The sequence below is a fragment of the Papio anubis genome, chromosome 14 (genome assembly GCF_008728515.1).
Source record: "Papio anubis isolate 15944 chromosome 14, Panubis1.0, whole genome shotgun sequence".
In the NCBI taxonomy this organism is placed as follows: domain Eukaryota; kingdom Metazoa; phylum Chordata; class Mammalia; order Primates; family Cercopithecidae; genus Papio; species Papio anubis.
The window spans coordinates 20,605,443-20,725,719 of NC_044989.1; the positions used below are offsets into that span (position 1 = coordinate 20,605,443).

At 44.9% G+C, this 120,277-nt stretch overlaps 1 protein-coding gene across 1 annotated transcript; it reads right to left on the bottom strand.

The window, feature by feature from the left end:
- Window positions 1–57,652: 57,652 nt before the first annotated feature.
- APOB (apolipoprotein B) lies at window positions 57,653–99,968 on the bottom strand. The gene is made up of 29 exons (XM_021924617.2): window positions 99,775–99,968; window positions 99,424–99,462; window positions 98,270–98,385; window positions 96,849–96,994; window positions 93,900–94,053; window positions 93,033–93,188; window positions 91,519–91,643; window positions 90,751–90,836; window positions 89,231–89,450; window positions 88,281–88,508; window positions 85,871–85,988; window positions 85,612–85,758; window positions 84,345–84,556; window positions 83,845–84,082; window positions 82,813–82,989; window positions 80,953–81,144; window positions 79,590–79,757; window positions 78,900–79,111; window positions 75,759–75,941; window positions 75,029–75,150; window positions 72,996–73,206; window positions 71,925–72,100; window positions 71,628–71,815; window positions 70,995–71,140; window positions 69,364–69,737; window positions 61,280–68,851; window positions 60,766–60,880; window positions 60,491–60,662; window positions 57,653–59,551 (listed from the first exon to the last, which is right to left on the bottom strand). Exons 1-29 carry the CDS (start codon window positions 99,842–99,844, stop codon window positions 57,947–57,949), a joined length of 13,668 nt encoding a protein of 4,555 aa, XP_021780309.2. The 5' UTR covers window positions 99,845–99,968; the 3' UTR covers window positions 57,653–57,946.
- Between the last annotated feature and the right edge of the window lie 20,309 nt (window positions 99,969–120,277).

Genomic DNA, 120,277 nt, shown 5'->3' on the forward strand with positions numbered 1-120,277 from the left:
TTCATTCCAGTTCCAGCCCGTCTCTGACCCTGGGCTTGTTTCTCACTTCCAGGTCAGCTCACATGCGTTGGACTCTGCCTACAAGCTGGGTTCACCATGTGTGAGTGACTCAGCACTGTCTAAGGGTTTGGCTTGGATCCCCCTAGCTGTATCCCTCTCCTATACCTGAGACAGGGTCTTCCATGCTAGCTCCATCCCCTGCACCCCAGATACCAGCTCTGGTCTGCTCAGCTGCCCTCAGAGATGAGGGTGGGTTCAGCTCAGCTTCAAGCCCTAATGGGAAGAATAATGATTCAAGGTGGAGGGAAAGAAGTTCATCCTATATCTTCCCTGCTCCCCGCCCCTACTCCTATTCTGGAGTCCAAACACTACTTTCATCACCTGCTCTACTGACTGCAGTCTGACATCAAGACAGAAGAAAACAAACAAAACAAACACACTTGCCAACAGCCATGGGAAGAACGATGGTACTGAAGCCAGTGTCAGTGTTATGATCTATTCCCAGTGCATTGTCTTGGTGGATCACTTTCCACTGACATCGACTCATCTCGGCATCTTTGTCCACATTGCCTGCCTTGTGCTAGCTCCTGTGGTTCTTCAGTTTCTCTTGATTTGGAGGGCACCATCTCCTGAGTGAGACTGAATTAGTGGGGAGTGGATTCCATGGCCTAAACCTCTTCGTTTCTCTTGTATCTCCCATCACAGAGAAGAACCTTAATAAAGACCAAAGCGAGGAAGCCCAGGCCATGAAGAGAGGGCATGTTGGAGGTGCTCAGGCCAGCAGCCACAGTGGGGGCTCTCCGTCTCCTCCACTGATAGACCTGTGAGTAAGAGGGCCTCCAGGATGTCTCTTGCTTCACCCACTACCTGACCCACTGCATGAGGGACCTGAATGAGAACCCGCTAGCTGAGCCCAACCAACCCCTAGAAACACGAAGAATAATGATAGTAAATGATCATCATTAAGTACTATCAGGCTGGGGTGGCTTGTTGAGCAGCAATAAATACCTGGATCACTGATCACCTAAACAGCTCTTTGGTTAATGGCATAGTCACCAAAGTCACAAGTCATGCACCCTGGAGAGGCTTAAAATGCCACTATTAGTTGGTGATGGGTGGTGGCTCCAGGTGGCAGCAGTACCCCTGCCTTGACTGCGTGCCAGGCCTCAGGACTGACAGGAACCTTGGGCTGTGGGATTCCTCTAGCTGGATCCCTGGCCTGGGGAGGCGTTGGCTGCTTGGCTCTTGTGGGGTGACCCACCCTTCCTTCTCCAGCAGAGCTGGGAAGATATCCAGGGCCAGCTGTGTGCTTTGGAAGGCTGCTCCTCGGTTCCTCAGCACTCCTCCCCAGTGCGGGAGTATAGGATTAACCTCCAGTTTCACACCCTGGAACTCCAAGTACCATACAAGGTTCAGTGTTTTTCAGGTGCAAGTTCTTTATTTGGCTTTTAGAGAATGAGTACAATAACAAGTTAGAAGATGCACGTCCTCAGGGGGTGAATCTGGGAATCACAAGAGTAAAGGGGTTTCCAGTTACCCTCTGGCTTGTGCTCAAAGTCCTCACTCTCCCTGAAGAATGGGTGTGAAGGCTCAGGCCACGCAATGGTCTGGGAATGGAGACTTGGAAGAGAGGACCGAGGTTCTTCAGAATTACAGTACATGCCTTCAGCCAGCAAACAGGTGGCCAGACAGAAAGGAAGGGAGAGGGAGCTGTAATGAGGCTGTGTGATAAGCATGGTATGCTCTTGCAAGACGCATTGTGCAGCAGTTGTTGGCCTGTGCGTATCTATCTGTGTCTTACATTCATTCTTATGAATGTCTGTGTCTTACCCAAATTCATATGTTGATGTCCTAATCCTCAATATTATGGCATTTGGAGGTGGAACCTTTGGGAAGTAATTAGCTTTAGATGAGGTCATAAGAATGGAGCCTCCATGATAGGATTAGCACCTTTATAAGAATAGGAAGAGAGCAGAGCAGAGCATGCCTTCTCTCAGCCATGTGAAGATATAACACAAAGACAGCCACCTGCAAACCAGGAAGAGAGGCCTCATCACCTCACCATGCACTGAATCTGCCAGCACCTTGACCGTGGACTTCCCACCCTCCAGCACTGTGATAAATACATGTGTACTGTATAAGCCAGTGGTTCCCAAATTGCCAGGGACAAGTTTTCCAGGGACAGAGGGTGGAGGAATGGTTTTGGGATGATTCAAGTACATTACATTTATTGTGCACTTTATTCTATTATTATTACATTGTAATATACAATGAAATAATTATACAACTCACCATAATGTAGACTCAGTGGGAGCCCTGAGCTTGTTTTCCTGCAACTAGATGGTCCCATCTGGGAGTGATGGGAGACAGTGACAGGTCATTAGGCATTAGATTCTCATAAGGAGCATGCAGCCTAGATCCCTTGCATGCACAGTTCACAATGTAGCAATGTGGTTCCTGCTCCTATGAGAATCTAATGCCACCACTGATCTCATAGGAGGTGGAGCTCAGGTGGTAATAAGAGTGATGGGGAGTGGCTGTGAATACAGATGAAACTTTGCTCACTCACCCACTGCTCACCTCCTGCTGTGTAGCTGGGTTCCTAACAGGCCGCTGACTGGCACCGGTCCATGGCCCGGGGACTGGGGATCCCTGGTTATAAGCTACCCAGTTTACATATTTTGTTATAGCAGCCTGAGTTAAGAAAAGCCCTAATACCCTATTTTTACTTTGTCTTATAGGCATGGAGGAAGCTAAGTAATCATCTCCTCCAGCCTGACCCTCTTACAGGTGACAATCCCTATGGCTCAGGGATGTGCCCAAAGTCAAACAGCTGGTAGGTGACAGAACACTCTCCACAGTGTATGTGGACTGCATGGAAAGACCTTAGTTTTTAAATCAGAAAGTCATTGGCTTTCACCATTCATCAAGTCCATCTACAAGAGAAAAGGAGAGAACAGAGAAAATTACCCTGCAAATCCACCAAGCAAATCCATAAAGGAAAGAGGGAATTTCTTGGTAGGGTTTTGCTTTCTATAGAGATTGGAAAGCCCTGGGTGTGTGCTTGGGATTCCAGGACACTTAGTAGAGACACAGCCAGAGACATAAATAACCATGGCTTTATGTAGCAGAGCTCAATTCCCTTGTAGCTTTTTAATTCACAAGAAACCCAATTTGAGCTCTGTAGACAGCCTACTTAAGTTCAAGTTCTGACTCTGGTACTACTAGCTGTGTGACCTTTGGCAAGCTACTTAACATCTCTGTGTCTCAGTTTCCTCACTGATTATTCATTTATTCACCTGTAAAATGAATAATAGAAGTACTTACCTTACAAGATTGTCATGAGGATTTTATCTCACCCTCTCTCTTTTTCTCTCTCTCTCTCTACCTGTCTTAGAGTCCTGGTTATTAATTGCAGTGTTATTTGCCATTTTATTTAGCTGAACTTTACTGTTCATTGTAACCAGCATTGGAGAGCTTATAGCCTGCAGAGGGTACACATATTTTGTTTTACTTTGTCGGCATGGGGTTTAACACAAATCTGAATTTTAATGTGTTTTGTGGGACACACACTCTCTGGTTTGCCTTAGTTCCTTGACAGTTATGTTACCAGTCAGGCTCTCTGTGGGCCCTTTTTTTGCAGGTTTGTAAGTTCTGGTCTATTAGGGAGTTAAATTGGACCAAAAGGACATAGCATTCATGGGTGCAAGATCTCTGGTAAAGGAAGTGACGAGTAAAGTCAGTGAAGCCGTTTTTGTTGAGCACCATGGTAGGAGTAAAGCCATATCCCTTCCTCTTCTGCTGCTGCTGCACCCAATGCCCATGATGGAAATGACAGGAGCCAGAAGAGTCTGCAAGCAGTGGCTGCCTGGGTGCAGAAACACACACGTGTGCACCCACATGCACACAGATGCTCCCTTGCCCACACAACGGCACCCCCAGCTCAGGGTGCTGCACTCTGCTGTGTGACTTCTTCAGTGCCCCTGTCTGATCCCTTGGTGGTGAAGGATATTCCTGCTTCCACATCGAGGTGCTCTGTCTTTCGGGCAGTCATCAGCTCCAGGCGTGGAGCTCTGGGGCTGGAGCTTCCTGCTGATGAATGACCCACCATGAGTAATTTCTCTTTGCTGTGGTTTCCTCTGAGGGTGATTTTTTCCAGATTCCAGTAGGATGGACAGGCTATTTCAACACTTGCCACAGTAGCTGGGAAGTGAACTGTCAGGAGGCAGTGGGCTTAAAGGCCCTTTGTCTTCATTGCTGGCTCTGAATTATACCGTATGGGAAGCAGCATATGCACGTCCCTTTCCTCAGATATGTCTGTCTCTTCCATAACAATTTCATAAAAAGCCTCACCTTTTAGTTGGCAAGGTTTGTCCTTGTTTCGAATCTTTATTTTTTATTTCTTTGCACTTTTCTCTCCCATGTGCTTATTTTTGGCCTCTGGCTGCTCAAAACCCACCACCTTGATGGCCCACAAGGCCTGTCCTCTTCCCCCAAGCGCCTCAGTTCCAAAAGCTTCTTCTCCAATCAACCTGCACTTCTTCCCTTCCTTGATGGCAACAGATCCTGGTTAGGCTTCGGATAAAACTTACACTAAGCAGAGAAGGACAGATGGCCTACTTTACTCATCCTCAGGGTCCTTGTTAGAGATTGATCAATGGAATGGATCCTAATTAGGGAGGTTTTTGGTGGCAGAACCAAGTCCAGTCGACCCTTGAACCGTGTGGGGAGTTAGGGGCACTGACTTCGGCACAGTCAAAAATCCGCATATAATTTTTGACTGCCTCACATCTTAACTGCTGATAGCCTACTGTTGACCAGAAGCCTACCAATAACATACACAATCAGTTAACACATATTTTGTATGTTACATGTATTATATAATGTATTCTTGCAACAAAGCTAGAGAAAAGAAAATGTTATTAAGCAAATCATACAGAAGAGAAAATACATGTACAGTACTGTAATGTAGTTATCGATACTGTAATTGATGTCTCCTGTTTACAAGATGAATTGTCTATCTGAAAGGCGGACAACACAGCTGCAGACCTCAATCTAGGGTACATATCAAGCAATTCAGCTTTTTCTTGTCATGTCGTGATTTGTCTCTGCTTCTTGGGAGCGCTTCCAGCATCACCAGTGGCACTTCGTATGGGTCCCATGGTGTTATTCAAGGTTTATGGTATTGCACTAAACATGGTGAAAAATATATGAGAACCGCAAGAGATCACTTGTTATTACAATACACAATTTACTGGAGAGATAACCTTCTCACATGGAGATGAATAGCGTCACATGGCATTTTAAGCAGATTCTTGCAACACTTGGGGTCACCGCAATAGCAACAGGTAGTGGCTGTGAAATTACAACAGTGGTACAATATGCACTACAGTTAATTTTATGCAGTTATGATTCAATACTGCATCTTTACATTTGTTTACACTTCTCTCCACTGCAAATGGTGTCATATACTGTCAGTAAGAGTTTGTGGGCATAAGTTTTGATAAACTTTAATTTTTTGTAATAAACTTGTGTCTATTTTATGGTAGTAAATTTTAAGAGAGACTAGTATCTACATATATTTTATGCATTCATGATATACCTAACTTTTTCTTAATTTTTTCAAGATTTCTAGGCTATGCGGTTTGTCTGGGCGTTTTGTTCAATTTGCTGCAAATCTCCAAAAAGTTTTCTAGTGTATTTGTTGAAAAAAATTTTGTGCAGTTCAAACCCATGTTGTTTACGGGTCAACTGTGAAAGGAAGAAGTATGGGCAGAATAGATACAGGGTGGTGGGATGGAGGGGTTGGGTGGGCCTATAATCACGGCTGGTCTTGGGTTGCTGGAACACTTTCTAGAACCTTCTAAAACTCAAAGGCCACTCACACTGTAGCCAAACTTTGCTCATCTTCCCTCTGCACTTATGGCTCCTTTGGCCCGTCCTGGACTGGCTTCAGGAGAGGAAACTGGCTGTCCCTTGGAAGCTTCACTTTGGCTTGATTGTTGTGCCACCAGGAAGACACAACATCCTGAGGCAAACACCCTGGTTTCCTGGTCATGCAGGACCCTTCTCCCACCTCCCTCGCCCAGCTGGGGCAAGCTAGGTCTAGTGAGAGCAAAGATGTTCTCATTCAATTTAGGGGCCTGGCAGCCAGATTTAATCTAACTAGGCTGAGGGAGGGAGTTGGAGATGGTCTTGGGCTTACTTGGGATGAGTTTTAATTCTACCCCCAGGATTCTCACTACTACGTGACTCAACCAGCATCTAACATATGCCATTTACTTATTTCTGATAATGCATGTACATGGTATAAAATTCAAAGGACATAAAAGCATACCAAGCGAAAAGCAAGTCTCCCTCTCAGCCTCATTCCCCCAGCTTATTTCTCCAAAGGCAACCTGTTACCAGTTTTTCATGTAAACTTCTAGAAGGCCTCTATCCTTACCCAAGTATATATATTCTATTTTTTTAAACAAATGATAGCATTCTATACAAAAATTCTGTCTGTGTTTCACACAACTTGCAGTTCATTCCATGTTAGGACATAAGGAACTGCTGTCTAAATATAATTACATGGTATAATATTTCACTGTATTGATATATTTTAATTTATTGAATTAGTTCTCTATGGGTGTACATTTGGGTTGATTCCAGTCTTTTGCCTTTGTAAGAACAATGGTGCAATGATTATCACGTATCACATATCTTTAGAATAAATACCTTGATGTGGATTTGCTGGGTCAAAGTTATTGCCTTCGGGATTTTGACACCTATTTTGACACCTATTGACCAACCATCCTCTATAAAACTTGAGCTATCTTCTCAGCAATGCATGAAAATGCTAACTTCCCTACACCTGTGTCAATGCAGTGTGGTGACAGGGCTTTTTAACTTTTGCCAATCTGATGGGTACATAATGATATTCACTGTGGTTTTAGTTTAGATTTTCATATAACAAAGGAGGTTTTGTATTCTTCATGTATATTTGTGTGGGTATCTGAATTTCCCTTTCCTTGTACTGTCTGTTCATATCCTCCTACCATTTTTCTAATGTATTGTTGCTCATTTTCCTGCTTACTTGTTGGAACTTACTGAAAGAGAGAGGAGAATTCCCCTTCTTGATGTTTTATATTTCTTAATGAAAGGGCATCATTGAATGTAAGTCTTGTCCTCGTCTGGTCTCCTTCCCTTCCCTCACTCTGACTGTGAGCAGGAGAGGTAAATGATCTGATTGCAAGCTTGAGAGGAGGAAGCTGTATACCTACCTTGGCCCTTCCCTCTCCCTCCCTGCCCTTTGGGGCCTGCCTGCTGAGAATCTGTGCTCTTGGTGACCCCGGGCTTATGACCTGGCCTGCAGGCATCTAGAGCTACTTCATCCTGGGATCCAGTATGAGAGGACCTGTTCTGCACATGCCTAAATCACAAGTTCAGGCAGATCCGCCAGTAATAAAGCTGAGTTTGGGGTTCTGACTTGCCTACTGCCTTGTTGGTAGGGAATTTTGGCAGAAAAAGGGGATGCTATTTATTAGACCCCTCAAACCCTGATGGGCTTTCTAAGTATTAAGGGAATTAATCTTTAACCTGTGATATAAATTCCAACTATGTTTCCAGGTTTTCATTTATCTGTTCATTTGTTTTTTGGTGGTGTTCTCCTTTAAACGGAAATCTAGTGAAACTGATCAAGTTTACATTTCACGGATATTGAGGTTTTGCATCATGCTTAATTAAAAACACCTTTCTCGGCCGGGCTCGGTGGCTCAAGCCTGTAATCCCAGCACTTTGGGAGGCCGAGACGGGCGGATCACGAGGTCAGGAGATCGAGACCATCCTGGCTAACACGGTGAAACCCCATCTCTACTGAAAAATACAAAAAAACTAGCCGGGCGAGGTCGCGGGCGCCTGTAGTCCCAGCTACTCCGGAGGCTGAGGCATGAGAATGGCGTAAACCTGGGGGGCGGAGCTTGCAGTGAGCCGGGATCGCGCCACTGCACTGTAGCCTGGGGGACAGAGCGAGACTCCGTCTCAAAAAAATGCTAGATTATAGCATATATTGTCCTGTGTTTTCTTCAGGTAAGTGCCTGGCTCCATTTTTCATGTTTAAATTCTTGTGAGTTTCTTCCTGGCGTGGCATGATACAGGAAGCCTGGATTGATCCTAGGGGAAGGGGACTTGGGAGGTGGCGAAGTAAGGAAAGACGAGGGAACACAGGGCCATGTGTCTTTTCTTGGGTCAGTGTTGGTTGGTGATGTGCAGTTGTGTCCAGGTGAAGCTTCTAGAGTTGACTGGGCACTTTGGCGGGCGGCTGCGGTCGGGAAGGAGGAAATGCAAAGCCCGAGTAGCCTCCCTCGGGGGCCCAGAAAAGGAAGGGCTCTGAACCCATTCTGTGAGTTGGGGTACCAGCAGGACTAAAGCCTAGGTCTCCTAACAACAGGCCCAGGGTTTGTTTTCCGGTCCCACTGAAGTCTAAACCCACCTTGGTTCCAGTTGAGCCAGAAAGCTCAGGGGACAACCTGCCCAGCTCCGAGACTGATGGGCCCCGGCCCATGCCCTGTAAAGCCCTGCTGTGTGGCCTGGGCCTGGCCGACCTCAGACTCCTGCTATGACGACCAGAAAACCAAGGCCAGGCTGCGACCTGCGGCCTCTAAAAGGAAAGGGGTGACGTGCCTCCTCTATTCCGGCTAAAATCAACAACAGGCTGCAAACGTGGCATCATTTAGAGAATAAAGTCCTCCTGTGTCCGGTGCTTGTTACTGTAAGTTCCTTTCACATGTTATAAAGGAACACACCTTCAGGGGAGCAGAGTTGATTGTTTGCCTCTCTCCCCTGAGCTCTGGAAGAATAGGTGATGAGCAGCTTGGTGGGTGGCTTCTCACCTGTCTACTGGTAGGCCCCTTCTCTCCTCTCCCGCCTGTCCCTGAATAAGAGATAATCCCTAACCTTTTTTTTCCCTAAGCGTAATTAAACAGAGTTCTTTGGTTGCTCTCTGAAGCTTTGTGTGTAAATTAGTATGAGTCTGCATGAATGTGATAATGCCTTATTACAGGTGTTCACGTGCTGTGTGTATTAAATCTTATATTTAAATTTTTTAATACACTTAAATTTTATGTCTGAAATCTTAAATTTTCTTTTCCAAGTGCTGTGATCAATTCTGTGTGACCTCTGGTCATTCTTCCTTGCTATCTTCCTTTTCTGCTCAGATAGCCCTGACCAGCCTCTACCAAGGTCTCTACATACAGTTACACAGGCTGTGCACTGCACAACTCCAGGGAGTACCACTGATTTTTCCATGGGCTGAAAGGTATCTTTGGAGTTGAGGATTATGGCAGCCCTGCTTCCTTCCACCCATCGTGTGGTCATAATTTACATAGTCTATTCTAATTCCTTTGTATAATTAATGACTCATAGGTTATATCCCAGAGCCACATGGAAGTATTTTTGGGGTTACCTGCTGTTCTGTATTATCCATGCTTGACTCTCCCACTAATGCGTGTGATTAAGAGTTACTCCTGCTCTCTCGGTTGATTGAACCAAGGGGAGAAGAGCAAAATGTCAGTATGGGAACAGACTAATACAGAGAGCAAGGAGGGTAGCGGTGAGCAGCAGTCAGGCCATGGACAGGGCATTAGAGCTGCGGTAAGGTCCAGGCTGCTGGGCAACCCTTTATGCTAGGAAGGGCCACTTTCCTTTACAGGTAGGGAGGAAATGTGTCTTTGTTTCTGCCTGAACTTTAACTCTCTATTAAATGGGATTCTGTAACTTCGGGCCAGCTGCTTCTTCGGCCTATGCCTTAGTTTTTCCATCCAGAAAAATGCGGTGACACCTGCCATGCTAACATCAGAGAGCTCTTGTAAGAACCAGGCATATCGTGCTGAGGTCACAGTGAGCCAGCCCTGCAGAGAGAGCTCAAGACTTCTGGGCTGAGGCTGAGGGATTGAGGCTTGGGAGCTCCTAGCTTGCATGCTTGGTGCCTCTGCGTGAGGCATGCCTGGTGTGTGTGTCTGTGTGTTGTGTATGATGTGGTGGAACTAGGCCCTGGGGTCACCAACCTAGTGTGGCTCCAGGCATGTGTCTTGGATTACTGAGCCTCAGTGGGTGAGCAGATGACAGAATCCTGCTTTAGAGAATATGAAGAGGATTTGAATGCCTAATAGGAAAAGAATGGACCAAACATGCTACAAGAAATCCACAAAATGTCACTGGCATTGGCTGGCCTCCTCCCTCTCGTGTGTGTTGACAGGGCTTTTTAAATAGTCTGATTAAGCCCTGTCCTCTTGTGACCTAGAAATTCACAATTTGGGTTCAGGTTTGTTCCTGGGACTTCATGTGTTGGTTAGTTGCAGAGAGAAACAAAGGGGACATGGAATAGTTTCTTGGACTCACATCAGAAAAACCCTGTAAACAGCTCGTTGGCCTTCAAGAACCCCATTCTGCACACACCAGCAAAGGTGCCCTACTTGGAGGTCTGAAGCACCTGACGCTCTATGTCCTGTGGGTTTCCAGCCAGCCCATCAAACAGCCTGTAATCAGGGCTGAGGGTGAAACTCCAAAACCTTAGGAGATGTCACCCACCCCACCTGGGACACGCAAATCCACTCTTTAAATGCCCAGTCCGTTCTTTGCCTCTCAAAAGCAGTCATTCAACATCAAACCCTAAAACACTGGGTAAAAATGGAGGCCTTCAGTAGCAACTTTTACATTTATTAGGCTTGTGCAAAGTAATTGTGGTTTTTGCTGTCAAAAATGATGGCAAAAACTACAATTACTTTGCAGCAACCCAATATGAACCACACTAATCTCAAACTCTATTTCATATCAACCCTTTCCCCCACAAAATACTAGTTTAGCTCCCATTTGCTGGCACCTCCAGGTGTTTTTGGCTCTCTTCACCCAGTTTACTCCCCTCACCCCCATATCTATCGGAACTTAAAGCTGAAAGGTTGAGGTGACACGAAGGGTTAAAGGCCAGCTGTCATCGTCTGTGTGTGAGGCTTGCAGGTTAGGATCCCTCCATCCCCAAAGCTCCCCGCTTGCCCCAGTGCCCCTGGGCACTGTCGCCTAGGGAGAAGCCAGATCTCTGACCCACAGATGCCCTTGCCTTTGGTTTCACTGCCTGCTTCCCCCTGGCCCATTTGCTGAGGACTGTAGGCTTCTGCACTTCAAGGGGAAATGGGGGGGTCCCCTAGCCTGGCCCCTTAGTCTGGAAAGAAATGAACAAAATTCCATTTTAGCTGTAAAGCTGAGAAAGAAGGTATGTGCTCAAGACTCACATTTTGGGGACAGGAAATTTCCCAAATCATTCCCTTTTCCCTGTAAAAACACACTAAAGCAGTAGTATAGGTATTTACTTATGTGAATTAATGTGACTTCATTCAAAATTACTATGAGTTTGAGCTTACAACGTTTTGGACCCGAAAAAATAATCCCCTTCCCCCCCAGATAAGCATGACATATACTCCGCAATTAGAGTACAAGGTGAGAGAATCTGGGGACTGGAAGGAGTCTTTGAGTTTATTTTATAGATGAGGAAACTGAGGCCCAAGGAGGGGCACTGTTTGGCTCTAGCCAAAATGCAAACTCATGATCTGGTGCCCCCAGGGTACCAGGCTCTTCTGGGGCCATCTCGCTGTGTTTCAGGAGGGCTCACATATGAAATTGTCCAGGAAGTCGCTGTTTTCCATTTGAACGCTGCAAGTGGTTCGGACACAGACTGCCAGGGAGTAATGAGGGCCCAAGAATTTGCTGTTTTCTTAGATTTCTGGGTCACTTGGGGCACTCAGCCATTGGCTTGATCATGGTAGAGAAAAGCTTGTGCTGACAAGCAGGGTACTTTTTTAGTTGTAGTTTTTCAAAGAACAAGAAAGAAGATGGGTCCCACTAGGAAGCAAGCGCTCAGTAAGTTTCTGACATTTGAGCCTTTGTGGATGAAACCCAGCAAATGGCAATGCCCACTGGGAAAGGAAAGCGCATTTGGTTGTGAAGCAGCAGAGGAGGCAGTAGGCTGCCAACCAGGAAGCTGCCCAGAAATGGCCGAGAAAGCCCAGAAGGAGGAAAGCCCTGTGTGGGAAGCAGGAGTGGTTGTCCTCTACTCAGGTGCCTTGGGACCAGGCTTGTCCCCAGAGCATCAGCCAGTTCCCAGCAGCGTGTGTGCTGTGTGTGTGTGTTGCGTGTTTGTAATGTTTGTGGTGTGTGTGTGTATATGTGCATGTGGTATATGACATGTTTGTAGAGTGTGTATGTGGTGTGTGTATATGTGTGTGTGTAATGTGCGGGTGTGGTGTGTGTATGGTGTGTGGTGTGTGTGGGGTATGTGTGTGATGTGTGTGTGTGGTGTGGTGTGTTCATGTGTGTTTGTGTGGCACCTTTGATGAGTGTGGGTGTGGCGTGTTCATATGTGTCTGCATGGTTTCTTTGTGTGTATGTGGTGTAGGGTGTGGTTGGTGTGTGTACATGTATGTGTGTGTATGTGGTATGGTGTGTTTGTGTGTGTTTGGTGTCTGAGTGGTGTCTTGGTGTGTGTGTGTGGTGTGTATGTATGTGTGTGTAGGGTGTATGGGTATGAGATGTGTATTAGTCTGTTTTCACGCTACTGATAAAGACATACCAGAGACTGGGCAATTTGCAAAAGAAAGAGGTTTAATTGGACTTAGAGTTCCATGTGGCTGGGGAAGCCTCACAATCATGGCAGAAGGCAAGGAGGAGCAAGTCACATCTTACATGGATGGCAGCAGGCAAAGAGACAATGAGGAAGACGGAAAAATGGAAATCCCTGATAAAACCATCAGCTCTCATAAGACTTATTCACTACCATGAGAACAATGTGGAGAAAACTTCCCCTATGATTCAAATATCTCCCACTGGGTCCCTCCCACAATATGCAGGAATTATGGGAGTACAATTCAAGATAAGATTTGGGTGGGGACACAGAGCCAAACCTTATTAGGGTGTGTGTGTGATGCGTATGTGGCGTGTGTGTGTGTGTGTGTGTGGTATGTGTGGTGGTGTTTGTGTTTGTGTGTATGTGTGTCGTGTGTATGTATGTGGGGATATTTGCATACGTGTTTGTGTGGGGTGTGTGTGGTATATGTGGTATGTGTATGTGTGTGTATGTGTGTGTGTGTGGTGTACATGGTGTGTGTATGTACATGTATGTGTGTGGTGTGTGTGTATATATGTGTACATGTGGTGTGGTGTGTGTGTATGTATGTGTGTGATGTGTGTGGGGTGTGTTGGTACAGGGGAAGAAGACTTCCCTTGGCAATGGAAGGGACAGGACATTTTGATGGGGCCATTTTGACATAGAGACATGTGGCAGTGGCATTAAGAAAACACCATGAAATGCATAGATTTTCTTTTTTCTTTTTTTAATTCCTAAGGAATGCGTGTAACAGTGCTCATCGGCACCCCTGCTCAGACACAGGTGAGGTGAGACTTGGGGCCTAGGTAATAAAAGGGGTGTTACTCACATATGTTAGTTAATAAAAACAAAACAAAAAAGACAATAGAAAAATGGAGTTTTGATATATTGGAAGGGACTCCATCCAAAAGTCAGCAGTCGCAAACTGCTGCATCTAAATCTCTAGCTTCAGGCCTCAGCTTGCCGGCAGCTCTGGGGAAGTCCAGTTGAGAAGCTGCAGCCCAACAGCCCTCCTGGGCCTGTTACCAACAGGCAGGTGCCCAGCAGCAGGGCTCTCACCTCCCTGCTCAGAGCTCTGCACCCCACTCACCCCCATTAGGCCCTTGGTCCTTTACCACAGGACTCCATCTTCTGATTGATTTTTCACTGGGGGCTTCAAGGGAGGCTGCGAGTTGGAAAGGCAGTTGTGGGGAAGACTTTGGACAGGCAGGTCAGCCTGGGTGACCGAGGTTACTGTGGTGGTTAACCCCTCCTCTGCTGGCTGTAGGGCCACACAGATCTGATCCTTGGGTCCCATTTCTCCAAAATCAGCACTAGTGATATATCCTGGGCCTTCAGCTGATTCTGAATCTTGCAAATGCCTGAGAATGACCGCCTATAGGGATGTGTCCACATGGTCCAGCTGGGCTTGGGCTCCTGGAACTGGACAACAGAGGTCTTTATCTCAGGAAGGACTGCATTTGGGTAAAGTGATTGAGTCAGAGCAACAGGGCCTCAAATCAGCCTTGAGGCACTGGGAGTGCCCTAGTCCCCCTCCTAAGCATTCTAGGTCTTTGCTTTGGACTTGGTATACACTTAAAGAGCAGGAGAGGGCGTCCTTGGCATCAGACCTGGACTGCTGTTGCTGTTCCACTCCTTGGAGCTCCCTCATTCACTGGAGCCATAAACCTGGCAGAGATACAGTGAGGAAGGAGGAGGTAGGCACCAGCCAGAGCTGTCCAGGCTGGGGGACTGGCAGGCCGGGCAGGCCAGAGTGCCTGCGTGCAATAGGGGCCTCATTCATACCTGCTGAATGGAAGAGAGTTGCTGAGGCAGCAGAGGGGCTTCTCAGGATTCCAGAGAGCTCTGCTCAGGCACCAGGATACCCTGTGTGTGGAGGCCTGGCCTGCTGAAACGTATGCTTGCCCAGAAGCTGCTGTCTAACCTTCTCTGTCAGGGCACCAACTCCAGTGCCATAACCTGACACAGAAAGATTTGATTGTATTGCTTCGCATTCAAAAACCATTGCTGGGTCCCCGTTAGCTTTAACAGTGTTTCCTGGAGTACATACCAAGGGATGTTTGTCCCATGAGATGTTCCTTAGCAGTTGGCTTCAGTGGGCATGATTCCCTCTTGAGGATGCAACCCAAGGGCTCTGTGGAGTCCTGCAGGGGCGGAATGGGTTTCCCAAGCTTGACCATGGGACACTAGCACCCTGTCTTTTGTTCTCTTAACTCCTATTGCATATGGCAGAGTGTGGGGCATAGTTTGGTAACAGTAGCCCGTAGCATAAAAGCCAAAGTGGTCTTGCATTCAATAGATTATAAAATCTGGACTCAGTCTAAGGTTCTCGCCATCTCACCCCCTGCATTGCTCCTCCTTCCTGTGCCCCATGGATCCCCTTCCTTGGGCATGCTGTGTGTCATGGACTGAATCGCGTCCTCCCAAATTCACATGTTGAAGCCCCTAGTCCATCAGAATGTGACTGTATTTGGAGACATTGCCTTTAAAGAGGTGATTAAGTTAAAATGAGGCTGTTAGGGTGGGCTCTAATCCAATATGATTGGTGTCCTTATAAGAGAGCCAATTAGGGCAAAGAAAGAGACAAGAGATATGCATGTACACTGAGGAAAGACCCCGGGAGGACTCAGGAGAAGGTGGCCATCTGCAAGCCAAGGACAGAAGAACCAACCCTGTGACACCTTGATCTTGGGCTTCCAGACTTCAAAACTGGAAGTTTCTGTTGTTTAAACCCCCCAGTCTGCAGTACTCTGTGATGGCAGCCAGTGCTGATTGATCCCCTGTGCCACCCACTGCCCCACAAGGGTACTCTAGGACCCAAAGTGTTCCATCCCATAATATGTTTATGCTCCCTTCCTCCTGGGATGCTGTGCTCTGCCACCATATTTCTCTCTGCAAAAACCAAGCAAAACCACGCAAAATAAAATGTAATTCTGCCTGTCTTTTAAGGCCTCACTCAAATGCCTCCTCATCCAATGAGCTCTCCCTGGTCAGTTCAGCTGAAGGGAGTCCTCTCTGTGCCTGCGGAAGGTCAGCTCACGCATCTCCCACCGCCCTCTGTTATGTGGAGTTGTGCGCAGTGACTCCTGCCACCACACTGCTGGTGTGGGCAGTGAATGTGTGGGCACCACATTCTTGGGGCAGAACTCATTTATGTCTCAGTTCCTAGCACTGTGCCTGCCACTTAGGAGGTGCTCAATGATTATGTTCTGGACGCAATTAAAACTATGCCTCTGCAGTGCCTCGTGCCTGCCTGGTATCTTCCAGCTTTTGTGATGCCAGGACCCAGACTGCCATCTCCACCCTGGCTGCTCAGGGAGCTGTGGAGTGGGGAGCTTCTGAGATGGGCCTTGAAGGGTACAGAAGAGGTGAAGTCATGTCTCAGTGACAGCGAGGAGCAGAGAGCTGCCTTATCTGAGTTTCCATGTAACTGCATGTGTGTTTGACCTGAACACACAGGAACTCTGGGCCTTGCATGTGGAGGGGACTGTACCCACACGATGAGGATGGAGACGGGCAGTCCGCCAGCAATCCGGAGCTCCTGGCTCTGTTCTCCAGGGAAGTTTCTTCCAGCGACCCCACTGGAGCTAGGAGGCGCAGACAACTGTGCACCAGGTGGAAGCTGAGACCTCCTGCTGGAGTCCTGGGCTGGGTCAGCGTGTGTGTCGTGCTGCCAGCACCCGAGCCACCGACCCCTCACGTGGGGTTTGTCAAGCGTCTCTGTGTCCCTGGCCTCGGGAAGAAGGGCCCCAGTGGGAGGGGAGCGTTGACACCCTCCCCTCTGATCTGAACACAGGTTTCTAATTTTCCAGTAATTTGCCCTTTCTCCCTCTCCCCGGTTGGCTTCCCTGTCACTTCATTTCCTGCCGTATTCTCGTCTTACAGCAAAGGTGAAGAGAGTTGACCTCTCCTTGCCCCAAAGCAGAATAAAATCCAGAACAGATTCTTGTGAATAAAAATAGGCTTGAATACCCCCAGCCAGCCACCTTGGGCTCTGCTCAGCCATCTGGCCTGTGGAGTTCTCTCACCACCCAGCCCACAGGGCAGAGCTGCGGAGGGCAGGCCGATGGCCAGCCAGAGCCAGAGCCAGAGCAGGCCCAGCCGGGGGCTGTTGGACAACTTTATCCTCTCACATGGGGGATGGCTGCCTTTGCCAGTGGACTAGGAAGGAAGATTGAAATGTCAGCACCTGGTGGGAAAAAAACAATTTCTGCCTAGAACATTTGGGAAAATTCCAAGAAGGATGCAACTGATCCCCCTCCCCGTCCTAGTAGTTTCAAAGGGATTGTGGCTTCAGAGCCAGACAGACCCCAGGTCTGGTTCTTGCTCTTTTGTGGTCAGCTGTGTTATCTAAAGTAAGAAACTTCATCTTGGGCCGGGTGCGGTGGCTCACGCCTGTAATCCCAACACTTTGGGAGGCCGAGGAGGGCGGATCAGGAGGTCAGGAGATCGAGACCATCCTGGCTAACACGGTCAAACCCCGTCTCTACTAAAAATACAAAAAAATTAGCCAGGCGTGGTGGCGGCGCCTGTAGTCCCAGCTACTCGGGAGTCTGAGGCAGGAGAATGGCGTGAACCCTGGAGGTGGAGCTTGCAGTGAGCGAGGCTCCATCTAAAAAAAAAAAAAAAGAAACTTCATCTCTACTAACCTCAGTTTCATCATCTGCAAAATGGAGATAAGGATGTAGATTCTGCAGGTAGACTGGGAGGATGAGCAAGACAATCGCAGGTGTTCAGTGCAGGGTCTACCTATGTGACCTTCCTCCCATTCAGGTTTCAGCTTAAACGCCAGAGGAGTGTGATGCCCCCTCTAAATGCAGTGGCCAGCTCCGGTCTGTCAGAGCGTCCTCTATTCCCTTTCCATGGTGGGATGTTTGCTTGTTTCTTTGTTTATGCGTGCTGTCTGGCTCCCGGTTCTAGAACAAAAGACTGCCAGAGCAGGAACACTGCATTGGGGCACCCAACGATGATGGCAGAGAGAGAGCACTCGAGAAAGGTTTATTTAAAAAGTGGGTGCAGAAATGACAGCTATTATTTCTATTGTGTCAGGGTAACTTTTTAAACATATGAGTTGGTGTTTTTACCTTTCCCTGTATTTTCCCAGTTTTCCATCCCTTTTCAAGCAGTTAGAGGCCCTGGGCATCCTTGTCTCAGGGGATGTTTGTGGCAGCTTAAAAACAAAAGTTGCTGCAAGATATGCTTTCCTTCCTGGATTTTACTCCCAAAGAGTCTGAAATTATTGAAAAGATGGTGCTGGTTGTCTGGAAGGTTTGAGGAAAGAAAGAAAATGAGAGAGAAGGAGAGAGATTTTGGAAGAAACATGAAGAAAGAGGGACTTCCCATCTTCCTTCTCCTTTAATCCAAAAAAAGATTTCTGGCAATGGGTGGGGCAGGAGGAGGGTCCGAGGGTTCTGTGAGCAGCAGCGGATGCCCACACACCCGTGAGACAGCATCCTGAGAAGGGAGCCAACATGCGGAGGACATGGGGACCACACACTGAGCTTCCCCAGGGGTGGGAGTGGCACCAGAGCAGCAGAATGGCCCGGTGTGACAGGCTTGTGGGCAGGGCCAGCTAGGGCTGGTGACCGATGGGCCTTCCTGGCACCCTGATGCTGCTTAGAACCCTGCAGAAGGCACAGCTCTAGAATGACAGAAACTCAATCAGGGCTCAGAGTCAGAGCTGAGTTCCCCTCTCTGCTCTGCTTTATTTATTCAGAGTCCTTCGATGATGTGCCCTGGGCCGGTGTTTGGAGAAAGGCAAGGGTGGGTGTGAGCAGCAGCACTGCAGGTTCTGGACACCCTAGAGGCACAGCACCCCTATACCTACCATCACTCCTGGGCTCAGGTTGGCTCTGCTCAGCCAGGTCTTCACTCCTGGGATGATCAGAGGGGACTATGTATCAGGTGTACATTCCCCATCCCCCTACAAAAAGGTAGTAATTCTTTGTTTTTCTACAGCACAGCTAAATCTAGTAGAAGGACTCTTACCACAGTTGATGTCTAATATCTGTTGCTTTTCATGGCTCCCTGTCCGTCACTGTCATATGAGAACCCCAGGGCTTTGTGACTCAGGAGAAGTGTGGCAGAGCCCAGGGCCGCAGATGTGAATGGTTGCACAGCTGTGGTTTGTTGCCCAGGCCATGTGGTTCATTAGAAGACAGCTGGTTTCACTGTCAGCCTTGTTCCTACTCTGCCAAGCTCTGCAAGGGGTGCTTCCAGGGTAAGCTCAGCCCTGATGCTTCTAGCCACATCTCCATGGCACCTCTGGCAGGTCCGGCTGCTCCCCAACGCTGTGTGCAAGTGGAATAGGGACCCTTCCACCCTCCAGCCTCAGGATCCCACTCCCTAGAGGTGGGCCTCTTCTCTTTGTCCCTTGAAGAACCAGCTTCCAATTCCTTCACAGCTAGGACAGAACCAGACAATTCTTCTTGTGGCCTTGGTTTTCCAGGATCACCTTTGTCTCACCTGGTGATGTCTTTCCTGAAGCACAGAAGAGAATCATGAGTACTTGTTTGAAAGAAAATGACCAAAATCTGTCTTAGCTTCCCATCGCTGCTATAACAAATCACCACAACTTGTTGGCTTCAAAAAACACACATGGATCTTACAGTTCTGTAGAAGTTTGACACGGGCTTCACTGGGCTAAAATTAAGGTATTGGCAAGGCTGTATTCCTTTCTAGGACTGATGTAGTTGGACTCTGTGTCCCCACCCAAATCTCACATTGAACTGTAATCCTGAATGTTGCAGGAGGGGCCTGGTGGGAGGTGATTGGACCATGGGGGCAGATTTCCCCCTTGTTGTTGTAATGGTGAGTTAGTTCTCACGAGATCTGGTTGTTTAAAAGTAAATAGCCACCTTGCACCTCGATCTCTCTTGCTTCTTCTCTGGCTGTGTAAGATGTGCTTGTTTCCCCTTCACTTTCTGCCATGGTTGTAAGTTTCCTGAGGCCTCCGCAGCCATGCTTCCTGTGCAGCCCGAGGAACTGTGTCAATTAAAGTTCTTTTCTTTATAAATCACCCAGTCTCAGGTAGTTCTTTACAGCAATGCGAGAACAAGCTAATACAGGGATGAATTCATTCCCTTCCCTTTTCCACCTTCAAGCGCCTATATTCCTGGGGCCCTGGCCCCTTCCTTCGTTTTTGAAGCCAGCAGCTGAGCATCACTCTAACCTGCTCATAAGAAAATGGCATTCTACTTGAGTAGTAGACAGGTGAACCAACAAATACAATTTCATGTGGTAAGCAAAGAACAGGTTCATGGAAGAAGCATGGTCAAAAAAGGGCCCAGTACCCTGGGTGAGGCAGGGATGGGTTCTCAGAGGGCTGCTACTCAAGCCAAGGCTTGTCTGGTCCTCTATCAGACTGTGGAAAAACTTGAAGAAGTAATTGGGTATAACTCATCTTCTTATTTTCCTTGATGCTAAAATCACTGCTTTGCAATCTGTAGACACCCAATAAATATCACTTACAATGAACCAGTTCTCTTCAATCTGAGTCATTTTTCTCTTCTGGGCTACAGTTGCAGATGGGAGATGAGAGACCAGTGCCAAGCTAGAGGGCTGAGCTAGCATCCTCAGGGCAGAGCCCAGCTTTAGAGCTTGGCAGATTTTCTTTATTGTCATACATTTTCTTCCCCTAGCAGAGATGAATTCCAGAATTGAGGCAGGAAGCTCTCTGTTTAGTTGTGGGACCTCACCAGGAATTCACCCCAGACATCAGGGAATTAGATTTAAAATCCCGCCCTTGCGTTTAAGCAGGGATTTAGGATCACTTGGGGGTTGATCATTGATAGATGTCTCCTCATTTGAGTTTCTTCATAAAATAACATGTGGGGAGCGAGGGAATGAAATTGAGCAAGTGAAATACTTGGCAGAGTCTCAGGAAAGACGTTAAAGTAGATCTATGAGCTGTGCCCCATGGCGGGGGGGTTGCTCCTGAGTCGGGAGGTGCATAGGTTGGCGGCAGGAGGAAGCGTCATGGAGCCTCTGTTTCTGAGCCCATGCATTGAGATTCCGGCCTCTAGTCAGAAATTCCCCTTGCAGCTTCTGCCTGGTCCAGCCCCTCAGCTGTGAGCATCTTCTGGTCCTCTTGCTTCAGATTGTTCCCCATTCAAGAAGCAGATTCTTCCCATCTGCTCCTTCACACGAGCTTCAGGATCAAGACCCCACAGAGGTCTTGGGACTCGCAGGCTGCAGGAGAAGGCTGTGGATGTTTAAAACCACATGTCACCACCTCCTGGCAGGGGCTGGCTAAGGACAGGACTAAACTCTCAGTGGTGAGTTAATGTTTGCTGAGGGAATGAATGAAGGAATGACACAGGCAAAATGAAGCTAAATTATCCGTTGAGGTTATCTGTGGTACTTTCCCTGGGCCATGATTCTCCCTCTTAGATGGGAGGAACTCAGCTCCCTAGACCCTTCCTAAGCTCTTGCAGGGCCTGTAGCATCCAGGGATAAAGGAGCAGTGGGCTGGGGCAGCCTACTTTCTTTGAGGAGCCACTCTCCATGCCACCCTTTGAATCAGCACTGGTGGCCAATTAGTAGAGTATGATATGAGTAGTGGATGAAGACCTGTCTAGCACACACACACACACACACACACACACACACAGAGACAGAATTTAGAAATAAGGGTATTGCTTTGTAAAAATGTGCTGCAGTTTTGCACATGATAGATAGTATACTAAAAGTGGCTTGCAATGTTAAATGTATTTCTTACCATGGGTCAAGGTAAAAAGAAGTTAGAGCATCCAGCATCTCAGAATTGCTGAGGGCTACCATGCTCCCTGGGGGGAGATGCTGAGGTTTGACCAGGCAACTTCAGTTGTAAAATAAAGATGCCTAACCATCCACAATGACCTCTTCCTGAGACCTTGAGCGGAAGTAGAGGAGGACTGGCTGGGAGTAAGAGGCCAGGGCTCTGAGCTTCCATCTGTGTGTACTTACTGTGAGCCTTGGGCACATTGCTAATCCCTCTTCCACCTGTTTTCTCTTCCAATGTGGAGGTTACAGTGTGTCTGTGTGTACTGCTGCCCTCTGGTGGTGAGCTCTATACTTCACTGCAGCCACGACATCCAGCTTGGGTTTATTGATTGGCTTGTCGCTGTTCAGGTTTTCCCATCTTCTTGTTCTCAGAAGGTAAGCCTTACCCCAGGTGGCACAGCATCCCACATGTGTGGTGTGAGTTTTCTGCAAAGGCCTCTGTTGTTCAAATGCCTTGCCTGGAGATACTGTCATGCGAGAATGTAAATGAAAGGGCATAGCTAATAGGGAACTACTTTGTAGCCAAAGTTTGATGAGGTCCACCTGCTTCAGGGTATGTAGCTGTATGCCAGGTACTCTGGATGCATCTGCCAGCTCTGAACAGTGTTTTATGAAGCTTTTGAGAGAGTGGGACCAGATGTTTAGAAAGAAGAGCTTGTCTTGTCGCTTCCCTCAGCCCCTTCCTTTTTTGATGGTATCAGCACCTCTTTGCACTTCCAGTTAAGACTCTAGTTAAATTCCCTTCAGTAGTTGGCTCAACCTTTTGCAAGAGGTAAGATAAGCGATTTAAAAAAAAAAATCTTACTTAAACAGCCTGCTGCATTGTTCTGAGATTTATTTCTAGTAAATCAAAGGGGGACTGAATGTCCCCTAGCATTGTCCTGGGATTGATAAAGGTCAATTGTCCTCAGAAGTATGGACCTGAAGTCTCTCCAAGGTTAGAGGTTCATATTCATGGTCAATGCATCTTCAAATCCCCCATAGCAAATATCTTGGACCATTGCATTTAATAGGTGCTTAATAATTGTGTGTTAAAAGGTTGAATGGATGAATGAACGAGTGGAGTCTCAGAAATGGCACTTCAGATGAAGTTTCTGAGCTATGAAGTAACAATGTACAGTGCACCATGCATGAAGCAGATTGGGCAAGGGAACTCCACTGTTACATGGTAGGATTGGTTGGCCGGGAATCAAGTCAGGGTATTTAATCATTTGAAAGACCCAAGTAAACACTCAGCAAAACTAGAGTCAAAGCACATTTCAAAACAATCATTTAGACTGTTAAGCTGCTATCTTATAGAGTTGGGGGCCTGAAGCAGGGAGTGTTTTATTTTTAAACAACTCGCTTCCCTTCTGACTTCAAGAATCCTCATGATGGTTTGGTTTTGAGGACATTACCAGTCAACCGCAGCCAAGAAGTGATTAGCAAATGCCTGCTCCATAGACATGGGTCTGACTTCTGGGCTGAGTTCAAAGCAGAGTTCTTAGTTTAATAATGATACAGCATTCGTTTTCCTTGAAAACTTCCTGTGCTGGAACCATTTTGAGAAAAACAGAAATAATCGTGGAAGTTTGGGGGCGCAAATGAAGACGAGGAGAAAACATTACGTGCATCTTTGAGTACTTGTCCACAACCCTCACAGTGCATCCTGGAGAAGATGTGCCTCCCTTGTTCTCTTGATAGGAAATGGCCACTGTTTACAGTGAGGCAGAACAAAGCAGGGGCTTACTTCCTCCCCAGTGCCAATCAGTATGCTGAGAGCCGGCTCCAGTGCTCACAGAGCCATGGATCAGTGTTACTGCCTTGAAAATCGTTTGTTGCTGTGTCATTTAAAGGAATCTGATTACAGATTTGAAAGAAATACTAGAATTCTACAAAATAACTTCGAGCGGCATTTCCCAAAACCATGGACAAGTACTGATAGTGGTTTGTGAAATGATTTTAGCCAAAACATAGATAAATATTTTTATTTTAATGGTTATGTATTAACACATATGGCAAATATATATAATTAACACACCTTACCTGTGATTTCATGAATAATTTTGCTTAGGGAAAGACTAAATAAACTAAGTAAAAATAATCAAAACAGAAAAGACAAGAAAAGAAGGCATTTTAACTTAAAACCAATAATAGTAGATAGTAAAAACTGTGAAGCTGGTGCTTAAACAATGTGGTTCGGGGAACAGACTGAAAGAGTGCATTAAGTTTTTGCAGTACTATTAGGAGCAACTCTACAGTACGATTCTGCAGTGACTTTTGGAGCAAGTATTCAAAACTATCACCTTGGGAAGGCTCAGGCACTGTGATTGCACAGGGAGGAAGCCTTGGGGCCATGGCTGCTCCCTTCTTTTCATAGGGAACGTTTTGACGATAGAGTCTTTCTAGTGCCAAGTCTCTGTGCCCCATCAGTGAAGACCCCAGCAGGCAATGATGACTGTGCTTGGAGCCTCCACACTGGAAAGTGGGCTTTTTCCCAGACTTGAGCCCAGCAGCCCTCAGAGGGAAGTGGATATCCCCAAAGCCTTCCCCTCTGCCCACCTGCCAGAGTGTGACTTCCCACCAGTGCCATCAAACCCCCACAGTGCTTCAGAGCGTAGGCCAAGCTAACAGGTAAGTTTCCCGTGAACTCAGCCTCCTCTACCATCTGGGCATGCAGGCTAGAGCATGAGCCCCCACTGTGTCTCTTTCAGCATAAAGACATTTCTGAGGTTTTCCTGAAAGGGAAGTGGCCTGGGAGGGCATTTAAGAAGACAGCTTAACTGTCCAGGTGTCTTTTCTGTGGACCCTCATCCTGAATCTTGAATCTTGACCCAGGGAATTCACCCCAGCCTTGTGCTGGACTCCTTAGGGACAGAGATGGGACATGAGATGTTGGCTCTGGGGGAAGCAAGTGGAGGTCTGATCTCACCAAGTGCTCTCCTAGAGAAGGAGCTCAAACAGTGCCCAGAGCTGGTGCTGGGATGCCATTTGGTGGTCTGGAAGTTGCTGATTGCTTTCTCTGTCACAAAGCCTTTGATTTCCACCGGCTGATGTGTACACATGTGGGTATTCTTGGTGGCCTGGCCATTGAGCATAATTAAAAGAAATGATTGGCTTTCTCTTGATGCAAACATCTGGTTTTACTTGAAACAAGATGACTTAGCTGTTTCAGAAACATTCTTGTAACCCTGGATTCACATTTTCTTCTTAAAATATATATTTTCTCTGTTCGGAGAGTATGTTAATGTAAACACTCCGTGTAACTGACAACCGACAGTTTCAGAAGTACGTGGGGCTCCGAGCACTGGAGGAACCGCAAGAATGATTGCGTTTTTGATTTGATCACTGGAAATCTGTTTCAACAGTCACTCTGATTTAAACAATTACTCCGATTTATACTCCAAACGCTGTAATTTGCAGAAAATGTAACCATGTGAGGACATTTTTGTAGAGTATGTCTTGGCAACTTTGTGTTGTTGTGATGTCATTCACTTCAGTTTTAAGGAAGCACAGAGAAAAGAGAAGAAGGAAAACAACGTCCTTTTTGATGTGCCTTCCTGACCTCCAGGGAAAATGTTCTCAAGTCTTCCTGGCTTACCACTCCTTACCGCCCCCAGCCCCCAAGGCCAACACTGAAGGGCTATGAATGACACTGAGGAGAGAAACCAGAGCCAAGATTTCCTGAAGGCCAACGAATTAAGTCCAAGAGTGAGGGCAGCTGGTTTTGTTGTCCTGTCTGCTATCTCTACAGTTAAGACAGGATATCGGTGGGATGCCAGCTCTTGCATCATTCATCAAAGCGCAGGTTTGCAGAGCTGGAAGCCTAGTGGAGAGTGTGAGGTTTAATACCTTCATTGCCTACAAAGAAAGATCCAGAAAGGTTAAAGAACACTGCAAAGTTTCTAGAGCAAGTTAGTGTTAGAGTCAGGGATGGGGCCAGGGCTCTGGTTTTCTGATTCTTTGCAAGATTGTAGCTGTTGCCATGTGATTGCAAGTTGGTGCCATAATATGAACAGAGAAGGTGTCTCAGCAGAATGAGAACAGAAAGTCATAAATCAAAATAATTAGGTGGTACACATTTTGTAGGATGCAGCTTAAGGGAACTAGCATAATGGAAGTATTAGTTCCATTTATACCCTGCCCTCCTCCAGCGAATCCAGCCAGGCTGATGCTGCTGGGGAAAGAGCCACGAGGGCACAGAAGGCGCTTCTGCCGCTATGGGGGCAGAACGCCTCTGTGGATGGTCCCATAATTCTGAGTGGCAGCGGGGTGCTCAGCCGCTCTGATCACATCTTCCTACACCATCTGTCTTCAACCTAGTCCCAGCCCCAGAGAACCACAAAGAGGTGATTCTGTTTAAAGTTTATCTCCTTAACATCTGTGTGCTTCAGTTGGTTTTTCAGTATCTCCTTAAAATTGACTTATTTCTGCCCATTGCTGAGGAGCGGTGCACCGTTTCAAGTCCCAGCTCTACCTGTGATTTGCTGTGTGAACAAGAAGGCGTCTGGTTTCTTTGCTGTGCTTCAGTGCCCCCGTCAGTTAAATGAAAGACAAGAGCAGAAAGCGCCAAAATCTCTTCCAGTTTCATCACCCTTGGAATCTGTGGCTCTATCATTTTGCGTATTTGTTTTTCTTATTTAAAAAGTGATACAGGCTCACGGTGACAATTTTTTCTACTTGAACTTCATATCTTGGGGACGTGAAGCTCTTCATGTGCATTGCCCCTTTCAGAGAGCTTTGGGGTGCAGGGACACTCAGCCACAGGCATGCCCCACAGCCTGGCACTCCTCCCTGGACTGTCCTGAACAATACTCTACCACGAAGGTGGGTGTCTTGCATGCTTCTGAATGATGGGACCTCTGCTAAATGATGGGAAGCCCATAAATTCCTCAGCGAACACAGGAGCTGCCACAGGCGGCACTCAAAAATTGTTCATTGGCCAGGTGCAGTGGCTCACGCCTGTAATCCAAGCACTTTGGGAGGCCGAGGTGGGTGGCTCACCTGAGGTCAGGAGTTTGAGACCAGTCTGGCCAACATGGTGAAACCCCATCTCTACTAAAAATACAAAATTTAGCCAGGTGTGGTGGCTTGTGCCTGAGGTCCCAGCTATTTGGGAGGATGAGACATGAGAGTCACTTGAACCTGGGGGGCAGAGGTTGCAGTGAGCCGAGATGACGCCACTGCACTCCAGCCTGGGTGTCAGAGTGAGACTGTGTCTCAAAAAAACAAAAAAACAAAAAAACAACAAATTGTTTGCTAAACAGCACTGGATCGGACATTTGACTATTATGTCATGCAACAATAAGTTTATCCATGCTAACCACACTGACAAAAGGCATGGTTCTTTCTTTATTTTCCTAAAACTGATCTGATATTCTACATGAGCTCCTACTCACTGGGTAATGGGGCAAAACAAAACCAAAGTTTGGTTCAATTCAATAATTCCAAATCGATTCCTTTATTTGAAGAGTTTCTTTAGGTAAATGCCCTGTCCTTCAGCCCTCCTCCCTTGCCTTTTATCTTACCCCACATGGCATTTGGGTGTGTGAGGAGGGAGTAACATGAGGCATTGGTGAGCTTCGGTTTCCAAGGCAGTGTCCCTTATCCTGGTCACTGCTTGCCTTGCTGGCTTTGGTGGCCGAGGCCAGCAGTTGGCAAAACTTGCGATTTTTACCTCTCTTTTCCTGGTTGTCCTCCCTGTCTGACTCAGGGTCTGCTGCCTTCCTCATCCAGCTCCAACCTAAGAGGTCCACCTGTGTGGTTACTGTTGCCGGGCCACTGTGCCACTTGCCATGTGGCCCACACAGACTCTCTGGCTCCCAACTCAGTTGCTGTACAATCCCCCCTTGGAGGGCCTGTGAGAATGTCTTGGTCCTAGACATGCCACAAGGAAACATGGAGGCTCAGAGAAGATAACCCACATTTCTGGGCTTCCCTCAGCGCTAGCACACAGCACAATTAGATTAACTTTGGTACAGTTGCCACCATGTTGGTGCACCAGTAGACTGCAAGGAACTTAATCCAGATTTTACAATGGGAAATAAGTTAAAAGCCTCTTCTTTTTGGCCTTTCTTTCCAAATTTCCAACATATTAGAACCCGCCCATCTCAGCCCCGGATTTTTCTGCGTACTCCTCCTTCTGTCCCTAGTCCTTCTGGACAACAGGGATGGATTTCTGGCATTTATTTTCCTCCACAGAAATTCTCCCCCTGAATTGAGCAGCAAGTCTCACAGCCTATTTATATTACCAAAAAAGTTGCATGATCTGTTTTGTCAATGGATGTGTGGATCACTCTTTTACATTTATACTTATCCCCTGCCTAAATCTCTACTCAGAAATCCAGATTTGAACATCCAATTGCCTTCTCAACCTTTCCACTTGATGTCTAATAGGAATTTCAACCTCAACATCACCAAATCAGACTGCTTTGCTTTGCTGTCCCTGCAACTCCATAGCCTCCCTCTGCTCCAGGCATTTTTCAACCTTGGTGAATGGCATTGTCATCTACTTAGTTGCTCAGGCCAAAAATTGAAGAATCATCCTTAACTCCTCTCTTTCTTTCGCATCTCACGTCCAGTTCATCAGCACATCCCATTGGCTGTAACTTCAAAACATATTGTGGATCCAGAACCCTTCTCACCATGCTCACAGTTACCATCTTGTTCCAAGCTACCACCTCTGTCACTTGGTCCACAGCTACGGCCTTTTAACTGGGATTCCTACTTCTTCTTTTGTCCCCGCAGAGCAGAGGTTCTCATCCAGGAGCCATTTTGCCCCCCAGGAACCATTTGGCAATGTCTGGAAACATCTTGGGCTATCACTACTGAACAAAAGGGGGAGAAAGGCAATTGGCATCTAATGGATAGAAGTCAGGGATGCTGCTAAAAATTCTACTATGGACAGGACAGGGACAGCCCATCACAACAAAGAATTAACTGGCCCAAAATGTCAATAGTACCGAGCAACTGCCATGGAACTTATTTTCCCAGCACAGGGAAAATCAGACAGGGTGATTTTTCTTTCCATTTTTTTTTTTTTGGTAAGATGGGGTGTCGCTGTGTCACCCAGGCTGGAATGCAGTGGGGTGATCATAGCTCACTGGAGCCTTGAACTCCTGGGCTCAAGTGATCTTCCCACCTCAGCCTCCCAAGTAGCTGGGACTACAGGCATGCACCACCATGCCCAGCTAATTTTTATTTTAATGTTTCTGTTGAAATGGGGTCTTGCTGTGTTGTGCAGGCTGGTCTCAAACTCCTGGTCTTCTGAAGTGTAAATTAGATCGTGTCACTGCAATGCTTGAAGGAATAAAGTTTTCTATTACAATATGAATACAATTGAAATTATTTGCTTGTTACAAGGCCTTACAGGACCCACCCCCATCAACTTCTATTTTCTACTCCTCCATTCTGCTCATTTACAATATTCCAGCAGCGCTGATCCTTCTTCTCCTCTCTAATTGCCTCAACTTCTTCCTGTCTTCAGGCCTTTGCACTTGCTGCTACTTCTGCCTGGAACACTGTCCTCCAGGCCTTTGCCTGGTTTCTGTCTTATAACTCTCGTCTCAGGTCAAACATTGCCTTCTCAGTGAGTCTTTTGACCTTCCTATATTATCAGCCTCTTCTGCCCGTTTCTCTGAAACACACACACCCACCACTGACCCAATTTTAGCTTCCTCATTCCTTTTATCAACAGCTAAGATTATCTTACTTTTGATTGTTTGTGGTTTGTCTTTCTTCCTTAAGTTTTTTGAGAATAGGACTCTTCTTTTGGAATAGTACAGAGAAGGGGCTTAATACATATTGCTGGCTGCTTGACTGATTGGTTGTTAATATGTTGAATAGAAGCTAAAGTGATTTAGCACATCCTTTCTCTCTTGTCAATGCCTGGCTTTCAGGCCAATTGTTTTACTGTGAAATCTTATTTCAATAATATGAGCTGAATATTAACCCTCTATGCATTCCTATTCTAGCAATGCTAGGCACCCTGACCCCATCCCACCCAACAAATATGTGTCTTAGCTGGCTAGGAAATAGGTCATGTACAGGAAAATGCAAAAGAATAAAAATAGTTTTAAATTGTTATTTTTCAAAATAGTGCTCTGTTACAAGTGGAAACATACAAAGTGTTCATTTATTATGAAATGTAAAGAAAACATCGCTTCCTCCAAGAGGCAAACCCCACTCTCCCTTCTCTTCTCCCAGTGGGTGACAGGACCTGCCTTAGCTGCGTGGCCTGTTTGCACGGGCCCTGGTGGCTGAAAGATAGTCAGCTGCCCACTTCCTTGCAACGCAAACATTACCTAAGGTTATCTCTGTACTGGTGAACAGGATTTATTTTCCTGCAAGTTAGCTGAGAAGACTAAATGCAGAAGTGCTGGATTCTCAGGAGCCATTTCAATGAACAGGCTGTCCTTTGCCAGTGTAGAAGCATCCTGAAGTTTCACCCACAAAACTAGGTGAGGCTGGGTGAGTGTGCTTTCTGTGCATTAGTGTGTATCACAGTGAATGTGTGTGTACGGGCCTGTAAGTGTGCCTCAGGTGTATATCTGTGTCTACGAATACACCTCAGAGGCCAAAGATTGAAAATGGGAAAGGTCATTTTGTGGATCACCCAGGGAAGGGCAGTGGGAGGAGCTCATTTCACAAATCTAGTGTTGGTCATGTGAACTAATATCATGGGGTCAGGCCAAAGTTATCTGTAGCTTTTTATAATTTATTTGCAAACAACCTAGGTTCAAATCTATTTTTTTGTTTGTTTTAGAAGAGCTTATGAATTTTTCTGAGCCTCAATTTCCTGATCTGAAAATTATCACTGAGAATTTATTTACAATGGTCCCAGAACTATCAAAAGCTGACTGCATACCACCATGAGATGCCTCCCGTGTCCTGCCCTTCCTGGCTGAGAAGCGTCTGTGTTTTGCTGATTGTTCTGGGGTCTTTGTTATTCAGACCGGGGAGTGTGTGTGAGGGTAAAACGTGGAGGCTCACAGGATTTCTATTACAAACGGCTGAAGAACAAGGACAAAGCCAGAGGGCGAAGGTGGATGGGAGAAGGAGCCAAGACAGGCTCAGTTGGGGGCACTCTTCTTGCCACTAGGGATGAGGCAAGAGAGAGGATTTGGGGGCATCTGCCAAGATGTGAGACATGATAATAGAGGGAAATAGAAGAAGATGATTTCCAAAAGATTTTCTGCGTGTTAGGATGGTGACACCACTTAGGTATTTCCTCGAGGGACTGCAGTGCTGATTAATACTGCTCTCCTATCATTTTGGCAGCCAGACCAAAGTTTCTTTTCTGAGGCCTCTTATGAGAGGCCTAAGAAAACCAGACCTTATTCAAGTTAGAACAAATTTGTGCTGTTGTCGTGAGGGTTATATATGGATTAAGTGCTATTTTGTGTGTAAATCTTTAGCTAAGGTGCTGGTAAACATTAATCACTAAATAAAATGACAATTTTTTTTTTTTTTTGTACAAAGCTACAATTAGGATGCTAATCACTGTGTTGTTTCTCAAAAGACCAACCCGAGTCTTAAGTGTGCACACTGTCGTTTATTTATTTAACACTTTCTGTTTGCCACTTATTTAGTAACTGTTTTTTCTGGTGTGGATTGTCCCTCAGCATCTCCCACCCCAGGTCCTGTTGGCTCAGAGCTGCTCATGAATCTAAGACTAACTTATCAAGGTTGTCTTGAGATGCAGAAAAATGAATGCCTAGAGTTGAACCCCAGTTCTGCCAGTCGGCAGCTGGTCACCCTGAGCCAGTTACTGAATCTTTTTCATGCCTCAACTTACTCATCTTTGAAATGGCAATATGGATGATCTCTGCCTCATAAAGATGCTATGAGCTTAAATGAGTTAATATTTAATTCTGCCTGGCATGTAGTGATTGCTATGTAAGGGTTTGTGGGGGTGATGATGGCAATGTGATAAGGAAGATGAAGATAACTCGCTTCTCTTGTGCCTGGCAAGCATCCAGAAAGCCAACAGGCTTCGGGCACAGAGCCAGCCCTGAAAAGATTCATGAAGACTGTGAGGACCACTAAGGCCCCAATGCATGCTTGGAACTGACTCACGTGGTAAAACTTCCAACAGCACAAGGGACAGTTTCCTTTTGGCTGTGAACTCTCATTCCTTCCTGGGAGTAGGCTGCCTGTGTTATTGTGAGAATAACTAAAATATCTCTCGATCCAAATATTTGGAAGTTGTTGACCAGGGCGGTCAAAGGGCTGGGCAAGAATGGTTATGTCTCACTGCCAGGCTCTGTGTCCTGAGAACAGTGGTGAGAGCTAGCTTGCCAGGTTTCCTTGGTGGGGGAAAATTAAAAAGTTCCAAAAAGGCACTCCATTCCTGTGTCAGGAGGGGACTGGGCCCTGCTGGGGATGGACAGGGTGGGAGGATGTAAGCAGGGGACCCATGGAGGGAGGTTGGATTTCCCCAGAACCCTTTTTGGGTCTTGAATTAAAGCAAGCTTAATCTAAATTATTATTTTCTTCTTCAATGGACTTTTCCTAAATGTTGTGGATTTTTGAGTCAAGGATTTGCTGGGTGGCTGGTGACCTTGTGGGAGAAAAGAAAGCATTCGGCGCATCTAGGCAAGAAGACGCTAGAGTAAGACCCAGGCCTGAGGCTGAGAACTGCAGTGGCCTTCCCCTAGGAAGGCTGTGTTCTGGTTCTTAACCCCACAACAGCTGACTGGAGAGAGGATCTGGCCCTGTGAACAATCTGCAGGGGACACAGATTTCTAACTAACACTGACCTGAATTGATTAGAGAATTTACATGTATTGTGTTGGCTTCAGCTCTCTCTGGGGACCCAAGACCCCTGCTATGGTCCAGTGACCCCAGCTACTTTGCTCAGAATTCCATTAGGGACTTTAACTTCTATGGAGTTGAGGTCTTCTATGGAGGGAAGATCTGAGGTATGTTCCTGGGAATGGCTGGTATAATCTCAACCTTAGACAGAATGGGTCACAAAGGAAATCCCAGAAAGAGGGATGAGAGAATTTAAAAAAAAACTCACATTCACAGGAAAGGCCAGGTGAAATGTATGGGACTGGAGGGAGGAGGAGATTGACGCTGACTTTTCTGAAGCAGAGTCTCTGGTCTGGCTAGCTTCAATGCAGCTTTGATCCCATTAGAGAGTGAACAGGCAGGAGACATCCAACATTAAATGCAATGAATCACATAACTTCATTCTAAAATCCAGGGGACCCTTTCTTGGCAAAAGAAGGCTCTGTCCTAAGGGGTTAGTGTGAACCAACCTTAAGAATACAGTTTCTAGCTAGGCGCGGTGGCTCACGCCTTTAATCCCAGCATTTTGGAGGCCGAGGCAGGTGGATCACCTGAGATCGGGAGTTCAAGACCAGCCTGGCCAACACGGCAAAACCGCATCTCCACTAAAAATACAAAAATTAGCTAGGTATGGTGGTGCATGCGTGTAATCCCAGTTACTTGGGAGCCTGAGGCACGAGAATCCCTGGAACTTGGGAGGTGGAGGTTGGAGTGAGCTGAAATGGCATCACTGCACTCCAGCCTGGGCTACAGAGTAAGACTCTGTCTCAGAAAAAAAAAAAAAAAAAGAAAACAAAAAAAGAAAAGAAAAGAATATAGTGTTCCTGGCTGTGACAGCCCTATGCCCTACAAGCTGCTCTCCAGGCGTTGCAGAACTTTTGTTGGTATGGTTGGATATCTGTGGCATTTTGTGATCGACAACGATCCTGCTTGAGTAGTTTCCAGTGGTGGCAGCAAGATATATATACAGTGAGGAGTGGTCACAAATACCCAGGGGAGAAGTACAGACTAAGTTGTGCCAGAGGCTCTCAAAATTTAAATTTTAAATGTGACTCAAAACAACAACTATTTGTTTACCTCATGATTCTGCAGATCAGCAATTTGGGCTGGGATTATCTGCGCAGAGCTCCGCTCCGTGGATTCTGGTTGGGTGCTCCCATGCATCTGCCATCAGAGCCTGAACTGGTTGTCTAAAATGGCTCTGTGGGATGGCTCGACTCTGCACCATGTGGTCTCTCATCCTCCATCTGGCAAATCTAGACTTTATTAAATGACAGTGGTGGTAGAATCCCAAGAGAGCATGTGGAAACGTGCAAAGACTCTTGAGGCCCAGGCTTGGGACTTGGATGACGTCACACCCTCTGCATTCTATTATCCAAATCAAACCACGAAGTCAAGAAATACTTCTCGATGGGAGAGGCTGCAAAGAATTGTGGCAATTTTTTGCAATCGATCACAGGTGTCCTCTGTGCTTTTGTTAGCTTTAAGGATTTACTTCCAGCCTTTTGAAGCCCATCAAATCATTCACGAAAGGAAAACTGAGAAGAACCTCAGTATTTGAGAGATTATAAGAATTCCTTTGTAATGTCAAAAATTTCCAGGACCCTCAGAATAGTTCATGGATTTCTATATGAACTCTAGAACTGTAGTCCTAGAGTTTGAAAGATTACTTAATAACTAAAAGTTCCTATACATTTGAGGAAGTTTTGAAGTAAATTTGTATCTTTTAATCATAGCATCATCAGTATGCATTAATAGTAGTAGTTAGCATTTACATGAAATAAGATCTATTAAGGCTACAGGCATAGATTAATGTGTAAATAGCCTCATGGGCCCTTTGTATTCATAATAGCTCTGAGGTATGATAAAGATCCAGAGCTCATAGGGTGGGAACCACTGTTCTAAACCAAATGAAGAACTGGCCTAATGTCACTGAATTTTATGTATCTGTGTCCCCTTGGGCCATGGACACTTACATGTACTTTCCATTTGTGGAGACTGCACTAGAAACTGCCCTGGGTCCTTTATAAATCTACTCTCTCGACTCCCAAACCATCTTTCCATCAAACCAACCAGTGAGGTCTGACATTCCACTATGGAAAAGTCACATCTCAAGTTTACAATTTCCAGGGTTAAGATGCAATTCTCCTGGGTGCAGGGGCACAGTGTGTGGTCACTCATGGTGGCTTACTCTGCAACCCCTCACTAGAGTAGGAAGGTGGAAGCAGTTCTGCTTGGCCACTGAACAGTGGTGGGAGTCCTCTCCCCAAATCTGGACTTCTGTTTTCTTGCAAAGAAATGAGAATTGAAAAGGCCCTTTTAGGAAGGTCAAGGCTGAAATGAGTGTCAATAAAGACATGTGTTCTCCAGGGCCAGGCACAAATAAAAACTAGTTGTCTCTTTCTCCTTCATCTTTCTATTTGATCTTATTGCGCTGCCCCTCCCTAATCTCCTGGCAGTGGTAGAGCCACCTCCTCCGTTGGAAAAACATTGACTTTGAGAGGCACATCCCTGCTTCACATTTGGGGATCTGACAGCGGGTTTAATGCACTAGGAACCTGCAATTCCAGGACAGAGCATCCTTGTGAGTGCCTAGGGCCTAGTTACTCTGTGGCACAGCCTTCTCAGATATGCAGGGCGAAGCAGAGGCAGGAGACCACAGGAAAGGAGCCGGGAAGACAGCAGAAAAGAACTGGGGTCTCTGTTTCCATGGGCGTTCCCGTTTTCAGCTGGGTGTCTTGGTGGCCAAGCTACGCTTCTGCTCTTTGATGCAATGAGATACTCTGTTACTGTCCAAATCATCTCCCTTTTGACTTAGGGCCAGTTTGAGTGTTGTTGTTGTTGTTGTTGTTTTTTCCTGGTAATCTTGATTAAAACACATTAACTGAACAAATTAAGACATATTCATTTGACGTTTGTGCATGCCAGGCTCTGGCAGCTGCAATGTTGAAGCCATGGCCTCTGCTCTTCCGACATAAAGTCTGGTGCAGGAGGCCAACACATGAACAGATAATTACAGTGTAGTGTGAAAGTGTGGCATATGGGAGTCATGGGTTGATGAAGAGAAGAAAGCACGTAGACAGGAAAGAAGGAGTCAGACAGCTGGGTTTGATGGGCCACCAGGGGCTCAACAGAAGCAGTGAGATCACAAACAAGGAGCTGGGAAGCAGCAGTTCTCAGAACTGATGGGTATGGGGGTTGCGTATTGCCCTGCTATAGTTGAAGGCAAGTGAAGGTGTTGAGAAGCTGAGGCCAGGTCGGCAGAGCTAGGTGATCCAGAGCTGCTCAGAGAACCTTCCCAAGCTTGCTCCTGGCTCGTGACTGCTGAATTACAGAGATAGGAACAGGTGTAATTTCATTTCCCATGTTTTCAGCAAAGGCATACAATTGAACAGTGTTCTCATCTGAAATGACAGAAGACCATCACCCATTTATAAAATAGCACCCTTTAAAACATTCCCACCAAATGTTCTCGATATTGAACAGAAAGATTTTGGAATCAAAGCAAGGTAGAAACAGGCCTCTTTCATAAATGGTTTCCATCTTTGCTGCTTCACCTCCACCACTCACAGATACCCCTCACTTTATAAGCAAAGACAAATGTTTGGAAACAAGAATGAAAAATGGTAAAAACGTTCCTATGTTGGGACACTGTCATCATCCAACCACCTGACTTGGCCAGCATGCTGTCAGATGTTTAGGGCCACAGTGGGACAAGCTCTGGAGGCTGCAGAGTGCGTCTCCCCAAGTGAGCAGCCATACTTCCAAAGTACGAGGCTGTTATGAAGACCTGGGAAATGAATCTCCGGCCCTCCTCGGAGAGTCCCACTTCTAATGCCACCTCTGTCAGCCAAACTCATGTTAGCATCAGTTTATCATAAAATATGGAGCAGCCTGTAACTTTCATTTTTCTCTTTCAACTGGGATATTAAAAGAGGCTTTAACATTTCCTCCAAAAATGCATTTCAGAGTTCACATTTCCTCCCAAGGGCCTGCTCTGAATGAAGACGCCTCATTTCAAGCTTGATTTAATCCAGGAAGTGCCTGGGAATCAGATAATGCCAGCAACAACCAGCAAGTTAAAAAAGCTGCTCTAAAGGGCTTCTTTGCTGCATTTCTGCTCTAAAGGGCTGCTTCCTTGTGCATTTAAGTTGGGGCGGGGGGTGGTCATCTATAGAATGCTTACCTCCTGCTAGCATCTGTATACCCATTATTCCTACTGCCACCACCCCCTGTGGCACCATCCCCACCATCACATCAGGATCATCACCACTGTGGACTCTACAGTCCTCCCTCTGTGACTTGCCCCATCATGGAAGGCTAATTAACATGAAGGACATACCATCTACAGGTCTGCATCCTTCCTCTCCCCCTCATTCTCCTGCAGAAACAGAAGCAGCAGAGCTTGGTCTAGAAACTCCCTGGGGTACCACATAGAATGAGCTTGTCCCCCTGGGAAGGGGATATGGGTTAGGAAGGTATAGGGCCCACCTTGTGAATAGAGGCTGACCAGCACTATCAACCCTTGAATGCAGCAGCTTCTTGTTTGTTGGGGAGTCACGAGTACTGAACCCATGTTTCCTGGATCAAAAATGGAGGGACACATGTCCATTAATGGGGCCAATAGGACAAGGTGTTTAAATTTCAGCTTTCTTGGAAAATCTAGGATGTTAGGATATTGAGGAGAGGGTCAAGTAGAGTGAGTTCTGCTTCCAAGAAGACCATGGTGATTGCAGGCCTATGTGTGACTTCTCAGCTTTTGGATCTGGGTAAGTTACTGGTGGCAGACCCTCTAGAGACTATTCAGAGGAGGCACCTGGCTGACTTCCTATTTCCTGTTGGAAACAAAGCTGTTCAGCTCATAGAGACAGAGTCCTGCCCAGGGAGATGGCGAGATTGTGTCCCTCTGAAGCAGTAGTTCTCAATCAAGGGATTTTGTTCCCCAGGAAACACTTGGCAATGCCTAGAGACATTTCTAGTTTTCACTATTGGCAAAGAGAGGCTGCCAGCCTCAGAGGCTGGGGATGCTGCTAAACATTCTAGAATGGACAGGACAATAGGAAACTATCCAGCCCCAAAAAGTAAAACCAGGGGAGGGAGACTGAGGCAGTACTGTCCTCCCCACAGCCAAGGCCCTGGAACAACATAATTTGACAGCCAGCTTTGAAAATGGGAAGGAATTTACATAGAAAGAAGCCAGGCAAGTAAAGAAGTTACAACAGAACCCTGTTTTTATAAGTGCCTGAAGGGCAGCTGGAAGGGCCTGGGTCTGGCCTCCCTGGGGCATTAAGAGGGCATGAGTCTAATCAGCTTCCAGTGAGGTCTCTACCAAATGAGGGCGTGGATTCTGACTGATACCTGGGGAGTTAGCCTCAAGGAGAGCTTTCTTCTCATCAAAAAGTCAAGTGGCTGGAAGACATGGCTTCTGGCAGTACACACCGAGGAGCTGGCTGTTTTCAAGAGTAGGAGGTGTGTGGGAGGAGACTTAGGGATTTGGGTCTTCGTGCATGAATAAATACCACCTCTGCACCCTGTAACCCCAGATTTCAGAGCCTGGCAGAGTACATACCCCATGGCAGATATTCTTGACTTGGCCAGGACAATGCAGCCCCTGCTGTGCCCTTCTTCTTAGCCACACAGACCCAGTGAAGGACTGGGTGTTGCAAAGGGCAGTTTCCCTTTTCCTGGCCTTATACCTGCACAAGGAAAGGAGTCACCTTGTCATATGGTCTCAGCAGATGCAGAGTGCCCTGCTCCCACACCCGCCCTCCTCTTTGCTGCCTGAAAACCCTCTCCTACTCTAGGGAGGGTCAATGTCAGAATGAAGACCGCTGGGAAAGACCCCAGTAGCTTATCCCTCCTCTGTTTCTGGCTATACCTCTTGGGTGAGATTTGAGAACACTGGCCCCTGAGGAATGTTATGTGGGCTCAGATTGTGAATTCTTTGAGTACAAGGTAGCGACTCAGTGTTATTTCACTTTGTATCTCCAAGCCCAGTGAGTCCAGGAAGGGTGATCTATATAAGATTGGATAGATGGATGGATGCATGGGTGGATTAGCGGAAGTGTGGATGGATGGATGGATGGATGAATGGATCTGTAATGAAAGAATGAACAACTCTGCAAGCCACTTGTTAGCCACCTTCAGGGTGTATGATATTTATCTCCTTTTCCTGGTAACTCTCATCCCAGGAGTGTCCGTGGGTGAGAGGAAGGATTGAAATGGGAAGAGAAAGAGTGTCAGGAAGAGAGCCAAGGATGATGCTAGGCCATGGCCAATATTCCAGGATCGTTGGGACAGTGAACAGTTTTGAAGAAGTAAAAGTCTTCTTGGAGAATGATGCTGCTGCTGGTAAATGCCTCTGTGGGTTCCTGGGCCTGGGCCTGATTGGAGGAGGCTGAGATGAGTGGGGCATGAGAGGTACATCCTAGTTGTGGAGTCAGGTCATGAGCGTGTAAAAAGTTAAATAGTCACACTAAGCTTTTGGCTCCCTTGAGGATTATTTTATGATAAGAAACAAAAATTACTCAGATTAACTGAGACAAAACAGAGGAATAAAGAGTAAGAACAGAGGACTGCTAAAGTGCTGCCAGGCCTCCTGGAATGTGGCAAACTATCAGGTGGTGCTTGTCCATCTTTCTCCCTCTGTGTCCCTCTGGGATGGCATCGCTACCCTTCTCTGCTTCTTTCAGGTCAGGATCCTTCTCTGGGGCTTCCTCTGCAAGGAACTTCATTTCTGTGGTCTTAGAATTTCAGAATTTCAGCTCTTTCAGGATTTGGGTTTGCTCTGGAACCTAGTGTGATCCTAACTCTACATGACCTTTCTGTGCCAGTGCCTTAAACTTTTTGAGCTGTAGTTTCTGTATCTTTTAGTTCAAATTCTGGAGTGAGTAGGAAAAAGGAGAGAGATCAATTAGACTGACTTACTTTGATCATATGCTATCCCTCCCCTCCCACTACCAATCCCAGTTACGCAGGCCCACAGCTGGGGCTGTGTTGAAACATGAAAGGGACATGGGCAGTGGGGATATTTCATTGCAAGAGACACTGCAAATGCATGTTGAGTGAGGGAGGGGAATTCCCAGGAGTTCTGGCTGACCTGTGACATGGCGGGAGGACTCCGAGGTGTGAAACTCATGAAATGGGGAGTACAGAGAGTGGGAAGTTCACTAGATTCAGGGGTTAGTGTTTGGGGGATAATGGGAAAGTTGGTTTGGGACTCACTGAGTTTGACAAACTCTTGAAATAGGCGCTTCATTCAATTGAGTGAAGTTTATGGGGTTGCAGAAGCTGCATGCACACTTCCCTCTGGGGGATGCTGGGATATAAGGGTAGGGTTCCCAGGACAGACACCTGGGACAGGTGCTGTGGGATGCAGAGATGTAGATTTGAAAAGGTTAAACCACAATCACTCACTGTGAGTGGGGAAAGAATCAGGTCAGGTTTCCTCTAGTCTGGCCCCAGGAAACGTGTTCCAAGTTCCTTAAGAGAAGAGACTGTTGAAATGGAAAGAGTCTGTTTGTTTTGGGAGCCCCAAAAAGACCTCCACTCGTTGAGGTCATCTGAAGTGTGGCTGGAAGCCCAGCTAACAGTTGGGAAAAGCCTGGTTTCAAAGTCAATTCAGAGGTAAAAGGGTAACGACAAAGAAGAAGTCCAAGAAGCAGAGAGAGAGATGTTCGAGGAAACAGGGGAGCAGGGCAAGTTCTACAACCGTAAAGAAGAGCATGTGAGCTGCAGGGCCCTGGAGGAGGGTGAGAGTCCTAGGGGCTTGGAATCCAGTGACTTTTCAGGATGGGAGCCCAGGGTCACAGGTCACTGGGATTGTTCTCTAGGGTCTGGAGTGGTGTTGAAGACCAAGGTAACTCAGAGGGAAGATTGAGCCTATGACCTTCCTAACACTGTCCAGGAGGAACTCTGCCCCATACCAGATGAGTCCAGTTTAACTCAGAAAATATTTTAGGGAATGAACTGGTATGAGGAAGAAAACCAATGGCACATTGAGCAGCTGTTTGTCTCCTGGAAAAATCCATCCAGTTCAGGTGACGACAATGAGGAGGGCAGAATGGGTGCAGCTTTTCCCCCAGTCTGGAAGTTCTTGGGCATCCAGCCCAGAAGCACCTGCACAGACACCAGCCCCGACTCTTTCCTGGCTCGAGCAACTCCCCAGGGCCCTGGACATGTAGGGGAAGCTGTAAGGAAAGTCTAGCTAGCAATGCCTGTTTGTGGTAATTGATCTGTCTGGAGGGTCAATGTGAATCATTAATTGAGAACTTATGACAAATCTCTGCATATTATTATCTTGTATTTGCTTTTGAAAGTCATCCTCCTGGGCTGTGACGAAGGGGTATGCTCAATATAGAATTCCTGCTCTGGTTGAGAAAGTAGCTTTTGGCTGTGAAAGCGACAGACTGTCAATTGTCTGTGTTTCAGCCTTCACACTGCATTTCCTGCTCTGCTGTGAGGCAGTAACCAGCCACGCACCCCCTCTCAGTCTGCTCTGTGCTGATCAGAAACATTCCTGTCCCTCTGTCGGAGCCATGACAATTCTGTTGAGGCAGAGGACTGAATTGGAGCCCCTCTGCTTCCCTGGCCAGGCAGAAGCTCCACCTGTGGAACTCAGCCCCAAAACTTTTTGGGAGAAGAACAAAAAGCAGTTCTGATTGATTGAGCATCTGAGGATTGTTGTGGCCCAAATCAATGCTTATTGTCATGGTGAGGAGCTCAAGCCAGGAGTGACTGGGCACGAAGTGGATGGCAGGGGATGGATGGAGAGTCTATAGACATAGCCTGGAGCAATTAAGACCACAGGTTCTGGAGTTAGAGTTGTGTTCAAATCCCTGCTTCACCACTTACTAGCTGTGTGTCTTTGGGCAATTTGCTGAACCTCATTGAGTCTTGGTTTTCTCATTTGTCAAATGGGAATAATAACACCAACATCAGAGGGTTGCAGTAAAGATCAAATGGAAAAAATGCAGACAAAACACTGCCCCTAGAATGTACTCAAAAAGCATTAGCTTTCTTAGTGTCAACATTGCTAGCGCTACATTTGCACTCTGCTTGATTCTCAACGTCTGGTGTAGGCAGTGCATGGAGGCAGAGAGAGCTAGCTGCTTGCTTTAAATAACATACGTGAAGAATCTGTCACATTTTGGAGATGACAGCCAAAAAACATCTTATTTTCAGCCAAGCACTTTGTTTGTCCAGCTACAGAGTGTGACCTGTTTATCAGAGACAAGGACACCCTAGTCCCACTTTTGTTACTTCTCAAGAAGTACAGCCGGGCGTGGCAGCTAACACCTGTCATCCCAGCACTTTGGGAGGCTGAGGTGGGTAGATCACGAGGTCAGGAGATTGAGACCATTCTGGCTAACAAAGAGAAATCCCATTTCTACTAAAAATACAAAAAATTAGCTGGGTGTGGTGGTGGGCATCTGTAGTCCCAGCTGCTTGGGAGGCTGAGGCAGGAGAATGGCGTGAACCCATGAGGTGGAGCTTGCAGTGAGCTGAGATGGTGCCATTGTGCTCTAGCTGGGCGACGGAGTGAGACTCCATCTCAAAAAACAAACAAACAAACAAACAAACAAACAAAAAGTACAGCCAGAGGCGAAAATGAAGTTGTGGCTTGGTTGCATCCCACAATACAGACATTTTCCTTTTTGATAGGCACATTCGCCTTTCCAGTAGCCCAGTAAAACATGCAGGAACTCAGTATCACTTATGGTCGCTGGAGGAACTGATACCCTTTGAAAGAGGGTTGAGAACAATGCGAATGTTATGTGATATCTGCTATGCACAGAGTAGAAGGAGCAAACCAATTAACTAATGGAATATGGAGCATCTGGGGGAACTGCGGGGACTGGAAAAGCCAAGAAAAGCCGCAAAATGATCCCCACATGGACAGGAGTCTGCTGCTGAAGTGTGGCCAGAATGAAAACTCTAGTGGCTTTGACGAAATCTGGATCGTTCTCCCAAGTTCTCCTTATTTTTGTTCTAGGATGGGCACATCCCTCTTTGAACAGTTAAGTTCCTATATCAGAGCCCAAATGCCAACCTTAATTCCTCTCTTTCTGAAATTCTGAGACTCTGCCCAGGAAGGCTTTGCTTTCATGCTGTCTTCTGCAGCAGGTGCACCTGGAAGTAGCTCCTCCACTGAATTGCCAGCCCAGGCTAAGGACACCAAGCCTCAGCCAGACTTGAATCCTTGAGACAGGAGCAGACTTTGAGTGGGTGCCTAGCACATCCAGTGAAGGATCTCTGGGAAAGTTGGGCAGTCCTCAATTAGCAATGTCTTCCATGGATTGGGGAACACATTATATAGGTTAGCCAGGAAGTAGTGCCTGGTAAGTGATTTAAAAATGTTTGTAGAGCAAAAAACCAAATAAATGAATAATGAGTAGAAACAGGTGAGGCTTTCTTAGTGTCAGCATTGCTGCAGGTCACATGAGCAGTTTGTCGAAGGCATACACTAGACAGCAGTCTTTGGATTGGCAGCTAAGAATTCTTTCCCTTTGTATGATTTGCTCTAACTCTTAGCTCAAAGCCTGGGGGCTGCGAGAAATCACCAACAAAAGGAGGGTAGAAGAAAGAGGGAAGATCTGGTAAAGGCCAATGTTCTTTCTCAGCTCCTGTTTGATCTGGTCAGAAACAGATGCATTTGGACTCAGCCTGGGGAAGAAACCTCTGCTTAAAAGAGACAAGCTAGGCCAAGAAGACTCCTGGCTTCTCTACCACTCAAAAAAAAAAAAAAAAAAAAAAAAATTGGATGCAAGAATTTCCACTGCAAGTTGCTGGTCACATGTATTCTCCATCTAGAAATCATTTGTTAATCAATGAGTGCAGTTTTTTTCTTGGTATGTTGAATCACATCTGGAAATGATCTATCCCCATAAATGGATGCTCCGGAGTTGATTACAAAATTCTGATTGTGCCCAAATGAGTATGGAAATGTTTAATAAGGAGCTGGGATCTTGGGATGCCTGTGAGGCACATTCTTGAATCCTCATGGTCTGGACCTCACTTTGGGCAAAAGAGACCAAGTGGAGGATTAGGGAGGTGCTGGTTCAGTTTCTGTTTCCCACTGTAGTGTGGAGCAGGAGTCCCCTGCTCCCCTGCTCACCCTTCTCTGTCCATCTGGAGCCCTACTTTCTATTGCTTTTTTCCTAGGGAGGACGAAAGGCAGGGAGGAGAACATAGGGATGAAAAGCCTTGGCATCTCAAAGAAACACCACAAAGATCTTGGCATGTGGGGACTGTGATTCTGTTTCACCCTTGGAGAGGTTAAGTCATGCTGTAAATCTTTTTGAGCCTACAGTCCCATAGCTCTGACTTGCTCAAGGTCATGTAACAAACTAGAGTCTGGTTGCTAGACTTCTAGTGCGATGCTTTTTGTGTGATGAGCACTTTGGAACCCTCTGTCTCCTGAGCAGGTCCATGGGGTGGCTCTTCCTGTCATAGGACCAAACTCTTGAAATTTGGAGGACACTGGGGGTATGCATGTGTGGGGGTGCATCTATTCATGTATGTGTCCATGCATGCATACATTTATGCAGATATGCATATCTGCACGTGCATGTGTTTGTGTGTGTGTGTGTGCACAAGCCTGTGACTGTATGTAGGCATTTTTGCATTTCTGTGTCCTCCGTGTGCATGTGTTGGGCCAGGAGTCAATATAATGTGTACACCTACATGCTTGTGTCTATATGCTTCGGTTACCATTACCAAGGGCCCTACTTAGGATGTTTAGTACCCAGCCTACCACAGTCACTGACCAATCAGAATAAACACTGTCAGTAACTCAGCATTGGCTGGAGTCCTGAGAGGCCAGAGGGTCCCATGGGGGAAGTCAGAATGACTGGGGTATGTGTGAGAGTCTGGGGAGCTTGGGGGCAGCCCCTATATACCAAGTGGTCCAAAAGTATTTCAATACTTTAATGGCCTTCCTTGTGCTATTTGGAAGAATATCAGTTCTTCTGTCCTCAGAAATAAACATGGGTAAGCGATTAGGAAGATGTGTTCTGGTTAATGTTTGATTTTCAACAAAAGGACTGACACAATTGAATTTGACAAGTTAGAGTCCTCTGTTGGCTCTAGACAAGTTATTTAATCCCCCTGAAAAATTGGGATGATCATACTCACCTTTGTGTAAGTTGGTGTAAGGGTGAAATGAGCTTACACCCATACAGTGTGCCTGGCACATAGAAGTGGTTACTATTATTGGTGTCATCAGTTTTATTATAAAATGGCACAGTGAATGTTTCCAGGTACGGTTTTGGAGATCACACAGATCTGGAGTTTATGCCTACTTGACTGTTCATAAGTTTTAAAAGTGAAGCTACTTAACGTTTCTGAGTCTCAGTTTCCCCATCTGTAAAATAAAGACACAGGATGTTACTATGCGTTTGTTGCAGTACCATTAATGTGACCTTACAAGAAGTGATCTAGAGCTGAGCTCTGTTAAATGACTCCTGATGATGACGGTGATGGTGGTGATGATACTATAGGGGCTCCCCTCTGAAGTCTGCCAGAATCTAAAGGCCTTTAGAGATCACTTGGTCCTATTGTTTCTTTGCACAGGTGAGACTGATGGGGTCTGTGGAGGTGTGATGGGGGCCTGACCTCAGGTCTCCCTGGGGCTGTGACCTGAGGGCCCACTGAGGCATGGGCAGCCTCCAGCTGGGGATGGCCTCCCCACGTTGCTGAGCCCTGGGCTGCACAGCAGACTTTGGGACTTGGAGAGAACATCAGTGCCGGATGATGTGCGTTTCATTACTTTCAATAGATGTGTAAGTTGTTGCTGATGACTGATAACTTGCTCCCGTTCACCACACGTGTGCTGTGGCAGACACCCTCCAGGGACCTGGGCTTCTAGTGACCTCAGGGTGGGAGAGGAGAAAAGAGGGCATCACCAGACCGCTTCCCTGGTGGGTGGAACAGCGGCATGGCTTGTCCACGTTGGCAGGCTATGCTGGCCCGGTCCCCTGAGAAACCTCCTCCCCACATTTTGAGGCCTGCATCTATGCTGCCCTTAAGCATGTATGGCAGAGGCAGGAACTCAACAGAGACATAGGCCTCCCAGCATCAGGTACCAAACATGACAGAAACCTACTGCAACTTTAGGAGATGGTGAGAGAGGTAGAGGTGTTTGGTACTCAGGGATGATCAGATAAAAGCACTTAGACAGCATTTACATTGCATCAGCCACTACTCTAAGGAGTTTACGCAATGAACTTCTAAATCTTCACCAGAACCCTCTGAGGTAGTGCAATGATTATTCCCGTTTTATATATGCAGAGGTGGAGGCACAGAACAGCTCCCTAACCCGTCCAAGGTTACCCCTAAGTGCACAAGAGAGCTGGAATTAGAACTCAGGCAGTTGGGCCGGGAGTCTGTTCTTTCCATGTCCTCAGTTGGAGGCCGGGACAGAAGGACAAAGCCTCTTTCCCTTGGTGAGATTTGGGCTGAATGCTGGGAAACTGAGCATGGACATTTTCTCCAGGCAAAGAGAACAGCCCTGGACCTTCGAGGAGGGCCCGGGCCACTCGCTCTGCATTCCTCAGCCAGCGGCCACACTCAGTTGCCTGGTGAGCCCCTGGAGAACGCCAAGGCATCATCAATCACAGCGTGGTCCCTCCTGGGGACTGGCCCCGCCTCACCCTGCCTCTCCTCACTCACTTGCTGAGTTCTCACGGAGAAAGGGAAGGGAAAGGAGCACAGCCTTCCCTTGAAGCACAGGCTCATAGCATTCATGAAGATGTGTGGTTGGGACCAACTCTGCCCTGAAGTGGATCAACAGGGTTATGTTGAGCCACGGTCAGGAGCTTGGGACCCCAGTCATGGGCTGTGGAAGGGACAAGACCTGTGAAACCCAGGCCCAGCCAAGGGAGGGCACAGGACAAACTAAGAGGAGGAAAGAGGACAGTTGGCTTAGAGGAGAGGGAGGTCTGCAGGTTGGGAGATTGGGGGTCCCAGAGGAGGGGGCCTCTGGGAGCTTTTTTGGGGCAAGGAAGTGGGTGAAGAGGGGGCATGTCACTGAGAAAAGAAAGGGAATGGGTCTGGCTTCTGCCGAAGCCCTGGAGGCACATCTGCTGAGCCCTTTTCCCCAGATGTCAGAAGGGCTGGCTGCTGCTCAGGGGGCAGGGGTCCTGCTGGCTGGGGCTGGCCACAGAGCCCCTTCCTGTGTGCGGTGCTGAGCGGAGAGCGGTGTTGAGCTCACTTGCTTATCCTCGTGTGTTCACCTCCCCCAGCTCCTCTGTGTGCCCCCAAGGTTCATGATAGGCACTGGAGATGAGGTATTGAGGGAACAAGAAAAACTAAGGAAAAGTGACCCGGGGTCTCCCTACTCTGACCTTACTGTCCCAGCAGAGCTTGCCTGGGGCAGAGGGTTGGCCACGCTTGGAGGAGTTAAGTGTGGGCTTTACCAGCTCCCACAGATCTCTAGATTTGTGTCTGGGGGACACAGGACTATTTTGGTGGTGCTGCAGGAATGTGTCAGGAGGAAGCCTCAGGCCTGACCAGCACCCTTCACTCTTCAGCTTTTGGGGAAGGGCACTCCTGGTCCAGCCTTGGTTTACACTGACCTCAGCGTCTGATCCTCAAAGCAACACAGCAGAGTTTCCTGGGAGGCCGGTCATGGCAGGAAGAAGGCCTCCACCTGCTCCCCGAGGGAAGACACAGATAATCAGGGCCACCCTCTTTCCCCTTCCTCTTCAGAGTCTGCAAGTGACCAGAAAGGAGAGCTCATCAGGCTTCACACACTCTGAAGGACTGGAAGTTTGGTTTTCTTTGTGTGAACAGCTGGAAAAGCCAGTGGAGAGTTCCCATCTCAGTGGCCAATGTGCTCCTTCCTCCTGTCCCTGAGCAGGCCTGGCCTCGCCCTAGCCTGAGCAGTGGCAGAGGAGAGGCCCAAGGGGCTGGATTCTCAGGGGTTTCCAGACCTGGAACTGAACCTTTCCTGGGGCTGTCTGACAGTCTCACCTCCAGCTCTCTGTTTCGTTCTGAACCACTCACATTATACTTTAGCACTTAATTCAACAGTCATTGAAAATATGCTGGTTTTCGTTTTTTCATCGTTTTGACCTAAGGTCGTGTCGGTGCCAATTTCCTTTAAAATAATTCCCTACCTGTGGGCCACTGGTGTGAAATCCCAGCGGCAGCTCCCGCCGACCCTCCCTCCGTAATTCCACGGCCTCCCCTTGCTCACGCTCCCCTCGGGGTTCCTTGGCCTCTGTGTTTATACACTAATGTTTTTTCTCACACGTTCATTGTGCAGCTTTCCTTAATTTGGTGTCCCGCTGGGCGCCAGCAGGAAGCCACTCAAACATTATGTCAGTGATCTCAAAATTGAACCCCAGGGCTTTCTTCTGCCAGCAGATGTGTGGCACACTTTATTAACTCAAGTACCCACGAGTTGAAAATTTCATTAGTTTGAGGGGAGGGCTAAGTCCCATCAAGAGACCTGGTCTGGACAGATTCTTTGTGTCAACCTGACCCCTAGCAAAACGGATTATTGTTCTAAGTGAGACAAGTGACCTAATGTTCTGCCTATTATGCACACATGGTCTGTAACCTTTTAAAATACGAGTGTGGGAAAACAGCACATTCTGCCACATCCCTGACCGAAAATTCCTGACAGGTGGCAGCCGGCCTCTTAGCAACGCCACCAGGAGCCTGGAGTTATCCAGGGGCCACGGTGGTTCCCTTAGGCCAGGTACAGGGCGGAGTCGGGAGACCACCTGCTGGTAGGAAGGAGCCCATGAAGGCAGCACTCAGCCTCCAGTGCCGCCCTGTGACAGGTCAGGGCACAGCCTTGGATGGGCCATGAGAGCCCACCTCCCATGCCCCCTTAGGGTGGGTCCCCGGACTTTCCACCAGACTGGGAGACTCACAGGGAAGCAGTTTGCTTGCTGTGCAAAGAAAATTTCCCAAGGCTCCGTGCTAGGCACTGAGTGCAGCCACATCCCTGCACAAGGCCCCCTTCTCACCTGCTCACCCAGGCCCTCTCACACTACCTTGTTCCAAGTGGCCTGATACTCTGCCTGCTAGGCACACACAGTCTGTTCCCTTTTCAGGTGCAAGTGGGGAAGAAGGACACTTTCTGTCACGTCCATTACCACAAATTCCTGACAGGTGGCAACTGGGCTCTGTGGGGAAAGGAGCAACATGCTCAGCTGAGCTCAGCACCCCGAGGCCTCCTTAGCAAGGCCAGAGCCTGGCCTGTGGAGGAGACACGTGTCCTAGCTGTGGCCCAGAAGTGTGCAAAGGTTGGGGATGAGAAGGTGGAAAGACTATGGGGTTGGGCAGGGAGGTGTAATCTCCGCTTGGAGCATGGCTGGAGGAGAGCAGGAGGGACAGGGAGGGCTCCCAGGAAGGAGGGCCTGAGCAGGGCATGAACAGGCCAGGGGAAGAGGGTGAGGAGGGGTTCTGGGAAGGAGGAGGGTGAGGAGGGGTTCTGGGATGGAACGGGCCAAGGTGTGGGTCTTGGGTGGAGTTTCAGGGGATGAGAAGCAGAGGCTGTGATCATGCACAGCACGCTTGCTCCGGACTGTGTTTCAGGCTCAGACACAGAGCAATCCCTAGGCTGAGAGACCCCACCATAGTGGGGACAGGCAACATTTTTCATGGTACCTCAGTCTCCAGTGGGCCTGTTGTAGGGATGCATCTTCTGACTGACCCATCTCTTTTGGGGCAGATGAGAATTCCTAGAGATTCAGGGATGCAACCTTCAGGCCTGGGTTGGTTCTCCCCAGAGTCTCTGTGACCTGGCCTCCCAGAGAGCTGAGGGTAGGGCTGCACTGGCCCCTACCTTCTGACAGACACAAAGCAGAGCTGGTTGTAAAAACTTAATTAAATGAAATATTTTAACAAGAAATTCCTAGAACGGAATGCCCTGCTCATAAGCAAGCCATCACAGAAATAAAAGCTGACAGAAAGCGTGTGTTCTGTCCAGCAAGAGAAAGTTTCTGCAAGAAGCAAGATAGTGCAGAGAGCTGGCCTGTGCTGGACCAGTGGCTGGGCAAGCTGCTTCCTGGAGTCAAAGCCAGGCAGAGTCGGGACACAGCCCTGGGGATGTGACTGCTTGGCTCAGGAATGCGTGAACTCCAGACCATAATTCATGCATTCCACAAACTCTTCCTGAGCACCTACTGTGTGCTGGGCAGTGTGCCGGGTTCTGGGTGTACAATGCCTTCAGCGTTCACCAGGTGCTCCTGTGAGAAGGCTATTTTGGGAGATGAAGACATGGGGGCTTAGGGAAGTGATGCCACAGGGTACCACTGAGGCAGAGCTGGGTCAAGAACTCAGGTCTGCAAATCTTTAAGTCCAAGCTCTTTACCACCTGACCTACTCTTTACACCACAGCTCAGTCAGCAGAGGTGCTGAAGAGGAAACTCGACTGAGTTTGCAGGCTGCTAAATTGTGGCTGGCCCCATGCAAGGCCACCTCTGCGGCTGGAGTGTGCCGCTGTACCTTCCTGGGGGAGTGCAACCAAATCCTGTCCTCACAGTGGACTGAGAGTGGACAGAGACACTCATTCCCATACTGAGGAAAGGGCCTGCAGATCAGAGTGCGTAGCTTGCCCAGTGGACTTCATGGAGGAGGTGGCACTTGAGAGGACCTTGAATGTTTCTGTAGAGAGTCGGGGAGGATATGCCCCTACATAGGAGGGGAAAGGCAGTAAGCCACGCCTGAGAGTGGGTAGCAGAGCATGGAGTGATGCTAAGTGGCAGGAGGAGCCTGCATTGGAGGCGAGAGTGCAGCCTGGCTCAGGGACTGACTCTCCAGGGAAAAGTTGCCCTCTGCATGTGTCAGCAAGGATGAGGTAAGAAACATCTCCTGCTCCCTTGCCCATCTTGGGTGAGTATGAGGAAAATGCGTCGCATGCACAAGCCAAGGAACTGGCTTGATATCTCCTGATTGATTATTTCCCAGGCTAGAAGGATTTCAGGAACAGCAGAGTCAAATCCTTCCTGCCACCTAGTGCCTTTGTTCCACATCATCTTCCAGTGGTCTCAGTAGGACTTGGCTCAGGACCAACCTGATTTAAGAAAATTCCGTCAAAAACTCTGACATCTGCAAGGAAGACTCATTTTAGGAAAAATGGTTCACAGGGTAAGAGGAAACTTTGTTTTACAGGAATATTCTCCATCAGGTTCTCTTATATTGTAAATTTCAAATATTCTTTGATTTATTCAAGGAAATGCCCAAACTTTGTAGGATATGATGAGTGCGTAAAGTGAGACAGGGCTGTGTTTGGTTCAGAAATCAGCTTACAACAAGTGCCTCTTTTTTGCAGCAGAGAAATTGTCTTTAAATTCTATCCTCTATACTCCCCCAAGAACTCAGCCCCCTATTGCCCAGGGAGTCTGGAGAAGGAAAGGGGAGTCTAGGGGTGGGAGAGTCCTATGTCTGGATGACTGCCTCCGGTATTATTGGGAAGTTGGGGTTGTGTGTGCACTCTGTCCCAGCATCGTGGCTTTGCCCCATTCACAGAGCTGAGGGGAGACCCTGCGTCCCTGGCTTATCTCTGTACCTGTCATAGGAAAGAGTCAGCCCTGTATGGGCAGCGGGACCTTTGAGTGGGGAGGCAGGGTGCCCAGGACGGGGAAGCAGAGGTGGAGGCTAAATCCACGCAATAGAGCATGACAGCAAGCCAGTCAGCCTCGTGAAACTGCAGCCCTTTCCATCTCCCATCCAAACCTTTTTCTGAGAGAACAAGCCTAGAAGTGCCACTTTAGTGTGTGTGCTTAGCCAGAGGACGGCAGCACACACCAGTGCTGAGTGAGTTGTCTCAGAGGCATCCATGAAGGGAATGATTGTTTTCAGGGAATCCCCAAGAGGAGGCCCTTCAGCTACCCAGTCACAGGGTGAGACATGGAGGAAAACTGACGAGACCTCAGGGGAAACCCCTTGGAAGGGCCTGGTTGATTTCAGTTTGGCCTGGGGAGTGACACAGGCAAGGACAACTAGATCAAGGCAAGCACATGGCCTGGGTGTGCCTCAGTAGGGATCAGAGGGGTCTTCAAGGACTGAGAGACATTCTTTGCTGGGTCTTGGAGGATTTTTGTAGAGAGAATAAAAAGAAGCAGTCACAGAGATGAAAAGCTTAGGTGGTATAGGAGGACCCGGGTTCATTCAGTTCATCTGGAGCACGTTATTGTTCTCTGAGTTCCCATTTTACAGATGAAGTAACTGAGGAACAGAGAGGTGAAGTGACTGTCCCAGGACCCCATGGCTGGTGAGTGGCACACTTGGAACTCACACCCATGTCTCTCTCCCAAGTGTGTTCTGCGACCTCCTGCCTCTTCTGTCTTCGTGATCCCAGGATCCCTATAAGTCCTCTTCATCTGGGTCCCTCCCAGACTGAACATCATGTCCAGCCTCCTACGGCAATGCCTTGTTTATTTCTCTGCCCTGAATGCTTAGGAGAATGCCTGGCCTAGAGAAGGGGCTTGATAAATAGCTGCTGAAGCAATAATTTTGCCTTGAAAAGGAGGAGTTGATCTACCCAAAAATCTCAGGTGAAGAGGAAAAGGAAGCATGAAATAATTTAAGTGCTTCATAAAAGCCATGCACTTAAAGGCTTTACTTTTTCCTCCTTTGTTTTACTTAATTAAATAAATAATATAACTAAGTCAATTAATAGCGCCACAAGCACCGACAAACTCACCCCCTAGCATGAGAATGAGGGCATGAGGGTCACCCACATTGACCCATGAATCCTCATCCTCCCTTCCCTGCCTCTCCCCACCAGATCGTAACCTATACCGAATGTTGAGTTTAGCATTCCCTGGCTTCAAAACTATAATCCTAGAAAACAAAGCGCTTTGTTCTCGATTTTAACTTTATTAAAAGAGTCTGGCGGCCGGGCTCGGTGGCTCACGCCTGTAATCCCAGCACTTTGGGAGGCTGAGGTGGATGGATCATGAGGTCAGGAGATTGAGACCATCCTGGCCCATATGGTGAAACCCCATCTCTACTAAAACACAAAAGATTAGCTGGGCGTGGTGGCACGTGCCAGTAATCTCAGCTACTCGGGAGGCTGAGGCAGGGGAATCGCTTGAACCTGGGAGGTGAAGGTTGCAGTGAGCCAAGATCCTGCCACTGCACTCCAGCCTGGTGACACAGCAACACTCTGTCTCAAACAAACAAACAAACAAAAAACTAAAACAAAAACAAACAAACAAAAACCAAAAGAGTCTGGCACTGCGTTTCATCTTCCAGGACTTGCATTCTTATTTTCTATTATGTTGTGGTCAGATTCCTCTATGTAGTTGAGTATAATTGTAATTGTACGTCATATATTTTAACTTCTGTCAATAGAAAACCATCCATGCATTCGTTTGCTGTGTGCCGGGCTCCATGTATGTTACCTCATTTAATCTCTGTAACAACTCTGTAACATAAGAAGGGACCACTTTCTCCTCCTGCTCAGAGTCGCGCAACCTATTTTTCTCTCTTGATCTTCATTTTAATGATGAAACTGAAGGTTAGGAAACTCAAGTGACTTTTCTGAAGTTAAATAATTCGTGAATGATGAAGCTTGAATTTGAGAGCGGGGACTTCTTTTGAGAGGAGGGAAGTATTGACTGCCTTGGTTCCCAACCTCAGCTCAACAGAGCTACAGGGCAGCAGTCAGCCCTCTCTATTGTTCTTTCCAGGATCATCCAACATCCCATGTGATTATAGAAATATTCTGATGATCCTAGCTCCAACCCCAGTGCAAAGGCTTTAGGTGTCCTGGAGCTATCCTGAGCTCCATTACTCTAGAAAGACCTTGGCACAAGCCTGGATGAGCCCCACCTGATGGAAAAGCAGAGGCATGGAGAGGGAATTGGTGGAACTGAGCTATTGGTCCAGCTGTGCTTTCCTTAGGCACTGTTTCTGGGTTAGAATCTAAACTCTGGATGCCTCTGCCCACTGTGGTTTGGTGTTCATGCTGCACAGCTGACAGTCCAAGCCACAGTTGAAAAACAAGGGTGGGGACACAAGTCTGCAGTTCATGAACCAGTCCACCTTCAAGGCCTGAGTCATCCCTCTCACCCCAAGGATGGGCTTTGGTGGTGTCAGTCCAGGGAGTAAAATGGACAGAAGTGTCATTGTTAGCGCCTAGTGCCCTGGCATTGTTGACCTGAAGCACTGTTCAGACCTGGGGAAGGCATGAGCCAGTCTATGTAGCCGGAGAAAGGCAGGGCCCTCTTCTTGTGGAAACATGTGCACCTACTCCACCAACTTTTATGAGGCTCTGGAATGTTATTTGTTGGTGACCACCCAACCATCCCACCAACAAATGGAGCATTCTGAAGGGAGTTATAGCTGACCTCTTAATGTGAAACAGCATACAAGGAGATGAGCTAAGAGGTAGGGTCTGTTTCTGCACATTTATCTCTGGTTATTAGACACTTTTAGAGGGAACATCTGTTTGTCCACTCTGGCTCCCATATTGCAGGCCCCATTTGAGGGCCAGCTTGGCCCCTTCTCTGACTGAATTGGGACTAAGTCATAAATTACAGTCAGAAGGGGACCTAGAATAGGGAGTTAAAGGGGGCTTTGCTCAACTCACCAAAAAAAAAAGGGGAATTGAGCTGTTCAACTGACCAGGCTTCAAGTGAAAAGCAGAAGAAAATGGAGGTAGCTCTGAAGGCACCTGGTGGTGCTAAGTCCCATTGGACCCATTTCTTATCAGATTTATCCTGAGGACAGCACCACTACTCTAGGCGGAACCTGGGAGTCAAACCAAAGCACACAGCTTGATCATGCTTCTGAAGCCCCAGAGACCTGGGCTGGGCTCCATTATGTAATTTCTCCTTTGGTTGAAAACTTTAGATATTTGTTTAATGGGAGGAATATCTGTGTTTACAGCAGGACTTTCCACGTCACCTCACAGTATGTTCTTAGCAGATGTACCTGTTGACTTACTCCCAGGACAATAGGGCAATTAACAGTACAAAAGGAAAAACTCTTTGTTTTCTTGTTAGGTTTCTAAAGATACTTATATAAACATAAAATTAATGCAATTATTTGTTAAAATCCTCCTTCGTCCCTACTCCTTTGGCTATTGTTTCTCTAGCCTGCACTTCCAACTGGCCTGCTAGATATCCCCGCTTAGACACATCATTGCAAATGGAAACTCACTATGTGATCCCATAGTCCCATTCCAGCTGTGATAGTGGATGAGTTCACACCTTATACTAATAATCTCCCACTCAGCACATTCCTCACATTTCTACTGAGGCTCCATAGTCCTTCAAGTTACACAGGTTCAGAATTTCCTAACTCTGAAGTCTGCTTTACTCATTCTTCCTTGTTCTTGTCTCTCCTACAATTCCTCCAATCCCTGCCTCCAAATTTACCAAGGCAACTCCATTTCTAAGAGCTTTCACACCCATCCTCTGTGTTTTACTCAATCAGCCACCTGTTTCTGTCAATTCTGCCATCCCAATCTTCTTTTATCCTACCCTCCTCACCATCCCCAACCATAGGACTTGACTGAGGTACTCCTCATCTGTTACTTGGACCCTTGTACAACCTCATAGATGTGGTTTGGGTCTGTGTCCCCATCCAAATCTCATGTCAAATTGTAATCCACAAAGATGGAGGTGGGGCCTGGTGGGAGGTGACTGGATCATGAGCACAGATTTTCCTTTTGGTGCTGTTCTTACGATAGTGAGTGAGTTATCATGAGACCTGGTTGTTTAAAAGTATGTAGCACCTCCCCGCACTTCCTCCTGTTCTAGCCATGTAGGATGTAACTGCTTCCCCTTTGCTTTCTGCTATGATTATAAGTTTCCTGAGGCCTCCCCAGTCATGCTTCCTGTACTGCCTGAGGAACCATGAGCTGATTAAACCTCTTTTCTTTTTAAATTACCCAGTCTCGGTATTTCTTTATAGCAATGTTAGAATGGACTCATACACTCATATCCAGATTCACCCCATTACAATTCATTATCCATATGCTATCATATGTTGGTTTTCCAAAATCACAATGCATGTCACCCTTCTGCTCAAAAGCTCACTGGTTGTCCTTCAGCAAAGAGAGTGTCATCTTTTCACTCTGACATTCAAGCCCTCTGCAGTACTACAGATCTGCCTTTCCAATCCTCTCTCCTTCTTACCTTTCCTGTGCTTTGGCTAAACTAGACAATCCAGCGTCCTTACAACACACTCATCTATCTTTCTTTACTCATCTTCTTCCTACACTGCCCTCTCTCCCTTATCTGTTTATTAAAGTCAACTTATATTCGAGATCCATTTCAACCTTTTCAAGAAAAATCCCCCGATTCACAAACTTTCCTCTTTTAAATTCCTCATAGTGCTTTGTTTATATCCAACATGAGACAACACATTTCACTTTTGATAGACAAATGGGCAGACAGACCTCCAGGAACTGCATCTTATTGATCATCGTCTCCTCTACAGAGCTACTGCACAGTGCCTTACACATAGAGGTGTTTTATCAATGTTCATTAAACTGGACACGTAGCCCTGCCCCCATTCTTTCTTCTTGCCATAACCTCATTTTAATAATCATCTAATGATAATGGCATTTTGTTTCTACAGGACATGAAAGGCTACAAAACTCACATATGTTATTTCAACTGATTTTCATGAAAAATTCTGCAAGGCAGGCAGAATAAATATTATCTCCATTTCATAGGTAAGAGAACTGAAGCTTGCAGAGGTGAAATAAATTGCCCAAAGTACAAGCAAATAAAAAATGTGGCTATTAATTGAACCCAGAGAAGTATCCAGATATACAGTAGAAGACCAAAGAAGGGAGTAGGCAAAGTCCAAGCCCCTACAAGGATCCCTTCTTCTTCCAACCTCACTCAGTACAACAAAGACATTCTGAGCTCATCAGGGGCCCTTTGTATGAGGGACACTGGTCAAGGAACTGGGCAGTGGATACCATGTGACTGCACAATCATTTTGGATTTGTGGCTGTTTTTTTTTCCTTTCAACCCTAGATAGATATCAACAAATGAGCACTGGGAATCTTGGACTCCCTCTTTCCCTCCAAATTAAGCCACAATTCCAGGCCTCCTTTCAGTTTGAACACTCACTAGATTTTTGCTGCTTATAGCTTATCAGGGAAACTCTTGCAGAACTATTCCTGGAACTATTCCATGTGGTGCCCTGGGATTTGGGTCTAATTCCCATGTTTCTCTCACTCTCAAAACTGACCCGTCACTTATCTGCTCATTCATTCGCTTGCCCATCCATCCATCCATCCATCCATCCATCCATCCATCCATCCATCCATCCATCCATCCATCCATATCCAACAGACTTTCCTTGAGTACCAGATTCATATGCTACCATGTATTATAGCTCCCTAGACTCTTTCTCGCTCTTCAGTTCAGTACACAAGAATATTGTTAAGGCTATGTGTTTCCTTTTCCAGGTAATGCCTGTGCATTTTAACAGTGGGCTTCACCAAGAGAATGTGAAGCTTTATGAAAGAATGGTGGAGGCTGAAGTATTTTTGAATTAAAAAAGGAGGTCTTTTCCAAACAGACCTCACGTAGGATTTGGGAGGTGGTGACCTCCGATTTCTTATTGCCCCAAGTTACACTCTCCCTTTGCTCTTCAATGTCATGGAAAAGAATATGCTGTTTTGTATCTACCCCTGTCAGTGATATGAGTGCAAGTTTTGTTGCACAGGTTTTTTGCAGCTTTCTCTTTCTGGAGCTCAGCTTGGAGGCTCTGACTGGACATTTCCAATGTTTAAAATCAGAGTTTGAAGTGAGTGGATATGGCAGGAGAAACCCTTGGGTTTTTATTACACTTGGGATTGTTGGCTATTACATTTGGAAAAATAAGGGTGCTTAGGAGCTTAAAGAGCATACATGTATGCCGGGTGGCAGAATTGTTAGGAATCTACATCTCCACCCCTCCTCTCCCAATCATACTTTCTTTGCCTTGAATGGATCCTGGCAGAGCTCCAGGGAGACATCTGGGGTCCTTATTGCCATGAAGCCCTTGGGGCTAGGACTTCCTAGCCATTCCTTCTCCACTCCTGGCAGGCTGAGTGAAATAAAGGACCTGTTGTTTCATCTCAAGGCCTACCCAAGAGCCTTGCCTTGCAAAGGCAGACTGTCAGTGAGGAAGACTACGCGGCACATGAAGACACCAGAGGTGTTCCTCAGGATCAAAGTATGTACAAGTCTTTGTGAATATTTTTTCCTTCTCACTTGGCAAATACAATTCCTGAGATCAATTACCACATCTTTTAAATTTTTCTCTCATCTTTTTAACTATTCATAAAATATTGAATTATAAAGTATTTAATTATAAAAAAGACAATTACCTCATCTTTTAAAATATTTTTGCAAAATATTTCCCTCCACAGTTTCTCCGTTTCCATTTTTATTCTGTAACTTAAATCACACTATATGATCTAGAGGTTTTGCTGTGCCCGAACATTTGCATCAATGCCCTCATTTCACTGTCTTTCAATACAAGTGAGCCACATTGAGTGGTATGATACACAATAAAGACTCCATTTATTTGTTCCTCCTCCCCCAAGTTTAGCAAAATAACTCAGATCCTGATTTTCTTTAACTTGCAAAAAATGCCATCCTTCTGAGTTCAGAGACCTTCAGAGCCCTGGTGCCAGCTTTGGTGCAGGTCCAATTCATATGTATTTCTGCTTGTAGCCTACTGCCTACTGCAGGGCTGGCTCACTGTATGGTTTTATCAATATAGGCAGTTTGAATTTTTTCTGTGCTTTGTGAAAGTTCAATTGGAACAGAAGGATAAATGAAGATTGCTTTTAAAAAATTAGAGGATGATAGTAAGTTCTCCTGGAGCAAGCTTCACGTAGGGGTTCATGACTGTGGTTGATTGCAGCTTTTTCAGTAACTCCATGATGTATATCAAAAATGTATGGTAGTTTTGAATGGACAGGTCAATCAATCTTTTGGATTCAGCAATAAATTTTTCATAGTAATCAGAGAGTTGGTCTGAAAAATCTTGCAGTTTATATCTGAACTGCTGATGGTAATCAGAAATTATTTCCTTCATCGCAATGGCCTGGCCTTTAATTATTTCCTGAGCAGTGGTAGAAAGCTCTGCAATCTTCTCTTTCCCTTTTCCATCTGGATCGGTAAGGATGCTAAGATATTCCTGAATATTTCTGTGCAGAAATTGCTCAACTTGACTTGAGAGTTGGGAAGTAAAGTCAGAGGCACTGACAATATATTCAGAATGGAAGTCCTTAAGAGCAACTAACAGGTTCTTGATCAGCCTGACTATCTTTTCTTCAAGTTCGTAATATTTCACTGTCCAGCCGACTACACTTGGATCAAAATATTCTTCACGAAGGGCCATAATGTATTGATGGATCTGCTGTAACTCTTGAGAAGCTCCCTGAAGCTCGTTTTGAATAAATTCATTGAACTTATGAAGATTAAGGCATAGGTTTTCTTTCAACAATTTAAAAACATATGGGATATAATCATTGAAAATTGTGTTGATCTCATCTTGGATATAATTAATAAGATGAGTAAATTTCATCTCTTTCAGCTCTTTAATGTTATCTTCTATTAGTTGGAAAATGAATTGTAAAACGTCCTGAAGATTACGTAGCACCTCTGTGGTCTTGAGAGACTGAATGTCTTTAAATACCTCTTGGGCTTCTTCTGATAAAACTTTCAACCGTTCCCTACACATTGAGATTACATCTATTAGTTTATGTCTCCTTAACTCAAAAGGAAGTGTAATCACTAGGTCTTGGAAATAGGAAAACAGTATTTCTGAACCATTATGGACTTTCAAACATACCTGGGACAGTACCATACCTACCTCCCTTAAGAACATAGTGCAAAGTTCCTCTCCAGTGTATGTCCCAGGTTTCCCCGGGAACTGGAATCTGGGGAAGTTCAGAAAATCAATGAGTGAGTCAATCAGATGCTTGACTTTCGTATGGAATTCTTGAGTAACTCGTACCAAGCCATCAAACACCTTATCCTTGAGTCCCTGGAAACTGGTTTGGCCTTCCTGAGTCAACAGTTCTTGGTACAGATTCTGGGCCTTGTCCTTCCACTCTTGGTAGGTCCCAGTGGTGCCACTGGCTGCTTTCTGGAACCGCAGGTCGATATCATCAATTTGCCTAATGGCCCCTTGATAAACCCATTCAGCATTGTTCTGCAGATTTCTTCTCAGCTTTGAAGACGCTTCTCTCAGGGTGAGCCCTGTGTGTTCCCAGTGGTACTTGTTGACATAGTCATAAAGGGCCCCTGTGGCCTTAGGCACGTTGTCTTTCAGAGAGGTTAGCAAGCCAGAAGCTGCCTCCTCTTCCCAATTAACTTTGATCTGAATTTCCTCATCAGATTCCCGGAACCTCAACTCAGTTTTGAATATGGTGAGTTTTTTATCTGGAGAGGACTAAATGTAGAAAAAAAAAAAAAAAAAAAGAACATGTTTTCAATTACTCCGATTACATAATATAGTACACTAAAACTTCATTAGCAGTTAAAAATAAAGATCAGAGAATCTTTCATATACTGAAAGGGATTTATCTTTCATATGTCCGTTCGTGTGTTTGTTTTATGGTTAAATAAGTCTACTGTTGTTAATTTCTCTTTATCACATGCCCCAGAAAGGATAAAAAAAAAATGCTTAGTGTTTGGCATTTACATTGTGACACTTAACATTAAAACCTTCCTGGGACTGAAAACTGGAAGAGGAGGAGGAGGGGGAAGAGAAAGGAGAGAGAAGAGTCAGGAAATGACAGATAGGGAAAGAAGAAGTAGCAAAAAAGGCAAGTTGGAGCCCACCCTGCAGAGACCCAGAATCCCAATATCAGTACGCATTCTCCAAGCCTATGACAAACTTTTAGTAACAGTAATAGAACCATGTTTAGTCTTCCCCTCTAGTAACGTCACCCTTGATTTGGCCCTGGCAGAGCTTGTAAATGACATGAGAGGAGTTCGATGTATCTCATCTAGCAATTCTATTGTGGGGAAGAATTTTAAAGTTTTAAATACTTCAGAGACCACCACTCTCTGAAAAACAGACCCTGCATATGGCTGAGCTTTCCTATGATTTAGATGATGAGGTATAACCCTCATCTTTCTGGATTTGTCCAGAATTAATAAATAACAGTTCTGATAGGATGTAATGTGTGCATCTAAAAATTTAAATCAATCAAGGACTCATTGTAATACTTTCTAGAGAATATTTCCTCAGAGAAGAAGTTGCTTACCGCCTGTCTTTCACCTAGTTTGGGGTATCACTGAATGAATATTTGGTCTTGAATTAAATGTATCTGCCCCAATTCTCCACTCTCTCTTGGAGGCGTGTCACTCATTAGGTGGTATTTACCTGAGGGCTGTAGTAGATGTTCCATTTGGAAAAATCCACATCCATGCCCATGGTACCTATGGCTGGGGAGGCTGCTGAGGTGGAGACACCTTTCTTGTCTTTCTGGTAGCGCAGATGGAGATCAGTGAATGCTGGGCTTTTGATATCGAGGTGCACTTTTCTTTCCCATTCTCTGAAAGCAGAAAAACAGATGAGCCATCACGAAAGGGGTATGGAGATGATGAAAATCACAATGAGTTTTCAAAAGGGAGAAAGTTTCAATAAAAGCTCCATACCGAAGTCCTTTGTATTTGCCATCTTCTTCATATTCTGCACTGAAGTCATGGTGTGCAAATGTTCCTTTAGTCTTAGAGGCTAACATACCATCTTCGATTCTGTGTGTTCCCACAACTGTATAGGGGAGATTTTATATTTCATTAGATTCATAACAGTAAAACATAGATGTTTTCATTGTGAAAACTGGGAGAATTTTATCCTACCAGATACTTCACTTATGTTTAAAATATGCAATGTACAGCTCATAGTTGTTTCAAAATAAATTGCTAAAAGACATTGTTAGTCCTAAAATAATTACATAAAAATTAATTTTCTTTAAAGCTGTTTGTCTTGAACGGCACTAGATTTTCTACAGTTTGGTTTTTACATGTAGGGTACACATGTATCTCCTTTCTTAAAATTTTGTGATATTGAGTAATTGTACATCTACTCACAACTAAATACGTAATTATTTACTCATAACTCTCATTGAAAATATACAGTATCTAGGAGAGGAGGCAGGATATTTCTTACCATTTAGTTTATATTCCAGGAACTGCATGGTTGAGCTGCACGTGGAATCCAGGACTGTTTCGACATGATCTGCTTTGTTTTTCAAACTGGCACTCCAAGTGGCATTATACAGGGGAGAGTCTACCTCAAAGCGTGCAGTCAGTGCTTGAAAGGAAGGAATGAAAATTCCAGCAGGTACAGAGAACTTAATGGAGGGAATCTCAATAGTCTGCTCAGGCATGATGATGGTGGGCAACTCAAAGTCTGCGATCTTGTTGGCTACCGCATTTAGATCCAAAACAGCACTGCCAACTGAAACACTTTTTGGAAGCGTGAACTGGGACACAGTTAACTGAGATTCAGGCACGGTTATCTCAAAAAAGGGAATCAAGGAGTCTTCTGGTTGAGAATATTTTGTTAACACATCAACTTCAGGGAATTTTACCTCAGGGAGTGCTGGTAGGTTGAGGGCAAATGATGAAGTTCTCAGCTTCTTATAGATTTTTATTTCTCTGAAGTCAAGTTTGTAGGATGGAACCTGAAGATCTGTAAATGGGACATGGAATGTAGGCATGACAAGAACTGAATTTAGATCATTTAGTTTCAGTCCAGGAATAATGAATTCATCAGCCAAAACTTTTACAGGGATGGAGAATGAATAGCCATCGGGGTTTTTGGTGTACACAAAGGCAGTTGAAACACGAAGATGCTGCCTCCTACCAATGCTGGTGGTTACATCCAGCTTTAGGAAGTCCCATAAGCTCTTGCCATAGACTGGTAGGATGATATTTTTGAGGAACCTTAGGTGTCCTTCTAAGGATCCTGCAATGTCAAGGTGTGCCTTTTCTTGGTCATTGGAAAGCTCAACATGGTTCTGGAAAGACCCAGAATGAACCCGGACTTCATTTTTCCATCTGATCTTCTGGTTCTTAGTGTTAGCGTTCAGGGCCACTTCCTGGCCAAGGTGGGGGATATCAAGGAAGGAATTGGGCTGACTTGCATGGACCTGAACAAAAGCTGACATTTCCCATGGAGAGAGTTCCAGGGTGGCTTTGCTTGTATGTTCTCCATTTGTGAAAAAGAGGCCCTCTAGCTTTAAGTGGTTTTTCATACTGTGCTCCCAGAGGGAATATATGCGTTGGAGAGTGGCTTCTCCAGCAAAATTTTCTTTTATGTCAAGGTTCCAGATATCATCAATTTTGGAAGTGCCTTGCAGCTTCACTGAAGACCGTGTGCTTTTGGAATTCAAGTAAGTGTTGGCCTCACTGGCAATAGTTCCTGAATAATCCCGTGAAAGAACCGAACCCTTGACATCCCCTTTGGTAGATGACTCAATGGAAAAGTAAGAGGTGAGGCTTTCCAAGATCAGCTTATGGTCAACTGCCCCTTTAGCGGTAGAGTACAGCATTGAAGAATTGAAATCATACTTAAATTCCATGGAGGAAGAGACAGTAGGTTTTGACTTGGTATTTCCATTAAGTTCTTGCTTGAAATTAATTCTCAAAATTGGAATTTGGACTTTTGCGGTTGTTGCCACTGACGCTTCCATATTTTTCTTGGTTAAGCTCACAGTACTGTTATGACTACCCTCCACAAATTTGTTGCTCAGAGACAGAGCTGTGGCTAACTTCAATCCCCTTTTTCTTGTCAATCTTGTGGTGCCCTCTAATTTGTACTGCAGTACCTCAATGACAGATGAAGATGAAGAAAGGAGATGAGCAACAATATCTGATTGGTTAAAAACTTCAGCATTGGTATTCAGTGAGATGACACTTGATTTAAAGGAGAAATCAAAGGTAATATTGCCCATGGCAGGAATAAAAATATGGCTTATGGTACACAATTCCTTGAAATCTGGAAGAGAAAGCTTGAGATTTCTAGGGACTTGAAGGACTGGCAGTTCTAAGGATGGCAGGATTAATGTGTATGAAGGCACACGGATGTTAGAACCTAGGATGGTGAAACTAGGCATGCTGACTGCTTTTGGAATCCCATAGCCAAATGCCGACATCTCTACAGTGAATGGAGACACTTCAACATTGACAACTGGAACAGTGTATCCAGGAATTTGAAAGGTCCTGGGGAGCTCGTCATGAGATTTTTCAGCTTTGTACTTATCAAACTTAATTTTTGCATCATTATAGGATTTGGTGACAAAACCTAATGCATTGTTTCTGGCTTTTTCAAAATGCTTGTCAAAGGATTTGATGTTCTGACTGGTAAACTCATAAAGCACAGCCAAAGGATTTGTGATGGAATGCCTGTGTGTGTTTTTCTTATACTGAGCTTTTACACTTAAATCAAATGATTGCTTTGTTGTTTTCAAGAATTCCTTCAAGCCTGTTTTTTCCCATAGAGAGAAATCTTTCAGTGGAGGAGTTGTGATTGTTGTGTAAGGCAGAGGCATTTCAGGAATTGTTAAAGGAATGTTTAAGAAATCCAGATTTGCTTCTCCATTTATTCCTATGTGGGCCTCCATAATGTTCTTGTTGTTTCCAGCAGAGAAATTTTGGTTGTACTTATACTGATTGAACCTAGTACTTACTTGCCAACTTGCTTGCTGGGCACTGGGACTCAGAAACAGTGCATAGTTATTCAGGAAGTCTATCTTCCCTGTTAACCTTAATGGAAAACTAACTTTCAAATTCCCTTCATTGTTTGTGGATGTCGTGATCTCAAATGGCTGGGCTGAAAAGAAAAGAGAATTTTTCAAAGTTCCAATAACCTTTCCATTTAAATGAGCATCATGCCTCCCAGTAAACTCTGCCTTCCCTTCTCCAAAAAGTGCCGTGCCTTTAGCAGTTAGAACACTGTGGCCCACATGCTGGGAATCAACTTGTGATTGAATTTCAAGTTTAGAAAAGTTGAGGGAGCCAGATTCATAAACCAAGTTTTGGTTTACTCTTAGGTGCTTGCTATTGATCTTATTGGACAGTCCGAAGGAAGTGAGGGGTCCTTCTATGGTGAAACTAATTTGTGATTCATGTGTTCCCTCATCTGAGAATCTGGGGCAGGCCCATTTCCATGACCCTTTTCCAGAAGAAGTCCATGCTATGTGGCCAGCTTCCAACAGTGTCTTGATCTCATTGCGCAGGTCAGCCTGACTAGAGAAGTCCAGTTTGGGGATGTTCAATTTGTGGAAGTACTTAGTGTTGCTATCCAGGGTAAGCTGATTGTTTATCTTGACAATCACTTCATTACTAAGCTCCAGTGTATTTTTTTCCGTGTGTAAACTTGCCACTGTGTTTGATTTTCCCTCAATAGCATTTCCAAAAAACAGCATTTCACTCCCATGCTCTGTTCTCAGGTACTTGCTGGAGAACTTCACGAACTCCTTCAGAGCCAGCGGATTAATCTTAGGGTTTGAGAGTTGTGCATTTGCTTGAAAATCAAAATTGAGAACTTCTAATTTGGACTCTCCTTTGGCAGTGATGGAAGCTGCAATACCTGCTTCGTTTGCTGAAGTGGTTCCATTCCCTATGTCAGCATTTGCATCTAATGTGAAAAGAGGAGATTGGATTTTCAAAATACTATACAGCTTGCCAAAAGTAGGTACTTCAATTGTGTGTGAGATGTGGGGAAGCTGGAATTCTGGTATGTGAAGGTCAGGAACTTGAAAATCATTAAGGTTGAGATTTGGGATTACAAATTCTGGAATTGCGATTTCTGGTAAATGGAAGTCTGGCAGGGTGATTCTCGCTAGAGGAATGTCCTCCACCTTCAGATCCCTGAGATATACTTCTGGAACAGGCCACTGCAGCTCACTGTTCAGCATCTGGTCAATGGTTCTGATGATCTTTACTTTTATTTCTACAAAGTCAATTGTAAAGGAAGGAATGTGGAAGGTGTTAAGGATGGTAAATTCTGGTGTGGAAAACCTGGATGGGATTTTTATATCTTTTAACTCTTTGAAGTTTATCTGAACTGATGGAATCCTCAAATCTGTTAGGGGGACTATGAAATCAGGTGTCTGGAAGGTAGCTTTCTGAAGAGCCTGAAGACTGACTTCGAAGGCAGGCATGGTCCCAAGGATGGTCTTGATTTCAGGAACAGTGAACCCTTGCTCTACCAATGCTTTCACATGTTTAGCCCAATCTTGGATAGAATACTGCTCTGCAAAGTCAGTAAGGTTCTTAGCAGCAAGAGTCCACCAATCAGAAATGTAAGTGACAAGTGTGCTATAAACCTGGCCTACCAGAGACAGGTATCGTTGAAGTTCCTGCTCAATGTCCATTTGATATATTCGGTCTCGTGTATCTTCTAGGGTCTCTCGGAATTTGGCCTTCATGTGAGCCAAAGATGCTGAACTTAAAGCATCCTGTAACCAATCGATGATTAAGGTTATTTTGGTGTCCTGTAGGCTTTCCAGATACATTGCGACTGTGGCCTTGGTTTCCTGTAAAAACAGTTTTAATGCTTCAGCTTTTTGTGGTAGTTCCAGAGCCTGAATTTCACCATTGAGTCTCTGAGTCAGCTCACGGATTTTGTTATTGGTTTCATCTACAAACTGGTGGTAATCAAATGACTTTAATTTCTTTATCAACATGTCAAGGAATTTGTTTACATCTTCAATGAATGTTTTAAAAGATAGTTCATCAAGGTGCTTGACAGCATCATCAATAAATCCAACCAATTTCTCAAAGTAATCTTTTATCTTAACTTGTTGTAGGACATTGCTTAGCTTCTGAATAGTCTCCTTCAACTTGTACTGGTGGGCCAACTCTACTAATTTATCCATTAAAACCTGGATTTGTTGGTCTACTTCATACCTCTCAATTAACTCATGGACTTTGGCTCTGAAGGCATTGATTTTCTCAGCTACTTCAAAATCCCCAATAAGATTTATAACAAAGTGTTTGACATACTCAAGAACATCATTTATTCTTTCAAATGAAATTGTAGTTCCCAGTTGATCTAAAAGCACTCTAACATCAATAGCCTCAACGTGTTGTTTTAACTTTCCAGCTAGGTGCTGGATGTCTATATTCTGTATGTGTCTCTTAAGCTGCTGCAGTTTTTCTTGTATCCGGATTCTGATTTGGTACTTAGTATCCACATTTTGAATCCAGGATGCAGTACTACTTCCAATTTTGTTAAAATCTATATTTTCAATAAACAAATGTAGATCATGGATTGTTTTTACTAAATTTACACGGATATGATAGTGCTCATCAAGACTTTTTAATTTTTCAATGATTTGATCAATAATATTAGCAATAGCTATTTTCAAATCATGTAAATCATAATTATCTTTAATATACTGATCAAATTGTATCATATATGTCTGAAGTTGAGATAGTTTTTCATTAAAGTTGATTTTGGCATCATCTAATGCAATTTGTATATCATTTTCTGTAATTCTATACTTTTTTGTAAGAGCAGTCAGTTTCTCCTTGGCACGTGAAACTTGTCTCTCCCAATTGAATGAATTCAGATAATCATTAGCTTGCTGTGGGAGTTTTCCCAGGGCTGCTCTGTATTTTCTTACAAATTGATCAATATTGGTGCGCTTCAGGTGTCTCTGCATGTTTTCCAGTACAACTATAATAGTTCGTTGATTCCTCTCAAAATATTCTTGCAAGGTCTCAAAAAATGGGAGGTTAATGGTGTGAACATCTTGGTTTTTATCATACTTTACAAAAGCAACAATTGTAAATTCTTGGGGCTTTTCAACAGCATCTCTCATCTCTAAAGCATCAATGACATTGACGGGCTCACTGAGTAAAAGTGGCACTTCAATTGGGTAGTCTAGTAGAGTGAGGTCAGCCAGAGCTCGTCCACTAAGCTCCACACCAATTTTGTCTTTAGTGTTGTAAGCATCCAAGTCCTGGCTGTATTCATTGTTGTTAAATTGGGTCTTGAGTTTCCAGGTGCCTGTCTGCTCAGCTGGAGTAAGTAGGGCACTGACTTTGTGTTCAAGAGATGTACTGATGCTTTTCCTAGACATGAGATGATGACTCGTGGAGCCTTTGTAATCATGAGAGAAAGTGAATGCCAGAGGTTCTGCTTTCAACAGGAATTTGCTATACAGCTGCCCAGTATGTTCTCCCCAGAGAGCAAGTTTCCCGTTGCCATTTGTATGTGTATCAATGGTCATGGTAAATGGAGCCATTACAGAATGGAAGACATTGCTGAAATGCAATGAGTCTGAATTATAGTTTGTGCTAATGTCAATGGCTGAAGCCAGCCCAGCGATGTCTGTGTTGAGCCGATGGCTAAACTCCACACCCTGAACCTTAGCAACAGTGTCTGCTTTGTAACTTGCTGATAAGGCAGCAGAAGAGATGGTATAGATGTGTTTTATTTCATTATTTTGGTAGGCTCCTTTTAGATTACCAGCCATATGCAGCTTCAGGGGTTCTAGCCGTAGTTTCCCATTGTTGGTCAGATCCAGAGCATTGTATTTCAGGTCATTGTTTAAAGTCGTTACCAGAGAATAGGGCTGTAGCTGTAAATTAAAAGTTTGCTTATAAAACTTGTCAGAGCTGTAAATGTTGTCAAGTTTTGAAGAGAAGTCCAGTGATAAGCCTGCAATGTTCAGACTGTTTGTGTGGTCAAATTTCATTTCGGCATATGAGCCCATCATGTCATTTGAGAGCTTAAGTCCTTCTTGACTGATCTTGAAGTTGAAAATGTTTTTGCTGTCAACACCCAGAATCATGGCCTGATAAGCACTTCCCAGTGATAGCTCTGTGAGGGCGGCTTTCCCATCTAGACTGAATTTTGCATTGTGTTCCCTGAAGCGGCCATTTGTTGTTAATTTCATAGACGCCCCAGAGAGGCCAATCTCTGCATTCAGCTCATTCTCCAGCACCAGGGGACTATACTTCAAGTTGGTCGTTGCACTGGTAGATACTCCATCTTGGCCAATCCTTAGTGTTGCCTTGTGAGCGCCACTGTTAATTTTGTCAGTGCCTAAGATGTCAGCATTTAACTCAAGACCATGGGAATTTAGTGATCCAGAAAGCAGGCTGAAGAACCTCAATGACTCGTAATCGGCCTGATATTCAGAACGCAGCAGTGCATTTTGCTTAGAGAAGGTCATATCCATCTTGTTAGAAGTGGCAAAGTTCTCATACTTCCCATTGGTGTCAGATTTTAAAGTCAGCTCGTAGTTCTCGTACTTCAGGGAAGCAGTATTTTTAATGATGCCACTTTGCAGATCAGAGGTGGAGATCAGGGAGAGGGTTCCATCTTCATATCTTCCTGTTATCTGGTTGGTGCCTTGGAGGTAGGAGGAGTTAAATCTCAGGTTGGACTCTCCGTTGAGCCGGCCAGTATTAGGATCCCTCTGACAAGACAGGCCATATGTGCCTTTAGCATAGAATGAAGAGACTCTGAACTGCCCATCAATCTTGACTTCTTTGACAAACAAATGCTGTTCCTTTTTTGAGTCCAAATGAACTGAAGCAGACATCTGTGGTCCCCAGGAACTAGATGCATCGAATATTAGTAAACCTTTTGAGACTGGGTTGTTTCCAAGTTTTTCTACATGACTGAATTTGATATTCGAATCTAGAAATTTGTGGCGTAGAGATCCACCACATGATAGTGTGAACGTATTCTTGTGGTCATATGTTGCTTCTCCAGATCCTAACATAAAAATGAAAAGACATTAGTTAAATTAAGCAATACATTTCCAGAGCAATCTCTGTGTGAAAGTCTTTCAATAATAAAGTCCCATTTTTCTGGGCCAGTTGTGCAATAGACTCCTCCACCTGTAATGCAAACATAAAATCTGATAGCAAAAGGCATTCCTCCAGGAAGCCTTGCCTGACCACCACAGGCTTTGTTTAGGTTCCCTTGCTGAGTGCTTCTACTCTACCTTATACTTATATGCTACACTCTATCATAGCACCTCTCACACTGAATTGTAATTGCTGGCTTATCTACTTTCTGTTACTGCCTACTAGAATATTTAATACATGTGATATGTTTAATAAATATTTCTATTTGTTGAATAAAATAAAAGATTTAAAAGACTTCCAAGTAGCAAGGATGATTATCTGCTAGAAAGCCAAAGTCCTTTCCTCCCTGGAGGAGGCTCTCCTCTTAGAGCCTGCCATGAACTAGCCCTGTGCATCCTTTACCCGAGCATAGCTCACCTTGCACATTGTAGGAAAGCAGGTCAACCACAGAGTCAGCCTTCATGTGGTAACGAGCCTGAAGGCTGAAATGGTCTGTGCTGGTGTTGCCACCAGTGTAGGAGGCGGACCAGTTGTACAAGTTGCTGTAGACATTTGCGGATAGGTCTAGAACACCCAGGAGAGGCACCTGCAGTTGATACAACTTGGGAATGGTAAAAGTAGGGACTTGGAACTCTCGAGATGGCAGATGGAAATCCACAGACGTGAAGTGGAGGGCTGGTGTCCTAACAGTCTCTAACATCTTTAGATCTCTGGAGGATTTGCCACCAAAAGGCAAAGGAATCTCAACTTTCAAACTGTTCTTGTTCAAGGTATATTTGACCCGACCATCACTGAAATGAACAACAAAGACAACATCCCCACAGTCAGACATCAGTCATTCAAAGTTCTCTGCCTCTGACCTTCCCAGCAATATTGTACCTGCCTCATTCCCGAAGCCACTCTGCGCTTTTCCTTGTGCTACTCCTATGCCTGGACCCCTTTGCTTTTACCTCCACCTATCAAACACTCAAATCCTTACAAAGCTCTTCTAAGAGCCACTCATTATCATTACCATCCCACCTAAGTCATAGCCAATTTGCCTCATTCTTACAGTTACATAGTCCCTTGCACCTTTCTCAAAGAGCATGTCATAATTTTGCTTATATAATTAATTATTTGTCATTTGTTGGTGTCTATATGGTATCTTTCTGAGAGAAAGGACTGTATCTTATCCAATTTCTATCTTCTCACTGTACCTAGTCTAGCATTTTGCCCATAGGGGATACTTGATACAAATTTGCTAAACTGAATTGAGGCAACTTGATTTGTGGAAAGAACATAGGTGTGGAAGTCAGTAAGCCTGGGTTAAAGTATTTTCTCAGAATGCTGCCTCCATTTAGTGCTCAATGGTTGTTCTGACTCTCTGTAACTTAACAGTAAGCATGTAGTCAATAATGCCTCTAGCCATTCTGAATTCTTCACAGTCAGAGGGAGAATTTGCTTATAATGGAAGAAAGCTGAATGACCTTCCAATTCAGGTTGTACTGATAAAATATCTTAGGATGAAAGTACCAGAATCCTCCAATTACTTTCTTAGATTCTTCCTGACAGGGTTGGCATCCTCATGTTTACTAATGCAAAAATGCCACAGTGTTTGCACTAGTTATTAATCTCCTTAAAATGCTTAAATTATTTCCCTTAAAAAATTTTTTTTTTTTTTTTTGAGGCCGAGTCTCGCTCTGTCACCCAGGCTGGAGTGCAGTGGCCGGATCTCAGCTCACTGCAAGCTCCGCCTCCCGGGTTCCCGCCATTCTCCTGCCTCAGCCTCCCGAGTAGCTGGGACTACAGGCGCCCGCCACCTCGCCCGGCTAGTTTTTTTGTATTTTTTAGTAGAGACGGGGTTTCATTGTGTTAGCCAGGATGGTCTCGATCTCCTGACCTCGTGATCCGCCCGTCTCGGCCTCCCAAAGTGCTGGGATTACAGGCTTGAGCCACCGCGCCCGGCCCTCCCTTAAAAATTTAAATTAAAAAAATATCCAAATCATGCTATGTAAAATCTTTCATTTACTTTGCATGGTTCAAGAAGCTTTGCCGGTTTCTTCTTTTACCTTTTTAAGAAGAGGTTTTCTGGGATGTGGAAGTCTGGCAATCCCATGTTCTGGAGGTTCAACTCCTTCAGGCTATTGAGGTGGTCTTGCAAAGTCTGGGTATAAGGAAGATTCCCAGATGCCTTTTGAAGCCATGAGTTCATTGCCTACAAAATGACAGGAGATTTTTTAAGGTAATGGGCATGGATGAGCCTCAAAGAGCAATGAACATTAGGCACAAATCCAGATTTGACAAGTTAATTATTTAGCAGGACAATGCACTGAATGTTAAAAATAAATAACAGAAAATTATGAATCTTCGTTGACAGTCACTGATCACTGCCCATATTTATAAAAGGAACGTCTAACATAGTCAGCCTCCTAGCTAGTGTCCTGAAGCTTCCTTTGCTACCACTAGGCAAAGAACTGTTCTGCTTAGTAGCATCTCTTTGATATGTATCATATTCAGCTTTGTGTAACTGGATAACTACACATGTGTGAAAGTTTTTTTTTTTTTTTTTTTCCCAAGAATTCCCTGGGGGGCAGGAAGCATGCCTTATACATCTTTGGATACCTTCCTGCACCTAGCTCAGAGTTGAGGATGTAATTAGCACTTATACCCATGCATTTATTGACTGGCAGACTCATACTTACAACTATTAATTTGGAACCCACGTGCCGGAAAGTCATGTCTGTTTGAGGGACTCTGTGATCCAGGAGTCTATCAGCATACATATGTAAGCTCCTAGGATACTCAGAGAGATCCACAGGGAAATTGGAAGTCATTTTTTTGGTATCTACATTGGTGCCTGTGTTCCATTCAAATTCAATCTTCTCTTCATCTGAAAATACATAGGAAATAGTTGTGAGTGGTACTAGGTCAGCCTGTAACCACAGGTCTCAACAGCTGCATTACTTTGGAAGTGCTCACACAGGGGAAGAGACACGTACCGTAATGCCACGCCACCCTCTTGGAAACTGTGGAGCCATAAGCTGTAGCAGATGAGTCCATTTGGAGGAGCAGTTTGGCAGGTGACCAGTGGGCGATGATCTCACTTCTGGCTTCTGCTTGCAAACGGGGTACGGAAATAACACCTTTGATTTTTCCTTCTTCCTTTGTGTCACAACTATGGTAAAGAAAATCAGTTGGCACCAGTGATTTTGTACTTTCAAAGGAGATATGCAGGATTAAACAGAAGTTCCATTTGCGGTGATCAAAACCAGATACAAGGATGGTTCAGAGAAACAGTCACAGATCAAATTCATTAACTTCTGAAGCCAACATTCAGCACAAATTAAAGACTTTGCAAGCAGGTTTAGGAGAAAGAGAAGCTTTTTGAAAATGTTTGAATCCTGTTCTGCTATTTACTAGCTCTATGACTTTGGTCAAATGATTTAAACCCTCTGAGCTACCATTTCCTTATCCATGAAACAGGTAAACTCACACTGACCTCGCAGTTTATTGTGAGGACTGAGATACTTTCTTTAAAGCACCCAGCACTGTGCTTGACACATGAATAGTAAGTGCCTGATAAATGGTAGGAAAATCCAACTGGACATGCGCAGAGGCTTAAAATGTTGAGGGCTCGGCCGGGCGCAGTGGCTCACGCCTGTAATCCCAGCACTTTGGGAGGCCAAGGCGGGTGGATCACGAGGTCAGGAGATGGAGACCATCCTGGCCAATATGGTGAAACCCAGTCTACACTAAAAATACAAAAATTAGCTGGGTGTGGTGGCACACACTTGTAGTTCCAGCTCCTTGGGAGGCTGAGGCAGGAGAATCACTTGAACTCAGGAGGCAGAGCTTGCAGTGAGCCGAGATTGTGCCACTGCACTCCAGCCTGGTGAGAGAGTGAGACTCCGTCTCAAAAAAAAAAAAAGGAAAATGTTAAGGGCTCTATCTGCCACTCTGATTGTAGACTGGGGTGAACATGGCTTGGTCAGGTATAAAGTAGAAGAGGAATAATGAAAAGAACCACCCAGGCCTGCAGTGCAGGTCAGATGACCCTCAGCCTTCCTTACCTTAGGTGGCCCATGAGGGTGACCTCAGTAATTTTCTTGTTCTGAATGTCCAGGGTGAGTCTGTAAGACTTTCTGCCCTCAGTAGATTCATCATTAACTCTGAGGATTGTTCCAAGGTCAACATCAAAATCTGGAATTTGGACTTCACTGGACAAGGTCATACTCTGCCGATTATATTTGAATGTCATGGTAGCCTCAGTCTGCTTCACACCTGGACAAGTGTATAAGAGAATCAAGAGATGTATGGTAGGAAGCTATGTTTTGGAAGGAAAGAGAGGAAAAGGCAGAGAAACTCCAAGGAATTAATGTACTTAAACAAAAACACAATTCAGGATTTTACTGAAAATTTTAAACTCAGTGGTATTCATGTATGCAAGTCTTTATGGATCGCCTATTATGAGCCTATTATGTGCTGGACACTGCTCTTGGCACTGGGGAGTCCTTGCTTTCATGGGGCTTACCTTCTAGTGGGGGAGGTGTGCAGGCAATAAACAAGTAACTTGCTCATGTCAGATGGTAATGAATGTTATGAAGAAGAGTAAAACTGGATACAAGGATAAAAGAAAGGGATAGAAGAAGTGTTATTTCATACTTGGTGGTCAGAGAAGTTCTCTCTGATAAGGGCACATGTGGGCAGAGATCAGAATGAAGAGAGGTTGGAGCTATGCTGAGTTCTGGGAGGAGCACATTCCAGGCAGAGGGCCAGGAATACAAAGGCCCTGAAATGGGGAGCACTTAGCTTGTTTGTGGAACAGCAAAGGCTCACAGTCCTTCTGGGCCAGGAAGACACGACATCTCTATATTACTTTCCATCCAAGATGCCTTTCCTGGTTCCTTGCTGCCCTTGCCCTGGGCTCCGTCTGCCCGACTCCCCCTTTCTTTGTAACAAGATTCCCAGGCATCCTTCTATCCATAGGCTCGTCCATTTTATATCCTTTGTAAAACAATGTTTACCAAACACTATTTCCCCAGCATGCCCTGCTCCCCCAGTGCTTTCTCTCATGGGATTTTCTTCCTAGTTTAATTTTGTGATATGCTATCCCTATATAAAAATTTTTCCAAAGTGAACACCTAATTTTGCCCCATTCCCTAAAACCTGCTCCTCCAGTAGCCCTTTCCACCTCCATAAATGGAAGCTCTGTTGTCCAGTTGCCCAGGTCAAAAACCTTAGGTTTGTCCTCATTCCCCTTTTCCTCTTACACTCAACATCCACTGTATCAGCAAATCTTGTCAGCCTAATCTTCAAAATATGGCCAGAATCCAACCCCTTCTCATATCTCCTCTGCCATTGCCCTAATCCAAAATAGCACTGATTCCTGCCTGGATTATTGTGATAACCTACATAGTAGTTTCTCTGCCCTTATCTCCCCATAGTCTTTTCTCAACATAAACATAAATCAAATCATGAGGACTCCCCAGTGGCTTTCATTTAATTCATAGGAAGAAGCCGAAGTTCTTACCATGGCCTATGAGATCATCTTTCCTTCACCTCTCCATATCTCTCTGTCCTCATCTTCTACATCTTTTCTCCCTGGTCTTTCTGCTCCAGCCATACTGGCTTCCTTCCTTTCCTTGAAACATGGCAGCAATATGTCAGCCTCAGGGCCTTTGCACCTGCTGGTCCCTCTGCCTGTAACAGTCTTACCACACTGCTTCTCCCCTTATCTCTGTTAGGTCTCCTTATACTCACTTTACCAGGGAGACTTTCCCTTATTATTCCAAATGCACTGCTTTCCCTGCCCTTCTTCCTCCCTCTTACTCCTAGCCTTCCCTAGACCAGTCTATGCTCTGTTTTCCTCCCCAGTACTGATCTGACACTCCAAATATTAACTTGTTTGGTTGTTCACTGTAACTTCCACGAAGGCAGAGACTCCATTGTTCACTGTTCTAGCCCCAGGTCTTAAAATAGGCCTGCCACTTATTGGGTACTCAGTTAATATTTGTTAAATAGGTTAAATTACATGTGTTCTCCTCATGAATTCTGAACCTGAGACTGCGAGCAGAGATGAAGCAGCTGTGTTTTGAATACTCACCTTCTGCTTGAGTTACAAACTTCAGGGTGTCCACCAAGGCTCTGTCCTCTCTCTGGAGCTCATAGGTTGCACTGACAGAATACTGCTCAACTTCTCCTGTAGGCCTCAGTTCCAGCTCTAATCTGAAGATGTTACAATGAAGACAGTGCATAATGTTAGAGCTTTCAAGGATGGAGATAATGTCCCCCAAAAAATTCAGCCTCAAATGTAACAAAAATATGGTCCTTATTTTAACATTGTCTCTTGCCCTTAACTAAGATGATCTTTTTGATCCCTCAGTCCTACAAGAACCCAAGGCAAGGGCAGACACCAGGATTCCCAAGACTTTGGACCAGCAGAGCAGGAGTTGGCTGGTTGTTTCAGCAAAGCTGAGAACAAGCACTGGAACTTGGGGGCTGAAGACAGGGAGCCACCTAAGTATGGAAGGCTTCAAGCACATTGATGGGCTCCAGGAAGTTCATAACAATGGGTCTGGAGGCTCAGAAACATGGACACTGAATTAGGAGCAAATTGGGATCTGCGCTGTGATCCTGTCCTGTGTACAAGGAAGCAAAAGGGGACACCCAACATGTTGGCCAGAGGACCCTGCTTTAAATACCCAAAGATGGTGCAAACCCAGAAGGCTAATGACAGGGGCTTACAACACAGAGCATTTTTTTCCTGTGCCATGCTAGGTGGCCATGATGTAGAAGGTGAGAAAATGCTGGGCCAGGCACTGAGCATCTCTAACCTGGTGTCCCCGGTCAGCGGATAGTAGGGGGCGGAGTCTGTGGAACTGGCGTTGGAGTAAGCGCTTGAGGTGCAGTAATTCAGGCCAGTAAAGAGTTGCTTGCAAACTGACAAGGACTGCCTATTCTCGATGAGAGGTGGGATCACTTCCGTTTTGGTGGTAGAGACCAAATGTAACGTGTTGCTGGTGAAGAACAAAAATACCTGAGTTATTGCTAAGTCATGAATCAAAATGAATATCACAAATATCACAAATTCTCAGGGTGTAAATACCCCCTTATCCTTGTCTTCCCTCAGTCCACACCTATCTCTAACTATTTGATTTACTGAGAAACAAATAATATTAGAAAGAACATCAACATGACAAGCCATGAGAGTGACTGTGGAGCTTCCAGCTGAGTTCTTTCCATCTGTTTCCTGTAATCCCCACAACAGTAGGCTTATGATTCTCATTTTACAGAAGCAGAGGCTCAGAGATGTTAAATAGCTGATCACTGGGGCTGAATTTCAGTGTGCCCCTTCCTTCCTATGATGCAAGGCAAGAGAAACTGTCTCTTTCATATGAAATCCCCTACTCTCTACCTGCTTACTTCCACCTGCATTAAGCACACTCAAGTCTCCTCCCCTGTGCCCCTCGCCTATGCTCCTTTCTTTCTTTTCTTGCTTTCTCTTGTCTTCCTCACCATCAAGAGTTGTCTGCCTTTGCAGTCTCCACTTCCTCCCAACGTGCTGCACTAACTGTGCTCTGATTGCTCATTCCATCTTCTGAAAATGCTTTCATCAATGTCTCTGATGCCCTCCTTGCTCCTACATCCAATGGGCATATTTAGGTTTTATCTTCCTTGACCTCCCAGAAGCCTTCAGTAGAGTTGCACACTCATGACCAGACTAAGACCCTGGAGCCTCTCACATCTGAAGAGATGATGGCACCTTCCTTCCAAGTGTGTACTTAAAAACTTAGTACATGTAAGAAAGTTCAACCTTGGCCTGGTTTTTTCTAAGGATGCTTTCTTTGAAATAGCACATTTTCCTACAAGTATTGCTTCTCCAAGTTGGGGGTGCCATAAGACCAAGCTTTGCTGATGTGCTGGAGTCCTAATGCCAGCTTTTGCCTACCCATGGGGTGATCTCTCCTATGGCTGCTCTATGGCTTCTGCGACCTTTTGTGGCTTTGGTTCTCCTTCTTCTTCTCTGGTCACTTCTTCTAACTCATTGCTGGTTATTCCTCTGCTTCCTTTACATGTTTTCGTCTTCTCCATATTTCTGTCCTCATCTCTCATGTCTCACTCTACACCAGTTGCTGTTTAACCACAACAACCTCTGTATACTAATGATTCCCAAATCCATATGTGGAGCCCAAGCCACTTTACTGGGCTCAGATCCACAGGTCTATTTGCCACTAGATTTCTAAACTGGTTGTTTCATAGGACATCAAATGCAGCACATCCAAAACTGAATTTGTCACCTTCCTTGAAACAAGAAGCTCTCCCACTGTAGTTCTTATTTAAGTGAAGGGTGCCTCCTTCCTCTTTTCTTCTTTCTTTTTCCCTGTCCCATACCCAGTTAATCACCCAGTACTTATGATTCTGCCTCTTAGAAAGTTCTAGAATCTGCTTACTCCTTTCTATACCTGGCTTTCCTCCATTGCAGGCCATTATCAGCTCTTAGCCACACAGGATCGTAAGAGATGCCCAATGGTCTCTTCGTGTCCAGCTGTGCCTCCTTCCCACCCATTTTCCACACTAGAGTCAGAGTATTTCTTCTAAAACATCACCCCGATCTTATTTCTGCTCCCCTCTTCAACTGCTGTGCCTTCAAAAGAGTCCAAACTCCTTAGGATGGCTTCCATGGTTGGGGATGCTCTCTCCCCTGCCTACCTCTCCCCGTCATCTCTCACTTACGTTCCCTGAGCACCTTACCATTCTGCACTTCTTCCAGTTCCTTGAACCATATGCCTTTACCTTTAGGCCATTACCTGCTTTTCCTTTTGCCTGGAACACTCACTCCTTTCTCCTTTGCCTAAATGACTCTGACACAGTCCTCAGTTATCAGGTCAAGTACACTTACTTCAGAATGCATTCCTTGACTAGCACAGGCTACATGATATAAAATTTCATGGTATTCTAATACTTTCTATAACTTAGCCCTTACTCTATGATTACTGCTTGCTTTATTGTGTGTCTCCCTTATAAAATGTAAGCATTCAAAGGTCAGGGACCTTGTATGTCTCACTCAACATATGTGGCACATATTAAGCAATTAAATATACTATATTTGGCTTCTGTGAGACAGGGTCTTGCTCTGTCACCCAAGCTGGAGTGCAGTGGTGTAAGCATGGTTCACTGAAGGCTTGAACTCCTGGGCTCAATCGATCCTCCCATCTCAGTTTTCTGAGTAGCTGGAACTACAGGCATGCGCCACCATGTCTAGTTAATTTTGTTATTTTTTTTTTTGTAGAGATGAGGTTTTGCCATGTTGCCCGGGCTGCTCTCTGAACACCTGGGCTCAAGCGATCCATCCACCTGGGGCTCCCAAAGTGCTGGGATTACAGACATGAACCACCGGGCTGGCCAATTAAGTATTATTTTTGAAGGTGCCACTTAAAATGAAACTCTCCATAAGAGTCTGTATCCCATTATCACGAGGTTAGGAGTTTCATGCTTTACCTACTGAGCTAGCTACCTCAAATCAATATGTTCTTAGGTATTTTTTGGGGTGAAAAACAATTCATTTTCCAAAGAAGATCTCTCCAGAGCTACTGTTTCTTCATTCTCAAAACAAATAGATAACAAAAAATCACAACTTAATAAAAACTAATTAAGCAGTAGGTCTTAATAAGTCTTGATAACAAAAAATCACAACTTAATAAAAACTAAGCAGTAGGTCTTAATAAGTCTCAAAGCAGAAAGATAAAGGACAATTTAGTAAAATGTGGAAAGTAGAAGAAAGGTAATTATGTAGTTATGTAGTAAGTCTAGAATAGAATTAAAATAGGTAACCCAGAATCTTTCCTCTCTATTTCTCTCTCACTTCCTCAGGACCTGAATAATCTCAATCAACTGTTTAGCCTGGCAAAAGCCTGCAGATACATTCTCTGTTCTCTCTTTCAAACTGGCTAGGCAGACTTGGCTAAAAGAATTACCTGCCACTTAACAGCTTGACTGGTCTCTTTGGGGAAGGAATGATAAACTTCAGCTGCCCAGCTTTTAGGGCAACACGAGCCTCCAGGCCTGACTCGTGGAATAAGTTGGTGTTCATCTGGACCCCGCTCCTAGCGAAGTCTGGAATGATGATGCCCATATTTGTCACAAACTCCACAGACACGGAGGGTTTTGCCACCAGTTCGGCCTGCATCTATAAGTCAGAAAACAACCTATTCAGATTCATTAAATACTTCAGTCCCCTGTCAGTCAGATCAACCACCTTTCTCACCTCCGGGCAAACACTTCCTGGATAACACACCTTTGGAAACATTACTGGGATTTGTTTGGAAGAAGGAAAGCAAGTTCTCATTTCTCTACAGTTGGACTACACTACCCAGAACTAGAAAGTACCTGAGTTAACATTAGGCAAAATCAGTTTAAAAAGATGATAGGAATACTCATTTATTGAGAGAACTGAGTTCTTGTCTTGTGGCTGTACCACTACTGGAGCTGGTGAGGTGGTGCATTCTGGTGGAAGCTTAAAGTTTTTCATAAAAAATAATAAGATGATTACAATGATGATGCATTTTGTCTTGAACTGAAAACACATTTTAAAATGTGTTTTAACAAGAAACCCACCCTGGAAGAAAATAATAACCTGAGAAATCAAAAGGCAAACAGAATCTTACATTGGCTACTTCCAGTTTCACTCCAGCCTTGATTCCAGGAGCGGTGACTCCAGATGAAGATATTTGCAACTGTAATCCAGCTCCAGTGGGGAGTTCAAAGGCATTCTCTATGAAGATGTAGTGAAGAAAAAAGTCGTTCTTTGAGCCCTTCCTGATGACCTCTCCAATCTATAGACCCAACAGGGGAGAGCAAATAAAAGTAAGTCTTTTTAAAGTCAGTTTTGTTAAATGCAACCTTCCATACATTGGAGAGTAATTCCTCTTTATCTAGAAAGGAAGGACTAGCATATTTTGATGAGCGGAATAGTTTGATAAATAAAGATCAAACTGATGTTTTTACCATTTTCAGTGAATCAGGATAGAAGAAAATTCACTAGATAGATATCATGTCATTTTCAACTGGATTCAGAAGGCTCTTAAGAATATTGCTGGGCCTCAGAGCTTTATGGACTTTAAGTATCATATATGCCATGGCTTAATTCTGGTGTTCTGGAGTCTGACTGTAAGTGAAGGTGTACTTGAAATATATTATATTATGATAAAATCATTTTTAAAAATATCAGTTTGCATTGGGTTTTATTTTTTAAATAATATTTCCATAAAATAGCTTGAGACCTGTTTTCTTAAAGTCAACATTTTTTTATCAAGCCATAGGAATACATTTATATATTTCCTTTTATTAATAAATTAATAATAAAAATTATAACATATTTAGATAGTGAATTATAGTTTGCCAAATACTTTTTTTTATAATCATTATATCATTTCAATATTAAAAGGACCTTCAGGCCGGGTGCAGTGGCTCATGCCTGTTAGCCCAGCACTTTGGGAGGCCCAGGCTGGCGGATCACTTGAGGTCAGGAGTGCGAAACCAGCCTGGCCTACATGGTGAAACTTTGTCTCTACTAAAAGTACACAGATTAGCCGGGCATGCTGGCGCGTGTCTGTAGTCCCAGCTACTTGGGAGGCTGAGGCAGGAGAATTGCTTGAACCCGGGAGGCAGAGTTGCAGTGAGCTGAGACTGCACCACTGCACTCCAGCCTGGGAGCAAGACTCCATCTCAAAAAATTAAAAAAATAAAAATAAAAATAAAAGGACCTTCAGCAAAGGTAGAGGAAGGTATACCGAACGTTGTTTTCCAGATGAATAAATTAATGCTCTTAAAAATATAGCTAACATTATGAATAGCTTAATTTCTAAATGTTAACAGCTCCTTGTGATCCAAGAGTCATCTCAATGAAATTCAAGGCAAACCTGCATCTTTGAAGAAAGTACAAGCATCTTTTCTGTCTTGTGCAGTTGTGATCATAAGGGCATCTGGGCGATCTAAAAAAAACAATGTCTGGTCTCATGGCTGACTTACCATCTGAGGGATCCCCTGCAGAGTGCGGGCACCCATCAGGAGCAGTTTTCCAAGGAGCTGGAGGTCATGGAGCCTGGCAAAGCCAAGCTCCTCTCCCAAGATGCGGAGGTAGGCTCTGGCTTCCGGGACTTCTTTGGATTTCAAATCTTCAATCAGCTTCTGAACAGTGAACATCATTCCATTTACCATGTCCTGAGAGTTTAGTAATAAAATGGCCAGTGAGATGTCAGCAATGTCAAACACCTTTTAGTTCCCAATGTGGGACCTGTCTGCTGCAGCCAGGATGGGCCTAAAAAAATGCTTCAGGTGAGGAACAGGGAGACAGTGAAGTCCAGGCTAATATCTCTAAACAGAGATGAAAGAACTAAGGTCTTGTCAGGGATAGTGGCACTCTTAAAGCTATTCTTAATTTAAAAATCTGTAGACATAGTAAGATGTGGTGGGTTGAGGGGAGGGGTCCCTGCTCTCCAGTATGCCAGGATCCTCAAGATTAGAAGATCCTCTGTCTCCCACCCATTCCCTGCTTAGCCTTCTCTTCTTTGACCAGTGAAGACTACAAAGTGTTTCTTAAGAAAATGTAGCTGCTATGTAAATTTACCAAAAGTTTGAAAAACACTTGATCCTAGACAAGTTCTTCTTAGAGAGAAGAAGAATCTCAGAGATGGATGCCCAGGCATTGGGGGGAAAAAATGTGAAATTGACAGACTCAAAGCAGATCAAAGACCCTTGGCCTCAAGTGGGGGTCAGGAAATCAGAAGATGGAACTGGTGCTCAACAGTGAGCTTGGAGGGGTAAATTACTGCCTTGCTCTGCAAACTTGAATGTGCATACAAGTCACATGAGGTCTTGCTAAAATACAGCTTCTGATTCAGTAGATTGTGGGTGAAGCCTGAGAACCTACATTTCTGACCAGACCACATATTGGGTAGCAAAAAATTCAAGAATAAGCTCCAGATCATACAGCCTATTTTGCTCCTTAAATAGGGGCTCATTACTAGCTTCAAAGTGGAATTTTGGTCTCATTTGCTAGTGCACTGATGGCAGTGAGCGCCAAAGAAAGCAGTTAATAATAATGAAAATATTAATTTAAAACTCGCAATAGTGTCTGCTTATTGAACAATCAATGCCAGCATCAGGCACTGCACTTGGAATTTTAGATGCCTTATTTCATTGTCTTTAAATAACCTTGTGAGGTTTGGACTATTATTAGTAGTCTGGGATGCAGACAGAAACAGATACACATAATATCAACCAACTTCCCCAAGTGCACACAATTTCAAGACAGGGAAGTTAGAATTAAATCCATGCCCAGAGTTCATAGTTTTTTTTAAGACAGAGTCTCACACTGTCACCCGGGCTGGAGTGTAACAGTGTAATCTCAGCTCACTGCAACCTCTACCTCCTGGGTTCAAGCAATTCTCCTGCCTCAGCCTCCCGAGTAACTGGGATTACAGGCGCCCACTACCATGCCCGGCTAGTTTTTTGTATTTTTAGTAGAGATGGGGTTTTACTATGTTGGCCAGGCTGGTCTCAAATTCCTGACCCCGTGATCCACCCACCTCAGCCTCCCAAAGTGCTGGGATTACAGGTGTGAGCCACCACGCCCAGCCCAGAGTTCATACTCTTAATTGTTATCCTAGAGTACTTCTCAGGATAGAAGTCTTCTTTCTGGGCACACTGAATTTCAGGAGACCTTTAACTGCTGAAGATACTGGCCCTTATCCCAGCAGGTCTGGTTGATAAAAACCATAGTTATCACTTCAGTTAGATAATATTTTGATGACTTCCTTGCTTAGAAAACAATTGTTTTTGCATTGAGACCCAAAGCTTTCCTTAAGAAGATACTTGACAAATACACACCTGCTCACGTTTATCCTCTTTGGTATAGCCAAAGTGGTCCACTAAGACCTTAGAGACACCATCAGGAACTTGACCATTAACCCAGTACAAAGCTTTGTTGACACTGTCTGGGAAAAATCCTTGCTTCCCAAAAAGAGCTTCCAATGTTGGCTCAAAGCCTTTTCCTTCCAAGCCAATCTGAGAAACAAAATCAGATAAGAAAATGGCATCAGCTTTCTTTGTTGTATTCCAGCCTAGTAGTTCCCCCTCTTGATGTCCATTTATCTAAACAAGTATTTGAATACCACAGGCCAGGAGCTGATCTTAGCACTTCATAGGAGCTGCTTTATTAAAATCTCACTAGAATCTTGACCTTATTACTTGCTTTTTTCTAGAAGAGGCAGCTAAGGTTCAGAGAGGACAAGCAATTCAACCAAGGGTTCAGAGTTGGGAGTGAATTTGAGATTTGAAGCAGATCTGACTAGGCAGCACATATGCTTCCTTGGCTTGGGACTTAAAGACGAGACATCTGCATTTCAATTTTTTTTTTTTAAATTTTTATACGGAGTCTCACTCTGTCGCCCAGGCTGGAGTGCAGTGGTGCCATCTCTGCTCACTGCAAGCTCTGCCTTCTGGGTTCACGCCGTTCTCCTGCCTCAGCCTCCCGAGTAGCTGGGACTACAGGTGTCTGCCACCTCGCCCGGCTAATTTTTTTTGTATTTTTTTAATAGAGACGGGTTTCACTGTGTTAGCCAGGATGGTCTCGATCTCCTGACCTCATGATCTACCCGCCTCGGCCTCCCAAAGTGCTGGGATTACAGGAATGAGCCACCTCACCCGGCCTGCATTTCTATTAATGTTAAGAAGTCATGCTTCAGGTGACCCCCAGCGGGGAGAGAGGAAGGCAGGGATCAAGGAGGGAAAGAAGAAAGCCTCAGAGTCATGGTAGGAAGTGCCTGGTGGTTCCCTCTGGGTAGCTTCTGGCTCCCAGGGACTCTCTGTTTATGATGCTGTACAAAATGGGCTAGAGAACCTCGAACTCTTCACACTTACCTCGAAGAGGTCAGCTGAAGCAAATCCAAAGGCAGTAAGGGTCGTTTTCAGCATGGTTTCTTTAGGAAGGTAGTTATTTGGATCAAATATAAGATTCCCTTCAATTTTGGCTGAGGCTGGGTCAAGTGATGGAAGAGAAACAGATTTGGAGAATCGATAGTTCCGAGAGAATTTTCTGAAGTCCATGACAGTTGGAAGTTGAGATTCTTTCAGAGCTTCTTTCGCTAACTTTTTCAGACTAGATAAGAAGAAGTATAGTTTGAGCTGACACACCATGTTATTATCCTTTGACTCTTGCAGCCCAAGTAAATATGGATTTCCAATCACTACCAAAATGTCTGGATTTCATTTACCCTAAGGCTTTGGGTCTAGGTCTGCTACACATTTGCACAAGTGTTTGTGTCAGAAGCAAGGGCAGACAGTGGCTATGCCAAAACCTAGCGTTGGAATTCCAGCTTAGGGCCCTCAGTGGTACGTGGGGAAAAATTGCTCTTACTTACTCTTGGATATCCAATTCTTCGGAGTTCAAGATGTTGGCAATATGGGAAGCCACAAAGTTCTTCACTTGCTCATTCTGTTCCCGTGGTAGAAGTTGGACAATTTTGTTAATATCTGCCTGTGAAGGACTCCTCATCAGCATGAGATAGGCAGCCAGTCGCTTATCTCCTGGAGAAGCATCATCAAGGAAAGTCTGAAGAAGCACCTCCTGGTCCTGCAGTCAAAAGAGGAGATGGTTATCACTGTCCTGTGGTCAGAACACAGAACGTGCCTGGCAAACACTGGCATTGTCTGCTAGCTCTTTCTTAAGCACAGGTCTAATTTCTCTGTAATCACTCTTCAAATGCTGGTATTGAATCTTCTTGCCAGTGTTTCCTAGAGCACTATCAAGTAAGGGTTCCCAGAAGATGCCTGTGGAATGCCTGTTGAATTCAATTCCATTAAAACACATAAATCATGGCCAAGTTATGATTTGTTTCACTAAGTGAAAATAAAGTTGTTTTAACCTAAGTTATTTTAATGTGAGGGTAAAGATGAGAAGGGGTAGTAAGAGTTTGGGGCTAATAAATAAGGTAGTTTCCAAAGCTCTGGAGCCATTGCCACCTAAGAGGGGGCCAAGTTGACTATCCTAGCCTAAGGTTATTGGGGGAAAATTAAGCATGTTTTTCCATGATGAGAGGGATAGTCAATCTGGTAGGTGGGTGGTAGGTAGCAAAAACATCTCACATTCTGCATGTTGACATAGCAGCAAGGTCAGGTATTTCTCTCATGTCACATACTGCTAGGCAGTCAAGTCAATAGGCTTGTTGAAATTTGCAATTAGAAAACAGTAGAGGCCAGGTGCAGTGGCTCACGCCTGTAATCCCAGCACTTTGGGAGGCTGAGGCGGGTGGATCACCTGAGGTCAGGAGTTCAAGACCAGCCTGGTCCACATGGCAAAACCCCGTCTCTACTAAAAAAATACAAAAATTAGCTGGGTGTGGTGGCGTGTGCCTGTAATCCCAGTTACTCAGGAGGCTGAGGCAGGGAGAATTGCTTGAACCCAGGAAGCGGAAGTTGCAGTGAGCCGAGATCGTGCCATTGCACTCCACCCTTGTAAATAGAGTGAGACTCCATCTCAAAAGATGGAAGGAAGGAAGGAAGGGAGGGAGGGAGGGAAGGAACAGCAGAATAAAGTCAGTAGATGAAATTTAGAGTCTCATTTCCCCAGTACCTTCCAAATCCTTGTTAATGAACTTTCACTTTCAGACCTCTTCTTGTGGACTTTACCTCGTCTTTAGGCTCCATTTTCCGCAGGGCCTGGATGGCAGCTTTCTGAATCATCAGTGATGGCTTTGTACTTTGGACACATTTCAGGATTGAAGACTTGAGTTCTGGAGTTAACTGCTCCATGGTTTGGCCCATATTTCCAATGACCTGCATTGAAGAAAAGAAACAAGAACCCATCAGGGTGCAGGAGAGGGAAGTAAAAGGTATCCAGGAAAAGCGCTTCTGAAATGATCTATGTCGTGTAAAAGACTGAGATTACCCGCAGAATCAAATAGGTGTAATCTTCATCCCCAGTGCAGTCATCTTGAATCTGTTCCATCAGGTAATTAGCAATGTCTAGCAGCTCCTGGGTCCCTGTAGGGTTTGTCTTATGATAGCTACAGAATAAGAGCAGAGAGTCAAGACTCGGTAACCCCAGTTAGGTTTGTCTTAAAATCCAAACTTGTGAATGAGAAAAAATAATTATAAAATTCATATGGAATCCAAAAAGAGCCTGAGTAGCTGAAGCAATCTTAAGCAAAAAGAACAAAGCTGGAGGCATCACATTACCTGACTTCAAATTATGCTACAAGGCTATAGTAATCTAAACAGCATGATACTGGCATAAAAATAGACACATAGATCAATGGAACAGAATAGTGAACCCAGAAATAAAGCCACATAGTTACAGTCAATGGATCTTTGACAAAATTGACAAAAACATACACTCGAGAAAGGACACCCTTTTCAATAAGTGGTGCTGGGAAAGTTGGATTGCTATATGCAGAAGAATAAAACTGGACTACTATCTGTCACCGTATACAAAAATCAACTCAAGATAGATCAAAGACTTAAATGTAAGACCTGAAACTATAAAAATACAAGAAGAAAACCTAGGGAAAACTTCTCTGGACATTGACCTAGACAAAGAATTCGATGACTAAGACCTCAAAGGCAAAAACAACAAAAACAAAAAATAGACAAACAGAACTTAATTAAAGCAAAAAGCTTCTGCACAGTGAAACAAATAATCAACAGGGTGAGCAGCCTGCAGAATGGGAGAAAATATTTGCAAACTATTCATCCAGTGGGGTACTAATATCCAGAATGTACAAGGAATTCAAACAACTCAACAAAAAGTCCCCCAAATAATCCCATTAAAAAGTAGACAAAGGACATGAATAGACATTTTTTCAAAAGAAGACACACAAATGGCAATAGGCATATGAAAAAATGCATAACATTACTAATCATTAGAGAAAAGTAAATTGAAACCACAATGAGATAACATGTTACAACAGTCAGGAGGGCCATTATTCAAAAGACAAAAAATAACAGATGTTGGTGAGGATACAGAGAAAAGGAAACAGTTAACCACTGTTGATGGTATTGTAAATAAGTACAACCTCTATGGAAAACAATACAGAGATTTCTCAAAGAACTAAAAATAGAACTACCAATGAATCTAACAATCCCACTACTGGGTGCATACCCAAAGGAAAATCATTATATCCAAAAGATACCTGCACCCATATGTTTATTGCAGCGCTATTCACAATAGCAAAGGCGTGGAATCAACCTAAGTGTCCGTCAATGGATGATTGGATTAAAAATGTGGAATGTATAGGCAATAAAATACTATTCAGCCATAAAAAGAATAAAATCATGTCATTTGCAGTAACATGGATGGAACTGAAGGTCATTGTCTTAAGTAAAACAGGACAGTCACAGACAAATATTGCATGTTGTCACTTTATAAGTGGGAGCTAAATAATGTACACACAAGGACATAGAGTGTGGAATGATAAGACAATTGAGACTCAGGTATGGAAGTGGAGGGAGATGGATGGTGAGAAATTACTTAGTGGGTACACTATATGTTATCTGGGTGATGGATATCCTGAAAGCCCTGACTTAACTACTGCCTAATCTATTCATGTAACAAAATTACACTTGTTCCACATAAATTTATATAAAAATGTAAAAAAGAAAGAGCAAAAAAATTTCATCAAAAGAAAAAACTGCCAGCCTGAGCAACATGGTGAAACCCTGTATCTACAAAAAATACAAAAATTAGCCAGGGCATGGTAGCATGCGCCTGTGGTTCCAGCTACTCAGGAGGCTGAGGTGGGAGGATCACTTGAGCCCAGGAATTTGAGGCTGCAGTAAGCCATGACTGCACCATTGCACTCCAGCCTGGCTGACACAGTGAAACCATGTCAAAAAAAAAATTAAGAGGAAAAAACTGCTAACTAATATTGAACTGAAGTTAATAATATGCATGCTGAAGTACTTAGGGGAAAGTGTGTTAATGTTTGTAATTTACTTTGAAATGCTTCAGAAAATAAGATGAATTAATGGATGGATGTATATGTGATAAAGCAAATATAATAACACTTAAATGGTAGGAGATAGCTGGTTTTCCAGGGGTTTTCCCTCTGAAATTCTGTCAACTTTGCTATGTTCAAAAACTTCTATAATATAATGTAGAGAAAATATTTTTAAAAATTCAGTTTGTGTTTGCTGATTTCTTATTTCAAGTCATTACTCCAAAAATGATCAGGAATAAACACAAGAGTAAGGAGCAGAGTTTGAAAGTGGAAGGAGGAGTTCAGCTTTAATACAGAGACGCACAGAAGTGCAAGATGTTCCTCTGCTCCTAGGAGGATAAATACAGTGTGGAAACTCACTTGTTGACCGCGTGGCTCAGCGCATACAAGGTGGCTCGGCTGCGCTGCTCCCTCGCCATGTTGAAGATCTCTCGCAGCTGCTGTGCTGAGGGCTCGGGGATCAGGGCCACCAGGTAGGTGACCACATCTATCAGAAGGGGGTTGGCATGCACACGTTTCAGCCACTGGAGGATGTGAGTGGAGCACTGGGGCTGTCCACACTGAACCAAGGCTTGCAAAGTGATGGGACTGAGAAGAAAGACATGGGTAAAGTTATACAGACCACCTTCAGGGCACATAAAATATTGCTCATGGTGTGTCCTCTGCCAGGAGAGCCCTTAATCACCTCATTCACTATTCAAATCTAACCATCTTTCAAAACCCAACTTGGAGCTCAGAGCCATGATGCTTTCCTTAGGAACATTACCCACAGGAGAAGCCCCATCGAGGAAAGTCCCAAGAGGGGACTGTGGATCTGTAGCGACAAGAAGACTGTTATCACAGCCCTTTGGCCAGCTCACAGAATATGCCTGGCCAACATTAGCTGGGTCTCATTCCTGGCTTCAGTCCCTTCTCTCACCTTCATAGCGCTTAAAGCCAGTGCCTTGAAGGGTAGAGAAATCATATAATATTTTTTGTCTGAGTTCTCTCTCCACCAGCCTATAAGCTTCTGGAGAGCACCTGTAATAGAACTAGGAATTAAAAGATACCCATCAAAATGTGGGAACTATTCTCCTCCTATTTTAACACACAAATACTTAGCTGCCTTGAACACTGTGTGCGTGTGTGTGTGTTTCATGGAACTCTTAGCACGTCAGCTGATAGTTCTCTATCCAGCAATCATGAACTGATTGACTAAGTGATTGACTGGATTGATATCCAAATGGTCCCTGAGATTCTCCATTTGGCCAAGGTTTGAACAGTCAGTTACCATCAGTTTTATAAAAAGTTGAGCTGTAACCATTAAATACCTGGACACCTCGATCAGCTGTGGCAAGAGAGATGTGACTGCTTCATCACTGAGGCCTCTCAGCTCAGTAACCAGCTTATGGAAGAGATTAGCTCTCTGGATATTTTGCTCAGAGATGGTTAGTTTTTTCAATTCCTGCAGAGTCTTCAAAACAGCTTCGGCCTGCTTTGGAGGTGATGTGGATTTGGTGCTCTCAAATGCGAGACCCACCTTCTTAGTACCTGGAAGATGGAAAGTGTCAAAGGAACTCTAGCTTACTTCTTCATCTCAACCATATCTTTGTCTACTGGAAGCTGGAAATTGTGGAGTATCATCACAGGGGAAAAGGGAAGAAAACTATCATGTATTCAATGACTGCTAGATCTGGCTCTGCCATAGGTGATTGACTTAATTGTTTTCACCGACTCATCATCCTATCCCTGTGGGTTGGCATTATTGTTCAATTTAAAGATAAATTCAGCCCTGCTTCAGAGACCCACAGAGTTTTTGGGCAATGTAAACTGTCATCCCCGGATCTCAGCTCTGAGTCCCAGAGATGAGACAGAGATGAGACCCAGAGATGAGGAACTGCGACCCAGAAATGAGCAACTTACTTTTGAAGAGTTCTTAGGGTCTAAGAGGTAGAGCTGAAGTGGAATTTAGACTTGTCTGAGTCTATCATCAGGTTACCCTTAGCTTGAAATAATTGGTGAGGAGGTGCTGCTGTTGACATGGTTACAACTGGGACCAGGCACATTGATGCTCATCACCATTCCTTCTAATTGGGTCTAGCAGCAGCTTGTGGGGGAGGGGAGACACTTTTGTATCCTCTCCACCACCTACTATGACCTATGCCAGGAAGAGAGGTAAAAGTCCTTATGGAAGTGTGGTGTAATGAGAAGAGTCCTGGCTTAGATTACAACCTGGGCACTTATTTGCCCCCTCTAATATTCTATGGCCTTGTCTACATCAAACTCTAAGCCTCTCTGTGTCACTTTCCCCCCTGTAGAATAGGTATAAAATCACCTCTCTACCACCTGACGTCACCGGTTGCTGTGAACAAAAAGGACAATGAGGTAATGTACAAGAAGGAATTTGGACAGATATAAATACAATGCAATGCTGGGTAAGGGTTGGACTCAAGATTGCTAGAGTTCCTTCTACCTCTAAAGACTGAGTCCTGAGGTTACTATCTGGGCCGGACTCTGAAGGTTCTCTCCCACTTGGTCCACCTCATCCGGGACAGCTCTGGGTCTTATCACAGGATAGGTGATATCAGTGCTACCAAATATGTCATGTTAAACTTGGGATTCCAGTTTTCTATTTACAAACGCCTAGGTAGCTTTGGGAACTTCTTTTTCTTTATGCCATTGCAACTTGACATTCTGAGATGAGTTTGCTTTCTCATAGAGGTAGCCAGAACACCAGTGTCCATATCACTTGTTAGTCAGCAGACATTTAACAGGGCCCAGCAAGTGGCTAAGCCATGATTGGCACATCTTAGGTAGATTTTCCAGCAACTGTGTGGACAGAAATTCTTACCTTCACCAAAGAAGCGGCTGTTGATCTTTGGTGTGTCTTCAAGTTTCAAAGTCTGTGTCACTTGTACTCCCATCCCATACATATTCCTGGTAACCAAGGAAGCACATCATGTCATGGATGGCCAGAACATACTATTCTTTCCATGTTGAAGGTTTCCCCTGTCTCTGCATCTACCCAAGTCCTGCCCATCTTTCAAAGCATGGGTAAATCCAGCCATTGTTGGCCCTGAATGAATAACATCCACCTCTTCTTGGTCACGCTAGTCATCCTCCCATCAAAAGGACATGCGTGCCGTATACTCTCCACTAGTCTGGAGTGGCCAGACATAGGAACTAGTGCAATGTCTCGAAATTCTTTCGTATCTTCCACAGCACAGAACCAAGAATATGGCAGTTACTCAATAAATATTCACTGATTGTCACTTTTCAAAGTGGATTTGGATATATAGGTTTCCAGTCAATATCCCAAATCTTCCATGAAACGTTTTTGAACCAGGATACCCTGCAGTGATCCCCAGGTTTTCTGGATCTACACCCCTTAAAGATTGGGTCTTAGATATCTTTTGTTGGTCTTGGGTTGTTTTGCATGCCTAGGACTTTTTTGCCAAATGGCCTGTTAGCTTATAAAGGGGGACAGGGAGGGGTTGCATTTTATCCTTCTCCATACCTCCCTCCCAGGCACAGGTTTGCCTGGAACAGAGCACTTGAGAAGTGTTCAGTTCACACTGACCCATTAAATGACAAATCAGTAGTGCATCAGGTGACCTACTTATAGGAGAAAGGCAGGAACAGGTGCTGCTCCTTGCAGATGGCTTCTGCCACATGCTTCCTCTTGGCGTCCAGGGTGTACTGACAGGACTGGCTACTGCTGATCAGAGTTGACAAGGGGTGGGTCTGTGAATGAGATTGGAGACAAGCATTTTGATCAGTCCCTGTGTCTTCTGTCAAAAGCATTTACCTTCAAGGTAGAAGGGAGGAGGGGTCCTGTACCACTAGATAAACTCAGATAAAGAAGATAGCTGGGTACTTGACATTTAGACCAGGGGGTGCAACATGTCGGCATCCCCAAAGCTGAGTCAAGCTATAGACTCCTCTTTTTCCACCCCCACTGGACAAAGTCTAAACTTTGTATCCTCCACATGCCCATCCCACCACATAGCCCCTCACACACCTGCTCAGTCAGTTTTCTTTGCCCAAAAGCCCATTCTTACATGTCTGTTTCATTTACACATTCTTTGCATTTTTCGGATTCTTGCTCCACATCTTCCATGAAACGTTGCCCACTGAGCTACATGAATAATACTTTCTCCTTCCTGGTCAGGCCCAGGATTTCTTGTCTGCACTGTTCAGCGTATCACCTTATTGAGTATACAATGTATGCTTTATTGACCTGGCTCCTGCATTAGACTGGAAGCATCCTGAGGGGAAGGTCCATGGTTCATCTGCCACTGTCCCTTCCTTGGTGCTGCCCAGAGTGGGGTTGAGCACACAGCAGATCCTCAGAAAAGACCCCTAAGCCAGTGCATTATCCTCTTCTGACTGTGGCACTCATGGTCATCAGACTCCCTGTTTTCAATCCCAAGGACAATGACCAGGAACAGGGCCCGGCATGACAGTGATTGCTCAAGTTCATGTTCACTGAGACAGCCTGGGGCTCATATCAGGGAAGATGTTGCAGGGGTCAGGCAGGCTCAGGTAATATGGTGCTCCATGGCCTCACTTAACAGAGAGGAGAGTATGCTCCAGTCCGGAGGCAGAGGGGTCGTGTTTGGTCAGGGTGGTACTGGGGGTGGGAGGACAAGAAGCTGGAGCATTCTTAAGTCACTGCACTTCATGGGATGAAGGAGAGGGGGAGAACACAGGTCTTGGGACTTCTTCAAAGTCCAGAGGCTTGGAGCTGGCACAAGGAGTCCTTGTGCAGGAAGGAACAGTAGGTGGTTTTGCTGCCCTACATCCATCCCCAGAGCCTTCTCAGAGATGAGCAGTCATTACTCTCAAGTGATGAGAGTAGAGGCGGTTTAGTGCCAGTGACAGAAGGACAGGAGGAAAGACAGAGCTCTGGGCTGGGAGGGAGGAGCCTGACTCAAGTCTTGGCTCAACTGATCCCAGGCCATGAAGCCTGGGCAGACCTTCCCATGCCTGCTCAGGGTCCTATCTGTAGTCTGTATAAAAAACAGGCTGGGCAGGCTGTCCTCAAAGGTGCCCACTAGCTTGAAAATTTTGGAATGTTATTAATAAGAGGATGCTCCTTGGTGTGCGTGACAGTGCTGACATGGGACTTACCATGCCTTTGATGAGAGCAAGTGGGCTGACGCCTGTACGGATGGGCTTGAAGCGATCACACTGCCCCAGGTCTCTTTCAGTGGATATTTCTGTTGCCACATTGCCCTTCCTTGTCTTGACGGTAAAGTGAGTGGAGCAGTTTCCATACACGGTATCCTATGGGGGCAGAAGATGCAACCACATATATTCAACATGGGAAACATCCTTGGGTACTTGGGAGGGACGGGGTGGGGATTGTGAAAGAAAAGGCAGAAGGAATCTAGCTTTGGGAGGGACTTTCTTTTTCCTCCTATGCAGAGTGTGGTCTTGCTAGTGCCTGGCCAACCCAAGTTGGGAGAGAGGAAACCAGTTAAGGGTGGGTCTGCAGAAAGGCTCTGCAGGATGCATCGCTGTCTTCTCCCAGTATGGTGTCATAGAGAAATTAGAGCAAGATAAGGGCACAAAAGTGCTCATGGGACTGAGGTGAAATGAATTCTGTCTCACATTGAAACCTGAAATTCGTAAAAGAGACTGGCAACAGATCCCATTATTTTTGGTTTTAAATACACACAGGATTTACTGTGTTATACCATAACCCATCAAACACAGGTGAACAGCATTAAACAAAAGTGGGGGTGGGGTGGCCAGGACGCCTCAATAACTGTTTTAAAATTAGACCCAACCTGATCAGCCTGCTTGGAATGATCTGTGAGCGAGCCCAAGGGACAGGAGGAATCTCGGGCACCAGTATGTCACGCCAGTCCATGGCTTCCTGTGTAACTAGCCATGGAGCTGACTCAACAATCTGCTTTGTATATGGTAGGACTGGCCTCTAACACATGAAGATGAGTTTCAAGGGCCACTGCTATCAGCTTTCTAAATCCTCACCAGAAACAACACTTGCTTGGTTTCTTCTGTCTCTGGGGGAACCAGGAGGGCAGAAATGATGCCCCTCTTGATGTTCAGGATGTGTGTAGGTTCATCTTTCTCCGGGTAAAGGAAAACTTGCTTCCCTTCTGGAATGACCAGCTTGAGCTCATACCTGTCCCAGAGAGAGGATGGTCATGGGAATGTCCTTCTCCATTACAACTTGCTGGAAGTAAGCTGGGTGGCACTGAAGTTGCTTTTCTCATAGTTTTTAAACCAATTGTTCTTGTGACATCATTTCTTTGTAAATATAGAATATAGCTACACATAGACATACATTTTCAAACAAGCATGCACATATACATATATTTTTGTGATTCTTTTTCTTTTTTTGAAATGGAGTCTCACTCTCTTACTCGGGCTAGAGTGCAATGGCACAACCTCAGCTCACTGCAACCTCCACCTCCTGGGATCAAGTGATTCTCCTGACTCAGCCTCTGGAGTAGCTAGGACTACAGGCATTTGCCATCACACCCAGCTAATTTTTGTATTTTTAGTAGACACAGGTTTCATCCTGTTGGCCAGGCTGGTCTCGAACTCCTGACCTCAGGTGATCTGCCCGCCTCGGCCTCCCAAAGTCCTGGGACTACAGGCATGAGCCACCAGGTCCAGCCGTGTTTTAACGTTTTTTTGCTTGGCTCATCCAGACCTGCTCTGTTCACCCATATCAGCCTCTTTGCCCATCCTCCCCATACAGACACCCGAGTGGTTGTTCCATTTGTTTCTGCGCTGTCACACAATCCTCTGTAAACATGGGTGAGTGCAAACAGAGTCATACAAAGATTTTGTCATTGTTTGTTTTATACAAGTGGCATTGTATTGTGCATACTTTTATCTTGTTTTTCTCACTTAATTATACTTCACAAAAACCCTTCTGAGTCACTTGGTATAGCTCTAACAGATTTTTTAAAAGCTGCATGCAGAACATTCCATTCCATGGCTATATAGAATTTATTCACACATTGCCCCATTTGATGGCATTTGCCTTCTCTCTTTCTGGATTTTTTTTTAAACCATGCAAACAATACCAAAACAAACATCCTTATGCCTATCTCCACACATTACTGCTTTTATTTTCATGGGCTAGAGTCCCAGAGATTAAAATATCTGTGTCAAAGGGTATTAAGTGTTCTAAATTAGAGTAGATATTGCCTGATGGCTCTAATTTCCACCAGCAGCTCAGGACAGCACACTTTTCCTCACTGGCCTGCCAGCAACAGGTGCTATTGCTGTTTTCCAGTTTTGCAATCTGATGGGTATAAGTGGATAAATATCTTGTTGTTACATTAATTTGTATTTCTTGACTACCAGTGAATTGGAGCTGCTTTCCATACACTTGTTGGACAGTCACTCTTTTGTATGGTGTCAGGCCATGGCTGAAGCCCATGCTGACTTTGGTCTCAGGGACTTCCCATTGGGTACTCTCTGAGTTTCTGAGGACCTGACTGCAGCCACTCTGGTTACATCAGGAGGAAAAGGTGACAGACTCATCTCCCACAGCCTACACCCTCTCAGAAAGTTCCCGACACGAAGAAACAATAAATGTTTGAGATGATGGGTATGCTAATTGCTCTGATCTGATCACCATACATTACATGTATCAAAACATCAATATATTCTCAATAAATATGTATAATTATTATATGTCAATTTTTTTAAAAAGACAGTTAAAGTCATGAAAATGCAAACCGGGAAAGCCCTCCTTGTCAAGAACAGGAGTCTCTTCTGTATTCGGAGAAGACCAAGGACGAAAAAATAACCACTCCTTCCTCCTGCCACCATACCTCTCTCCCTCATAGACAGTTAAGTCTTGGAGAAAATAAAGCATATGAAGGAAAGAAGCCTCACAGCCTATTTTGGCGAGAAAGGACTGGCATCTGAATCTAATGTTTAGTAAAACTGAAAAACGGGCAAGGATGGTGATATGGTTTGGCTCTGGGTCCCCGCCCAAATCTCATCTTGTAGCTCTCATAATTCCCACGTGTGTGGGAGGGACCTGGTGGGAGGTGATTGAATCACGGGGCAGGTCTTTCCCGTGCTGCTCTCGTGATTGCAAATGGGTCTCAGGAGATGTGGTGGTTTTAAAAACAGGAGTTTCTCCGCACAAGCTCTCTTTGCCAGCCGTCATCTACGTAAGATGTGACTTGCTCTCCCTCACCTTCCACCATGATTGTGAGACCTCCCCAGCCACATGGAACGGTGAGTCCAACAAACCTTTCTTTTGTAAATTGCCCAGTCTCAGGTATGTCTTTATCAGCAGCATGGAAACAGACTAATACAGACGGAGTTTTCTGATGCTACCAAGTTAACAACTCTATCCTGCCTGTATTCACACACACCTAAGACCCTACAAACTGTGACTGAGGATGAGGCAGGGGTGATGTCGAAAATATTTACAATGGGTATGACACGGGCCCTGATCAGTCAGCAGAGATGCAGCTGCAGCGGCCGATCCATGTGCAGTGGCTGAATGCCAGCCTAGGAGGGGGAGCCACTGAAGCCTTGGTGCTCCTCTGCCCTGAGCTGAACAGACCCTGCCCCGCCACGTGCCCGCCACAGCAGCCAGCGCCTCTGGGACCCCGCACCGAAGACCACCAAGCACTGGTCTTATTTAGTTCTTTAAGAATTCACTTGTTTAAACACAGCATCTGAGTTTTATAATCTCAAGAAGTTTAAAGCATGAGATTTTTAGAAACACATTAAAATGATAATTAAAGGAACTTAACTAGGGAAGGGTAAATAATGCTTGTCTCTTTTTGAGGATTGTGAAAACACAGCAATTCCCTGATCCACGATGAATATGGAATACAAATACTTAGAGTCACATCCGTGCCTGGTGTAAACACACAAGTTCATACCTCAGCGGACGGACACACACATATGTGTGTGCTCATGTACAACACGCCTTACCTGGACATGGCTGCCGCAAACTCCTCGGAGTTCTTGGTTTTCTTCAGCAAGGCTCTGCCCTCAGGGTTGAAGCCATACACCTCTTTCAGGGTGCACTGGCTGGTCTTCAGGATGAAGCTGCAGAGCTGGGGAACCTCCAGCTCAACCTGAGAATACAGGGTAGCATAGCATTGAGGTTGTCTATCAAGAATGAGAGGCGGCCCCTGAAGCCCAGGGCTTAGTCTCTAATCAGAGCACCAAAGGGAATTCTGCTGGGAACACCACTGCCTGCTCCTCAACACCACGTGCCTTATCAACATGCCTCCTGGGTGCTCCGTGCACCAACCTAGACTTAGTCCTATTGCTGGCCTTTTCCCCTCCCGGGGTAACACGTTTCTTAAGTTTGCCTCTGGGCACAGGAAGGAGGATGTCCTTTTATTGGTTCTAAAGTTACTCACTTCAATTATAAAGAGCTGTGGTTAAATAGAAGCGCTGCAGACTAGGAGTGAGAGTGAAGGAGAAAAACAGAAAGCAGGAAGAGGGCCATCCTCAGTTTCTACAGCAAATGTCCCCTTAATGTCACCCAAAAAACTGGTTTATATCTATTAGGGCCTATTTAGAGCTTCGCGTATAGCTGGAGTTTCAGCGGATCCCTACTTATTATCCAGCACTATTCAAATAACTTTAAAGAAATGTTGTACATGTGTGCTGTTCAATAGGGGAGCCAGCAGCCAGGGTGCCTGTTGAGCAGTTGAAATGCAGCTAATGTGACAACGAATATGAATTTTTAATTTCATTCCATTTAAATAGTCCAATGTGGCTCATGTCTACCATATTGGACAGCACAGACAAGAGCTACAGCACTATCTAAAAAAGGTGACTGCTCAGCTTGACTTCTCTTCCCCACCCAAACCCCAACAGCAGCCTATAGATCTGCTCCAGATGTACGTGACATGAGTACAACCAGTCTCAATAATAAGCAAAGTTTTATTTTAGAACAAACTATGTTTATATTTTTTTCTTCTTTCTATTCATTTTTCAGCAACAGATTCTGTTGGACTTAGACTATAAAAACTGCATTTCACAGTGCGATTCTGAGATGCCTGCCTCCCTTAGCTCACCTACTGGGCTTCTCTCACGCTGAAATCTACAGACCCACACTGCTTCTAATCTAGATCACGTAGTCCTATTGCATCTGGGAAGTTAACGGGAAAATACATCTGGCTTGCGAAATTTGGCGGGGGCAGACAACATCTCAGCAATGTGGCTGACTTACAAACAGAGGCAAAGTCCCAATGCTTTGATCAGATTACAACAGTTCTGGGATGATCTGCGTTTGCTCAGTACACAACCTCCGGGAAGGTCGCGTGTTGGGCACCCGCTGGAACAGGGCTGGGGGAAAGCTGTGGGCTCTGGGTCCCTCCCGCCTGCATCCTCCATACCTTGCAGTTGATCCTGGTGGCGCTTCTTGAATCAGCAGTCCCAGGGACTCCACTGGAACTCTCAGCCTCATAGTTGTATGTGTACTTCCGGAGGTGCTTGAATCGGGTCGTATCTCCTAACGTGGGGAGAAATACGTCAGCCACATAGGAGAAATAGCTCTCCCACGGACAGCCAGTTCTGGGCAGAGAGGGGCAGTGGCATAGATAATTAAAATGTAATTAAACTCAAATTAGTTTTTAATTGACTTTATATTATACTTAATTTTCCTTTATAGATTTGACTTCTCCATTATGTTTCTGCTGAGGCTAATGTTTAAATTAGCTGGCATGTCTTGAATATGTCGTCTGAGGCACAGGGAAGGGAGTGACAAGTGTCAAGTAATGGGGCTCAGAAAATCTGCATGAGACACCCTCTGGTAAATTAAGAGATGACAACATGACGCAAATAGTACTCTCTCTAAAGCTTTTTTAGCTTGAAAACGCCTTAATTCCGTGACTCTGAGACTACCAAATACTTGAGGCAAAGTTCATTAAGCATTAAGCGTAACTAACTTAAGAAACTCCTAGAAAGGAGTTTCTGGAGGTTTCCACTGTAGTTGAGAGGAATTTTCTGAACAATTGAAGAAAAAGAACATCTGGGTCCTGAGCCCAGCTGCAGTGATGGCAGATGTCCACCAGATGGCAGCGCTGCCCCATCAGACGTCCGCCCCGCGGCTCCAGCACACAGGGTCCCCTTGGAGGCCAGCTCCTTTGACCCCCAGGGGTCAGGTAAATAGGAAGGGGATGGAGGTCCGATTTCTGCACAAAGGTTAAAGTCAGTATTTCCTCACCCTCACATGCTTCGAATCAATGACTAGTCACTGATAAACAGGACAGTGATGTTTCTTCAAAGTATGCACAGGCCAGCGGAGTGTCAGTGCTTTCCCTCCCCCGCCCCCAGGCTGAACTCTTGGGACAGAACAGAAGGGCAGGTAGAGGAGAGTTGGCATCCCTTGCGTGTGGGCAGAGGCTCAAGGAACTTGCTTCCTGGGGTCAGAGCAGGGCACACCACGAGGCCATCTTAGCCCCTTAGAGTGTGGGGACCTCAGGGACCCGGGTGTAGGAGCGTGCATGGGGCTGGGCGCCCTTCCACGCCCCATGCGCAGATGCCTTACTTGGACAGACCGGGCTGACATTTTCCAGCATTTCCTTTTCTGTAAGACAGGAGAAAGAAATCTGTGAGCTTCCCACGTCTTCCCAGCGGGTGCTAGGGCCCGACAGGGGGACCACAGGCACAGGTTTCACCCTTCAGGAGGGAGGCAGGCTCCAGAGACCCCCTCCTCAGCCCCTCCATCCCATGCCCCCCATCCTGAGTCTGCAGGGGCCGCCAGCTGGTCCAGTCCCCCGCCTCGCCCTGGACCCTGTGGCTGCCCTCCCTCTGGCCTAGGCCCTGGCTGCCCCAGCCAACCTCGTGCCGCCGGCTCCCTCCCGCTCCCTCTGAGCCCGCAGCGCGGCCGCGCACTCACCGGCCCTGGCGCCAGCCAGCAGCAGCAGCAGCGCCGGCAGCGCCAGCAGCGCGGGCCTCGGCGGGCCCATGGCCGGCTGCGGTGGGGCGGCTCCTGGGCTGCGGCCTGGCCTCGGCCTCGCGGCCCTGGCTGGCTGGGCAGGCTCCTCAGCGACAGCAACCGAGAAGGGCACTCAGCCCCGCAGGTCTCGGTGGGAATGCGCGGCCGGCGCCCGCACCCCATTTATAGGAAGCCCAGGCTGCAAGAGCATCCGGATTGCAAAAGGTACAAAGGGCGCTTCCCGGGCCTGGCCTGTTTGCTTTTCTACACTGGCTTCTCTTTGAGCCTTGAAGAGCTTCAAGGGAGGGGGCCCACCTGGGATGCAGCTGCAACCACCCGGGGGGCTGGGTCCCAGGTGGGTTCCCTCCCCCCGAGCGTCTTCAAGGCTCTGGCACGGCCCTTCCTGTATCTCAGTGGGGCCATGGCTGGTGCCTCAGGGTCTGAGAAGCCTGCCCTGACCAGGGGTGCCTTCTTCAGATGACCCACCACGGGGACAAAATCCCTGCTTCTCCTGGACTGAAATGGGAGCCACGTGGAGAACCAGTCCTGAGCGCTGTCTTGGTGGAGGCATGTTCCCACCGGTTCCTTCTTTTCCATTTTGGTGAACCTTGGATTTGCACTGACACCCTAATCCTGATGAGTGTCTGTGGCTGTGGGGTTCAGCCTGTGCTGAAGGAGGAGAGAGAAGGGGGATGCAGGGAGTCTAGTGAGTGACCAGGCACTGCCCCTGAGGATGGGCGGCCTGCCTGGTCCCAGCAGGAGTCCAGGTGTCTGTCTTTAAGAAACCCCAGTGAGGAGAGGCCTCTGGGGAAGAGCAACCTCCCAGGGCCCACCTGTTTTGCCCAAAGTGTTCTTGGGGTGTTGAGAGCAGGCTTTCTCTACCTGCACCAGCTTCTGGGTTTCCTGCAGTGGTGGGGAGGCCGATGAGGAAACGCAACGTAGTGGACAGGACATGTCATATTCCTCATAGACATCTGGAATCTTCTCATGCATCGCTACCTTCTCTTCTAGGCACTGCCTATTTCCAAAGGAAACTTCAGCCCATGCTCGCTGCCTCTGCCCAGCTGTAGGGAATCAGTCGCAGTAGAATTTCAGCGTCACTCAGTTTACTAACCCAGGGCCAGGGTCACTCAGAAGGGGTTATTGATGGGATGGCACTATGATGGGCTGAATGAATGTCTGAGCCTGGCTGTATCCCCAAGGCACCGCCAATCTGGTTAGGGAGACAAGCTGTGTCGGCAGGAAACCGCTGGTGAGCAATTGTGGTAGGATAGAGGGGGCGCAAACCAGGTAGGTAGACCTGCTGGGGGGCCACCCAGGAAGGCGAGCGGGAGGCGGCCAGGAGCAAGCTGGATGAGTGCGGAGGGGAAGTGGACAGCGCCTGTTGCAGAAGTCAGTGTGTGCTCATTGTTACAACTTGTCAGCTTTGTTTGAATTATGAGATACCTCCAGATGTAACAAGCTTCTGGTGAAGACTGATGATCCCAGAAGGATCAATTCTGAAACAGTAACTATGTATAAAGATGCAGTTCCCTCAGAGGAGACTCATGGAAATTCCTTCGCCTGCTCCCTGCCCCTGGGCTCCACCCCTGTCCTTATTCAGATATTGTCATTAGCCATGAACTCCTATGGGCAGCTGAACTCCCTCCAGCGATCAGTGCTCTGCATCCACGGCGTATTAATGTTACTAAAGATGGATATTACAGAGGTCTCAACTCAAGGCTCGTCATACCTACACCACTGAATTGTGAAGGGTCTGGAAAAAGTAATTGCTCTGAAACCCCGTTTCTCTGAACACTTTATTTGAATTATTCTGTGTGGACTGACTTTCCACAGGGTTCGCTGCTGCTCGTGTGTGAGGAAATGGTCCTGCTTCCATGCATATTCACATTAAGGAGAATGGGTAAGAATATTCAGGTATAGAGAAGCCAAAAGGAGGTGTCGAGCTTTAACTTACAAGCACAAGTCAAAGCTTACTCTGTTGGGTGCAGATGAAACCAGGGTCCAATGGTCAGCATCAGTAGAGACCATATATATATATATATATATTTTGAGATGGAGTCTCCCTCTGTCACCCAGGCTGGAGTGCAGTGGCACAATCTCGGCTCACTGCAACCTCTGCCCCCCCCCAGGTGTAAACAATTCTCCTGCCTTAGCCTCCCAAGTAGCTGAGATAACAGGCATGTGCCACTACGCCCAGCTAATTTTTGTACTTTTAGTAGAGACGGTGTTTCACCATGTTGGTCAGGCTGGTCTCGAACTCCTGACCTCATGATCCACCCGCCTTGGCCTCTCAAAGTGCTGGGAGAATATCGTTTTTATGAAGTAGGAATCAAAAATGAATTTGATGACTTGGAGTCAGGGAAATGTTGTGAGATGCTTGGTTGTGCGGAGAGGACTGTCACCATCTTTAAAGGAAGAAACCTAAGACTCGGCTTCCTTTTCCTGATGGTCTTTGGCAAGTCTTCCCTGGGCTGGGCCCCAGCCAGCAGTACTTATCCCCTTGACAGGGTCTAGCACACAACCCCATAGAGCAAATGTTGAATTGTTGAGCTGACTTGAGTACACTCACAGAAATACTGTAAAGATTAACACGTAGATTTTTCTTCAATTACAAAATCCGCTTACATCCTTTGTCAAAGACTACATGGAAATATATTATTTCTGACCAAAGATATCACCCTTCATCCTGTTTCCTTTAGGTAGAGACACATCTGGTGTCACACAGATTAATCTCAGCTAGTGACTGTGACTTACCATCTCATCAATGCAGTCCTGTTGGGTGCACCATCAATCTGGGCGGTCATAGGGCTCTGGGTACCCATTGGAAAGCCACCTGACTAGAGGAATTTCAAGGCGTTAGATAATGCTGAATGTCCCAGTTACGTTCTCTAGAAGCAAAACTATCCATTGTGCCTATCTGCAGCTGACCAGAAGGGTCTTGGCCAAGCTCAGGGAATCATGGAAGCTAATAAAGAGCCCCAGCAGACCAATATTCTGAGTTTAGTGCTGTTCACATACTGAAGTAGGTGCTTAGAACATAATTTGCTGAATATGAACGAATGAATCTGCAGCATTCATCTATATCCTGTTTTCTATTTATGCATAGCGACCATGATGCTAAATAAATATTTCCAGTGACATAAAGCAAGGAAATACAATCTATACCAATTATTCCCAGCCATGCTGTTCCAAAATCTCATCTGGCAAATAGGGATCAGTGTTGACAATGATTAATTAGCCTATCTCTTTTCTGCCTATGACAGCATTATAATTGCAAATGATGCCCAGAAGCTGGAAAGTAAACTTCAAACATTGTAGATGGAACCGTGCCCACGGTGGCCTGTTCACCCAGTGACAGCAGGCATGTGTGAGCACGTGCACACACACACCCCCCCCTACATACACAAATGAGAAATATCGGAAAAAATGGCACATTTAGGTGAATGGTTCAGGTGGAAGATGGTAGGGTGAGCCGGTGTCAACCAAGTGTAGGCATTCCAGATGGATGATTAACCCCTGTGAGAAGCAAAAAGAAACTTTCCTTCTCCATCATTCTGCTACCCAAGAGATAAGGTAAGAATGTTGAGTCGCAGTTCCTCCTGGGAGAGAAGCCAGAAGTCAGCAGGGTTCAATGTGCAGTGAGGAGCTGCGTAAGTGAATTATCACCCTCTTGCTAGGTGGATGTCATCCTTCCACCCGCCCAGGGCTGGCTGCAGCCCCACCTGCTGCACTGAGTCTTTCTCTGGGACCAGCCCGGTTAGACTTTGTGGCTTGTGACTCTGATTCTCTGTCATTCAGTTTCTAGGCAGGACAATGATGATGAAAGGCCTTCATACAAACCTGCTGTTGTTGTCTTGAACTTACATTTTTCTCTTATAACATTATTTGATTTTTCGTGTGTTTACCTGTTACCTTGCTAACGACTGAGAGAAGCTGGAAGAGCGAGAACCCTGTGTAGTTCACAGATTTGTACCCCTTGTCCTCTCTTCCTCACTGACACCCTTGCTAGGCCAGGGAGATGGTAGCCAAGCAGTAAACGCTGTGATTATCATGTAATATGGTCCATGTGAATAGGTTTCTTTCATATGCACACTTCATTTTTACTCTTGGGTGTTGCTGCTTATGTTTACGTCTTAATTTAGAATGCACGGTGAACTTGGAGCTGTAGGAGAGAGGAAGGGTCTGGGAACTGGGGCCATGGGACAGTTTCTGCAGCTCTGGGTGGCAGTCCTTCATCTGTGTGATGAGAAGACAGGACTGGACGATCTATCTCTTAATCCCATTCAGCTCTGACTACTTCGATTCTATGGAAACTCTGGGACTGAAAAAACAAACACATACATTATTCTGGGCTCAAACCCCATGGCTCTTAGAAGCTGTGACTGAGGATCTAGAACCATCAAGCAGGAAGGATTTTCTGGGAGGCCGCCGAACTCTCCAAAGACCTGTGCCCACACTGCCCAAGAAATAGAACCCTTCATTCATTTCATACAGATTTCCAAATCAGGTGAGGGCACGCCCTCCTGGGGATACTGGGGCACAGGGAACTGCAACTCTCCGGAAGTTCTTCCCCACGTCTAGCTTTAGGCTTCATCTTTGCCTGACCTCGGATAAGCTTTCTTAGATATAACTTAGCATTTCCTTTGAAAGGCTTTTGGTCAGCTTTTGTCAGCCACTTCTTACACTTTTAAAAAAAGTTTTCTTTATGTTCTCTCAAGACTAAGGCTAGGAATGCATTACCTCAGAAGGCCGAAACCAGTGCTGGTGCTGGACAGCTGGGTGGATAAACACACCTCACCATTCCCACACCAGCACTGCTTCTCTTCACGTATTATGGAGCCCCTGAGCATGCTCCTCCGAGAGCTTCCAGACCAGGAGAAGGGCAGATCAGACCTCACAGCTAATAATGAGCGCACTTAATGTGCCCAGTGTGGGGTCTACACAGTTAAGACTATAGCGGTACGACGTGCGTCTCAGGGGTCCTGGAAGGGTGAGATTGAAATGGCTCTGGGATGGTCGGCAGGATTTGGGTAAATGAAGAGGGAGGCACACTGAAAGTGCAGCGGCAGGAAGCTGGGAACGTATTGGATGTGTCTGGTTGCCTGTGACGACGCCAGGTCACTGGAGTCTCTGGGGAGACGGGAGACAGGGGGATAGTCAGAGGGGGATACAGTTTGCTATGCCCAGGCCAGGGACAGAGCTTTCAGGCTGATGAAGCCTTTGACTTAATTTGACACTAAATGTAGTACATATGGCGTTGAAACTCGGCTGTGTAGAAGGCCATGAGAGTTGGGCTGAATTCTCCTTGTCCAGAGCTACGAAGGGAGATGTAGCAACAGGTATCTGTAGTCTCAAACATAGATAGGATCATAGAGACCAAATCATGACTAATAGTCTCATCTTTTAGATAGAGAAACTGGGGCCTCAACAGCCTAAGATGTTTTGTTTCATTTTGTTTTCTTTTGTTTTCTTGACAAGGACAGAGGTAGGGCGAGAACTTGGATCTTCAGTTTATAATCTAGGTTATTCATTCTACCCTAATTGAACTAAGTCTACATTGGCTACACAAATTGCTTGGAGATTGCTCTTTGGGTCAGGCACGGTGCCTCGTGCCTGTAATCCCAGCACTTTGGGAGGCCGAGACGGGTGGATCACCTGAGGTCAGGAGTTCAAGACCAGCCTGGCCAATATGGTGAAAACCCATCTCTGCTAGAAATACAAAAATTAGCCAGGCATAGTGGTCAGCACCTGTAATCCTAGCAACTTGGGAAGTTGAGGCAGACGAATCACTTGAACCCAGGAGGCGGAGGTTGCAGTGAGCCGAGATTATGCCATTGTATTCCAGCCAAATGACACACTGAGACTCCACCTAAAAAAAAAAAAAAAAAAAGACGAATCTTTGATTATCACTGTATTCTCTGTGTCTGGTGCCTCATGCCTGTAATTCCAGCACTTTGGGAGGCCGGGGCGGGTGGATCACCTGAGGTCAGGAGTTCAAGACCAGCCTGGCCAAGATGGTGAAAACCCATCTTTGCTAAAAATACAAAAATTAGCCAGGCATGGTGGCTGGCACCTGTAATCCCAGCTACTTGGGAGGCTGAGGCAGGAGAATCGCTTGAACCCAGGAGGTGGAGGTTGCAGTGAGCTGAGATTATGCCATTGTACTCTAGCTTAGATGACAGAGTAAGACTCCACCTAAAAAAAAAAAAGAATCTTTGATATCACTGTATTCTCTTGTGTGTTAGTCTGTTTTCATGCTGCTGTGAAGAAATACCTGAGACTGGGTAATCTATAAAGGAAAGAGGTTTAATTGATTTACAGTTCCACATGGCTGGTGGAGGCCTCAGGAAACTTACAATCATGGCATAAGATTAAGGAGAAGCAAGGACCTTCTTTACATGGCAGCAGGAGAGAGACGAGTGAGGAGCGAAGGGGAAAGAGCGCCTTATAAAACCATCAGATCTCGTGAGAACTCACTCACTGTCACAAGAACAGCCTGGGGGAAACCACCCCCATGATCCAATCACCTCCAACCAGGCCCTTCCCTAAACATGTAGGGATTGTGGGGATTACAATTCAAGATGAGATCTGGGTGGGGACACAGCCAAACCATATAATCTTATAATCTATTTCTTATTGAAAGTAAAAAATTTCATTGATTTTTTTTTTGTGGGTTTGTATTTAGAATCAATATGATTGTGTAACTCATTACATAGAATCATAGAAGTTCAGGGCCTAGAAGGGCCATAAGATTTTTGAATCCACCTCTTCTCCGTCAATCTGGAAATCCCTGGGCACTCATTAATAGGCTGCCTAACTGGTGGAATTTTATGAAATTAGATCATGTTCTAGGCAGCATGCAATGAAGAGCTTCCAGAAGGGAAGCCTCTCCAGCCTGTCTATCTACAGATGGCCATATGGAGCCTGCACATGTGTGTCAGTGCTCTGTGGTCATATGTCAGGTCTCTGCTATTTCTGTCCCCAATCTGGGGCATAGACCGTCCATCACAGGGAAAGCTGGGAATGGTCAGTACTGAGGTGGAAGTTTTTCTGACACCATCTTTACCTGGATTCTGAAGTTAAAACCAAATAACTACCAGAATGGCCTGATACCGTTTTCATCTGCATGTTTTTCCCTCTCTAATAGCATGGAGAGGGCTCATGCCATCACCAGAGCCCAGACTGCTTAGGTTACTTGGTCTCCAAATAAGACAGTGGGTGGAAGTGGGTCATTTAACACCAGGAATTTCTTGGGTTTCTCTTTTTAGTGGTGCACTTAACTTCTAATAGAGTTATTTCAAAAAAGTAATGGCCACCTTTAGGTGTTCTAAGGCCCATCCTGTACAGGAACTTTTAAAAAAACAGCTTTATTGAGAGAAAATTCACATAGCATAAAGTACATCAATTTAAAGTATGCAATTTGATGGGTTTTAGTATATTCACTTATCTTTGAATATACCAATGGATTCGCAACAATTTTAGAATATTTTAATCACCCCTAAAAGAACTCTGGTACCAATCGGCCATCACCCCTTAAGTTCCCTACCTGTCCAGCCATAGGCAACCACTAAGCTACTTTCTCTCTCTACAGAATTGCCTGTTTTGGACATTTCATATACAGGGGGCCAAACAATATGTGTTTTTTTGTGACTCCTTTTTTTCACTTCCTATATTTTCGAGGTTCATACATGTTGTAGCCTTTTATTCTTTTTTGTTACTGACTAATATTCCATTGTTTAGATATGCCACATTTTATTTATTCATCAATTAATATACATTTGCGCTGTTCTACTTAACAGCTATCAGGAATAATGCTGCTATGAATATCTGCATTCAAGTTTTTATGTAGACATACGCTTTCATTTCTCTTAGATGTATACTTATGACTGAAATTGCTGAGGAATATGGTAATTTTATGTTTAGTCATATGAGGAACTGAAAGATTGTTTTCCAAAGTGGCTACACCATTTTACACTCACACCAGCAATATATGAAAGTCCCAATCTCTCCACATCCTTGTCAACACTTGTTATGATCTGTTTTTTTTTTTTTATTATTATACCCATCCTAGTGGACATGAAGTGTACCTCATTGTGGTTTTTATTTGCATTTCTATGATGGCTATTGATGTTGAGCATCTTTTTGTGTTCTTCCTGGCAATTTGTATATCCTTTTTGGAGAAATGTCTACTCAAATTCTTTGGATTTTGAATTTTTAAATTGGAGTATTTGGACCTTTTATTATTAGGTTGTAAGAGTTATTTTTGCCTTCTGGATTCAGGTTCCTTATCAGACATAGCATTTGCAAATATTTTCTCTTATTCTGTGGGTTTTCTTTCCACTTTTCTTTGAAATACAAAAGTTTTTAATTTTGATGAAGTTCAATTAACGTTTTTCCTTTGTTGCTTTTCCTTTTGGTGTCATATGTAAGAAACTGTTGCCCAAAACATGGTCAAGGAATTTTACTCCTGTGTTTTCTTCTAGGAGGTTTATAGTTTTAGGTCTTATGTCTAAGGCTATGATCCATTTGGAGTTAATTTTTCATGTATAAAGGAATCCTTTTGAGCCTTGCTGTTAGAAATTTCCAGGTTCTGTGAGCCTGTAAGTGGCCCTGAGTTACCTCTTCTGCCTCCCTGCTAATAGGGTGTGACCTGTTCCCAATGCGGGTGACATCAGCCCTATTGCTCAATGAGCAGAATCAGTCCTTATCAGGGACTGTTCCTCCCTGGGGCTTTTCAAAGAAGTGACCAGAGTCCCAGTCACTGAGAGGACAGGCCCTGAACCCTTGCCTTTTTAGATTAAAAAAATAGAGATATTCTTGGTCTCCGAAGCTGAAATCCCAAGCTTCTTTTAGAGTCTGTAATGTCCTGATAACCCTTCTTCCCTTTTCATTCAGAAAGAAAGTGTTCAGTGGTTAGAGACATAAGGCTTACTCTGTATCCAAAACAGCTTAACATGTTTTACAAGGAAACATACAAAATTAGCAACAAATACATTTTTTAAAAAGTGACATCAAATACCTTGGAATGGTTGCTTTTGGTGTGAATGAGAAGAGGTGGGAGTGGGGATGCGGAGTAAGGATGGGGAACGAGAAACAAGCCGACAAAATGAGATAGTAACTTTCACAGACCAACAGTTGCAGTGTGCAGATGTTGAAGAGGGTGAATACTTAATCTCTGCTCCTCAGTGGCAACAGGAAATTGGCCTATCATTATAACTACATATATATTTAAACCCTAGTATTTCTCAAGCACCAAAAAATGGACCCATCATTGTGATAGTTAACTTTCATAAATGATCTCATTTGACATTCCAAAAAATCTGCAAAATAGATATTTTAACCAGCCATCTTACAAATGAGGGAGCCAGGGTTAAGTTGTATATAACTAACTAAATTCTATTGTCTTCATTATATAAGTACAAGTACCTAGAATGGGCAGTTATGAATATGTAAGATCAAATGACCAACATAAGATTGAGTCTCAGTGACTTTGGTGTAAGCACATGAGTTGCCCTCTATCTGCAGAAATAAGCTACTATCTTATTAGCAAGATCTGCAGTCACACAACACTTTATGATTTGTAAAGGGCTTTTGTTTCCATTATTTCTTTTAATCCTGGTAACTCTGTGAGTTTTACATTACACATCACAGGTGAGGCACCTGAAGCTCCTTGGGGTTAAAAGACTTTCCAGGATCACCTGGCATATAAATAGCTGAGCTAGAACTCAAACTCAGGTGTTGTGACTTTATATCCCATGCAGCTCATACTCCACCATCCTGAATCTCAATGAGAGGATTAGGAAACCCGAGATTCTTTATGGCATTTGTTAGAAAAATAAGGCAGGGGGATTCTGAGCCTCAGTGGGCTCCCAGGGAGGAGATGCAACATGAAAATATCACAGCAATTCGCTGCCAGAGAAGGAGATGGGAATTAGAGGCATTTCCTAGGGGCTACCTTTGATAACATCCAGATTTCTGATGAAATGTGCTTAGGGAAAAGCATAAACATGCGGAAATACCTGTGCTTGCTGCTGTTTGGATGTGTTCTTAATGTAAATGCTGTTTATTACAATTTTTTCCCTTCTATATGTCTTCATGCATTTTCCCCAAGTAGGTAAACAAGAAGCCGGGCTCAGCCATCTCAGTTGTTTTTTAATACTTACCGTGCACGTGTCCAAACTGTGGCTTTACATGGCTGATCCTACCGGATTAACGATCTGGAATGTGAGATACTGCATCACACCCAGAAAATACCTCTGAAAATGAGTTGGTATGAAATGATGTGTCTGTCGCTCATTTTGGACCAGGCCCTGGCACTGGAGTCCCTTGGGGAACACTGGCCAATGGCCTTCTCCACCACTGGCTGACCCCCAGGCAAAGCTGGAGGCCAGCTCAGTCATTTAATTTGAACAAATCCAATAGAAAATGGTAAATTGAGGCAATTAATTAAAATCATTCTGTTCTTCTTGACTCTTGCACCTTTTCTGCCTGGACAATTTAGTTGAAAGTGGTGATGGATGCCTGAATTATCCAGATAATTACTTCTTTCTCCTTTCATTAATAACAGCCGTGGCTCCTTGTGAGAAGGCAGATGAGCTATTTGCTCCCTTACTGGTCAGAGAAGTAAGAGTCTTCCTGAAAGGAGGGAGGCTGAGAGGTGGGAGAGTCAAGCGGCACAGGCAGCTTCTGAATCTGCCTCACTGAGGACGAGCCCCATCCTCAGGGCAGGTCAGCTCCGGTCTTGAGACTGATTCCCCTCCTAACACCGCTTCCTTCTCACCCCATCTCTCCCCTTTCTCCTCTCTTTCTCTCTCCACGGCACTCACTCTCTCGCCCCAACACCAAATCTCAGTAGCAATCTCCACCCTCATTGGGAAGGTGGTCTGTCCTGTTCTTCCTCCTCTTTCTCACCCTTGCCATCTGGTGTCCCAATATCTCTGAGTTGGTTGGTTTTCTGAGTTATTTTGTGAACGGGGATGCTGGCACATGTGGAATTTGCTACTTGGCTGCCTTAACAAAGTACCACAGACTGGGTGGCATAAACAATAGACACTGATTTCCTCACAGCTCTGGATTCTGGAAGCTCAACATCAAGGTACTAGCAGAGTTGGTTTCTTTTTTCCCCCTCATTGCTGGATTCGGGATTTTGTTTTTTGTTGTTGTTTTGTTTTGCTTTCTGTTTTGTTTCAAGGTGGTGTCTCACTCTGTCACCCAGGCTGGAGTGCAGTGGCGCAATCTCAGCTCACTGCAACCTTCGCCTCCTGGCTTCAAGCAGTTCTCCTGCATCAGCCTCTTGAGTAGCTGGGATTACAGGCAACCGCCATCACACCCAGCTAATTTTTGTATTTTTAGTAGAGATGGGGTTTCACCATGTTGGCCAGGCTGGTCTCGAACTCCTGAACTCAGGTGATCCACCCACCTTGGTCTCCCAAAGTGCTGGGATTACAGGCGTGAGCCACCATGCCTGGCCTGGATTTGGTTTTTAATATTTAAGGTTTTTTGGTGTACATATATTCATAAGTTAAATGGGACTGTATTTTTTCCTATCCTTTTGATTTTACTTTATGTGTTTATAACTCTGATAAGCAGCATATAGATAAATACTTTTTAAAATTTTACTTTTTAAATTGATGAATAATAGTTATGCATATTCATGGGGTACATGTACATGGGATACATATAATGTAATCAAATTAGGGTAATTAGCATATTCATAATCTCAAACATTGATCATTTCTTTGTGTTGGGAACAGTCAATATTCTCCTAGCTATTTGAAACTATGTAACGTAACATATTATTGTTACCTATAGTCATCCTCAGGTGCAGTAGAACACTAGAACTAGAATCTATCCTGCTGTAATTTTGTATCCTTAACAAATCTCTCCCTATCCTTCCCGTCCCTGACATTCCCAGCCTCTAGTATCCTCTGTTCTACTTTTAACTTCCATGAGATTAGAGCTGGTTTCTTTTGAGGCCTCTCTGCTTAGCTTATAGATGGCCATCTTCTCCTTGCATCTACATGTGGTCTTCCCTCTGTGCATGTCTGTGCCCTGAGCTCTCCTCATAAGGACAACAGTCATATTAGATTAGGGCTCATCCTAACAACCTCCTCTAATCTCGTTACCTCTCTGAAGATCCTATCTGCAAATATGGTCACATTTGGGGTTAGGGTTTCAACACATGCTTTACTTTGCTCGGGCTGCCTTAACAAAACAGCTTCAACGACAGAAATGTATTTTCTCACAGTTCTGCAGGCTAGAAGGTTGAGATCAGAAGGAGGGCTGTCTCCCTTGCTTTCAGACAGCTGCCTTTTCACTGCATCTTCACATGGAAGGAGGATGAGTGGGGAGAGAGCTCTCTGGCACCTTTTATAAGGGCACTAATTCAATCATGAGGGTCCCACCCTCATAACCTCACCTAAACCTAATCACCTCCCACGGGCCCCATCTCTATATACCATCACACAGGTGGTTAGGGCTTCAACATATGGATTTTTGGGGGGCAGAACTGAGCCCCTAATAGCTTGAATGGGAACTGCAAACAAAAATACGTGAGCTCCTTACAGTTGGAATGGTACAGGTCTACACTTCTGGCATTTCCTGAGAAAGGTTTCCAAAATCTTTGATAAGACTCTGTCAGCTGACTAGCTGACCAGGCACAATGGCCCAATGGTCTTGAGAGTGCCTCGAATGTGGCCTGCCCAGTGTCTGAGTGCTTCCTGAGATGGGCTTTGGTCGTGGTGTGTGCGGCAATGGAGAAATGTTGTTGGAGGTTGCCTCTAGGGCACAACACTGGCAGATTTGCTACTGTACTCTGGTGACCACACAGCCATGAAATCCTGTGGCATTCATTCCAGGAGTAGGACAAATCCAGAAAACTACTGCCCTAGAACACTCATAAAGCCTTTGAGCAGCAGCAGAATAACCCAGGAAGAAGAACGATAAAACTTGTTGACTTTTGCCCTTTGGAGGCTATTTTTCTCCTAGCAGAGCAAATGCATCCCTAGGGGATTAAAGGCAGGCTCCAGAGAGCTATGGACTCCCACGCACCTTCAAGCCAGCAATCCTGTTAGCTCCAGAGATAACACGGCCGCTAACCTTGGCCTTCTCAGGAAGGGCAGGTCAGGGCTTTGATGCTGTGAGTGATGTGGTTGGGAAACAAGAGATATAAGGGTGTCCCTTGCACAAAAGAAACACACTAAAATAACTATAAATTAGAAAAAGATTTATTTACATGAGATATTAGACTTCTTCAGGAAAGTACTGGAAGAAATATTTTTGGCTATTTATGATATTTTTAAAGTGACATCATAAGAAGAAAGGCACAATAATAGTATATCTGGTAAAAATGATATTAAACTAAGACAAAAAATTATATTGCTTGTCTAAGTAGTATGATGAACACAACAGCAGTTTGGCTCCATTATGGTCAGAAAATTGACTCTCTGATTTCAATCTTTTAAATGTGTTGAGGCTTGTTTATGGCACAGATGATGGTCTATATTGGTGAACATTCCATGAGCACTTGATAAAAAGTACGTATTCTGCTGAGTTTGGTGTAGTTTTCTACAAGTGGCAATTAAATCTTGTTGGCTGAGGGTGTTGTTGACTTCCTTTACATCCTTGCTGATTTTGTCTGCTGGTTCCATTAATTGCTGAGAATGGGGTATTGACGTCGGCACTTATAAATGAAGCTGGGGCTCAAAAGCCAAAACCAAACACACTGTGGCCTCCAGCTCTCAATCAATCAATAAATCAGTGACAAAGCGTTTATTGGTTAATTTCAGCATCCTTGGCCATATCCTGGATGGTGAAGGAAAGAGGAGATATGGGCTTAGTTAAGAAAACTTGGTATTTACATCATGTATGAAATAGATATCTATAGTTTCATGCTGATGTGCAGAAACATTTGTAAGTTCCCTTTCTAAAGATTTTTGTTTTTTGCTCTTGTTGCCCAGGCTGGAGTGCAATGGTGCAATCTCGGCTCACTGCAACCTCTGCCTCCCAGGTTCAAGTTATTCTCCTGCCTCAGCCTTCCGAGTAGCTGGGATTACAGGTATGTGCCACCACACCTGGCTACTTTTTGTATTTTTTGTAGGGATTGGGTTTCTCCATGTTAGTCAGACTGGTCTCGAACTCCTTAGCTCTGGCAATCCACCTGCCTTGGCCTCCCAAAGTGTTGGGATTACAGGCGTGAGCCACTGTGCCTGGCCCCTAAATAATTTTATATGTGTTCAGTCAATTCATCCTGTTAACCAGACTTGGTTCTAGGTAACCATATAGAGCAATAAGAAGAAAGGCAGGCCTTCCACATGCTGGGTGATCTATGGAGCAGCTTACCCTTGTTACAGAACAAGTGGATCCTACACAAACTCAGAAGATACCCACCATTTATGCAAGGCTAGGCACTGATGCTTCCTTTGTTCATGCATCTCTTCTTTTTAAGGATGTGGACTACCAGCGTGGCTAGGAATGCAAGCTCTGAAGCCAGGGGCCTGTTCAGTTCGGCCACTCACTAGCTGTGTCATTTGGGGCATGTTATTTAATTCCTTGGGCTTCTGTTTCCCTATCTGTAAAAAGGAGATCACAATAAATGGTACCTACCTGATAGGGTTTTATATTTATTAAATAAGTTAATACAGATAAGATATTTGGCACAGTGCTGGTACTTAGTTAATAGTCCATAAATATTAGTTATTATCATTGGTCTGTCAATATATCCTTTCATGTTCAGTTCCCTTTCTTCTATGGGTCTGGGACCTTCCGGTGTGCAGACATTACATCCACTTCAGACTCTTCCCCAAGGATACCAAGATGAGTACAAAGTGTTTTCCTTTAGTTTACTTTTAGCAACACCTATATAGATAGTCAAACTATAAGACCAAATATCACCTTAAGAGAGGTAAAGTGGCTTCTGGAGTCATGGGTGGTGGCCAAGTAAGATGAACTGTTTTTGCAAAAGACCCCAAACTTCTGAGAGATTTTGCACATCATTCCTTTGGAGGCTAGCAGAATGGTCAATGGACATTTTTGTGCTACTTGTGTTTTATTAAATATGTCCATCTTTTTTTACTAGGTGGATTTAACGTTTTTAGTGGAAATGCTAACTTCTTATTTTATAAAAAATTTGCTCTTGCTTCTTATTTGGTATCTTTATATCCTCTGTGTAGTGTCTGCAGAAACTATGAAACTTTCAAATTATTTTTTCAGGTAGGCTATCCCTTCATCTCTCTTTAACATCTATGAAAAACAAGTAATAATCTTCTCACATAATTTATAAAAAATCATCCAAAGCATAGCTATGGGATAGCATTTGCAATTCAATTAAAAAAATCCATGGTTGGGCTGAAAGTTGAGTTACCTTAGAATGTCCCCAATGGTGTGGGGGATGTGCAGGGCTGCCCTGATCACCAGTATCCAGGACCCCAGCCCCCAGTTAGTAAACCCTTACAGTGAAGTCTGTTAGAGAGTATTCTAATGTTAAGGAATTTAGAGCTGGAATTCATCGTTTTGTGATTTGTTATAGTAGGGAAATACTTTCAACATTTTAGTTTCATTAAAGATGAATACTACACAACAAAATGCCCCTCCCATCCACTAACCCTATCAGTTGTTCCAAACCTTCTCAAGGCTCTGGCTCTCCCAGATCTCCCTCACAAGGGAGAAAGGACTTTCAGCTCTTGGGGAAGTTTCTTAGTGTCCAATAATCTTCTTTACTTCACTCACCAAGTGTAGGGGTTTAAGGAAGCCACGATTCTTTAATTTTTATTCCCCCTCCTCTCACCCTCTGAATTCTACATTAATTATTTTTTGACCGTCACAACTCTTTTAAAACCACATTATCATATTATTCAAAAGATGTCCATTACAGGGTCTGGTTTCAACTTATACATACATTCTCAATATATATTTACGGACCATCAAGGCTTTTGTATGCCAGGTTAAGGATTCTAGATTCCCCATAAAAAGGAAGATTCAGTGAGGGATCTTGTATATGGAGAGATGAATCCTGCAGAAACAAATACACTTAAATAGAGGACAGAGAAAACAGGAACATGGAAAAGAGAGGCCCAAAAATAAGAAAATATACAGAAGAGAGTGGTGGTGCTGATCTTGCTTGCCCCAACCCTCCCTAAGTGGAGATGGCCATTGAAGGCTCAAGTCTAGGCTTTGCCCACCTGGGCTCTGAGCCCATGAGACCAAGGCTCACAGGATCTGTCCATGAGACACCTCTTCCTCACTAATCAGTCAAACCAGTAGTGGATCTTCCTGTCCTAAACCTGGTTCCACTGTGCACAGAGAGCCCCTGAGTCCCATGTCCTAAAACATGTGAAGGTTGATTAGACCAATTGGGTCATTCTTGTCATAGTGAACCAAATAAGACTCCAGGGGCCAAGGGGAAAAAGCACTCGGGGCACAAAGCACCTGCTCCAAGAATTAAATTTTCTGCAAGCCCGGCTGCTGAAACAGCCTGGTGTAACCCTAAGACCAGTTTTGCCTAGTAGCTGCTAAAACAACGTGCCTCTAAGATTAATTTTACCTACCACTGTCACTCACCAGTCAGAGCTTGCCAGCTCCCAAAAGCTTCTCCAGTGCCAAAGAGTTTTCTTTCAAAACAATATATGACATTTCTCTTTCTGATAAAACTCCCAATCTTCTCTTTGTTCTTCAGGCATAGGGAAGACCAGGCAGTCTGTGTGTTTACCTTGAATTGCAACTCTTACTTCCCAAATAAAAGGTTTTAAATTTGGAGATTTGTCTCTGTATATTATTTGACTTCAGCAGATACAGTCTCTGTGAAAGCAGTGGTGCAGCACAATGGTTGAGAACCGTGGCATCTAAAACTAGCTGGCCTGGGCTTGAGCCCTACTTAGGCATTTATTAGTCATGTGATTTTGAGCAAGTCACTTGACTTTCTTACACATTAGTTTCCTCACTCTAAAGATGGAAATAATCACAGCCCTACCTTACAAAGTTGCTCTTGTGATAAGAATTAAATGAATTAACATGGCTTAACAGCATCTGGCAAAAGTAGGTAAGGACTTATACAAACTTTAGCTGTATACATTGTTGTTATTGTTTCATTGTTATGTGTGCACAAATCATGGTTTGCAGGACATCTCCACTTACTGGAGCTTGCATGGCTGATGCACCGCCTAGCCCTTGCTAGCTCCTCTTCTGTTGCCCTCTGCTTCCAGCAGAATGGGCTTTCTCTGGAAGTAAAATGTGAGCACCTGTCTGTTAGTTTGAACCATGTGTGACATTGCCATTTTTTATAGGTCACAAATTATTGAACATTGAAGATTTTCTATGGCTTAATCTAAAATAATGCTCTTGGCATAAACCTGCACACCAACCTGCATTCACACTCTGAATTGTGATCTCGACCTCCGTTTTGAGAACCAGCTCTAGTGTCAGCTCTTTGAGTCCTAGACTTGCCCATTTTGGGCTTGCTACCTCCTCTGTTAACCCTAAGGGCTGAGGAGTGATAATAATGATGATAATAATAGAGGATCCTCTATAGCTAAAGGGTATATATGATAGTTGTAAGGGGAACAGAAATCACTCCAACTTAGAATAGTGTGACTGGCATATGTACCCTCAGGTTAGAGTAGTTACAACATAAGACATAGATGGTCACATAGTAGCCTTTCACCCCATCTGCCTCATAAGGATCCCTAACTTCAAAAGACTAATGTTAATTAGTAAGTGATAGTGGTCAACTTCCAGTTTAACATTAAAATATTTACATATCATGGGGCTACTTCCTAGTCACAGAGCAGATACTGTCACAAAAAGCTGTTTTTTCCACACCAACAGAAATGTGAGCGAAGCATATAAACAGACATTTCCTGGCAAAGGACATAATTCTTAAACCTATAAAAAGGTGCCTATTCTATCTTATAATAAGAAAAAACAATCAGGTGCAGTGGCTCATGCTTATAATCCCAACGCTTTGGGAGGCCGAGGCAGGAGGATTGCTTGAGCCCAGGGTTTCAAGACCAATCTGGGCGATAAAAAGTTTTTTTTAAAAATTAAAAAACTAACTGGGTGTAGTGGCACGCACCTGTGAGTCCCAGTTACTGGGGAGACTGAGGGGCTTGAGCTGGGGATGTTGAGGATGCAATGAGCCATAATCATGTCACTGTACTCCAGCCTGGGTGATAGAACAAGACCCTGCCTCAAAAACAAACAAACAAACAAACAAACAAAAAACTCCAGCCATAATTACACTGAGTTACACATGATCAACTTCCTAGGAGTTGGAGAGTGATACATCTCTCTAGTGAGATGTGAGGGAGGAGGGGACTGATATTCCTATTGACTCACTTCTCTAGACCCAACTCCTATTGTTTCTCCAGACTCAGTTTCAGGTTTGAAGATAAAGCTTCTTTAAGAGGTCAGTTACAGAATGCAAGATCATCTTGTGTTTATGTGCCATATGCTCTCATTTCATGACTGTCATTCATCTCATATCTCATCTCATCTCATCTCATCTCATCTCATCTCATCTCACTGGTCCTGTCCTGAGTCCTGTTAAGTCCTCTTTGCTGTACTAGCCACCCAGGAAAGACATACATGACACTATCCTTGACCTCCAAAAAAGTCAGAAAGGCAAACAGTAAGTAGAAGAAAATGTTAGGATTCTGATGCATCTTCTTTGCTCCAGATTCAGGGTTCAGGAGCTTATTTTCCCCCAGTTTTTGGATAAACAGCCAAATAGTTGAATCTCATATTCTAGAGGGAGTGGAGAGACATCACCTTGCCATAACACACCAGCTTTCCTGGGAGTAAAGTCAAGTTGGAATGCTATCTGTCAGTGGCAATTCCACTGAATATATCAAACCTTGCATCTCTCTTCTCTCCTTTTTTTTTGTAGTGAGATTGATGGAGTAAATATCTCCTTGGTACTTTGCAGAGAGATGTGTTTGCATGAGGAGGCAGGAATCTATTCTATTTGGATTGAGAACTTTTTGCAGTCACAAGTGATGAGTAATAGCAAAAAAAAAAAAAGTTATGAATTACAGTTTATGATTTCCATTACTCTTCCCACCTCCCCTTGGGCTAGGAACTTCTTTCCTGGGCAGAGACAGATACCTTTTTCCTGTCTGGCTCTGCTTGTAGTGTGTTAAGAAGGCAGCAAGGTGGCCCCTAAGAGTTTCTTCCCATCCGGTGATTTGTATATTCCTGAATCTGCTCACATGTTTCAGACAACAGACCAATTGCTCTGCCTTTGTTGTTCTCCCTCCTGCTTTTGAAGGATCTTATTTTATGTGTTGTGCCCTCTCTCTCGTATCTCCAGGTTCTGCTTGTTGGCAACATGGTCATTCCAAGCATTGGAATTAGGCTTGGGTGTGCCTTCTGCTTCAGGTCTCAGTGGTTGGGATGGCAATAGGCAAATTGTTTAATTTCTTAGAATCCATTTTCTCATCTTTAAAAGATCAATAAGAACCTTCTTATTACTGCACAGATTTTGAAACCAGACATTTGGTTCCATTCTGGCTTTGCTGTTTCCTAGCTATAAGCCCTTGATATCAACTTTACTTCTCTGCTTGTCAGTTTTCTCACCTGCAAAGTGGGGGTGATCATACCACTAACTTCATAAGGGTTGCGAGGTTTAAGTGAATAAATAAATGTAAAGTGCTTATAACAATGTCTGGCATAAATTAATTACTCAATAAATGTTAAATATCATTATTATCTCTCAGGGTCATTCTGAGGATTAACCAGGAAAAAATATATAAAGTGATTAGAACACTGCATATAAAGCATGCTACGTTGTTTCCACATGAATCTTATCAAATCCCTACAGCCTTAAAAGTATTATTTTATCCTGAATCCCTAGCCACTCCTCTCTTTATTCCTCCTGAATTTTCCCACAATGTACTTCTCCAAAATGTAGATCACACACATTGTCTCCATTTTCTCACTTCCATTCACTTCTCAGCTCAATGCAATCCAGTATAGGATAGGCCCTCTCCATCACTCAAAAACAAGGAAACTGTCCTTTTAATGTTGCCAGAGCTCATTGGACAAATCCAGGGGCAGCATCTGAATTTTTATCCTGCTTGATCTGCCCACAGCTTTTGACCCTGATGGGCATTGTATAATTCTTGAAGCCCTTATCTCCCCTGGGTTTCATGTCATCACTTTCTGCTAATCCTCCTGCCATCTTGCATGCAGGATCTTTGTGGCCTGCTTTACAGCTGTTGCTCTCCCTCTTCTTTAAACATTGGTCTTCTCCTGGCCTCTGTCCTTGCTACTCTTCATTTCACCTATTCTATGGCTTCAACTTCTACCTCTATGTTGAGAGCACCACATTTATAGCTTCAGCTCAGTTTCCTTCTCTGAGCCCCTCACCTAACAAATATAATGGACAAACCCATCCAATTGGATGCCCTGGAGGCATCTTAAACACAAAGTGTTTAAAACTGAATACATCATCTCACCTACCCTTGAC

What these genes read in the sequence shown, in the direction of transcription:
- APOB (XM_021924617.2), bottom strand. Translation starts at nt 99,844, where the DNA reads ATGGGCCCGCCGAGGCCCGCGCTGCTGGCGCTGCCGGCGCTGCTGCTG. An exon ending in TTCCTGCCTTTCTCCTATAA is followed by an intron (nt 90,837 to 91,518) that starts GTAGGTCACCTG and finishes CTTGGTTACCAG; the next exon opens with GAATATGTATGGGATGGGAG. An exon ending in GAAAACCTCTTCTTAAAAAG is followed by an intron (nt 69,738 to 70,994) that starts GTAAAAGAAGAA and finishes TGTTCATTTCAG; the next exon opens with TGATGGTCGGGTCAAATATA.